The 136,539-nt window shown below is 40.8% G+C and overlaps 2 protein-coding genes across 4 annotated transcripts in view; one reads left to right on the forward strand and one right to left on the reverse strand.

Annotated features, from left to right (window-relative positions):
• LOC133540971 (GATA zinc finger domain-containing protein 14-like) overlaps window positions 1–500 on the reverse strand; it is a 34,753-nt gene extending 34,253 nt beyond the window's left edge. Inside the window, exon 1 of the mRNA XM_061884057.1 lies at window positions 496–500. Coding sequence (XP_061740041.1) covers window positions 496–500 — 5 coding nt within the window. The remainder of the gene's footprint in view (window positions 1–495) is intronic.
• Window positions 501–1,999: 1,499 nt separating this feature from the next.
• Window positions 2,000–68,309, forward strand: LOC133540855 (tetratricopeptide repeat protein 14-like). 3 transcript variants are annotated; one of them, XM_061883833.1, is made up of 13 exons: window positions 2,000–2,245; window positions 2,351–2,509; window positions 10,347–10,474; window positions 16,023–16,222; window positions 16,314–16,398; window positions 20,457–20,586; window positions 23,865–24,020; window positions 24,210–24,281; window positions 24,356–24,475; window positions 27,886–28,008; window positions 44,120–44,237; window positions 58,686–58,795; window positions 60,471–68,309. In XM_061883833.1, exons 2-13 carry the CDS (start codon window positions 2,376–2,378, stop codon window positions 61,408–61,410), a joined length of 2,316 nt encoding a protein of 771 aa, XP_061739817.1. In that variant the 5' UTR covers window positions 2,000–2,245; window positions 2,351–2,375; the 3' UTR covers window positions 61,411–68,309. The 3 variants fall into 3 exon arrangements, with proteins under 3 accessions (XP_061739817.1, XP_061739818.1, XP_061739819.1); XM_061883834.1 differs by having other exon boundaries at window positions 2,000–2,509; window positions 58,708–58,795; window positions 60,471–60,616; XM_061883835.1 differs by lacking the exons at window positions 58,686–58,795; window positions 60,471–68,309 and adding an exon at window positions 55,519–57,973 and having other exon boundaries at window positions 2,000–2,509.
• Window positions 68,310–136,539: the final 68,230 nt, after the last annotated feature.

Raw genomic sequence — 136,539 nt, forward strand, 5'->3', positions numbered from 1 at the left:
TTGATTGATTGATTGAAACTTTTATTAGTAGATTGCACAGTACAGTACATATTCCGTACTATTGACTACTAAATGGTAACACCCCAATAAGTTTTTCAACTTGTTTAAGTCCAACTTGTTTAAGTCCCCCCCCAGCCTGGCTAACTTGGCAGTAAGAGGATATATGGGCTCATTGTTCTTCCACCATAGAAGTGGGTCAAAATCTAGTTTTTAATGCAATGTGGACTTAAATCTGCTGCTATAAAAACATTTGTTATTGCTTTAGCCCCGCCTGACTCGCCGAGGAGAGGCTGCTTGAATGCGGTGGTGACGCTTCAAATGGGTTAGCATGTGTTACGAGAGTAGCGTATGTGTGTGTGTGGCCCTTTAATATGTGACAGCATGTGAGGGGAGTGTGTGGGCGAGCGAGGTGAGGGAGCGGTCGGTGAGTGCAGGGAATGGCTAGTGTTTTGTTGGATTGGCTGTGTGCAGGACATCAATAAAGCCTCGATTTACCTCATTTACCCTGGAGTCCGGAGCTGTGGAGACCCACTGCCGGGTAGAGTGAAGGGTGTTGCCCCCGAGAATACATCAGCACTGGAGGAGTGTCTCCACTGCGCTCCTCGACTACGGTCTGGGAGTCGGAAGCAGAAAAGGTGCAACACATGTTTGACGTGTTGTCAGAAGCAGCTGTTGAACAATGTTGGCAAACGTCCGTCCTCCATTGTTGTATCGTGCAGCCAAAGTGTTCCCAAACGGGAGCTCTTAACAAGGCAGGATGGTCTTCCAGCTCTGGCTTTTACATGTTGTCCTAGCCCGATCGCTGCTTGCATGTGTACTCGTTTGATACACCTCCGAACCGAACCGAAACCCCCGTACCGAAAACGGTTCAATACAAATACACGTACCGTTACACCCCTACGAGTGAGGGAAGAGTGGATGGTGAGATCGACAGGCGGATCGGTGTGGCGTCTTCAGTAATGCGGACGCTGTATCGATCCGTTGTGGTGAAGAAGGAGCTGAGCCGGAAGGCAAGCTCTCAATTTACCGGTCGATCTACGTTCCCATCCTCACCTATGGTCATAAGCTTTGGGTTATGACCAAATGGACAAGATAATGGGTATGTCACAACATTGCTGTTTACGGCAGACGAACTGCTTTACGGTAGACGAAAACGGACTGCTGTTGTTGTGTGTTGTTACCGCTCTGGGAGGACGTTAATGAAACTGCCTAACAATAAACCCACATAAGAAACCAAGAAGTCGCCCTCGATCATTCTACAGTTTTACTGCCATTGGGCAGACATACTGTTTATATTGTGGGAAAGCGGACGGGAAAACAGGTTGTCGACACATCACTCAGCTGGAGGGGGCGTGGCCTCCAACTCCCCCTGAATTCTGGGAGGTTTTTGGGAGAGGCGCTGAAAAATCCGGGAGGGTTGGCAAGTATGCTTGGCAAGTTTCACTGCAATGAGGCGCTTTTTGGTAGCCATCCACAAGCTTCTGGTGGATTTTTTTTCACTACTCCTTTTGACACAGTTGGTGCAGTTCAGCTAAATTTGTTGGTTTTGCGACATGGACATTGTGAAAGGTGGGCGTTTATTGAGTGTTGTTAAAAGAAAATGTGATGTAACACAGTGGTGAACATGCCCTTTCCCAACTACTTTGGCACGTGTTGCAGCCATGAAATTCTAAGTTAATTATTAGAATGAGTTTGAACATCAAATATCTTGTCTTTGTAGTGCAGTCAATTGAATATGGGTTGAAAAGGATTTGCAAATGATTGTATTCCGTTTTTTTTTTCATCTAACACAATTTCCCAACTCATATGGCAACAGGGTTTGTGTGTGCATATATATATGTGTGTATATATATATATGATTATGTTTTGTTGTTGTTCTCTCCCCTTTTGTTGTGTGTGTTTTTTTTGAATAAATATATATTTAATATGTATATACTAACATGGTGTGTTATTGTAAGTACCACCTCCAGTGCAGTAGGTGGCGCTGTGCACCTGCAACGTTGGTTGCGAGTCGCCAGAAAAGGAAGACGAAGAAGAAGCGTCCTCACTCCAAAACGGGCTGGGCTCATGCTAGCACTTCTAATGACCACAAACTTACATTTTGTCAAAATTCGCCTTAAACGGTCGACTATAGTCTTGTTTTCTAAGAAATATTCGTTATCGGAGCAGTCTGGGATTCACACGGGTTAGAGACAAAAAGGCGTCGTGTTTTTCCCATTAGCGTGGACGTCTGCGCTGCCAAAAAGTGATACTTGTTTATTTACTCCATCCAACATTTAACTAAACATTTATCGTTCGGTTCTTTATTGCGACACGTGTTATAAGTTTCCCTTTTTTTTATGTTGAGAAGTCCGACCATGTGAAATAGGAGCATCATGGACAGAGACTTGTTGAGACAGTGTCTGACTTACCACGGAGAGTCACTATTCTGCACGCTGAAATGTGAACAAACCGAGAACCCGGACTTCCAGGCCGTGGTGGCGGACTTGTGTCAGGCCGCCTGTGAGAGGTGAGTCGAGGGGGGTTTAGTTGGGGAATTACGTGGATATCCGTCTTCTTCCGCTTATTCGAGGTCGGGTCGCGGGGGCAGTAGCCTAAGCAAGGAAGCCCAGACTTTCCTCTCCCCAGCCACTTCGTCCAGCTCTTCCCGGGGGATCCCGAGTTGTTCCCAGGCCAGCCGGGAGACATAGTCTTCCCAAAGTGTCCTGGGTCTTCCCCCTTGGCCTCCAACCGGTCGGACGTGCCTGAAACACCTCCCTAGGGAGGCGTTCGGGTGGCAATAATTCCGTATTAGGGCTGGGCAATATAACCTTTTATTAATATCGCAATATTTTTAAGCCATGTCACGATACGCGATATATATCGCGATATTTTGCCTTAGCCTTGAACACGATGCATATAATCATAGCTTATGATGATTCTTTGTGTCTGCACTAAAACATTCTTCTTCATACTGAATTAAAGGCCTACTGAAATGAGATTTTGTTATTTAAACGGGGATAGCAGGTCCATTCTATGTGTCCTACTTGATCATTTCGCGATATTGCCATATTTTTGCTGAAAGGATTTAGTAGAGAACATCCACGATAAAGTTGGCAACTTTTGGCGCTGATAAAAAAAAGCCTTGCCTGTACCGGAAGTAGCAGACGATGTGCGCGTGACGTCACGGGTTGTGGAGCTCCTCACATCCGAACATTGTTTACAATCATGGCCACCAGCAGCAAGAGCTATTCGGACCGAGAAAGCGACAATTTCCCCATTAATTTGAGCGAGGATAAAAGATTTGTGGATGAGGAAAGTTAAAGTGAAGCACAAAAAAACAAAACAGAAAAGGCGACGGCTCCAAGCGGCAGTGGGACCGTTTCAGATGTAATTAGACACATTTATAGCGGCATAGCTCGGTTGGTAGAGCGGCCGTGCCAACAACTTGAGGGTTGCAGGTTTGATTCCCGCTTCCGCCATCCTAGACACTGCCGTTGTGTCCTTGGGCAAGACACTTCACCCACCTGCTCCCAGTGCCACCCACACTGGTTTAAATGTAACTTAGATATTGGGTTTCACTATGTGAAGCGCTTTGAGTCACTAGAGTAAAGCGCTATATAAATATAATTCACTTCACTTTACTAGGATAATTCTGGAAGATCCATTTTCTGCTTATTGTTTTAATAGTGTTTTAGTGAGGTTGTAAAGTCATACCTGATAGTCGGATGGCTGCGGTGAACGCCAGTGTCTCTGAGAGAAGCCGAGGAGCCAAGATCACAGATGCCTTTTTGAGCTGCTGTAAGAGGAAGTATAATCCACTGATGTCTCCGGTAAGAGCCGACTTAAAATCACTATTTTCCCATCCAAAAACTTGCTGGTTGACGTAGAAAAACATGTTCGCTTGACCGCTCTTGTCTTAAAGCTTCACAACAAACAATGAAACACCGGCTGTGTTTCGGTGCTAAAGGCTGCTCTCCCATCCAAAGGCAAAACCCAGTAACTCAATTTTGGTCAAAACTGAGCTGATAATAATTTTGGAGTTACTAGGTGATGTGCTTTACATTAGTGTATGCGATATTGTAATTTGTCCTGTAAGTAAGCTGTTACGCGCAAGGCGGGACCTAGCAACTACCACTTAACCGCGTATATACAACAGAAAAACCTAGTATCTCAAGGGTATCTCTAGAATTAGATTAGATAGTACTTTATTTATTCCGTCAGGAGAGTTCCTTCAGGAAAATTAAAATTTTCAGCACAATCCCATTCAAGTTTAGACAAACATTACAGGGAGACAGAACAGGATCGCTGACGGGTCTGCCGGCTTCCAGCGCCCCTTACAAAAAAGATAAAATACAGGTAAACAAGGAGGGGGGGGAATAGAAGATTAAAACAAAATTTTAAAAAAATCGGTCTTAGCCTGGGCCCTGGAGGGGAGGTGCAGAAATTAGTTACTAGGTTCTGCTTTTGTACGGGAGAGCTGGAATCCACAGCTTTCCACCAACAGCATTCTTCTTTGACGTCTCCATTATTAATTGAACAAATTGCAAAAGATTCAGCAACACAGATGTCCCAATTACTGTTTAATTATGCGATAAGATAAGAGACAACTTTTAGCCCTATGTGCTGCTGAGCTAATATGTCCGTTACAACCCGAGACGTCACAAACACCCGTCATCATTCCGCGACGTTTTCAACAAGAAACTCCGCGGGAATTTTAAAATTGTAATTTAGTAAACTAAACCGTCCGTATTGGCATGTGTTGCAATATTTCATCATTGATATATAAACTATCAGACTGCATATTTCCTTGAGTTGCCGCCGGGGCGCTAATAATTTAAAACCTCTTCTCACTCCGGCACTTACCAAAGGCATGTGGTACATTTAGGCCTGCGCTTAAAAATTTGAGTGTGATGTAAGGATACTATCATGAAAAGCACATTTAATAAAAAAAACCTTATGGTCTTACCTTTACTTATAAATGAAGTCCATGCGCAGCTCCTTCTGATCAAAAGCATCGATAACTTGTTTATAGAAGTCTTCCTTATCTTTCTTCAGTTTTAAAAGTATCTCTGTCTCGATGGAGATCTTCCTTTATTACCTCCTGCTTCCATTGAAAGTCCAGTTTAGAAAACAGTTTTATTTTAGATATGTAATCCTCCATGTTAAAAGTGCAAGCAAGAGGGAAAAATAAACGATTGCTGCTTGTTGTCACTTCTTCTGCAGCCGAGTAGTCGCAAGAAGGATCACTAGCGCCCTCTACCACCAGGAGGCGGGAGTCATTTAATGACTCATATTTGACACACGCAGCTACGGTATATTAATAAAACATAGCTGCTTACTGTTCTTTTTAGCATAGTCAATAGCTTGGACCTTAAATCCTACTGAATAGCTCTTAATATTGAAATCAGCCTCCTCCATTTTGAAAATGATGACAAGTGACGTGACGAGTTTGACCCGGCGAAAATTCTAGGCATATGCTAATTATTTTGCAAAACGAGTTTGACCCGGCGGAAATTCTAGACATGCGCTAATAAAAATAATATTTTGCGAAACGAGTTTGACCCGGCAGTAATTCTAGGCAGGCGCATACTATATACCTGGCGGCAAGTCGAGGAAATACGGTATGTGCTTTAGTATGCTCAGCTGTTGTGTAGCTTCTAACTGCTACAGTGTTTGCCTATTCTATCTTCCCTTTACGCAATTTAAAATTGTTGAAATCAGCCTCCTCCATTTTTGAAAATGATGACAGGTGAAGTGTCACTCGTGACGTGACGAGTTTGACCCGGTGGAAATTCTAGGCATATGCTAATTATCTGGCGAAACGAGTTTGACCCGGCATTAATTCTAGGCAGGCACATACTATATACCTGGCGGCTATTCAAGGAAATACGGTATGCTCATTTCAAACTTTCATGCAGCGAGGGAAATGACAATAATAATAAGACTTTTTAATACTTCTATCCCCAAGCCATCCGACTGCTCAACAGCACCGCTGATTAACAATTATCACAATAGCACAAAACCGCACGCACAAGAATCACTTTATTCACCACTGTAATTACGGGACTACAATACTCCTCATTCAATGACTGTAAAAGCTGTTAATAATGTAAAAACACTTTTCTTACCACTAGGGATGTCCCGATCCAGGTTTTTGCACTTCTGATCCGATACCGGCCGATACTGGCCTATCTGAGCATGTATTAAAGTTTAAAGTTATTTAGCCTACTTAGTTGTCAGATTCATGTTGAAAAGGGTTTTAGGACTCTTGATGACAACCAGGTGAGTTTGAATTAGGGATGCACCGATTAATCAGTAACCGAATATATTCGGCCGAATATGGCGAAAAAAGCCACATTCGGCCTTCGGTGGAATGAGTTAAGAACAAGGCCGAATAGTGGCGTGTGACGCAATTTTTTGACGCGGTGACGTTGGGATATGTTGTGTACCTGTATAAGTGTATGAGGTTACAAGCACACACTTAATTGAGATTTACTTGAGCCTTCTGTTTACATTATTAGCATATCTACTGTGGCTAAGCAGACTTTTGCCAAAAGGACAATAATTCATTTGTTGTGGGTTTATCCACTTTAATGCACTTTATTTTTTTTTTGGAATGCATGTTTTGTTTCAAATGCCTAATATAAGTGAAAAATGTTGTGCTTTTTTTGAAATGCAAAGGCTTCTGGATTATTAAAAAATGTCAATATTCAATAAAAAATTACTTCATTTGAAAAACATGGCTAAAAATGTATTGTAGGCTATTTATGCAATATAAAAAAGTTGTGAAAAACTGCATTTATTATTCTGTATTTGGTATTCGGCCTTCGGCCAAGCGCTCAAATTTTGTTCGGTTTCGGCTTCGGCCACAAATTTTCTTTTCGGTGCATAGGGACGGCGTGGCGCAGTGGGGAGAGTGGCCGTTCGCAACCCGAGCGTCCCTGGTTCAATTCCCACCTAGTACCAACCTCGTCACGTCCGTTGTGTCCTGAGCAAGACACTTCACCCTTGCTCCTGATTGGTGCTGGTTAGCGCCTTGCATGGCAGCTCCCTCCATCAGTGTGTGAATGTGTGTGTGAATGGGTAAATGTGGAAGTAGTGTCAAAGCGCTTTGAGTACCTTGAAGGTAGAAAAGCGCTATACAAGTACAACCCATTTATCATTATTTATCCCTAGTTTAAAGATATTTAGCCTACTTAGTTGTCAGATTCATGTTGAAAAGGGTTTTAAGACTCTTGATGACAACTAGCCAGCTGAATTAGGTGAGTCTGATTAATACTCAATGGTTGGTAACAAGAAACTGACCTGTTTATTCAAAGATAAACACAAAATAGACAACATTATACATGAAAAACAGAAATGGCATCATTGAACAGTAAAAAAGTGAACAGGATAAAGTGCAAATAATGCTGTAAACATTATTAAATAAAGCAAAACACAACAAACAACCTGAGTGGGATAAAATGTCTATTGAACAAGTGTAAACTTCCATCCATTTTCTACCGCTTATTCCCTTTGGGGTTGCGAATGGTGCTGGTGACTATCTCAGCTACAATAGGCCGGAAGGCGGGGTACACCCTGGACAAGTCGCCACCTGTTCGCAGGGCCAACACAGATAGACAGACAACATTCACACACTAGGGACCATTTAGTGTTGCCAATCAACCTGTCCCCAGGTGCATGTCTTTGGAGGTGGGAGGGGCCTATCCCCAGGTGCATGTCTTTGGGAGAAAAGAATAAAAGATTAAAATAAAATAAAATAAAAATCGGTCTTAGCCTGGGTCCTGGAGTGGGGGTGCAGACTGAGGCCAAGGGGGAAAAAAAAAAAAAGACTCATAGCCATAGTACACATCCCTCTTACATGTGTGTAAGAGGGAAACATCAAACATCAAATTAGTGAAGAACCTTAACATTTGGATAAAATGTAATAAAAATATATCAATTAAGTTAGTTGCTTGATGCAATTAAACAATTTGCATTCACTGATCATTGCGTCGTTCTTTGTAATGCCATTTGAAACATGGTAATAGAAGGTCAGTGAGCTTGTCCTAAAGAAGTTGGTATTTAGCGGTAAACCGTTTTTGTTAACTTGTACTCTTCAGAAGAGTTCGTGTGTAGCTGTAGGGAACACCAACTTAAAAGTACATGCACAGAAAGGAAGTGACACTCTAATTATTCACCATTAAATAGGCTTGTTAAACTGTTTTTTCACATTTATTAATTTATTTTCAAGATGCTTGGATTATGATTTATTTTATAACAATTTTAAACTCTTAAGGTTCTTAATTTTTTTTCATTTATATTTTAACATATAATTTATATTAGTTTGTATTTTTTTTAAATTACATTTATTTCCAGTTATTTTCCAGTGTGGACGCCTTAAAGTTGATGCTTTTCCTCAATGCCATGTCATGTTTTATTTTCAATAGTGCTGTGTGCGTGCTTGTATGTGTTATGGGTAAATGTGGAAGTAGTGTCAAAGCGCTTTGAGTACCTTGAAGGTAGAAAAGCGCTATACAAGTACAACCCATTTATCATTATTTATTTATTTTACACTGTTTCAGCCAGTCTCCACATATTAAATGTTCAATGACAACAAGTAACACACAAAATAGATCACAAATGATCAACAGTGACATTCATTTCTTCACCCATCATATAACTGAAGGAAAGTAAGAATAATAACAATAATAATAATAATAATACATTCCCATCACCTTTTATTTATGAAACATTAGGCTACTGAAATACTGACAAAGAAATTAATGCGAGCTGTAGAGTAAAATATTTTCAATATAGTACTGAAGCTTATAACATGCTCAAGTAATTATAGAGCACTTACTTGTCTTTGTAGCGGGGATCTAGCATTGTTGCCACATGTGTGCACCGCATCAAGTAAGTCGGCCTTCGTGGTTTGAATCCCTCGATGTTCTACGCTCTCACTGTCTAGAAAGCATGTCGCGCTAACCTCGGCTGTCAGCTCTTGGAAGGGTCTAACCATTCTATTATGTTGAGGGTCAATTTGACCAATTTCAGTTTTTGTGTTTATCAAAGTACTGGTTATCCTTTATTTTTCTTGCTGAAATTTGGTGACTTTTCCCTATCTATGGTCATGAACTGGTGTGTAAAATCTGGACACTTTGTTGTGTAGTGGAATGCCTTGCAGAGTTTGTATACAAAGATGATGTTGCGGGTCATTTTGACCCAGACACTTTAATGTGGGTAAATAGCCAAAATAAACAAGTCTCTTTGATGTACAATTGTTTGTATTTTCTTTGCCTCTGAGACCCAGAGCCAGGTGTGTAAAGAGAGGGAACTTTCTCACACTTGTCCTTGTCACTGTTCTCATGTCATCTCTTTGACAAACTCACCAAAAATGAGCTCCAGAAGTATGACATCTGAGGAGACAAGGACAGGTGTGAGAAAGTTCCCTCTCTTCACACAGAGGGTCTCAGAGACAATCAAAATACAAACAATTGTACATCAAGGAGACATGTTTATTTTTGGATCCGAACAGCTATTTACCCACATTAAAGCGCCTGGGTCAAAATTACTCGCAACATCATCTTTTTATACACACTCTGCACAAACATTCCACTACACAACAAAGTGTTCCAGATTTACACACCAGTTCATGACCCTAGATGAGGAAAAGTCACCAGATTTCAGCAAGAAAAAGAAAGGATAACCAGTACTTTGATCAACACAAAAACTGAAGTGGGTCAAATTGACCCTTAACATAATACAATTGGAATAAAAAATGTATTGTATGTCACTTTTCTAAATGTTTATATAACCTAAAATAAAATTGTTATTTGTTTAACCTGTTTTCTTGATTGTTTTGAGTGCATTTACACAGTATGGGTCAAAACGACCCGCAACATAATCAATGTCATTTTTTCCAACATAATACAAGGGTTAAGAATTTTTGCAGTTTATCTAGCAGCGACCATTGGTTGCCTGTTAATGTGGCAATAACCGCTTAATAACTGTTTGATAAATACAGTTTTGATAAATTGACGTAGTTGTGATTTCCCTTTCTGTACGAACGTTTAAATGTAGCATATATTAATGCAGTATGAAGAAGAATGTTTTAATGTAGACATAGAATCATCATACTGCTGTGATTATATGCATCAAGTGTTCATTCAAGGCTAAGGCAAAATATGGAGATATATATGGTGTGTCGTGATATGGCCTTAAAATATCGAGATATCAAAAAAAGCCCATATCGCCCAGCCCTAATCATACCCTTGATTGATGATATTGTTCTGGGTGTCACCATATTTTTTTGACGTATGCGCTGACATTCAGTTTGTACTCTGACAAACTTTTTGATTTCATATTTTTGTGCAACTTGACAGCAACGGCGAAGGGCTGGGGAGCCCGCTCGTGGAGCAGTTCATTGCCAGGAAGGCTGACATTCTGTTCTGTCCGTCGTGGAAGACAGCAACTCCGAAAGAGGAGAAGCATGGAGATGAAGAGGCTGCAGGTTGTCCAAATTTGATACTTGTTTTCTAACTTCTACCCCATGGGTGTCAAACTCTGGCCCGCCGTTTAATTTCATTTGGCCCTCGAGGAATATCAAATTAAGATTAGAGCTGGCCCGCCGGTAACACCGAATTCACCGCTAATACTCATACTTGCCAACCCTGCCGATTTTCCCGGGAGATTCCCGAAGTTTAGTGCCCTTTTCCGAAAATCTCCTTGGGCAACCGTTATCCCGATTTCCACCCGGACAACAATATTGGGAGCGTGCCTTAAAGGCACTGTCCTCTACAACATGTCGTCACGTCCTCTTTTCCTCCTTATAAACAGCGTGTTGGCCAAGTCACATTATATATGCGGCTTTCACACACACATATGCGAATGCCACGCATACTTGGTCAACAGCCATACAGGTCACACTGAGGGTGGCCATATAAACAACTTTAACATTGTTACAAATATGTGCCACACTGTGAACCCACACCAAACCAGAATGACAAAACACATTTCGGGAGAACAACCGCACTGTAACACAACATCAATCAATCAATCAATGTTTATTTATATAGCCCCAAATCACAAATGTCTCAAAGGACTGCACAAATCATTACGACTACAACATCCTCGGAAGAACCCACAAAAGGGCAAGGAAAACTCACACCCAGTGGGCAGAGAGAATTCACATCCAGTGGGACGCCAGTGACAATGCTGACTATGAGAAACCTTGGAGAGGACCTCAGATGTGGGCAACCCCCTCTCTCTAGGGGACCGAAAGCAATGGATGTCGAGCGGGTCTAACATGATACTGTGAAAGTTCAATCCATAGTGGCTCCAACACAGCCGCGAGAGTTCAGTTCAAGCGGATCCAAGACAGCAGCGAGAGTCCCGTCCACAGGAAACCATCTCAAGCGGATCAGCAGCGTAGAGATGTCCCCAACAGATACAGGCGAGCGGTCCATCCTGGGTCCCGACATTACATAAACAAGAGAACAAATACCTAGAACCCCTTGCAGCACTAACTCTTCCAGAAGGCTACAATATACACCCCCACTACCACCAAACCCCGCATGCCACGCCCCCTCCACAATTAGCTTCAGAATAACAATGTTATTACAAAAAATAAGAGACCTGTTATACTCTACAAATGTTGGTCTTACTTAAAAATACACGCGTTTAGTTGTGTTCAGTGTTGAAAAAAATATTATACGGCTCTTACGGAAATACATTTTAAAAATATTTGGATTTTTGGCTCTCTCAGCCAAAAAGGTTCCCGACCCCTGGTATAGCATGTTCTATATCAGGGGTGCCCATTACGTCGATCGCGAGCTACCAGTCGACCACGGGGGGTGTGTCAGTCGATCTCCAGGCAGGCTTTTAAAAAAAAAAATAGACCTAAAAATTAGTGATCATCAATCTTCACCAAGACGTCACTTAAATGACATTCACGGTACCGGAGGGTCTTGTGAGATGACCCTGGCTACTGCAAGATCATTATTATTAAAATATGACCGAGAGGAAGGTGAGAAACACTTTTTATTTCAACAGACTCTCGCGCCGTACCTTCCGTCAAAACTCTAAAAGGCCGACTGCACATTTCCTATCTTCACAATAAATGCCCTGCTTCATGCTGCCTGCGCTAACTAAATACAGAGTCTCGGAAAACTGGCGTGCACAAGCGATCCCGTGATGTGCACGCCAGCTTTCCGAGACTCTTATTTTGTTAGCGCAGGCAGCATGAAGCAGGGCTTTTATTGTGAAGATAGGAAATGTGCAGTCGGCTTTTAGAGTTTTGACGGAAGGGACGGCACGAGAGTCTGTTGAAATAAAAAGTGTTTCTCGCCTTCCTCTCTGTCATTTTTTCATAATAATGAACTGGCAGCAGCCAGCGTCATCTCACAAGACCCTCGGGTGCCGTGAATGTCAATCAAGCAAGCTACGGAATTTGCCGCCAATGTTTTTCTTGTAAAGTGTATGGAAGCTGGATGAATTAGATGCCAAAAACCAACCACTTTCATGTGGTATTGTACAGAAAGGACAACTTTTTTTCTCCTCCATTTGAAAATGTGGGCGTTATCATCATTACTGTCTGATTCCAATCAATGCAAGTCATCAGAATCAGGTAATACACCAACTTATATTCTTGTCTTCGTGAAAGAAAGACATCTATATGTGTTACACATGCTTGTATTATCATTAAACACATTTAACTTGTTTACAAAAATGTCTCTTTCATAAATAAATAAATATAAATGATATATATAAATGAGGTAGATCCCCTCGAGTTGGTCAATTGAAAAGTAGCTCGCCTGCAGAAAAAGTGTGGGCACCCCTGTTCTATATGTTGTAGTTATTTGAATGACTCTTACCATAATATGTTACGTTACATACCAGGCAGCTTCTCAGTTGGGTATTTATGCCTCATATAATGTACACTTATTGAGCCTGTTGTTCACTATTCTTTATTCATTTTAAATTGCCTTTCAAATGTCTATTCTTGGTGTTGGGTTTTATCAAATAAATTTCCCCCAAAAATGTGACTTATTCTCCAGTGCGACTAATATGTTTTTTTCCTTCTTTATTATGCATTTTCGGCAGGTGCAATTTATACTCCGGAACGACTTATAATCCGAAAAATACGGTACTTATGTAATTATTTACCCTATATTTCTAGACAATAACACATATATGGTAACACTAGGGAGTAGTAACTAGCATTCTTAGTTACGGTAGTCGAAAGGCAGGATTGTGGCAATTCGTAAGCGGTGATAAAATTTTGCGTGCAGACGAAGCAGGGACAGCAATGTGTGTTTTCTTTTTATTGCTCAAACAGCACAACTGTGTGCTATATACCGTATTTTTCGGAGTATAAGTCGCTCAGGAGTAGAAGTCGCAGCTGCCGAAAATGCATAATAAAGAAGGAAAAAAAAACATGTAAATCGCACTGGAGTATAAGTCGCATTTTTGGGGAAATTTTTTGGGACAAAACCCAACACCAAGAATAGACATTTGAAAGGCAATTTAAAATGAATAAAGAATAGTGAACAACAGGTTGAATAAGTGTACGTTATATGAGTTATAAATAACCAACTGAGAAGGTGCCTGCTATGTTAACCTAACATATTACGGTAAGATTCATTTAAATAACTATAACATATCGAACATGCTATACGTTTACCAAACAATCTGTCACTCCTAATCGCTAAATTCCATGAAATCTTATACGTCTAGTCTCTTACGTGAATGAGCTAAATAATATTCAAGTTTTTTGTTTTTCAAGTTTATTGTTCTTCGGTCAATGGTCAACAAAGCAAAAAAAAAAAAACAGTTGTACATTCATAGATTGAAAATAAAAAAATGTTACAGACCGAAAGGGTTTAAGCTGAAGTTAAACACTTATAGCGCCTAACCCTATAAACAATTTCAAGTACAAAATAAACTTCCGAAAGTTATAAAAAGTCCTTTGCACAACTTATTAAAAATACACATTATAAACAACATGAACGTAGTTCAATTTTATACACAGTACAGGCATGTGAAATATCCCTGTGTACATATAGACCTTTGCACTAATTATATATACAATATATACAAACAATTGTACTTCTATTATTATTATATCTCATGTTTAATTTTTAATTAACATTAATCATAGTATTAACTACAATGTTAATTCAAGAGTGATACATTTTTTCAAGACATTGGTCTTAAAGTGTTTTTTAAATGTGTGAATGGAAGTGGAACATTTTGAGGAATCCTCCAAGCTGTTCCACAGTTGAACTCCTCTAACAGAAACACATCTACTTTTTAAGCTTGTTCTTATTTTTGCTTTCTGAAAGAAAGCTGAAGCTCTGAGGTCATAGGGATTCTCTCTGGGTTTAAATCTCACTTGTAAACACCCAGGCAGCATGTGGTTATGAGCTTTGAAAGCCACAATAGTAGTATTGAGGTCAACAAGATGGTGCAGTTTTAATGTTTTTAATTTAATGAACAGAGCATTGGTATGGTCATGATAATTTGCATAAGTTACAATTCTAATCGCTTTCTTTTGAAGTAAAAATATAGAGTTGATGTTTGATTTGTAATTGTTTCCCCAGATTTCAACACAATAGTTAAGATATGGGAGTATGAAAGAATCATATAACATGATAAGAGCATGTCTAGCATTAAAAGATTACAGTTGGTACAAAATGCGGCTGCTAGACTTTTGACAAGAACAAGAAAGTTTGATCACATTACACCTGTACTGTATATACCTTTATATACATATATACATACATATATACCTGTACTGGCTCACCTGCACTGGCTTCCTGTGCACTTAAGATGTGACTTTAAGGTTTTACTACTTACGTATAAAATACTACACGGTCTAGCTCCATCTTATCTTGCCGATTGTATTGTACCATATGTCCCGGCAAGAAATCTGCGTTCAAAGGACTCCGGCTTATTAGTGATTCCCAAAGCCCAAAAAAAGTCTGCGGGCTATAGAGCGTTTTCCGTTCGGGCTCCAGTACTCTGGAATGCCCTCCCGGTAACAGTTCGCGATGCTACCTCAGTAGAAGCATTTAAGTCTCACCTTAAAACTCATTTGTATACTGTAGCCTTTAAATAGACTCCCTTTTTAGACCAGTTGATCTGCCGTTTCTTTTCTTTTTCTTCTATGTCCCACTCTCCCTTGTGGAGGGGGTCCGGTCCGATCCGGTGGCCATGTACTGCTCGCCTGTGTATCGGCTGGGGACATCTCTGCGCTGCTGATCCGCCTCCGCTTGGGATGGTTTCCTGCTGGCTCCGCTGTGAACGGGACTCTCGCTGCTGTGTTGGATCCGCTTTGGACTGGACTCTCGCGACTGTGTTGGATCCATTGTGGATTGAACTTTCACAGTATCATGTTAGACCCGCTCGACATCCATTGCTTTCCTCCTCTCCAAGGTTCTAACAGTCATCATTGTCACCGACGTCCCACTGGGTGTGAGTTTTCCTTGCCCTTATGTGGGCCTACCGAGGATGTCGTGGTGGTCTGTGCAGCCCTTTGAGACACTAGTGATTTAGGGCTATATAAGTAAACATTGATTGATTGATGGTCATGATAATTCGCATAAGTTACAATTCTAATCGCTTTCTTTTGAAGTAAAAATATAGAGTTGATGTTTGATTTGTAATTGTTTCCCCGGATTTCAACACAATAGTTAAGATATGGGAGTATGAAAGAATTATATAACATGATAAGAGCCTTTTGATTCACAGAGTTTTTAATTTTATGTAACATAGCAATATTTTTTGCCATCTTTGTCTTCAGTATATTTATGCACAGTTTCCAATTTAATTTATCATCTATATAGATTCCCAAAAATTTTATAATTTGATATTTTACAATAATGTGTTAATAATTTCACACACAAGTCGCTCCTGAGTTTAAGTCGCAACCCCGGGCCAAACTATGAAAAAAAAAACTGCGACTTCTAGTCCGAAAAATACGGTATTACCTCAAGGGCTCGTCACTGAAATTATGCCGGCAACATAAAGCATTACAGAAAGTGTGCTCTTCTCTCCAGAGCCCTACGCCGTCATGCCACCCCTGGAGTTATTCATGGAAGTGCCTTACGATGAGAGAAGGGCCATGCTGTATCGAGATCTGGAGCGAGGGGACATCGTGGTGGGGAGGATCAACAATATCCGAGAATACGGCTTTTTTCTCACTCTGATTTGCATGGCGGGAGGAATGAATCGAGACATAGAAGACCTGGAGTTATCTGTGAGTGATATCAGTCAGGTGTGATTCATTAATTGGTGTGATTAATTGGCAAAGTATTGTCCAAACTTTTTTTTTTTTTTTCTACTTTTAGGCTCTTTGTCACATTCGAGAAATTCCCTCTGCTGGCAGCCATGACGATCCTTTGTCTTACTACCAGATTGGAGACCTAATCAGAGGTTAGTTATGGCAACCAGTTGCAACTGGGTGCTCTGACGCAGCAAGTTTACTTCAACTTCGACTGTTATTTTAGTGACTCTTAAGGTTTTGTTGTGCCTCCTTTTCATTAATTCACAAAACCAAATGCTTAGATAAGATAACCTACTAATGGGCTTTTCCATGCCTTCTCATTTTGTTTCCAATATTCAGCAGATCAGATGTTTTTTGTTATTTATGTCATATCTGGATTGCCGTGGTGGTAACCAACCCAGACATGTGCAAGCATACCTGTATTTCAACGGATTAATCACTCTTTTAAATTTGGATTAATCACTATAGTGACAGGTTATTACTTGCTTGTTTGATTTAATCTATCTTAAAAAAAAAAAACGGTTTTTGGACACAATGCATTTTTGTCAGAATGTCTAAATTACGGGCTTCACGGTGGCAGAGGGGTTAGTGCGTCTGCCTCACAATACGAAGGTCCTGCAGTCCTGGGTTCAAATCCAGGCTCGGGATCTTTCTGTGTGGAGTTTGCATGTTCTCCCCGTGAATGCGTGGGTTCCCTCCGGGTACTCCGCTTCCTCCCACCTCCAAAGACATGCACCTGGGGATAGGTTGATTGGCAACACTAAATTGGCCCTAGTGTGTGAATGTTGTCTGTCTATCTGTGTTGGCTCTGCGATGAGGTGGCGACTTGTCCAGGGTGTACCCCGCCTTCCTCCCGATTGTAGCTGAGATAGGCGCCAGCGCCCCCCGCGACCCCGAAAGGGAATAAGCGGTAGAAAATGGATGGATGGATGTCTAAATTAAAGGCCTACTGCGGCATAGCTCGGTTTGTAGAGCGGCCGTGCCAGCAACTTGAGGGTTGCAGGTTCAATCCCCGCTTCCGCCATTCTAGTCACTGCCGTTGTGTCCTTGGGCAAGACACTTTACCCACCCGCTCCCAGTTCCACCCACACTGGTTTAAATGTAAAAATTAGATATTGGGGTTTCACTATGTAAAGCGCTTTGAGTCACTAGAGAAAAAGCGCTATATAAATATAATTCACTTCACTGAAACCAACTAGCTACCCGACCACGCAGTCTGATAGTTTCTATATCAATGATGAAATCTTAACATTGCAACACATGCCAATACGGCCGGGTTTGTTTACTAAATTGCAATTTTAAATTTCGCGCCGAAATATCCTGCTGAAACGTCTCGGTATGATGACGCGTGGGCGGCGCGACGTCACGGATTGTAGAGGATATTTTGTTCCAGCTTCGTTCCTAGCTATTGAGTCGTCTGTTTTCATCGCAAAATTCCACAGTATTCTGGACATCTGTGTCGCTGAATCTTTTGCAATTTGTTCAATGAACAATGGAGGCATCAAAGAAGAAAGCTGTAGGTGGGAAGCGGTGTATTGCGGCCGGCTGTAGCAACACAAACACAGCCGGTGTTTCATCGTTTACATTCCCGAAAGGTGATGGTGAAGCTTTACTACGGCGGCATAGCTCGGTTGGTAGAGTGGCCGTGCCAGTAACTTGAGGGTTGCAGGTTCGATTCCCGCTTCCGCCATCCTAGTCACTGCCGTTTTGTCCTTGGGCAAGACACTTTACCCACCTGCTTCCAGTGCCACCCACACTGGTTTAAATGTAACTTAGATATTGGGTTTTCACTATGTAAAGCGCTTTGAGTCACTTGAGAAAAGCGCTATATAAATATAATTCACTTCACTTCACTACGAAACACAGCGGTCAAGCGAACACAGTTCCCTACCACATGTCAACCGGCAGGTTTGGGTGAGAAAATAGTGGTAATAAGTCGGCTCTTACCGTAGACATGAGCGGAGAGCTCGCATCGTTCCTCCTGCGCCTGTCGAAGAGGCAGTGCGGTGCGGCAGCTCCCAACTGTCGGATGCTTCCACAGTGGAGGAGGGGGAAAAAAAATAAAAATCTCAGCCCGGCCGCCTTCGCCTCGTCGAGAAATGTGGCTTCCCTCGGAGACACTGGCGGTCACCACACCCGTGGCCACACCCCTCTGGCTTTTTTTCCCCCCTGCTGTGCCAAATTCCATTGACAGAAGTGCCAGGTTTACGCCACTTTCTTGCCGCACACTATTGCTATTGGATTGGACCACACACACAAAGTACGGTGTATTATGCAGCGATCATTTCGAATGATCGAGTTTCGAAGATGGTCCCTTGCGAAGGGCAGAGATGGGCATCGCCACCACCCGTCGACTGGGGCTGAAGAAAGGTGCGGGGCCGACCTTCAGGTTGTACAAGTACGACCTTATAATCTCACTAAAACACTAGCAACACAATAAGCAGATAAGGGATTTTCCAGAATTATCCTAGTAAATTTGTCTAATAACATCTGAATCGCTCCCACTGCCGTCTAGTCTTTTTTTTAATTTTTTCTAGTCCTTTACTCTAACTTTCCTCATACACAAATCTTTCATCCTCGCTCAAATTAATAGGGAAATCTATCATGTCATTATGAAAGGCTTCCACAAATTACTGCTGTTGTGAGCATAAAAATAATTGATTGAAATAAATAAGAATTAACTCTGCCTTCTTGGAAGTGGTTATCAGGCTACGCCCTAATATAATTGGGAAGAAAACACTAAACTCTCACAATACTGACTGAACAAGATGTAAGGTAGGTAGGCCTTTATTGTCATTGCACAAGTACAACAAAACTTTGTTTTCGTAAACCCGTTCAAGATGAGACAAACAAACAGTGTACAGGGTTACAGAACAATAACGCTTATGGGTCGCTACAAGGCGCACCGTAAAAGATGGGATGAAGGTAAAACGCTGCGGAAGGATGAGTAAGATACAATCTAGACAAGGCTCCCTAAGGGGGCCCAGTCTGGAGTGGGGGAAAAAAAAACCTCCATAGCAAAGCACATATACATATTACAACGTACATCTCGAGATATCTAGCAACAGAGGAGAGGGAGTCGGGGGCCATGGTGGCAGGCTGCAGCTCAGGATTTGCGTTGGATGGGATTGATTGATTGATACTTTTATTAGTAGATTGCACAGTACAGTACATATTCCGTACAATTGACCACTAAATGGTAACACCCGAATAAGTTTTTCAACTTGTTTAAGTCGGGGTCCACGTTAATCAATTCATGGTATGTGTGTGTGGCGTATATTTTTTCGTGGATGCACGTGTGTGTGTAAGCCTGCAGCGTGTCTCTGTTCCTCGGCCTTGATGTTGTGCAGCCGACAGTCAGTCCAAAGTCAACAACAGGTGTGTGTCCATGAGAGACAAGAAGGGAGTTTGTTGTGTCTTTGCTGCACTGTCCTTCTAGAGTCTCAAAGCCAGGGAAACAATCCCAAGTTAGAATGTTTTGTATGCGAGTGAAGATAAAATTTGATTTTCACTCTAAATAGTCTGTGACTGGTCCTCAAAATCCTGCAGGGCAGACAGTCCCGATGTGATCCACAGTTCTTCCCTCCAATCATTTGTGGCAGCTTTGGGCTACTTTGAAGACTGCCAACAACTTCCAATTTGTCAACAAACCAGAGCAACGCTTACTCCAACGAGCAGATGTCCTGTTGTCATAATTCCGAATAGGTAGATATCTTCACGTCCTCCACTGAAAGGGTCACCAAGCCAAGAGTCCGTCGTGTGTCCAGCAACAACCGCTCTGTTCCCAAGATCTTATCAATTTCGTTGAGGCCATTTAAATAGTTCCAACAAGAAAGTTAAGACAAGAAAAAGAAGCAAGCAGAAGAGGAAAAGGGAGCGCCCGCCCTCGATGAGTGCCAGTGAGAAAAAAAGTACCCAGGTGACTTTGAAGAAACCACATGCCATTAAGCTTTGAGCTTTCTACTCAAAGAATGTTTGGCACGTGACATAATGGTTGAAACGAGTGCTTGGCATCAGGTAAATAGCCTCGTCTTTATGTGGTTCTCCTTGAAATGTTTCAATTAACGGGATTTATTATTTGTTGTTGTTTTCCGTCAAGCTGGGTCTGCATTCCAAGGCTGTCTATTCAGAACTATTAACCTGTTAATTCTATTCACTGTTAACGATGTAAAAGCCCCATCAATAATTATTATGTTTTATATTACAGCTGGTGTGAAAGACATCGACCGCTACCAGGAAAAAATCACAGTGTCACTGCTTCAAACGTCGCTTCCACCCAGATCGGAGAGCGTCCAGCTGGGAGTCATAAACAAGGACGAGCTGCCTCTACACTATAAGTAAGAACATCAAAATGACAAATTCACGACAAGGCTCAAAATCAAAGCTTAAATCCAAATGTCTGAAATACAAAGTAAAACGAGTTCAGTGTAAAATAATCCAGTGTTTTTCAACCTTTTTTGAGCCAAGGCACATTTTTTTCATGAAAAACACCAATACGAAGGCACACCACCAGCAGAAAAGGTTAAAGGGGAACATTATCACAATTTCAAAAGGGTTAAAAACAATAAAAATCAGTTCAGAGTGGCTTGTTGTATTTTTTGAAGTTTTTTTTCAAAATTTTACACCTCCCGGAATATCCATAAAAAAAGCTTTAAAGTTATTGATTTTCGCTATTTGCGAAACCACTATCCATTTCCCTGTGACGTCATACAGTGCTGCCAATACAAACAACATGGCGGTTACCACAGCAAGATATAGCGACATTAGCTCGGATTCAGACTCGGATTTCAGCGGCTTAAGCGATTCAACAGATTACGCATGTATTGAAACAGATGGTTGGAGTATGGAGGCAGATAACGAAAACGAAATTGAAGAAGAAACTGGAACTATTGAGCGAATAGCTATTGACGCTATTCGGCCATAGCATGGGTGTACCTAATGAAGTGGTCCATATTATGGCAGCCTTATTAGCATCGCCGGTAAAATGTGCGGACCAAACGATCAGAACTTTCGCATCTTGTGACACTGGCGCAACTTAAATCCGTCGATTGGTAAGTGTTTGTTTTGCATTAAATGTGGGTATGTAGTTTCAAATGTACATACAGCTAGCGTAAATAGCATGTTCGCATCGATTAGCGTAGCATGTTAGCATCGATTAGCTGGCAGTCATGCTGCGACCAAATATGTCTGATTAGCACATAAGTCAACAACATCAACAAAACTCACCTTTGTGCTTTCGTTGACTTAATCGTTGCAAAAGCATCTGCAGGTTATCCATACATCTCTGTGTCATGTCTGTCTTAGCATCGCCGGTCAACTGTGAAGACACTTTGGTACATTCAATGGGGGTCTGGCGGCAGATTTCTTGCCAGTGGTGCAACTTGAATCCCTCCCTGTTAGTGTTGTTACACCCTCCGACAACACACCGACCAGGCATGATGTCTCCAAGGTTCCAAAAAATAGTCCAAAAAACGGAAAATAACAGAGCTGAGACCCGGTGTTTGTAATAAGAAAATGGCGGGTGTGTTACCTCGGTGACGTGACGTTCTGACGTCATCGCTGCAAGACCCATAAACAGAAAGCCGTTTAATTCGCCAAAATTCACCCATTTAGAGTTACGAAATCGGTTAAAAAAATACATGGTCTTTTTTCTGCAAGATCAAGGTATATATTAACGCTTGCATAGGTTTGGTGATAATGTCCCCCTTTAAAACATGAAACTACACCAGGTTGTCGTTCCTTATATTAAGTTTGTTGTTGTTTTCTGTGTGTAGTGCTTTAGTTCCGGTCTTGCGCCGTTATTTTGGTGACCATTCCTGTTTTGTTGGTGTTCTCCTGTAGCAGCTTCACGCCTTCCTTTGAGTGCTATTTCCCGCACCTACTTTGTTTTTTTGCAATCAAGGTTATTTAAGTAAGTTTTGCTTTCGCTATCCTTGTGTTGGACATTCTTGATTGTCATGTCATGTACGGATGTACTATGTGGACGCAGTCTCCCCTCCACACACTGTAGGTTTTTGCATGCGTCCAGCATTCTGTTTTTGTTTACTTTCTAGCCAGTTCAGGTTTACTTTTGTTTTGCAGTGCCTTTTCCTAGCGGGACTTGCCTTTTGTTCATCATTCGTTTAAAGGCCTACTGAAACCCACTACTACCGACCACGCAGTCTGATAGTTTATATATCAATGATGAAATATTAACATTGCAACACATGCCAATACGGCCGGTTAAGTTTACTAAATTGCAATTTTAAATTTCGCGCGCAAGTATCATGCTAAAACGTCGCGGTATGATGACGCGTGCGCGTGACGTCACGCATTGTAGAGGACATTTTGTTCCAGCAGCGTTTTTAATTATATGTTGTCCGTTTTCACCGCATAAATCCACAGTATTATGGACTACTGTGTTGCTGAATCTTTTGCAATTTGTTCAATGAATAATGGAGACGTCAAAGAAGAAAGCTGTAGGTGGGAAGCGGTGTATTGCGGCCGCCTTTAGCAACACAAACACAGTCGGTGTTTCATTGTTTACATTCCCGAAAGATGATGGTAAAACTTTACTATGGAACAGAGCGGTCAAGCAAACATGGTTGGATTGGACCACACACACAAAGTACAGTGTATTATGCAGCGATCATTTCGAAAGATCGTGCTTCGAAGAGGGTCCCTTGCGAAGGGCAGAGATGGGCATCGCCACCACCCGTCGACTGATGCTGAGGAAAGGTGCGGGGCCGACCTTCAGGTTGTACAGGTACGACCATATAATCTCACTAAAACACTAGTAACACAATAAGCAGATAAGGGATTTTCCAGAATTATCCTAGTAAATTTGTCTAATAACATCTGAATCGCTCCCACTGTATAGTCTTTTTTTTTTTTTCTAGTCCTTCACTCTCACTTTCCTCATCCACAAATCTTTCTTCCTCGCTCAAATTAATGGGTAAATTGTCGCTTTCTCGGTCTGAATCGCTCTGGTGGCCATGATTGTAAACACTGTTCAGATGTGAGGAGCTCCACAACCCGTGACGTCACGCGCACATCGTCTGCTACTTCCGGTACAGGCAAGGCTTTTTTATCAGCGCCAAAAGTTGCCAACTTTATCGTCGATGTTCTCTACTAAATCCTTTCAGCAAAAATATGGCAGTATCGCGAAATGATCAAGTATGACACATAGAATGGACCTGCTATCCCCGTTCAAATAAGACAATCTCATTTCAGTAGGCCTTTAAGCGTTGCATACCTTTTTTTACCTGCACACTGTCTCCCGCTGTGTTCTGCATATTGGGATCACGACAAACCATCCTTGACGCGTTCCGACTTCTACAAAACAATGAACTACCTGCTGTCACCTACTGATATGGAGTGTTACATGGTTACCCTGCCAAGCTCTACACAGCACAGACACTAGACAAGGGCACATTATTAGAATTTTTGATTTGCAAAAAAAATACTTTTTGGACCAATTAGGCGAAGTTGCATATTTTCCCATGGCACACCAGACAATATCTCACGGCACAGTGGTTGAAAAACACTGAAATAATCTAATTTGTAACATTTTTATTATTGGGTCAACCCTAGTGTCATGTTAACACTTTTGTTAATCGGTGCAACCTTCTTTCAGTCGTAGTGTTCGGGCAGCTAGTGACTCAAGGGAGACATACGAGCGTATTCTGTGTGGTTGCCACGGCTACCACAACCCTTCTGTCGTGGACTACCTGCTGGACAACATTGGCGTAACTGACCTTCACCCACCCTCCATGATGAGGGGGCTACAAAGGTAAGATCCTGGCTGCACTTGGGCGGAAGGCTGATTACACCCTGGACAAGTCGCCACTTCATTGCAGGGCCAATACAGACGGACAACATTCGCACACTTTATTACGATACCAAAATGGGACTGTTGTGGTAATCAATGTATTAATTACTACAACTCATCGATTTGTTTTCATCTGCCACTTCTCTACAGTAAACTCTTTGAAAAAGAAGATTTTGCGTGTGCAATCCGAGAGAAGCAATCTGCATCCTGGGCTTTGAAATGGTAGAAACACACTCAAAACGGCAGTGTAGTTGTTTTGTCCTCCATTGTGTCTAAGAAAGTGTTTTTTTTCCCAGTGTCAAGGCAGGTGTGGACCACTTTAAACACAGTCGCCATGTGGAAGCCATGAACGAGTACAACAAAGCTTTGGACATCGACACAAACAACGTGGAAGCGCTGGTAGCACGAGGAGCTCTGTGAGTTATTGTGAAATTATAGTGTTTACCAAACCTAGATTTCCTCGTGAGGACGGAAATGTCATTAAATTCAACAAGCACTTGCTTTATATTCTATTCTGACCTCTATAATATACTACAGTAGTTAAAAAACTATTTATTCGAATAAGCATATTCTTGTGTCTGCAGCACCTCCCAGAATGCACTTTGTGTGTGCTAGAAGTAGGTTCGGTTGTCTAGATCGTGCTTCAGTATAGCCCAGAGAAAGTGGTGTGTATTATGTGTGCTGCATGTCAACAACAGGACAAAACGCCACCGGTTGCACCACTTTAGTACTTGTTATTAATTGTAGCCACAGTCTTAGTAGACCACACGCCCGCTAATAGTATGCACTGTTTTATAATTTGCACACACTATTTACAAAACCAGTGAAGTTGGTCCGTTGTGTAAATTGTAAATAAAAACAGAATACAATGATTTGCAAATCTTATATTCAATTGAATAGACTGCAAGGACCAAATATGTATTGTTTGAAGTGAGAAAGTTATTTTTTCTTGGCAAGAATAATCATGAACTTTGAATTTAATGGCAGCAACACATTGCAACACAGTTGGCACAGGGGCATTTTTACCACTGTGTTACATGGCCTTTCCTTTTAACAACACTCAGTAAATGTTTGGGAACTGAGGAGACCCAATTTTTGAAGCTTTTCAGGTGGAATTATTTCCCATTCTTGCTTGGTGTACAGCTTAAGTTGTTCAAAAGTCCAGGGTCTCCTTTGTGGTATTTTAGGCTTCATAATGCGCCATGCAGTTTTAATGGGAGACGGACAGGTCTGGACTACAGGCAGGCCAGTCTAGTACCCGCACTCTTTTACCACAAAGCCATGCTGTTTTAACACGTGCAGAATGTGGCTTGGCATTGTTTTGCTGAAATAAGCAGGGGCGTCCATGATAAAGGTGTTGCTTGGATGGCAACAAATGTTGCTCCAAAACCTGTATGTACCGTTCAGCATTAACAGTGCGTTCACAGAGCTGTAAGTTACCCATGCTTTGGGCACTAATGCACCCCCATACATACCCTCACAGATGCAGGTTTTTGAAGTTTGCGCCTATAACAATCCGAATGGTTATTTTCTTCTTTGGTCTGAAGGACACGACGTCCATTGTTTCCAAAAACAATTTGACTGATGCAAACAACTTTGCATCAGTCCATTTTAGATGAGCTCAGGCCCAGCGAAGCCGGCAGCGTTTCTGGGTGTTGTTGATAAATGGCTTTCGCTTTGTAAAGTACAGTTTTAACTTGCACTTACAGATGTAGTGACGAACTGTAGTTACTGACAGTGGTTTTCTGAATTGTTCCTGAGCCCATGTGGTGATATCCTTTCCTCACTGATTTCGTTTTTTGACGCAGTACCGCCTGAGGGATCGAAGGTCACGGGCATTACATGTTGGTTTTCGGCCTTGCCGCTTACGTGCAGTGATTTTTTTTTTTTTTCTAGATTCTCTGAACCTTTTGACTATATTACGGACCTTAGATGGTGTAATCCCTACATTCCTTGCAATAGCTCGTTGAGAAATGTTGTTCTTAAACTGTTCGACAATTTGCTCACGCATTTGTTGACAAAGTGGTGACCCTCGCCACATCCTTGTTTGTGAATGTTCAGATGGTAAGTGTCATGTCTTTGCAGTCCATTCAATTGAATATAGGTCAAAAAAGGATTTGCAAATCATTGTATTCAGTTTTTTTTTTTTACGTGCCAACTTCACTGGTTTTGTAGAATGTATTATTTTGATCTTTCTTAGTGGATCAGGCCCTGAGTGTGTTAAATATGCAGTGAGAATCTTCAAAAGCTAACTAGCAAGATGGAAGACAGCACATAGACCCTTTTGATAGGAAACGGGAATACTAAAAACCATGATGGAACAGTTGATTACCAGAAAGTGTTATTATGCGCATTGTGCAAGAATAAGTTCTTTTGCAAACCACTTCCATCTTAAAATTCAATCAATCAATCAATGTTTATTTATATAGCCCCAAATTACAAATGTCTCAAAGGACTGCACAAATCATTACGACTACAACATCCTCGGAAGAACCCACAAAAGGGCAAGGAAAACTCACACCCAGTGGGCAGGGAGAATTCACGTCCAGTGGGACGCCAGTGACAATGCTGACTATGAGAAACCTTGGAGAGGACCTCAGATGTGGGCAAACCCCCCCTCTAGGGGACCGAAAGCAATGGATGTCGAGCGGGTCTAACATGATACTGTGAAAGTTCAATCCATTGTGGCTCCAACACAGCCGCGAGAGTTCAGTTCAAAGCGGATCCAAGACAGCAGCGAGAGTCCCGTCCACAGGAAACCATCTCAAGCGGAGGCGGATCAGCAGCGTAGAGATGTCCCCAACCGATACACAGGCAAGCGGTCCATCCTGGACAGCCAGTACTTCATCCATGGTCATCGGACCGGACCCCCTCCACAAGGGAGGGTGGGACATAGGAGAAAGAAAAGAAGCGGCAGATCAACTGGTCTAAAAAGGAGGTCTATTTAAAGGCTAGAGTATACAGATGAGTTTTAAGGTGAGACTTAAATGCTTCTACTGGATCAATTAATGGAATTGATAACACAAAAGGAGTAACAGGTCCACATTATTATAGATATTTTTTTTGTTAACGCGAACATAATGTCAAAGGTGTTTAATAAACACCTTAAGTGTACATACATCCACTTTTTTTCCTGCATCTCTTTGTTCATGCAAAATGAAACACCGTTAATATACTGTATCTTTCGGAGTAAGTCGCTCCGTAGTATAAGTCCTACCTGTCGAAAATGCATAATAAAGAAGGAAAAAAACATATATAAGTCGCACTGGAGTATAAGTCGCCTTTTTGGGGGAAATTTATTTGATAAAACCCAACACCAAGAATAGACATTTGAAAGGCAGTTTAAAATAAATGAAGAATAGTGAAAAACAGGCTGAATAAGTCTACGTCATATGAGGCATAAATAACCAACTGGTATGTTAACGTAACATATGGTAAGAGTCATTCAAATAACTATAACATATAGAACATGCTATACGTTTACCAAACAATCTCTCACTCCTAATCGCTAAATCCCATGATATCTAATACGTTTAGTCTCTTACGTGAATGAGCTAAATAATATTATTTGATATTTTACGGTTATGTGTTAAGTTCACACATAAGTCGCTCCTGAGAATAAGTCGCACCCCTGGCCAAACTCTGGAAAAAATACTGCGACTTATAGTCTGAAAAATACGGTACACTAGTTTGAAAGTAAAAGGTATTCAGTTGGAATTAATCAAAATTGACCTATAGCAACCCTGTGATTAACCTAATTACAAATTGTATTATTTGACAGCGCTAATTTTATTCTTATGTTGCTTTGTTTGTATTATGTCTCTAGGTATGCCAATAAAGGCAGCATTTTGAAGGCTGTATCCGACTTCGAACTGGCCCTCAAGACCTGTCCAGATCACCGCAATGCCAAGAAGTACCTCTGCCAGACTCTGGTTGAGAGAGGAAAACAGTAAGCCATGCTGCATTTTGGGGATGACAGTGACAGTTGACCAAGTTTTTTTTTTTACTTTTTATAACTATAAACCACTCTATACAATCCAGAAAGCTTATTTTATATATTGTATTGAACTTTTCACCTTTGATAATCCTTTGGTTAATGAACAGGGAAAATGTGTAGTCAAAAAAGTATTACTTTTCAGATTAATGCAGCTTTTAAATTAGCACATTTACTGAGAGGAGACCACCAGACAATGAAACATTTTGGTGAAAGAAGGGCTAGGTGATATAATCGAGATTAATTTAAGTTTGATCGCGGCGATCAGCTGTTAGCATTATTTCCTCAATCAAATGTGGCGTAATAGTCTGTTAGTATCGGGACGGCGTGGTGCAGTTTATTAGTTTATTAAGGATTCCCATTAGTCCACACCGCAGTGGAGACTATTCTTCCTGGGGTCCAGGCAAAAAACATCACACAACCACTGAACAAACGATTAAAATGCAGTACAACATGATCCAATAATAAATTGTCATAATACAAAAATAGCAACAACAAAGAACCAAAACATACTAATAGATGTTGTTACATAATAATTTTCATACCAAAGATAAAAATAGCAATATAAAAATAGATGTACTGTATACATTTTTTGCAAAAATAAAACAAAGAACCAATGGCCTAAAATATACACATTAGTGTACCAAAGACAAACAATAAGTGACGAAAAAGTATCATCCATCCATTTTCTGCTGCTTATCCCATAATCAATAAAATACTCAATAGTCAATAAAAACAGTCATGACATTAGGTACAATCTAAAATAATCTCTTTACGCAATACTTCTCCTTTTAGTTTATTCTTAAAGCCCACTATGCTGGTGATTGATAGCAGATATTGTGGAAGTCTGTTCCAGTAAGTGATTGCCCGATACATTGCAGTCTTTTTCAAAACATCACTTTTGGGTTTGACGGGTGAGAGCACCTCTTTGGGCTAGCCTGGTACCGTAGTTGTGACTGTCACTGGCAAGCAAGAGCTGAGAATACAGATATGAGGGTTTATGGTATGTATAGATGTTTTTTTTTAAAATAGAATCAAACTACAAGCCAGTCTTTCATCAACTTTCATCCATGACAATTCATGATGCATGATCTCAATGCCAGTCCTAAATGAGCAATGGAGAGCTAGTCTGGCAGCTCTGTTTTGGGTAAGCTGGATTTTATTTAGATCTTGTTTAGATGCATTAGACCAGTGTGAGATTGGCCGTGTGCAACCTGAGGGTCCCTGGTTCAATCCCCACCTAGTGCCAACCTCGTCACGTCCGTCGTGTCCTGAGCAAGACACTTCACCCTTGCTCCTGATGGGTGCTGGTTAGCGCCTTGCATGGCAGCTCCCTCCATCAGTGTGTGAATGTGTGGGTTAATGGGTAAATGTGGAAGTAGTGTCAAAGTGCTTTGAGTACCTTGAAGGTAGAAAAGCGCTATACAAGTACAACCCATTTGGTATCTAGCAAATAGTAGCAAAGCAACAATGCTTGGTAAAATCTCCCAAGGAACAATCCACCTTTATTGACTGTGTTTGTGTGAAAGTCTGTCCGTATGCGACCATCTCAATCCACCATCGCGAATGTCAGTGTCCTCACAACTTAATTAATGTTCAATCAGCAATGTGCCTCTACAATGTCAGTCAAAATAATGGTTTATATTAGGGCGATATGGCCTTTTATTAATATCTCGATTTTTTTAGGCCATGTCACGATACACCATATATATCTCCATATTTTGCCTTAGCCTTGAATGAACACTTGATGCATATAATCACAGCAGTATGATGATTCTATGTGTCTACATTGAAACATTCTTGTTCATACTACTTTAATATATGCTACTTTTAAACTTTCATGCAGAGAGGGAAATCACAACTGAGTCAGTTGACCAAAAGTGTATTTATTAAACAGTTATTAAGCAGTAGCACAAACATTCATGTCATTTCCAAAACAGAAAGTGCAAGATTGTCAGAGACATTTTAAAACAAGCTATGAGAGCACTTTTGTGCATGATGTCACTAAGATGACATATCTAAACAACACTAAATTAAAGTGCAATTTTTGTACGATCGCCACTACAATAGTTTGAAACAAATAAAGTTCACTTTTGTGCATGATGTCACTAAGATGACATATCTAAACAACACTAAATTAAAGTGCAATTTTTGTACGATCGCCACTACAATAGTTTGAAACAAAGTGCACTTTTGTGCATGATGTCACTAAGATGACATATCTAAACAACACTTAAATTAAAGTGCAATTTTTCTACAATCGCCACTACAATCGTTTGAAACAAATAAAGTGCACTTTTGTGCATGATGTCACTAAGATGACATATCTAAACAACACTTAAATTAAAGTGCAATTTTTGTACGATCACCACTTCAATAGTTTAAAACAAATAAAGTGCACTTTTGTGCATGATGTCACTAAGATGACATATCTAAACAACACTTAAATTAAAGTGCAATTTTTGTACGATCGCCACTACACTAGTTTAAAACAAATAAAGTGCACTTTTGTGCATGATGTCACTAAGATGACATATCTAAACAACACTAAATTAAAGTGCAATTTTTGTACGATCGCCACTACAATAGTTTAAAACAAATAAAGTGCACTTTTGTGCATGATGTCACTAAGATGACATATCTAAACAACACTTAAATTAAAGTGCAATTTTTGTACGATCGCCACTACACTAGTTTAAAACAAATAAAGTGCACTTTTGTGCATGATGTCACTAAGATGACATATCTAAACAACACTAAATTAAAGTGCAATTTTTGTACGATCGCCACTACAATAGTTTAAAACAAATAAAGTGCACTTTTGTGCATGATGTCACTAAGATGACATATCTAAACAACACTTAAATTAAAGTGCAATTTTTGTACGATCGCCACTACAATAGTTTAAAACAAATAAAGTGCACTTTTGTGCATGATGTCACTAAGATGACATATCTAAACAACACTTAATTAAAGTGCAATTTTTGTACGATCGCCACTACAATAGTTTAAAACAAATAAAGTGCACTTTTGTGCATGATGTCACTAAGATGACATATCTAAACAACACTAAATTAAAGTGCAATTTTTGTACGATCGCCACTACAATAGTTTAAAACAAATAAAGTGCACTTTTGTGCATGATGTCACTAAGATGACATATCTAAACAACACTTAAATTAAAGTGCAATTTTTGTACGATCGCCACTACAATAGTTTGAAACAATTAAAGTGCACTTTTGTGCATGATGTCACTAAGATGACATATCTAAACAACACTTAAATTAAAGTGCAATTTTTGTACGATCGCCACTACAATAGTTTGAAACAAATAAAGTGCACTTTTGTGCATGATGTCACTAAGATGACATATCTAAACAACACTTAAATTAAAGTGCAATTTTTGTACGATCGCCACTACAATAGTTTAAAACAAATAAAGTGCACTTTTGTGCATGATGTCACTAAGATGACATATCTAAACAACACTAAATTAAAGTGCAATTTTTGTACGATCGCCACTACAATAGTTTGAAACAAATAAAGTTCACTTTTGTGCATGATGTCACTAAGATGACATATCTAAACAACACTTAAATTAATGTGCAATTTTTGTACGATCGCCACTACACTAGTTTAAAACAAATAAAGTGCACTTTTGTGCATGATGTCACTAAGATGACATATCTAAACAACACTTAAATTAAAGTGCAATTTTTGTACGATCGCCACTACAATAGTTTGAAACAAAGTGCACTTTTGTGCATGATGTCACTAAGATGACATATCTAAACAACACTTAAAGTGCAATTTTTGTACGATCGCCACTACAATAGTTTGAAACAAAGTGCACTTTTGTGCATGATGTCACTAAGATGACATATCTAAACAACACTAAATTAAAGTGCAATTTTTGTACGATCACCACTTCAATAGTTTAAAACAAATAAAGTGCACTTTTGTGCATGATGTCACTAAGATGACATATCTAAACAACACTTAAATTAAAGTGCAATTTTTGTACGATCGCCACTACACTAGTTTAAAACAAATAAAGTGCACTTTTGTGCATGATGTCACTAAGATGACATATCTAAACAACACTAAATTAAAGTGCAATTTTTGTACGATCGCCACTACAATAGTTTAAAACAAATAAAGTGCACTTTTGTGCATGATGTCACTAAGATGACATATCTAAACAACACTAAATTAAAGTGCAATTTTTGTACGATCGCCACTACAATAGTTTAAAACAAATAAAGTGCACTTTTGTGCATGATGTCACTAAGATGACATATCTAAACAACACTAAATTAAAGTGCAATTTTTGTACGATCGCCACTACAATAGTTTAAAACAAATAAAGTGCACTTTTGTGCATGATGTCACTAAGATGACATATCTAAACAACACTTAATTAAAGTGCAATTTTTGTACGATCGCCACTACAATAGTTTAAAACAAATAAAGTGCACTTTTGTGCATGATGTCACTAAGATGACATATCTAAACAACACTAAATTAAAGTGCAATTTTTGTACGATCGCCACTACAATAGTTTAAAACAAATAAAGTGCACTTTTGTGCATGATGTCACTAAGATGACATATCTAAACAACACTTAAATTAAAGTGCAATTTTTGTACGATCGCCACTACAATAGTTTGAAACAATTAAAGTGCACTTTTGTGCATGATGTCACTAAGATGACATATCTAAACAACACTTAAATTAAAGTGCAATTTTTGTACGATCGCCACTACAATAGTTTGAAACAAATAAAGTGCACTTTTGTGCATGATGTCACTAAGATGACATATCTAAACAACACTTAAATTAAAGTGCAATTTTTGTACGATCGCCACTACAATAGTTTAAAACAAATAAAGTGCACTTTTGTGCATGATGTCACTAAGATGACATATCTAAACAACACTAAATTAAAGTGCAATTTTTGTACGATCGCCACTACAATAGTTTGAAACAAATAAAGTTCACTTTTGTGCATGATGTCACTAAGATGACATATCTAAACAACACTTAAATTAATGTGCAATTTTTGTACGATCGCCACTACACTAGTTTAAAACAAATAAAGTGCACTTTTGTGCATGATGTCACTAAGATGACATATCTAAACAACACTTAAATTAAAGTGCAATTTTTGTACGATCGCCACTACAATAGTTTGAAACAAAGTGCACTTTTGTGCATGATGTCACTAAGATGACATATCTAAACAACACTTAAAGTGCAATTTTTGTACGATCGCCACTACAATAGTTTGAAACAAAGTGCACTTTTGTGCATGATGTCACTAAGATGACATATCTAAACAACACTAAATTAAAGTGCAATTTTTGTACGATCACCACTTCAATAGTTTAAAACAAATAAAGTGCACTTTTGTGCATGATGTCACTAAGATGACATATCTAAACAACACTTAAATTAAAGTGCAATTTTTGTACGATCGCCACTACACTAGTTTAAAACAAATAAAGTGCACTTTTGTGCATGATGTCACTAAGATGACATATCTAAACAACACTAAATTAAAGTGCAATTTTTGTACGATCGCCACTACAAAAGTTTAAAACAAATAAAGTGCACTTTTGTGCATGATGTCACTAAGATGACATATCTAAACAACACTAAATTAAAGTGCAATTTTTGTACGATCGCCACTACAATAGTTTAAAACAAATAAAGTGCACTTTTGTGCATGATGTCACTAAGATGACATATCTAAACAACACTAAATTAAAGTGCAATTTTTGTACGATCGCCACTACAATAGTTTAAAACAAATAAAGTGCACTTTTGTGCATGATGTCACTAAGATGACATATCAAAACAACACTTAAATTAAAATGCAATTTCTGTACGATCGCCACTACAATAGTTTGAAACAAAGTGCACTTTTGTGCATGATGTCACTAAGATGACATATCTAAACAACACTTAAATTAAAGTGCAATTTTTGTACGATCGCCACTACACTAGTTTGAAACAAATAAAGTGCACTTTTGTGCATGATGTCACACAAGATGTTCCAATAACTGTCCCAAAAAAAATGAGCTGCATAACAGGCAATCAAATAGTGTATGCCCTTCGCTATGTGGTAGTTTCCTGCGGACGTTATCTCCACATTTCGTTGACTATTTTTTCATTCGGTGTTGATCTGGAATTAGTTGCTTCGGCATCTTGTTGGTGTGGCACCGAACGGAGATGTTGACATGCAGAGTTTCAAGCACTCTTCACTCTCTAGTACAGGGGTCTGGAACCTTTTTAAATATTTGAAAAGGTATTTCCGTGAGAGCCATATAATAATTTTTTAAGACTGAATACAACTAAATGCGTGCATTTTTAAGTAACACCAACATTTTTAGAGTATAATAAGTCTGTTATTCTTTTTAATAACATTGTTGTTCTGAAGCTATCCATCCATCCATTTTCTGCCGCTTATTCCCTTTGGGGTCGAGGGGTGCGCTGGCGCCTATCTCAGCTACAACCGGGCAGAAGGCGGGGTACACCCTGGACAAGTCGCCACCTCATCGCAGGGCCAACACAGATAGACAGACAACATTCACACTCACATTCACACACTAGGGCCAATTTAGTGTTGCCAATCAACCTATCCCCAGGTGCATGTCTTTGGAAGTGGGAGGAAACCCACGCATTCACGGGGAGGACATGCAAACTCCACACAGAAAGACCACGAGCCCGGGATCGAACCCGCGACTACTCAGGACCTTCGTATTGTGATGGCAGACGCACTAACCCCTCTTCCACCGTGAAGCCCTGAAGCTAACTAGCAATAAATAAAATACTTCTTACCATTAATGCGACTTCTTGTACAGGTGCTGTAGAACAGGGGTAGGGAACCTATGGCTCTAGAGCCAGATGTGGCTCTTTTGATGACTGCACCTGGCTCTCAGATAAATCTTAGCTGACATTGCTTAACACGGTAAGTAATGAATAATTCTATTTGTAATCATAGTGTTAAAAATAACATTCAAAGTATAAAACATTCTCATTCATTTTTATGTTCAAGAAGTTGCGTTAATGGTAAGAAGTAATGTATTTGTTATTGGTTAGTGTTGGGCTTGCCCTCCTGGGGGTTCTTCAGACCACCAAACACTGACATGAGAGCCTGTTTTAGGGTAAAATATTGTTTTTTTTTTTTCAACTAGTCTCTCAGTTGCTTTCCAGCAATTGTCTTTTTCTCTTTCGTCCTCACTAGCGCTCTGGCTCCAGCCCCAACCCTGTCGCTCTTCCTGGCTGCTGCTTATAACAGAGCAACAGGTGATTACATAAAAAGGCCCAGGTGGGCCGTCTACGCATCTGTCGCTGATTTCGAGGCCGGTTCTGGCAACATCCCGTTTTGCTGCAGGCCCGCAGGCCACGCCCCCTCCACAGTTTGCTTCAGAATAACAATGTTATTACAAAGAATAAGAGACTCTGGAAATGTTGGTCTTACTTAAAAATGCACGCGTTTAGTTGTGTTAAGTGTTAAAAAAATATATTATATGGTTCTTAAGGAAATACATTTTAAAATATTTGGCTTCTTGGCTCTCTCAGCCAAAAAGGTTCCCGACCCCTGCTCTAATATCACGATATAGTCATTTTCTATATCGCACAGAGACAAACCCGTGATATATCGCCCAGCCTTAGTTTATATTATTTTTTTGCCAAAGTCGTCCAGCCTTTCCACATTTTTGCAGCCATTTCCTCCTATTGAACAGAGGAATTTGAGCCTCTGTAAACACTCTGGCGGATCCTTTCATTGACACTGGGATCCAGACTTTTGATTTACAAACCTGAGGCGTTCCTCGAGGCACTCCTTTAAGTCTTGACCTTATTAGAAGCAAAACATTTTTCTTGGTAATTTGGTTTATGTGCCTAAGGTGTTTCTGAAGCTTGTTAACTTCAGATGCAGTCATTTGTTCGACTTATTTAATTATTGTAATAGGTGTGCCAAGTTTCGAAATAGGTTTCACTCTTTTTCATAACGTGAGCTATTTAACTGATCAGCCTGCGAGTTCACTTCAAAGAACTTGTGAGAGACTTACATTTTTGCAGTATATTCTAGGGTTGGGCGATATATCGATATACATGCTATATCGCGGGTTTGTCTCTGTGCGATATAGAAAATGACTATATCGTGATATTCGAGTATACGTTCTCCATCCATCCATCCATCCAACATCTTCCGCTTATCCGAGGTCGGGTCGCGGGGGCAACAGCCTAAGCAGGGAAACCCAGACTTCCCTCTCCCCAGCCACTTCGTCTAGCTCTTCCCGGGGGATCCCGAGGCGTTCCCAGGCCAGCCGGGAGACATAGTCTTCCCAACGTGTCCTGGGTCTTCCCCGTGGCCTCCTACCGGTTGGACGTGCCCTAAACACCTCCCTAGGGAGGCGTTCGGGTGGCATCCTGACCAGATGCCCGAACCACCTCATCTGGCTCCTCTCGATGTGGAGGAGCAGCGGCTTTATTTTGAGTTCCTCCCGGATGGCAGAGCTTCTCACCCTATCTCTAAGGGAGAGACCCGCCACCCGGCGGAGGAAACTCATTTCGGCCGCTTGTACCCGTGATCTTATCCTATGGTCATGACCCAAAGCTCATGACCATAGGTGAGGATGGGAACGTAGATCGACCGGTAAATTGAGAGCTTTGCCTTCCGGCTCAGCTCCTTCTTCACCACAACGGATCGGTACAACGTCCGCATTACTGAAGACGCCGCACCGATCCGCCTGTCGATCTCACGATCCACTCTTACGTTCTCACGCAGTTGCTTTTAGGTGCTGGCATAACACTGCAGGCTCTTCTCACTCTTTGTCTCTCCTTCTCACAGACAGCAAACGCACCTTACATACGTCACATACAACGTCATACGCCATCGCGGAGCAGAGAGGTAGCAGCATGGGTAACGTTAGCTACTTTGATCCATCAGGCGGAGCCGTGCGAGTGGTAATACAAGAGAAAAAAGGTGCGAATTAAGGAAGAATTAATTCCCAAGAAAAACAGCAGGGGGTCCATCGTCTGGCGGTGGTTTGGCTTCAAGCGGGAAGATGTCGAACAGACAACGGTAATTTGTCAAGTGTAGGATAGTAGCGTTGCTACAAGAAGTAGCATTACGGGGCGGCATAGCTCGGTTGGTAGAGGGTTGCAGGTTCGATTCCCGCTTCCGCCATCCTAGTCACTGCCGTTGTGTCCTTGGGCAAGACACTTTACCCACCTGCTCCCAGTGCCACCCACACTGGTTTAAATGTAACTTAGATATTGGGTTTCACTATGTAAAGCGCTTTGAGTCACTAGAGAAAAGCGCTATATCAATCAATCAATCAATGTTTACTTATATAGCCCTAAATCACTAGTGTCTCAAAGGGCTGCACAAACCACCACGACATCCTCGGTAGGCCCACATAAGGGCAAGGAAAACTCACACCCAGTGGGACATCGGTGACAATAATGACCCAGTGGGATGTCGGTGACAATGATGACTATGAGAACCTTAGAGAGGAGGAAAGCAATGGATGTCGAGCGGGTCTAACATGATACTGTGAAAGTTCAATCCACAATGGATCCAACACAGTCGCGAGAGTCCAGTCCAAAGCGGATCCAACACAGCAGCGAGAGTCCCGTTCACAGCGGAGCCAGCAGGAAACCATCCCAAGCGGAGGCGGATCAGCATCGCAGAGATGTCCCCAGCCGATACACAGGCAAGCAGTACATGGCCACCGTAAATTTAATTCACTTCACTTCACTACAGGGACGGCGTGGCGCAGTGGAAGAGAGGCCGTGCGCAACCCGAGGGTCCCTGGTTCAATCCCCACCTAGTACCAACCTCGTCACGTCCGTTGTGTCCTGAGCAAGACACTTCACCCTTGCTCCTGATGGGTGCTGGTTAGCGCCTTGCATGGCAGCTCCCTCCATCAGTGTGTGAATGTGGATAGATAGATAGATAGATAGATAGTACTTTATTGATTCCTTCAGGAGAGTTCCTTCAGGAAAATTAAAATTCCAGCATCAGTGTACAGAGTTGAGATCAATTTAAAGAAAAAAGTAAATAATGGGGGTTTAAAAGGAAACAAAATAGAGAAATATTACAAAAAGAATAAAAACAATGGGAATAACAATATAACAGTAAAATAAGAATATAACAAGACAGAGTAGGCAGTAGTGACCATGTTATGAAAACGTATTGCACTGTTAATGTTTTGCATCCCCTGTCATCCTAGTACCCCCTGCCCCCCGTCCCAGAGAGGAGTTGTACAGTGAAGTAGTGTCAAAGCGCTTTGAGTACCTTGAGGGTAGAAAATCACTATACAAGTACAACCCATTTATCATTTATTTACTGCTAATATGTAGCATCATTTGAAAAGTCACCTGCTAGAGAGTGAAGAGTGCATTCTCCGCATGTCAACATCTCCGCTCGGTGCCACACCAACAAAATGTCGAGGCAAACATTTCCAGATCCACACCGTATGAAAAAAATAGTCCACAACATAATTTAATAACGTCCGTGGTAACCTGACACATAGCAAAGGAGACCACTATTAGATTTCCTATCATGCAGCTCATTTTTATTTGACACTTTTTGAAATATCTTGTGTGACATCATGCACAAAAGTGCACTTTATTTTTTTTAAACTATTGTAGTAGCAAAAAGTGCACTTTAAATTAGTGTTGTTTTGATATGTCATCTTAGTGACATCATGCACAAAAGTGCACTCAGAGCTTGTTTTAAAATGTCTCTGACAACCTTGCACTTTCTGTTTTGGAAATGACATGAAGGTTTGTGCCACTGCTTAATAACTGTTTAATAAATACACTTTTAGTTTTGAATTCCCTCTCTGCATGAAAGTTTAAAAGTAGCATATATTAATGCAGTATGAAGAATGTTTTCATGTAGACACATAGAATCATCATACTGCTGTGATTATATGCATCAAGTGTTCATTCAAGGCTAAGGCAAAATACGGAGATATATATGGTGTATCGGGACATGGCCTAAAAATATCCAGATATTAAAAAAGCCCTAGTATATTCCTTAAAAAAAACTAAAGTGCTTTCGTAGGAATTATCTTTGACTAGCTTTTTTGTAGAAAGTCCTTCAAACAGCAGAGCGCTCCTGTAACTGACAAAATAAATGGACCAAAATTTAAATGTCGACTGTTGAAGATGCTGGTTCTCCGCAATACAAATAAGAATACATTTAGACAGTTGCATTGCCTGGACTTTTAACTTTCAGCATGTTGAAAGTCATCATGAATTTAATGCTGCATTATTACGTGCAAGGGAGTAGGTTGGATTTTGAGATTGGTGGGGACTCAAAAGTGCTCCAAGGCAGCACTCTGAAAGTTTACTTTTTTTTTTTTTTTTTTTTACATTAGCAATCATAATTTCACGTCATGCAGATGTTATAAGGTAAAGCAACTAAAATGAAAGCAAAGGAGACAACTTGGAAGAGTTCTCATCTTTACTCTTTAGGCTGTAGTGCATCATACTGTCAATTAACATCAGAAATACATTCATGCAATACAACATAGTAAATAAACATAAATTAACTGTAATAATCTTTTCCCCAACTTGTGTTTAAATCACTCACAATTTTTCCCTTCATTTACTTCTTTCTATTGCTGCTTTTGTACTGTAAATATGATACATGAAACTAAAAAAATTAAACGGAAAGGTGAAATCCGGCGATCTGATTGGCTGTTAACCGTGGTTTAAATAATGAGCACGGCTACTATTCTAAAGCCTGATCACAGCGTCGGCTATCACTCCGCCTCAGGCACGTATGACTGGTATGAATGGAAGTTGTTGTCATGTATCCATGACAACGGACTGTTGCAGTCCGTAGAAAAAGACAGCTGATGTTTTTACGATGTTAAGAAGCGGACTAAAGTAGTTGAATTCACATGTTTAAGGTTAACTTTCACGTACGGGGAGGGTTAACAATGTTAGAGGGGACTGAGCATTGACTTTCACCTACGGGGAGGGTTAACAATGTTAGAGGGGACTGAGCATTGACTTTCACCTACGGGGAGGGTTAACAATGGTAGAGGGGACTGAGCATTGACTTTCACCTACGGGGAGGGTTAACAATGTTAGAGGGGACTGAGCATTGACTTTCACCTACGGGGAGGGTTAACAATGTTAGAGGGGACTGAGCATTGACTTTCACCTACGGGGAGGGTTAACAATGTTAGAGGGGACTGAGCATTGACTTTCACCTACGGGGAGGGTTAACAATGTTAGAGGGGACTGAGCATTGACTTTCACCTACGGGGAGGGTTAACAATGTTAGAGGGGACTGAGCATTGACTTTCACCTACGGGGAGCGTTAACAATGTTAGAGGGGACTGAGCATTGACTTTCACCTATGGGGAGGGTTAACAATGTTAGAGGGGACTGAGCATTGACTTTCACCTCCGGGGAGGGTTAACAATGGTAGAGGGGACTGAGCATTGACTTTCACCTACGGGGAGGGTTAACAATGTTAGAGGGGACTGAGCATTGACTTTCACCTACGGGGAGGGTTAATAATGTTAGAGGGGACTGAGCATTGACTTTCACCTACGGGGAGGGTTAACAATGTTAGAGGGGACTGAGCATTGACTTTCACCTACGGGGAGGGTTAATAATGGTAGAGGGGACTGAGCATTGACTTTCACCTCCGGGGAGGGTTAATTATGGTAGAGGGGACTGAGCATTGACTTTCACCTACGGGGAGGGTTAACAATGTTAGAGGGGACTGAGCATTGACTTTCACCTCCGGGGAGGGTTAACAATGTTAGAGGGGACTGAGCATTGACTTTCACCTACGGGGAGGGTTAACAATGGTAGAGGGGACTGAGCATTGACTTTCACCTACGGGGAGGGTTAACAATGGTAGAGGGGACTGAGCATTGACTTTCACCTACGGGGAGGGTTAATAATGGTAGAGGGGACTGAGCATTGACTTTCACCTCCGGGGAGGGTTAATTATGGTAGAGGGGACTGAGCATTGACTTTCACCTACGGGGAGGGTTAACAATGTTAGAGGGGACTGAGCATTGACTTTCACCTACGGGGAGGGTTAACAATGTTAGAGGGGACTGAGCATTGACTTTCACCTACGGGGAGGGTTAACAATGTTAGAGGGGACTGAGCATTGACTTTCACCTACGGGGAGGGTTAACAATGTTAGAGGGGACTGAGCATTGACTTTCACCTCCGGGGAGGGTTAACAATGTTAGAGGGGACTGAGCATTGACTTTCACCTCCGGGGAGGGTTAACAATGGTAGAGGGGACTGAGCATTGACTTTCACCTCCAGGGAGGGTTAACAATGTTAGAGGGGACTGAGCATTGACTTTCACCTACGGGGAGGGTTAATAATGGTAGAGGGGACTGAGCATTGACTTTCACCTCCGGGGAGGGTTAATTATGGTAGAGGGGACTGAGCATTGACTTTCACCTACGGGGAGGGTTAACAATGTTAGAGGGGACTGAGCATTGACTTTCACCTACGGGGAGGGTTAACAATGTTAGAGGGGACTGAGCATTGACTTTCACCTCCGGGGAGGGTTAACAATGTTAGAGGGGACTGAGCATTGACTTTCACCTACGGGGAGGGTTAACAATGTTAGAGGGGACTGAGCATTGACTTTCACCTACGGGGAGGGTTAACAATGTTAGAGGGGACTGAGCATTGACTTTCACCTACGGGGAGGGTTAACAATGTTAGAGGGGACTGAGCATTGACTTTCACCTACGGGGAGGGTTAACAATGTTAGAGGGGACTGAGCATTGACTTTCACCTCCGGGGAGGGTTAACAATGTTAGAGGGGACTGAGCATTGACTTTCACCTACGGGGAGGGTTAACAATGTTAGAGGGGACTGAGCATTGACTTTCACCTACGGGGAGGGTTAACAATGTTAGAGGGGACTGAGCATTGACTTTCACCTACGGGGAGGGTTAACAATGTTAGAGGGGACTGAGCATTGACTTTCAACTACGGGGAGGGTTAACAATGTTAGAGGGGACTGAGCATTGACTTTCACCTACGGGGAGGGTTAACAATGTTAGAGGGGACTGAGCATTGACTTTCACCTCCGGGGAGGGTTAACAATGTTAGAGGGGACTGAGCATTGACTTTCACCTACGGGGAGGGTTAACAATGTTAGAGGGGACTGAGCATTGACTTTCACCTACGGGGAGGGTTAACAATGTTAGAGGGGACTGAGCATTGACTTTCACCTACGGGGAGGGTTAACAATGTTGGAGGGGACTGAGCATTGACTTTCACCTACGGGGAGGGTTAACAATGTTAGAGGGGACTGAGCATTGACTTTCACCTCCGGGGAGGGTTAACAATGTTAGAGGGGACTGAGCATTGACTTTCACCTACGGGGAGGGTTAACAATGTTAGAGGGGACTGAGCATTGACTTTCACCTCCGGGGAGGGTTAACAATGTTAGAGGGGACTGAGCATTGACTTTCACCTCCGGGGAGGGTTAACAATGGTAGAGGGGACTGAGCATTGACTTTCACCTACGGGGAGGGTTAACAATGTTAGAGGGGACTGAGCATTGACTTTCACCTACGGGGAGGGTTAACAATGTTAGAGGGGACTGAGCATTGACTTTCACCTACGGGGAGGGTTAACAATGTTAGAGGGGACTGAGCATTGACTTTCACCTACGGGGAGGGTTAACAATGTTAGAGGGGACTGAGCATTGACTTTCACCTACGGGGAGGGTTAACAATGGTAGAGGGGACTGAGCATTGACTTTCACCTACGGGGAGGGTTAACAATGGTAGAGGGGACTGAGCATTGACTTTCACCTACGGGGAGGGTTAACAATGTTAGAGGGGACTGAGCATTGACTTTCACCTACGGGGAGGGTTAACAATGTTAGAGGGGACTGAGCATTGACTTTCACCTACGGGGAGGGTTAACAATGTTAGAGGGGACTGAGCATTGACTTTCACCTACGGGGAGGGTTAACAATGGTAGAGGGGACTGAGCATTGACTTTCACCTACGGGGAGGGTTAACAATGTTAGAGGGGACTGAGCATTGACTTTCACCTACGGGGAGGGTTAACAATGGTAGAGGGGACTGAGCATTGACTTTCACCTACGGGGAGGGTTAACAATGGTAGAGGGGACTGAGCATTGACTTTCACCTACGGGGAGGGTTAACAATGTTAGAGGGGACTGAGCATTGACTTTCACCTGGAAAAAAAAGCGGAGGAAAAGACGAGATGCAGTGCGAATTTGGAGCTAACGTGTGGATAGGTGGGACTGTTTTTTCCACAGTGAGGAGTGACAGCGGGAACAGCCAATCACACGTAAGTTAGTACGAACGCAGCAACCAATCAGGGAGGGATATTTAGGTTAGAGGCGGGACTTCTAGCAGAGACAGACATTTAACCCTTTCTGTGCCATAATCATTGACTAAACATTACGGGCAGCGCTTGTATTGATAGTGACTACACAGTAGCGGCTGGATATTGGTAAGGAAGTGTCCCTAGCGTCCCTACCCAATTCTACGCCCTTGATTACGTGCTGTGGACTTTGCCAGGCTCCGCCCTTTATTACAATGTCTTCTACTACATCCGTGTTGAAGTGGCTCTTGAGCCCCTTAACATTGGGTATGAAGACATCCATCCATCCATTTTTCTACCGCTTATTCCCCTTTGGGGTGGCGGGGGGGCGCCGGTGCCTATCTCAGCCACAATCGGGCGGAAGGCGGAGCACACCCTGGACAAGTCGCCACCTCATCGCAGGGGTATGATGACAATTAAAGTTAATTTTTGCAATTTCCTCAATTTCCTTCCACACTGCACAACTCATCATACATGCCCTCATCACCTCCTGTGAACTAGTCTCCTCTACAGTTCATGGGCGGAACTTAAAAAACAATCTTCTAATTGTAGTGTATTTGATTTGAAAAAACGTTTGTGCTGTCAAATCAGTCAAAGAGAATTCCCTGCTACTTACCAATTACTCTGTAGTTTCCGATTACTGCCAATTAGTTCTCTGACTTTGGAGCATTCCATTTCAGACTGGAAGAACAGGAGAAACTGGTAACGGCAGAAGGGGTGTACCGAAGAGCTCTCTCGCTGGATGAAGCAAACCCTGAGGCCCAGGAAGCCTTGAACAAGATCACAGAGACCATACAGGTGTGTGAGCCTCAACATATTGAGGGCTTTGTGTGTAACATGTGGTTATACATGTTGTTTAAGATGTATTGCATTCAAACCATTTACAAGTGTATATATTACATATAGCCTTCTATAAGCTAGATCAGACCTGGGCTAATTAAGGCCCGGGGGCCACATGCGGCCCCTTAAGAATTTCAATCTGGCCCGCCGGACATTCCCAAATAATTTTTTTTTAGATCTTTAAGACGGAAAATGTATCTGCCATTATGATGTGCAGTGATGTTTTCTAATGACCGTAAGGCTTGAACTATGCAATGTATTTCAATTGTTGGAATCTGCGCTTTTGGTACTATGGTCATCTAATTAGTTACTATGGTCACCTAATTAGTTACTATGGTCACCTAATTAGTTACTATGGTCATCTAATTAGTGACTATGGTCACCTAATTAGTTACTATGGTCATCTAATTAGTTACTATGGTCATCTAATTAGTGACTATGGTCACCTAATTAGTTACTATGGTCATCTAATTAGTTACTATGGTCATCTAATTAGTTACTATGGTCACCTAATTAGTTACTATGGTCATCTAATTAGTGACTATGGTCACCTAATTAGTTACTATGGTCATCTAATTAGTTACTATGGTCATCTAATTAGTTACTATGGTCATCTAATTAGTTACTATGGTCACCTAATTAGTTACTATGGTCATCTAATTAGTTACTATGGTCACCTAATTAGTGACTATGGTCACCTAATTAGTTTCTATGGTCACCTAATTAGTGACTATGGTCACCTAATTAGTGACTATGGTCACCTAATTAGTTACTATGGTCATCTAATTAGTGACTATTGTCATCTAATTAGTTACTATGGTCACCTAATTAGTTACTATGGTCATCTAATTAGTGACTATGGTCACCTAATTAGTTACTATGGTCATCTAATTAGTGACTATGGTCACCTAATTAGTTACAAAGGTCACCTAATTAGTGTCTATGGTCATCTAATTAGTTACTATGGTCACCTAATTAGTTACTATGGTCATCTAATTAGTGACTATGGTCATCTAATTAGTTACTATGGTCACCTAATTAGTTACTATGGTCATCTAATTAGTGACTATGGTCACCTAATTAGTTACTATGGTCATCTGATTAGTTACGATGGTCATCTAATTAGTTACTATGGTCATCTAATTAGTTACTATGGTCACCTAATTAGTTACTATGGTCACCTAATTAGTTACTATGGTCATGTAATTAGTGACTATGGTCATCTAATTAGTGACTATGGTCATCTAATTAGTGACTATGGTCACCTAATTAGTTACTATGGTCACCTAATTAGTGACTATGGTCACCTAATTAGTTACTATGGTCATATAATTAGTTACTATGGTCACCTAATTAGTTACTATGGTCATCTAATTAGTTACTATGGTCATCTGATTAGTTACTATGGTCACCTAATTAGTTACTATGGTCACCTGATTAGTTACTATGGTCACCTAATTAGCTACTATGGTCACCTGATTAGTGACTATGGTCATCTAATTAGTGACTATGGTCACCTAATTAGCTACTATGGTCATCTAATTAGTGACTATGGTCATCTAATTAGTGACTATGGTCACCTAATTAGTTACTATGGTCATCTAATTAGTAACTATGGTCACCTAATTAGTTACTATGGTCACCTAATTAGTTACTATGGTCATCTGATTAGTTACTATGGTCACCTAATTAGTTACTATGGTCATGTAATTAGTGACTATGGTCACCTAATTAGTGACTATGGTCACCTAATTAGTTACTATGGTCATCTGATTAGTTACTATGGTCATCTAATTAGTTACTATGGTCATCTAATTAGTGACTATGGTCACCTAATTAGTTACTATGGTCATCTGATTAGTTACTATGGTCATCTAATTAGTTACTATGGTCATGTAATTAGTTACTATGGTCACCTAATTAGTTACTATGGTCATCTGATTAGTTACTATGGTCATCTAATTAGTTACTATGGTCATCTAATTAGTTACTATGGTCATCTGATTAGTTACTATGGTCACCTAATTAGTTACTATGGTCATCTAATTAGTGACTATGGTCACCTAATTAGTTACTATGGTCATCTGATTAGTTACTATGGTCATCTAATTAGTTACTATGGTCATGTAATTAGTTACTATGGTCATCTAATTAGTGACTATGGTCACCTAATTAGTTACTATGGTCATCTGATTAGTTACTATGGTCATCTAATTAGTTACTATGGTCATCTAATTAGTTACTATGGTCATGTAGTTCGGTGGTTCTCAACCTTTTTTCAGTGATGTACCCCCTGTGAATTTTTTTTAATTCAAGTACCCCCTAATCAGAGCATTTTTGGTTGAAAAAAAGAGATAAAGAAGTAAACAGCACTATGTCATCAGATTCTGATTTATTAAATTGTATAACAGTGCAAAATATTGCTCATTTGTATTGGTCTTTCTTGAACTATTTGGAAAAAAAGATATAAAAATAACTAAAACTTGTTGAAAAATAAACAAGTGATTCAATTATAAATAAATATTTCTACACATAGAAGTAATCTTCAACTTAAAGTGCCCTCTTTGGGGATTGTAATAGAGATCCATCTGGATTCATGAACTTAATTCTAATCATTTCTTCACAAAAAAAGAAATCTTTAACATCAATATTTATGGAATATGTCCACAAAAAATCTATCTGTCAACACTGAATATTACATTTTGTTGCATTTCTTTTCACATTCATATTTTTTGAAGAATTATTCAATAAATATATTTATAAAAGGATTTTTGAATTATTGGCATTTTTAGAATATTTTTAAAAAATCTCATGTACCCCTTGGCATACCTTCAAGTACCCCCAGGGGTACACGTCCCCTCATTTGAGAACCATTGATCTAGTTAGTTGCTATGGTAATCGACGTCACAGCAGCTCAGACGAGGCACCAAGTAGTGTGAGTGGAAAGCGTAAGGAGATTTTCACTACAAACCTCTAAATCTTAGTGATGTATCAGATTGTATGTGGGTTTATTTTGTAACCTTTGCGTTCATATTTTGTTGCATTTTTGTTGCCTTTCACTTGATTGTAAAATCTGTCGATCGAAAGGGGGTGTGACGTTCATATTTTTGTCAATATTCAGTGTTTTATCGTTTATAGACAAATTCAAAAATTCATAATGTTTTTTAAGGCGGTCTGTCATAACGTTTTTAGCATTCAATCAGACATTATTGTGAGGTTTTGTATTAGTGTTCCTAAAAATAGACAGAAGCATTTTTTTCTCTAAATGTGGCCCCCGTGTCAAAATAAGTGCCCAAGCCTGATCTAGATTAAGTTAGACTAGAATAGAAAGCTTTTTTTGAAATTGTAATAAATGCTTCATGATTTCTGGTCGCCACTCTTGTCTCTGCTGTAAGACAAACACAATCATTCGTAAAGTCTAAAAGTACACAGGTAAGCCATGTAGCAGGTAAAACACACATTGTAGGAAATTATAACAAACTTTCACTTGCATAGTTGACGTTAGGCGGTTTTGGACTGTGCTAATAATCCAAGCCAACCAGCTGTGTGTTCGTCTATGTACAGCAGGGGTGTCCAAAGTGCGGCCCGCAGGTCCTTTTTAACGGCCCCACGGTACATTTTAAAAATACAATTGACAAAAATTAAAAACATTAAAAGTGATATAAAAGAGCAAACAGGTGAAATGTAACAAGAAAATGTTGCAATGCTTTAATAACACGAAGCTGTCATGCAGGCTGTTTCTTTCTTTAAAAAATAATAGTGAAGTGAAGTGAATTATATTTATATAGCGCTTTTCTCTAGTGACTCAAAGCACTTTTACATAGTGAAACCCAATATCTAAGTTACATTTAAACCAGTGTGGGTGGCACTGGGAGCAGGTGGGTAAAGTGTCTTGCCCAAGGACACAACAGCAGTGACTAGGATGGCGGAAGCGGGAATCGAACCTGCAACCCTCAAGTTGCTGGCACGGCCACTCTACCAACCGAGCTATATTTTGAATTATTGACCTATTCAAGGCTTCAATTACGTCACATTAAATATTCCACTTTGAGATATTTTTGGGGGAAAATGTTGCATATTTTGTGTTTTGCCATATAAAAAACTGAGCTGTTTTTTTTTTAAAGAAGGGCCTAAAACAAACAAAACATAAACAACAATAAAACTTAAAATTGACGGATATATCTGAAGTTGATCTGGAGATTATTGTGCTAAAAGTAAAACAGTAAAAAAAAAAGTATAATTTATTTTTAACACTTTAATTATTTTAGTGTGATTTGTTTTTAAGTGTCATAGCTCAAAATATAATATTGAATAAAAATCCAAAATTAAGGCTCTAATTGTTATACAATCTCAAATATTCCACCTAAAAAAAGGTATTGGGTAAAAATATTGCATATTGTGTGTTTTTTCCATTCTTTTTTTCCTAATGTTGATATATAGATTTAAAACTTGAATAATAATGAAAATAATAATACTTGAATAATGACACATTTTTAATACTTTTTTTGACCAAAACCCTTTGGGGTCCCCCGGATCATAAATGAATGGAGGCCTAAATGTATATTTTTTATACATATATCGTATTAGTTTATACATATATTGCATTGGTTTTTGCGGCCCTCAGTGGAAAAAGTTTGGACACCCTTGATGTACAGTATGTGCACAGCAGGGGAGCAGGTTAACTACATCACCTGTCGCTCTTTAAACTCCTTGTGCAGATCTGACTGCTTGTTACCTAATTGTTTGGCTAAGTTTAAAGCAAAGGTATTTTGCAAAGTCAGTTGCCACCTTTGGCAAGGCATGTTTTAAAGCACCGCCTTGCTGCGTGTTTGTGTTTAAAGCGTTCCTTTTATCGATCATTTTGAAGCCCAAATACCTCCTCATTGTACTTCACGCACTCTCTTTATTAACCAGTAGAATTATAAGTTGTTTTTTTTGCAATTTTCCTTCCCCATGCTGTTTATAATTGTATGCACTTAGTGTGTGTTTTGACTAGGGATGTCCGACAATGGCTTTTTGCAGATAGTCCGACATTGTCCAACTCTTAAATACCGATTCCGATATCAACCGATACCGATATACACAGTCGTGGAAATAACACATCATTATGCCTAATTTTGTTGCAATGCCCCGCTGGATGCATTAAACAATGTAACAAGGTTTTCCAAAATAAATCAACTCAAGTTATGGAAAAAAACTGCCAACATGGCATTGCCATATTTATTATTGAAGTCACAAAGTGCATTATTGTTTTTTTAACGTGCCTCAAAACAGCAGCTTGTAATTTGGAGCATGAGGAGGTTGAGGTGGGCGGGGTTGGGGGGGCGGGGTTTAGGTGGGGGAGTAGCTGGGGGTTTATATTGTAGCGTCCCAGAAGAGTTAGTGCTGCAAGCAACGTTCCCTCTAGGGCAGGGGTGTCAAACTCAAATACAGAATGGGCCAAAATTTTAAAAGGGGCAAGGTTGAACAAATTAACCTTTTAAAAGGGACCCTAACAAGTTTTGCATTAAATATTGTACAAGCAAGGCTTATATAACTTTAGTGACATGCAAAATCCAGTTTCAAATAATTATAATAATAATAAAAAAAAATATCAATGGCATATCAAATAAAATTTTAATAAAAATGTTGTGCCTTTTTTTTTCTATTTGCAATCTTCTGAGGTAAATATCACATTTTTTCCACAGGCTAATAATACATTTGAAAATAAAATAACAATAATGAATGAACCAAACATTCAAGCCTTGAAGTAGCAAGAGAAAATGCATGAATAAAACGTTAATTATTGGTCAGTTTGCTGGAAGTTTCCCGGAAGAGTTAGTGCTGCAGGGGGTTCTGGGTATTTGTTCTGTTGTGTTACGGTGCGGATGTTCACCCGAAATGTTTGTCATTCTTGTTTGGTGTTGGCTCACAGTGTGGCGCATAATTGTAACAGTGCTAAAGTTGTTTATACGGCCACCCTCAGTGTGACCAGTATGGCTGTTGACCAGGTATGTTTTGCATTCACTTGGGCGAGTAGCTGGGGGGTTTATATTGTAGCGTACCAGAAGAGTTAGTGCTGCAAGCAACGTTCCCTCTAAGGCAGGGGTGTCAAACTCAAATACAGAGTGGGCCAAAATTTTAAACGGAAACAAAGCCGCGGGCCAAGGTTGAACAAATTAACCTTTTAAAAGGGACCCTAACAAGTTTTGCATTAAATATTGTACAAGCAAGGCTTATATAACTTTAGTGACATGCAAAATCCAGTTTCAAATAATTATAATAATAATAAAAAAAATATCAATGGCATATCAAATAAAATTTTAATAAAAATGTTGTGCCTTTTTTTTTCTATTTGCAATCTTCTGAGGTAAATATCACATTTTTTCCACAGTCTAATAATACATTTGAAAATAAAATAACAATAATGAATGAACCAAACATTCAAGCTTTGAAGTAGCAAGAGAAAATGCATGAATAAAACGTTAATTATTGGTCGGTTTGCTGGAAGTTTCCCGGAAGAGTCAGTGCTGCAAGGGGTTCTGGGTATTTGTTCTGTTGTGTTACGGTGCGGATGTTCACCCGAAATGTGCTTGTCATTCTTGTTTGGTGTGGACTCACAGTGTGGCGCATAATTGTAACAGTGCTAAAGTTGTTTATACGGCCACCCTCAGTGTGACCAGTATGCCTGTTGACCAAGTATGTTTTGCATTCACTTGGGTGAGTAGCTGGGGGGTTTATATTGTAGCGTCCCAGAAGAGTTAGTGCTGCAAGCAACGTTCCCTCTAAGGCAGGGGTGTCAAACTCAAATACAGAGTGAGCCAAAATTTTAAACGGAAACAAAGCCGCGGGCCAAGGTTGAACAAATTAACCTTTTAAAAGGGACCCTAACAAGTTTTGCATTAAATATTGTACAAGCCAGGCTTATATAACTTTAGTGACATGCAAAATCCAGTTTCAAATAATTATAATAATAATTAAAAAAAATATCAATGGCATATCAAATAAAATTTGAATAAAAATGTTGTGCCTTTTTTTCTATTTGCAATCTTCTGAGGTAAATATCAAATTTTTTCCACCGGCTAATAATACATTTGAAAATAAAATAACAATAATGAATGAACCAAACATTCAAGCCTTAAAGTAGCAAGAGAAAATGCATGAATAAATCGTTAATTATTGGTCAGTTTGCTGGAAGTTTCCCGGAAGAGTTCTGGGTATTTGTTCTGTTGTGTTACGGTGCGGATGTTCACCCGATATGTGTTTGCCATTCTTGTTTGGTGTGGGCTCACAGTGTGGCGCATAATTGTAACAGTGCTAAAGTTGTTTATACGGCCACCCTCAGTGTGACCAGTATGGCTGTTGACCAGGTATGTTTTGCATTCACTTGGGCGAGTAGCTGGGGGGTTTATATTGTAGCGTCCCAGAAGAGTTAGTGCTGCAAGCAACGTTCCCTCTAGGGCAGGGGTGTCAAACTCAAATACAGAGTGGGCCAAAATTTTAAACGGAAACAAAGCCGCGGGCCAAGGTTGAACAAATTAACCTTTTAAAAGGGACCCTAACAAGTTTTGCATCAAATATTGTACAAGCCAGGCTTATATAACTTTAGTGACATGCAAAATCCAGTTTCAAATAATTATAATAATAATTAAAAAAAATATCAATGGCATATCAAATAAAATTTTAATAAAAATGTTGTGCCTTTTTGTTTCTATTTGCAATCTTCTGAGGTAAATATCAATTTTTTTCCACAGGCTAATAATAAATTTGAAAATAAAATAACAATAATGAATGAACCAAACATTCAAGCCTTAAAGTAGCAAGAGAAAATGCATGAATAAATCGTTAATTATTGGTCAGTTTGCTGGAAGTTTCCCGGAAGAGTTCTGGGTATTTGTTCTGTTGTGTTACGGTGCGGATGTTCATCACCCGATATGTGTTTGCCATTCTTGTTTGGTGTGGGCTCACAGTGTGGCGCATAATTGTAACAGTGATAAAGTTGTTTATACGGCCACCCTTAGTGTGACCAGTATGGCTGTTGACCAGGTATGCATTGCATTCACTTGTGTGTGTGTGTGTGTGTGTGTGTGTGTGTGTGTGTGTGTGTGTGTGTGTGTGTGTAAAAGCCACAAAAGCGGACGTGACGACAGGTTGTAGAGAACGCTAAAGGCAGTGCCCTAAATGCACGCCCCCAATATAGTTGTCCAGGTGGAAATCGGTAGAAATTCGAGAGAATGGTTACCCCGGGAGATTTTCGGGAGGGGCACTGAACTTCGGGAGTCTACCGGGAAAATTAGGAGGGTTGACAAGTATGAGTATTAGCGGTGAATGCGGTGTTACAGCGGCACCGACGCAGTATAACACCGGCGGGCCAGCTCTAATGCTAAATTGATATTGCCTCAAGGGCCAAATTCTATGCCACGCACAAAATCCAGTAAAAAAAAAAAAAAAAAAGCAATTTTCAAAGTAACTAACTAAAAGAGGCCACAACAGAGACAACAGTTTTCGTTACCACTGTTCAATTATTGTAACGTCTGTCGAGACGCTTTAAGGAGGACAAGAATTCCGTCGATCACTTTATTTAGCAAAACTCTTTATAAACACATGACCAAAAACATCGCTAAACAATTTCTATCTAGCAAAGCTGGTCATTTTCTGCTGTACAAAGCAGACCAAAACCAACTTTGCCATCCGTCATGTCAACAGCACTTTCTTATTTGTGCCAACACATGCACTTATGGCACTGAGCCAGTGATGCGTTTACAGCCACACAAAAAGTCGGACATTTCCAACTCCACGCATGTGTCATTTCAGGTCGTTACACTATGATTTACTAATTAAATGTGTGCTCATTCTACTGTCATTTATTAAGAATCTTACTTTCTAAATATTAATCATGAAATCCTGTTGTTATATAAAAAAAATACTAATAAAAATGTATATATTTTAAAAACAGAAAGTTGCAGGAATGTACACGTGATCCAGTGCTAACATCTCATTGTGCAGCATGTGAATGTTTTAATGGGAACCAAATGCGATATCTGAAAGGGGTACACATGATTTCCAAAGCAGGACCCCCACCTAGACGTACAATACTAGTATACAGCTCATGAAAAACAATATTTGTTGTTCTAGTCGTTATAAGTGGGCCAAAACACTTATATTAGAAAATGATCACATGGAAGTGACTGCTGTCATTTGATTATAATAATAAGAAATGTAACTTGTTATTTAGTCAGGTTTAGGACAGGTGTGCTGCAGGTGTGGCCACAGTGTGCACGTCTGATGTTGCTCACATGTGCTCCACTGAATGCTCAAGGAGTTTTTGCGTAGGAAGATACTTACCGTATTTTTCCGACTATAAGTCGCAGTTTTTTTCATATACTCCGGAGCGACTTATGTGTGAAATTATTAACACCTTACTGTAAAATATCAAATATTATTTATCTCATTCGCGGAAGAGACGAAGAAAAAATCAGCAATCGTTACACACACACACGTCAACCAATAAGAATTCGGCGGGGGAGGGTCATGGCTGAAGTGCATTGTGGGTAATGGGATGCTAACTGCTATATGCTACTGTCGTAGCTATTAAAGGGGAACATTATCACCAGACCTATGTAAGCATCAATATATACCTTAATGTTGCAGAAAAAGGATCATATATTTTTTAACCGATTTCCGAACTCTAAATGGGTGAATTTTGGCGAATTAAACGCCTCTCTGTTATTCGCTCTCGGGGCGATGACGTCACCTAGGTAGTCGATCCGCCATTTTCTCAAACACATTACACACACTGAGTCAAATCAGCTCTGTTATTTTCCGTTTTTTTCGACTGTTTTCCGTACCTTGGAGACATCATGCCTCGTCGGTGTGTTGTCGGAGGTTGTAACAACACGATCAGGGACGGATTCAAGTTGATTTACGTGGAGTGTGCATCGACTAGCACGGCATGCTAATCGTTTGGTCTGCACTAGAGATGCGCGGTTTGCGGTCTCATCCGCGGAGTCCGTGGATAAACCGCGGGTCGGTTGATTTTAATTATATTCAGTCGGGTGGCGGTTTAATCATCCGGAAATATTTTATTTACATGGTTCTGGGATCGGTATCCTTTGCCATTCCAAGAGCCATTTAAGACCCGAGTCACAAAGCGAAGAAGACAATAGGAGACGCTAATATTCTCTAGAATGACTACCGGCAGTCACCCAGATAATAAGTATTAGGGCGTGCTATGAAGCCATTGACTTTGTCGCCCTCTACAGCATGTACGATCTGCTTGTCAGTCCAGCAACATGTGTGTGGCTTCCGCAGCAACACGCGCACGACTGCAAGGCATACTGGGTGACACAGAGTACACTAATGGTGGTGATATAAACAATTTTAACACTCTTAGTAATATGCGCCACGCTATGAAGCCACACCAAACAAGATTGACAAACACATTTCGGGAGGACATCCTCCCAGTAACACAACATAAACGCAACACAACAAATACCCAGAATCCTTTGTATCCGTGAGAATTCCTGACTATTTTATACACCTCGCTAGCAGCAAGGAATTTGTGTACTGCAGATTACAAGCTGGACGTAGTGAAATATGCAGCAGAAAACGACTAGAGGAAGCGGCGCATACCTTTTGGAGTTGGCAGAGTTGTTTAGAAGCGACTTAGAGGAAGAAGATTTCATGGGATTTATGGATTAGGAGTGACAGATTGTTTGGTAAAGGTATAGCATGTTCTATATGTTATAGTTATTTGAATGACTCTTACTATAATATGTTACGTTGACATACCAGGCACCTTCTCAGTTGGCTGGCTCGGGGTGGAGGACAGAGTAAAACAACTTGCACTGAGCCTAGTCTATAAAATCCGCTACACTTCCCTGATACCGAAGTACATGTAATGTAAATGACCGCCATAACCACAACACCAGGGGGAGCTCCACAAACCACGTTAAATCCAGATTCCGATCCAACAAAGGTCTTAACTCATTCTCTTTCTATGCCACATCAATGTGGAATGCACTCCCAACAGGTGTAAAAGTAAGTGCATCTCTATATTCCTTCAAAACCGCTCTAAAAGTCCGCTTACACACATGTAAGAGGTGTGTGCACTATGGCTATGAGTTGTTGTTTTTTTCCCTTGGCCTCAGTCTGCACCCCCTCTCCAGGGCCCAGGCTAAGACCGATTTTTTAATTTTATTTTAATCTTCTATTTTTTTCTCCCCCCCTTGTTTACCTGTATCTCATCTTTTTTTGTAAGGGGCGCTGGAAGCCGGCAGACCCGTCAGCGATCCTGTTCTGTCTCCCTTTAATGTTTGTCTGATCTTGAATGGGATTGGGCTGAAAATTGTAATTTTCCTGAAGGAACTCTCCTGACGGAATAAATAAAGTACTATCTAATCTAATCTAATGTAATCTAAAACAACACCTCCAGGCAATTTCAACACTTTACTAATACCCTCCTCCATTCACATCCCATCTCCCCGGATTATAAAAAACTCAAATGTACTTCAAATGTATATACTTGTTCTTATGCTATGTGAACTCACTATGTTCTCTGCTGGCTGTACATATCCTACTAAATAAGACCTACACTGTTTCAATGTCCACATTTCTCTGTTGATGCAATTGTTGATGACTGAAGTACTGATATCAACCAGAGCTCCTCATCCCACCCTCCGGATTGTAAATAATGTAATTAATTTAATATACATACTATGATGATTAACTTGTGTGATGACTGTATTATGCTGATAGTATATATTTGTACCTTAAACAAGTTGAAAAACTTATTGGGGTGTTACCATTTAGTGGTCAATTGTACGGAATATGTACTGAACTGTGCAATCTACTATCAATCAATCAATGTTTATTTATATAGCCCCAAATCACAAATGTCTCAAAGGACTGCACAAATCATTACGACTACAACATCCTCGGAAGAACCCACAAAAGGGCAAGGAAAACTCACACCCAGTGGGCAGGGAGAATTCACATTCAGTGGGACGCCAGTGACAATGCTGACTATGAGAAACCTTGGAGAGGACCTCAGATGTGGGCAACCCCCCCCTCTAGGGGACCGAAAGCAATGGATGTCGAGCGGGTCTAACATGATGCTGTGAAAGTTCAATCCATAGTGGCTCCAACACAGCCGCGAGAGTTCAGTTCAAAGCGGATCCAAGACAGCAGCGAGAGTCCCGTCCACAGGAAACCATCCCAAGCGGAGGCGGATCAGCAGCGTAGAGATGTCCCCAATCGATACAGGCGAGCGGTCCATCCTGGGTCCCGACGAGCGGTCCATCCTTTGTCTCGACTCTGGACAGCCAGTACTTCATCCGTGGTCATCGGACCGGACCCCCTCCACAAGGGAGGGGGGGACATAGGAGAAAGAAAAGAAGCGGCAGATCAACTGGTCTAAAAAGGAGGTCTATTTAAAGGCTAGAGTACACAGATGAGTTTTAAGATGAGACTTAAATGCTTCTACTGAATAAATAAAAGTATCAATCAATCAATATTTATGCATCATATAACGTACACTTATTCAGCCTGTTGTTCACTATTCTTTATTTCAAATTGCCTTTCAAATGTGAAGACGGCATGGCGAAGTTGGGAGAGTGGCCGTGCCAGCAACCTGAGGGTTCCTGGTTCAATCCCCACCTTCTAGCCAACCTCGTCACGATCTGTTGTGTCCTTGAGCAAGACACTTCACCCTTGCTCCTGATGGTTTGTGGTTAGGGCCTTGCATGGCAGCTCCCGCCATCAGTGTGTGAATGTGTGTGTGAATGTGGAAATAGTGTCATGTTAGACCCGCTCGACATCCATTGCTTTCGGTCCCCTAGAGGAGGCGGGGGGTTGCCCACATCTGAGGTCCTCTCCAAGGTTTCTCATAGTCAGCATTGTCACTGGCGTCCCACTGGATGTGAATTCTCCCTGCCCACTGGGTGTGAGTTTTTCTTGCCCTTTTGTGGGTTCTTCCGAGGATGTTGTAGTCGTAATGATTTGTGCAGTCCTTTGAGACATTTGTGATTTGGGGCTATATAAATAAACATTGATTGATTGATTGAATTTTAAGATGGAAGTGGTTTGCAAAAGAACTTATTCTTGCACAATGCGCATAATAACACTTTCTGGTAATCAACTGTTCCATCATGGTTTTTAGTATTCCCGTTTCCTATCAAAAGGGTCTACGTGCTGTCTTCCATATTGCTAGTTAGCTTTTGAAGATTCTCACTACATATTTAACACACTCAGGGCCTGATCCACTAAGAAAGATCAAAATAATACATTCTACAAAACCAGTGAAGTTGGCACGTAAAAAAACAAAAAACTGAATACAATGATTTGCAAATCCTTTTTTAACCTATATTCAATTGAATGGACTGCAAAGACATCTGAGGTCCTCTCCAAGGTTTCTCATAGTCAGCATTGTCACTGGCGTCCCACTGGATGTGAATTCTCCCTGCCCACTGGGTGTGAGTTTTCCTTGCCCTTTTGTGGGTTCTTCCGAGGATGTTGTAGTCGTAATGATTTGTGCAGTCCTTTGAGACATTTGTGATTTGGGGCTATATAAATAAACATTGATTGATTGATTGATTGATTGATCAAAGCGCTTTGAGTACCTTGAAGGTAGAAAAGCGCTATACAAGTATAACCCATTTACCATTTAAATGTCTATTCTTGGTGTTGGATTTTATCAAATAAATTTCCCCCCAAAAGTACGACTTATATGTTTTTTTTCCCTCTTTTATTATGCGTTTTCGGCCGGTGCGACTTATAATCCGAAAAATACAGTACTTGCACGTGGAGGTGCCGCTGTGTCCGAGTAATTACGCCTTGGGGAATCGTGATATGAGTGAATATATGTCACTTCTACAATATAACTGTTCATCTATATGTGCTCAAGTGGTTTGTACAGTAATACTGATGAGTGTTTTTATTGTTTTTTATATTTTTCATGGTGTGTGCACATGGGACTTGACCTTCTGACTGACACGGCCTTTTGTCACCTGCCTCGCGGTGGGATAATAACGCTGGAAATTGACGACTCCTTCCCCTGCACACTCTTGCATCCCCTCGTCCACGACCGGCATACGGTAACCCGTCTGTTTTCACCTCGGAACACGGTTTTTCTCTGCTCATGTTTAACACTCTGCATCTGCCAACTTTTTGGTACGCTCCCACTTTTCCTTTGGCGAATACATAATTGCAACTAACATCGTCATAATCGTGTTTGATTTTGCGATCACTTCTTTTCAAACCCTCTGCTTTACAATTCCATCCCCTCTGCATAACAACTGAATGATCATTTGACTGAATGCCATTTCTGCGGTCATTGTTGCATGGGATGGGTCATGGGGAATTTTGCATACTTCTGGACTCTGGCTCGCCCTTGGTGTGATGAAATTATTTCGCCTCGTGGCTGTAAAGAATTCGATTCGCCTTCGGGAAGAGGCGCTCACTAAAGAAGCGGCAGACAAAGCTAAGAGCGGTCAGAGCAGTGCGGAGAAATTGCGTAAGATCTTAAAAGAGGAGAAGAGGTGAGTAATTCCTGTCAATCTTAAAAAAAAATATATATATATTTGCATGATTCAGTGAAAAGTACAAACACGTTTCCATATGAGTTGGGAAATTGTGTTAGATGTAAATATAAACGGAATACAATGATTTGCAAATCCTTTTCAACCCATATTCAATTGAATGCACTATAAGGACAAGATATTCGATGTTCAAACTCATAAACTTTATTTTTTTTGCAAATAATTAACTTAGAATTTCATGGCTGCAACACGTGCCAAAGTAGTTGGGAAAGGGCATGTTCACCACTGTGTTACATCACCTTTTCTTTTAACAACACTCAATAAACGTTTGGGAACTGAGGAAACTAATTGTTGAAGCTTTGAAAGTGGAATTCTTTCCCATTCTTGTTTTATGTAGAGCTTCAGTCCTTCAACAGTCCGGGGTCTCCGCTGTCCTATTTTACGCTTCATAATGCGCCAAACATTTTCAATGGGAGACAGGTCTGGACTGCAGGCGGGCCAGGAAAGTACCCGCACTCTTGTTTTTTTACGAAGCCACGCTGTTGTAACACGTGCTGAATGTGGCTTGGCATTGTCTTGCTGAATTAAGCAGGGGCGTCCATGAAAAAGACGGCGCTTAGATGGCAGCATATGTTGTTCCAAAACCTGTATGTGCCTTTCAGCATTAATGGTGCCTTCACAGATGTGTAAGTTACCCATGCCTTGGGCACTAATGCACCCCCATACCATCACAGATGCTGGCTTTTGAAATTTGCGTTGATAACAGTCTGGATGGTTCGCTTCCCCTTTGGTCCAGATGACACGATGTCGAATATTATCCAATAACAATTTGAAATGTGGACTCGTCAGACCACAGAACACTTTTTCACTTTGCATCAGTCCATCTTAGATCATCATGGGCCCAGAGAAGCCGGCGTTTCTGGATGTTGTTGATAAATGGCTTTTGCTTTGCATAATAGAGCTTTAACCTGCACTTACAGATGTAGCGACGAACTGTATTTAGTGACAGTGATTTGCTGAATTGTTCCTGAGCCCATGTGATGATATCCTTTAGAGATTGATGTCTGTTTTTGATACAGGGAGGGATCGAAGGTCACGGTCATTCAATGTTGGTTTCCGGCCATGCAGCTTACGTGGAGTCAATTCTCCAGATTCTCTGAATCTTTTGATGATATTAGATGATTAAATCCCTAAATTTCTTGCAACTGCACTTTGAGAAATGTTGTTTTTAAACTTTTTGACTATTTGCTCACACAGTTGTGGACAAAGGGGTGTACCTTGCCCCATCCTTTCTTGTGAAAGACTGAGCATTTTACGGGAAGCTTTTTTCATACCCAATCATGGCACCCACCTGTTCCCAATTAGCCTGCACACCTGTGGGATGTTCCCAATAAGTGTTTGATGAGCATTCCTCAACTTTATCAGTATGTATTGCCACCTTTCCCAACTCCTTTTTCACGTGTTGCTGGCATCAAATTCTAAAGTTAATGATTATTTGCACATTTTTTTTATCAGTTTGATCATCTCTTTGTAGCATATTCAACTGAATATGGGTTGAAAAGGATTTGCAAATCATTGTATTCTGTTTATATTTACATCAAATTTCCCAACTCATATGGAAACGGGGTTTGTAGTTTTGAACAGACACAATTCTCAGCATGTTTGTTTCTGCTAGGATGAAACGAAAACGGAAGAGATCCTCCCCTTCCTCGTCAACATCCCCTTCCTCTAGGAACTCCTCCACTTCATCGTCCTCGTCCGATCACAGGAGGTCCAAAAAGAAGAAAAAGAAGAAAAGGCGGTCGCAGCGGGAAAGCAAGCGCCATCGCAGGCTCTCTTCAAGAGAGAGCAGCAGGAGGAGTGAAGATGGTAAATGTGGGAAAAGGAGGAAGGAGAAAGAGGAGGATGAGGAGCTGGAGTGGTACCCGGAACCTCCTAACACCTCTGCCACCTTTCTCAACCAGAAGGGAGGCCGAGGTTTTGGAGTAATGGACGAAGAGGAGGAGGGGGAGGCAAGTAGGAAGGGTAAAGCTGGCAATGGCGCAAGGATCTGTTTGTACTCTTTGTCAGGAACCTCAGAAGATGAAGGGTCCGAGTGTCCATCTCATTCAGGAAGTAACTATAAGGTTAAAGTAGAAAGCAGCTCCAGGACGATGAAGAGTAGCAGTGGAAGTCCAGAAAGAACTATGCGTAGAAATAGTAGTCACAGGAGCGTCGAGCGAGGAAATGAGGACAAAAGGAGGAGAAGCTTAGATGAGAGGAAGCGCAAAATATCTTGCTCGTCTTCCGAGTCCTTGTACTCGAGGAAACCTGCGGATGCCGAACATTCAGGACACTGCGGTCAAAGCAAAGGTTTCCCTCGGAGGAGCTCCTTGGGAAGCGAAATGTCTGAAAGCCGAGGCTGGGAAAAAGAGGAGGCTTGGGAAGAGACGTGTCGGGGTAAGGACAGAGCCGAGGAGGAAAAGGTAGATAGAGGCAGGTCTGAGTCTGAGCAGGGTGGAGAGATCTTGGTCCCGGGGGGAAAGGCCAAAAAGGACCTTCCTGCAAATTTGTTGGACATCTTCAACCAAATTGCCAAGTTTGAGAAGGATAAAGGCGTTAGACCCAAAAAGTAAACAACAGATTTGGAAAGTTTAAATATCGTGTGCCGCATTTTTCAGGGTATAAGTCGCACCTGCCAAAAATGCATAATAAAGAAGGAAAAAAACACAAGTCGCATTTTCGGGGGGAAATGTATTTGATAAAACCCAACAATAGACATTTGAAAGTCAATTTCAAATAAATAAAGAATAGTGAACAACAGGCTGAATAAGTGTACGTTATTTGAGGCTTAAATAACAACTGAGAAGGTGTCTGGTATGTTAACCTAACATATTATGGTAAGAGTCATTCAAATAACTACAACATATAAAACATGCTATGCGTTTAGTAGGGGTGTAAAGGTACACAAAAATTTCGGTCCGGTACTGTCGTGGAATTTTTTAAAGACGATACTTTAGTGACAAAAATGATTTATTAAAGTAACAAACAAATAATAACAAGCTTCGCAAAGCGAGACCAAACCAGAACGACACATCCGTTCGTTCCAGCTTGTTCTAACCCTTTTAGAATATGTCATGAAGTCCCACCCTCCATGCTCATTTACATACAGTACACCAAGTGGAATGAATACCCAAGTCCTGTGAAGAAGGAGAGGGTGTCGTTTGTCCATAAAGGTTAGGGGTGGGGGGTCACTCAGGAAAGGGCAACAGTTTAGCACGGGGGGGGGTGCCAGGGAGAGAAAACACACATGCCCAGGTCAACTAAAGTCCACATGTCACATCAAAGACACAGGAGACCGAGCTTGATCAGTTAAGAGATCTCTTGCTAAGTGTCAAATCCCTGAGCCCAATAAAGAACTTTTGGTACCCAGTTCAAAGAACATCATCTATTTAAACGAGTATAAGTAAATTTGCTATCACAATACCTACCTCGGTTCGGTTCATTTTCGGTACAGTAAGAAAACAACAAAATATACATTTTTTTGGTTATTTATTTACCAAATTTGCGAAATCTTCCACCAAAAATATTTTTCTTCATGGAATATTTTATGCGAAGTAATCAAAACCTTGGATAGGTCAATAATTCATAATATTGATTTTGATTCAATATTTTGTTTAGCCTTTAAGCTTTTTTATTTCACTTTTATTTATGTTAATAGTATTTTTAGAATGAGCTGTGGGCGTTTAAAACAAATGGCTTCCGGGGCACACTTTTTGACACCCCCGCTATAGATAATAAAAAATAAAATCTGATAAATCTATGGTTAAAAAGCAGAGCCTGGCGACGCATGCGCGTTTATCTTAACTCTCTCTCTGTCTCTGTCTCTGCTCCTCTCTCACGATTGTTGCTGCGTGCACAATTTTTGTTTTTAGCCCCTTCTTAACGCTGAACGTACATTGAAAATACACTAACTTAAAGGCCTACTGAAAGCCACTACTACCGACCACGCAGTCTGATAGTTTATATATCAATGATGAAATATTAACATTGCAACACATGCCAATTAATAATGGAGACGTCAAAGAAGAAAGCTGTAGGTGGGAAGCGGTGTATTGCGTCCGCCTTTATTAACACAAACACAGCCGGTGTTTCCTTGTTTACATTCCCGAAAGATGACGGTGAAGCTTTACTATGGAACAGAGCGGTCAAAGGAACATGGTTCCCTACCACATGTCAACCGGCAGGTTTCGGTGAGTAAATGGTGGTAATAAGTCGGCTCTTACTATAGACATGAGCGGAGAGCTTGCGTCGTTCCTCATGCACCTGTCAAAGAGGCAGCTGCGACTCTCTTGCCTCCTCCCAATGGCCGCCCCCGACTGTCGAATGCTTCCACCGTGGAGGAGAGAAAACAAAAAAAAATCTCAGGCCGGCCCGATTTCGCCTCGTCGAGAAACGTGGCTTCCCTCGCAGATACTGGCGGTCACCACACCCGTGGCCACACCCCTCCGACTTTGAGGTTGTACAGGTACGACCATATAATCTCACTAAAACACTAGTAACACAATACATAGATAAGGGATTTTCCAGAATTATCCTAGTAAATTTGTTTAGTAACATATGAATCGTTCTGCCGTGTAGTTTTTTTTTTTCTCTAGTCCTTCACTCTAACTTTCCTCATCCACAAATCTTTCATCCTCGCTCAAATTAATGGGGAAATTGTCGCTTTCTCAGTGCGAATCGCTCTCGCTGTTGGTGGCCATGATTGTAAACAATGTGCGGATGTGAGGAGCTCCACAACCCGTGACGTCACGCGCACATCGTCTGCTACTTCCAGTAAAGGGAAGGATTTTTTACTAGCGAGCAAAAGTTGCGAACTTTATCGTGGATGTTCTCTACCAAATCCTTTCAGCAAAAATATGGCAATTTCGCGAAATGATCAAGTATGACACATAAAATGGACCTGCTATCCCCGTTTGAACAAGAACATCTCATTTCAGTAGGCCTTTTAAAATGCCGGACATTTGAGGCATTTAAGGAACTCCACCCGGACAGCCCCGCAAAAGAGGACATATCCGGTGAAAAGAGGAGGTTTGGTCACTATCGTTGCCCGGTCGCTGCTAGCATGCCGTGTGTTGTCTACACAACGTGCGGTACGCTACTTAATATGTCCGTGTGGAAACTCGTTCGGTACACCTCCGAACCGAAACCCCCGTACCGAAACGGTTCAATACAAATACACGTACCGTTACACCCCTAACGTTTACCAAACAGTCTGTCACTCCTAATCGCTAAATCCCATCAAATCTTATCTTACGTGAACGAGCTACATAATACTATTTGATATTTTACCGTAATGTGTTAATAATTTCACACATAAGTCGCTCCTGAGTATAAGTCGCAAACTGTGAAAAAAACTGCGACTTATAGTCCGAAAAATACGGTACGTTAGAAGTGGAAATAGGTCTTTTTTTTTTCTTTTTTTTTTAAATCCGCATTTGTTAATGTGTTGCTTACACCCTGGAAGAGAGGGCTGTAATTGTGGGAACGGTGAATAAACATTTAGAAAGCAGGGATGTGCCTGAAAAGAAATATGCTGAATGCCACACAAACTGACATTTTGAGTTATAAAAGAAATGATTGGATGTGCTTCGGTGTTAAACATATTTAGGACATTTTTGGAAAGGGACATCAGACTCACCATTGTGCATCGATTTAATACAACTCAACTGGTAATGTTTTTTTTTTTGTTTTTTTTGTCTTTTTTTTTTTTTAGCGCGACTGTACTAAAAAAATGAATGTAAAAGTCTGATCATCACACTTTCTTTCGGGCACTTACTTGGCCCGTGCTACAGTAAAAACAGATTAACAAACAATACACAAACCAAAAAAACGAGACAATAAAAATGATGTTTTTACATACTTCATCCTCATTTTTGAAGTTTATGCATCTGCTTTTTTGTAGCGCTGCCATAACCCCGAATGGAACTTACCTATCTTAAACGAAATAAAATAAAAGAGGGCCCTTGGTTATATTAACTTTTATCCTTGAGATAGGCATTTTTCACAGCTCTGAAGAAGGTAACAAATACAAATGTGTGAACATCAAGGTGTGCCTGTATGATTTGTCAGTGTAAAAAACAACTATTTCCTGGATTGGCTGACTTTTTACATGTGACTTTTTGCTCGTTTCTGCCGTTAGTTGTCTGCTTTTTTTGGGGTGTGCATGTGAAGCAATTTGTGCTTAGAGTTGAATGAGTACCGTATTTCCTTGAATTGCCGCCGGGGCGCTAATTATTTTAAAACCTCTTCTCACTCCGGCACTTACCAAAGGCATGCGGTAAATTTAGGCCTGCGCTTAAAAATTTGAGTGTGATGTAAGGATACCATCATAAAAAGCACATTTAATAAAAAAAAACATTATTTTGGTCTTACCTTTACTTATAAATAATCAATCAATCAATCAATGTTTATTTATATAGCCCCAAATCACAAATGTCTCAAAGGACTGCACAAATCATTACGACTACAACATCCTCGGAAGAACCCACAAAATGGCAAGGAAAACTCACACCCAGTGGGCAGGGAGAATTCACATTCAGTGGGACGCCAGTGACAATGCTGACTATGAGAAACCTTGGAGAGGACCTCAGATGTGGGCAACCCCCCCCCTCTAGGGGACCGAAAGCAATGGATGTCGAGCGGGTCTAACATGATACTGTAAAAGTTCAATCCATAGTGGCTCCAAGACAGCAGTGAGAGTCTCATCCACAGGAAACCATCTCAAGCGGATCAGCAGCGTAGAGATGTCCCCAACCGATACAGGCGAGCGGTCCATCCTGGGTCCCGACGAGCGGTCCATCCTGGGTCTCGACTCTGGACAGTCAGTACTTCATCCATGGTCATCCGACCGGACCCCCTCCACAAGGGAGGGGGGGACAAAGTCCATGCGCAGCTTATTCTGATCAAAAGCATCGATAACTTGTTTATAGAAGTCTTCCTTATCTTTCTTCAGTTTTAAAAGTCTCTCTGTCTCGATGGAGATCTTCCTTTATTACCTCCTGCTTCGATTGAAAGTCCAGTTTAGAAAACGGTTTTATTTTAGATATGTAATCCTCCATGTTAAAAGTGCAAGCGAGAGGAACAAATAAACGATCGCTGCTCACTCTTGCTGCTTCTTCTGCAGCCGAGTAGTCGCAAGAAGGATCACTAGCGCCCTCTACCAACTGGAAGCGGGAGTCATTTAATGACTCATATTTGACACACGCAGCTACGGTATATTAATAAAACATAGCTGCTTACTGTTCTTTTTAGCATATCCAATAGCTTGGACCTTAAATCCTACTAAATAGCTCTTAATCTTCTTCCCTTTATGCGATTTGAAATGATTGAAATCAGCCTCCTCCATTTTGAAAATGATGACAGGTGAAGTGTCACTCGTGACGTGACGAGTTTGACCCTGCGGAAAATCCAGACCTGCGCTAATAGAAATAATATTTTGCGAAACGAGTTTGACCTGGCGTTAATTCTGAGCCGGCGGTAATGCTAAGCATGCGCTAATTATTTTTCGAAACGAGTTTGTAATAATTCTAGGCAGGCGCATACTATCTACCCGGCGGCAATTCAAGGAAACGCGGTATGTGCATAAAAAAATGTCTTGTTCTGTAGTCAGATTTGTGTGATTGCCCGATTTTTACACGTGACTTTTGCGACGCTCCTGCCCTGTCAGAGTCGAACGTCCGTGCAGAGATTCGAAGTTGTGGAAAAAGTTGCCCGTCTGTAACTTCACCTTGCCTTTCCCCATACTCGCCACTTGCATCCACTCTCACTCGTGTTGGTGTCAAAGCCAAAAACAAATTCAATTGACTTTCTCTTACTTTGTATAAATAAAAGTTTAGGTTTTAGTGGTAGTTGTCCTAAGTATTTTGTTTTCAAATGAGTTATCAGTTAGGTTATCCGGCCAAAATGGTCACCTTTCTTCCGTCAGGGGCCAGGGGTTCTTGCGATAGGGTAATTGTGGCAGATTGGTGTACAGTTTACACATACACACCTCTGAATACTGACACACAATTCTTATAACGTCGGAAGCATTCGCCCGACTCCGCAGTTCTGTCTGGGAGAGCAGAGGGCTCAGCCTACGTACCAAACTTAAGGTCTACCGTGCTGTTGTCCTACCCGCCCCAACTCTATGCCTGTGAGACCTGGACTGCACACAGCCGGCATGCTAAACAACTTAACGCCTTCCACATGAGATCCCTCAGGAGGCTGCTCAACATCAGGTGGAAGGACAAGATCCCAGACACTGAGGTCCTCCACAGAGCTGAGATGGAGCACATCTATGCCATCCTCAAGTGTTCCCAGCTTGCCGCATGTCAAACAAACACCTACCAAAAAGGGTCCTGTACGGTGAACTGCACCATGCAAAGCGCTCACGCGGCGGACAGCGGAAACGCTTTAAGGACACACTAAAGACCAGTCTCAAGGGCTGTGGTCTGGACCCAGAGACCTGGGTCCAGGTCGGCCGACCCCGCAGTTCTGTCGGAGAGCAGAGGGCTCAGCCTACGTACCAAACTTAAGGTCTACCGTGCTGTTGTCCTACCCGCCCCAACTCTATGCCTGTGAGACCTGGACTGCATACAGCCGGCATGCTAAACAACTTAACGCCTTCCACATGAGATCCCTCAGGAGGCTGCTCAACATCAGGTGGAAGGACAAGATCCCAGACACTGAGGTCCTCCACAGAGCTGAGATGGAGCACATCTATGCCATCCTCAAGCGTTCCCAGCTTGCCGCATGTCAAACGAACACCTACCAAAAAGGGTCCTGTACGGTGAACTGCACCATGCAAAGCGCTCACGCGGCGGACAGCGGAAACGCTTTAAGGACACACTAAAGACCAGTCTCAAGGGCTGTGGTCTGGACCCAGAGACCTGGGCAGCCGATGCCCAACACCGTTCAAACTGGCGCTCTGCAGTCTGGCATGGTGTAACAGACTTTGAGGAAAAACGCATCCATGAAGCCGAACAGAAGCGACAGCTCGGCAAGACCAGGGACTGTTCCTCCCTCTCAGCCAGCCATAACCCGCCCTCACTGCAGCCGGTCCTTCCGTTCTAGGATTGGCCTCATCAGCCATCTTCGCACGCACAAATCAACGTGAAGTCACCTGGTCATCTTCGAAAACGAAGGACGAACATGATAACGTCAGAAACGAAACAAAAAGTCAAGAGTCAAAAGACAGCTAATTGAGGAAATACGGACAGACCGATTTAGTTTTACCCACAGACAAATCATCCGGACCAACAACTGAAAACACTAATTACACACACATTGAGAAACCGACACACAGATGAGATCACAGACACATTTTAAGATAAACATTTGCAAATAATTTTGCCGCAATAGTTAGAATATGGAATGAAATGTAGTACACAGCTTTTATTTGATAGGTCACTCATTGTGTGGTGTTCGGGTCTGTGGAACCCGTTTAAATTTTTTATTAAAAGAAAAATGATACAATTAATTTTTCAAACTGAGACTCACTGACTTTGGCTCATTTTCTGTGAAGAACATATATCAGAAAACATATTTAATGACCACGCACCATACACCCGCCCTACACATTTCTATTACCTACAATATGTGCGGGGCTTATAGAAGTGTGGAAATGGATGTTTTGTGTACCACACACATACACACCTACAGCAGGCCTAGACAGGAGGAGGACAGGAGTGTAGGTACACAAAACATCAAAGGGTCAAATGTGCGAGAAAATGAGAGCAGACAGTATTGACAAACAATGTTCCAACCTTGTGTGGGAACCACAGGTGCGGAAACACAAAAGAAGAATCCTTGTGGATTGCAGAAACCGGCAGAGAACTTTTCCGTGCAACGTTCATATTGTTGTTACTCAGCCAGCCTTTGTGGGTCTGATGGACCCGGTGCATTTTGTTGCACTTTTATGTTAAAATACTGAACAGATGTTTGTTTGGATAAGGTAAACATCCATTCAGTATTTTAACATAAAAAAGTTTGATTGTGAGGCATTAAAAGCCACAAAATGCAACGGGTCCATCAGACCCACAAACGCTGGCTGAGTAACAATATGACATTACACAAGGGTTAAATGGCTTTATTTAATCAGTTAATTATTTAAATGTTTTAATGGCTTCACCAATTTTTTTCTCAACTTGTTTCTTGATTTAATTATTTCATGAACATGTGCTTCATGACTTTTATCTTTCAGGCTCAGCTTCTAAAACCAGTGGGCGGATTCTAACACCCAATGAGTTACTTCCACTGGTACTGGTCAATATCTTGGTCTTATGGTGCGGAAATAACTCCGACAACTTCAACCAATTCCTCGACTTGCTACGTTCTCTGCGTCAGTATGTCTTGTTTCCAACTACTTAGCAAGATTTAAAATATCCAACACCAACTCCCGAAAACTCCTTGTACGATCAGTGCCAGAGCTTGGTCCGCATTGCCGGCAGTAAGTCGAACACATTTCCAGTGAGGGTTGGACTCCGCCAAGGCTGCTCTTTGTCACCGATTCTGTTCATAACTTTTATGGACAGAATTTCTAGGCGCAGTCAAGGCGTTGAGGGGTTCCGGTTTGGTGACCGCAGGATTAGGTCTCTGCTTTTTGCGGATGATGTGGTCCTGATGGCTTCATCTGGCCAGGATCTTCAGATCTCACTGGATCGGTTCGCAGCCGAGTGTGAAGCGACTGGGATGAGAATCAGCATCTCCAAGCCGAGTCCACGGTTCTTGCCCAGGAATGGGTGGAGTGCCATCTTCGGGTTGGGGAGGAGACCTTGCCCCAAGTGGAGGAGTTCAAGTACCTCAGAGTCTTGTTCACGAGTGAGGGAAGAGTGGATCGTGAGATCGACAGGCGGATGGATGCGGCATCTTCAGTTCTGCGGACGCTGTATCGATCCGTTGTGGTGAAGAAACAGCTGAGCCGGAAGGCAAAGCTCTCAATTTACCGGTCGATCTACGTTCCCATCCTCACCTATGGTCATGAGCTTTCTTATGACCGAAAGGACAAGATCACGGCGTACAAGTTTCCTCCGCCGGGTGGCGGGTCTCTCCCTTAGAGATCGGGTGAGAAGCTGTGTCATCCGGGAAGAACTCAAAGTAAAGCCGCTGCTTCTCCACATGGAGAGGAGCCAGATGAGTTGGTTCGGGCATCTGGTCAGGATGCCACCAGAACGCCTCCCTAGGGAGGTGTTTAGGGCACGTCTGACTGGTATGAGACCAAGGGGAAGACCCAGGACACGTTGGGAAGACTATGTCTCCTGGCTGGCCTGGGAACGCCCCGGGAAGAGCTGGAGGAAGTGGTTGGGGAGAGGAAAGTCTGGGCTTCCCTGCTTAGGCTGCTGCCTCCGCAACCTGACCTCGGATAAGCCGAAGAAGATGGATGATTGGACTCCGGAAAAAGTAGGAGTATGTCTACCTTAACCGCCATGAAGCGCTGGTACGCAGGGTCATAAAATTAGTAAATCAGAAAATCAATATTTAATCAAATAATTAGACATTAGACAAATCAATGAGGGATTTCTACGTCAGTCTACACAAACGTAGCTTACCACCACTATTGTGAATGAATGATGGGTTCCCACTTCTCTGTGAACACTTTGAGTATCCAATAATAGAAAAGCGCGATATAAAATCTAATACATTATTATTTCTAATCACTGCTATGTTGGATTTCTTATTATTATATGGATACTGTTGTTGATATTATTCATTTTTGTTTGACTACTTTTGGATTGTTTTGTGTCATGTTTGTGTGTCCTCAATTGCTCTGTTGGTTGCTACTCTGAATGTTGCTAGAACGGTTTTGGTTTTGGAAATGGAATTGTATTATTATGGTATTATTATATTGTATGTCATAATATTACAACTCCCTCCAAGGTGCAAGTGAGCTGAAACCTTAAGTCAAAGGTGATGATGGTATTTCTTCTTCACCTGGAAGAGTTTCAACATTTCTCTTGAATTTAGAAGACGTGTTCTCCCTTCCGGCCCGGCATGTGTGGAAGATTGCCTTTTTTTAAGCAGCTTCTAGGTTCTAAAAAAGCATGGAAGCCACTGTGAGTCGGACTGTTTGAAGTCCACTCTGCAAGCGTGCCCTCCCTCTCAATGCCATCAGACCCAAACATCAAGTAACGGTTCGGTTTTTGGAGGCGAGAAAAGCCAGGTAAATGTCTCTCTTGATTGGTTAGGCCCCTTCTGCTAAGGTTATCCAGGGTAAATCCCACCTAACCTTATCTGTGTCCACACACACAATGGTCGTTTAAGACCCCCTCCCCCACTCCGTCCGCCGGCGCAACGTGACCTAGTACGCATCCACAGAAAATGCGCATGTGATCGTCACCTCCAGTGTTGCTTTGTGTGCAAGTTCTTAAATGTAACTTATCTGAACAATATCCAGTGTTGTGGTTTTTCAATTAACTGGAATCCAGTGTGCTGGGGGTCCGGATTTGTAGTGAATCACACCTGAGCCATCATAAATTAATCAAATCTTTAATGGATACAACATTTTACAACAATCAAACTAGGGGGTTTAGATATCTGGTCAGGACACTCACTCTTATGCCTTCACCTTCATTGGTCATTCCTTTTTGGTGACTTTATATACTCTGGACCTAGACGTTGAGTCCGCGACGTACACGGCGGACAATAACTGATACAGTTATTGCCAGTCCAAATGCATTCGATGTTTTCCGTAATCTTCACTCGACGGCCGGGTAGTACAAAGTACATTCTATTTTTTTTTTAGCACGTCCACGGGAGTAAGGGACAAAGTTTTTCGGTTTTAAGTGGATTCGGTTATAAGTAGAATTACATTAAAAAGTTCTCTTGCCATCCATCCATCTTCTTCCACTAATCCGAGGTCGGAAACCCAGACTTCCCTCTCCCCAGCTACTTCGTCCAGCTCTTCTCGGGGAATCCCGAGGCGTTCCCAGGCCAGCCGGGAGACATAGTCTTCCCAACGTGTCCTGGGTCTTCCCCATGGCCTCCTACCAGTTGGACGTGCCCTAAACACCTTCCTTACAGAGGCATTCGGGTGGCATCCTGACCAGATGCCCGAACCACCTCATCTGGCTCCTCTCCATGTGGAGGAGCAGCGGCTTTACTTTGAGTTCCTCCCGGATGGCAGATCTTCTCACCCTATCTCTAAGGGAGAGCCCCGCCACCCGGCGGAGGAAATTAATTTCGACTGCTTGTACCCGTGATCTTGTCCTTTCGGTCATAACCCAAAGCTCGTGGCCATAGGTGAGGATGGGAACGTAGATCGACCGGTAAATTGAGAGCTTTGCCTTCCGGCTCAGCTCCTTCTTCTGCATCCGCATTACTGAAGGCGCCGCACCGATCCACTCTTCCCTCACTCATGAACAAGACCCCGAGGTACTTGAACTCCTCCACTTGGGGCAGGGTCTCTTCCCCAACTTGCAGATGGCACACCACCCTTTTCCAGGACAGAACCACGGACTCGGACTTTGGGCAAGAACCACTGTCTCAGATTTGGAGGTCCGAGTCTCTAAGGGAGAGCCCCGCCACCCGGCGGAGGAATCTCATTACGGCCGCTTGTACCCGTGTTCTTGTCCTTTCGGTCATAACCCAAAGCTCATGACCATATGCGAGGATGGGAACGTATATAGACCGGTAAATTGAGACCTTTGCCTTCCGGCTCAGCTCTTTCTTCACCACAACGATACAGCGTCCGCATTACTGAAGACGGCGCACCGATCCGCCTGTCAATCTCACGATCCACTCTTCCCTCACTCGTGAACAAGACTCCTAGGTACTTGAACTCCTCCACTTTTTACCATCGCCGGTAAAAACCAAACAAGGGGCTTTCGCATCTCTTGACACTGGAGCAACTTCATTCCGTCGACTGGTATTTGTTTGTTTGGCATTAAATGTGGGTGGAGAGAACGGCTGGATGTAAATATAGCTACAAATAAGGCATAATGCTGCAATATGTACACACAGCTAGCCTAAATAGCATGTTAGCATCGATTAGCATGCCGTGCTAATTTGATGCACATTCTACGTAAATCAACTCGAATCCGTCCCTGATCGTGTTGTTACAGCCTCCGACAACACACCGACGAGGCACGATGTCTCCAAGGTACCGGAAAATAGTCGAAAAACGGAAAACAACAGAGCTGATTTGACTGGATGCCTGTGATGTGGTATGTGAAATGGCGTTGAGTACCGATGTGACGTCACGTTCTGACGTCGTCGCTCGGAGAGGGATAAACAGAAAGGCGTTTAATTCGCCAAAATTCACCCATTTAGAGTTCGGAAATCGGTTAAGAAAATATAAGGTCTTTTTTTCTGCAACATCAAGGTATATATTGACGCTTACATAGGTCTGGTGATAATGTTCCCCTTTAAAGTACCAATGACTGTCACACACACACTAGGTGTGGTCAAATTTGTCCGTGAATGTCTGTAAAAAATCAAAAATGTGGGTGTTGTTGATAGAAATTGAATTCAATATTAAAAAGTGGAGCACTAATGTACGTATGAGTGTTTTCTGCCAGGCATACTTGCTTATTTGGCGTGGAAAAAGTCCCACATTCAGTCCGCTCCGAGTGCTACTCGAGTGCTTGTTTGCCCCCAGACGTTCGAGCCGTAGTTGTTGGTCACAAAAAAAAAACATTCATGTAGTTTGGTTCTTTTATGAATTTATTATGGGTCTACTGAAAATGTGAGCAAATCTGCTGGGTCAAAAGTATACATACAGCAATGTTAATATTTGGTCACATGTCCCTTGGCAAGTTTCACTGCAATAAGGCGCTTTTGGTAGCCATCCGCAAGCGTCTGGTTGAATTTTAGAGTCTAGTTTGCATCTGTAACTAGAGTACAGCCCAAACATCTCTACTCATTGAGCAAAATTTAGCTCTGTCTCTGCTTGATTCCTTGCTTCTTGTCTGTTTAATAGATTAAATCAGTGTTTGAACCTGAGACCTTGGCAAGTTTCACTGCAATAAGGCGCTTTTGGTTGCCATCCACAAGCTTCTGGTGAGCGTCTGGTTGAATTTTAGAGCGTAGTTTGCATCTGTAACTAGAGTACAGCCCAACCATCTCTCCTCATTGAGCAAAATTTAGCTCTGTCTCTGCTTGATTCCTTGCTTCTTGTCTGTTTAATAGATTAAATCAGTGTTTGAACCTGAGACCTTGGCAAGTTTCACTGCAATAAGGCGCTTTTGGTAGCCATCCACAAGCTTCTGGCAAGCGTCTGGTTGAATTTTAGAGCGTAGTTTGGATCTGTAACTAGAGTACAGCCCAAACATCTCTCCTCATTGAGCAAAATTTAACTCTGTCTCTTCATTATTCCTTGCTTCTTGTCTGTTTAATATATGTCATCAGTGTTTGAACCTGAGACCTTGGCAAGTTTCACTGCAATAAGGCGCTTTTGGTAGCCATCCACAAGCTTCTGGCAGGCGTCTGGTTGAATTTTAGAGCGTAGTTTGCATCTGTAACTAGAGTACAGCCCAAAACATCTCTCCTCATTGAGTAAAATTTAACTCTGTCTCTGCATGATTCCTTGCTTCTTGTCTGTTTAATAGATGTCATCAGTGTTTGAACCTGAGACCTTGGCAAGTTTCACTGCAATAAGGCGCTTTTTGTAACCATCCACAAGCTTCTGGTTGAATTTTAGAGCGTAGTTTGGATCTGTAACTAGAGTACAGCCCAAACATCTCTCCTCATTGAGCAAAATTTAACTCTGTCTCTGCATGATTCCTTGCTTCTTGTCTGTTTAATAGATGTCATCAGTGTTTGAACCTGAGACCTTGGCAAGTTTCACTGCAATAAGGCGCTTTTGTAGCCATCCACAAGCTTCTGGCAGGCGTCTGGTTGAATTTTAGAGCGTAGTTTGCATCTGTAACTAGAGTACAGCCCAAAACATCTCTCCTCATTGAGCAAAATTTAACTCTGTCTCTGCATGATTCCTTGCTTCTTGTCTGTTTAATAGATTAAATCAGTGTTTGAACCTGAGACTTTGGCAAGTTTCACTGCAATAAGGCGCTTTTTGTAGCCATCCACAAGCTTCTGGCAAGCGTCTGGTTGAATTTTAGAGCGTAGTTTGGATCTGTAACTAGAGTACAGCCCAAACATCTCTCCTCATTGAGCAAAATGTAAGTCTGTCTCTACATGATTCCTTGCTTCTTGTCTGTTTAATATATGTCATCTTTGTTTGAACCTGACACCTTGGCAAGTTTCACTGCAAAAAGGCGCTTTTGGTTGCCATCCACAAGCTTCTGGTTGAATTTTTGACCACTTTTCTTGACAAAATTGGTGCTGTTCATCAGCTAAATGTGTTGGTTTTCTGTAAGGACCTTGTTTCTTCAGCATTGTCCACACCTTTAAGTCAGGACTTTGGGAAGGTCATTCTAAAACCTTCATTCTAGCCTGATTTAGCCATTCCTTTACCACCTTAGACATGACCACCGAACTTTCCTCCGGAAGGTCTTATCTTTGTCCATGTGATGTCAGATGAAACTAAAATTTAGCTGTTTGGCCACAATACTCAGAAAAAAGAAGATTACCTCCTAATTCTTCACGACAAGCTAAAGTCATCAGCCCGGATGTTGGGTCTTGGGCACAGTTGGGTGTTCCAACAGGACTATGACCCCAAACACATGCCAAATGTGGTAAAGGAATGGCTAAATCAGGCTAGAATTAAGGTTTTAGAATGGCCTTCCCAAAGTCCTGACTTAATTGTGTGGACAATGCTGAAGAAGCAAGTCCATGTCTGAAAACCAACAAATTTAGCTGAACTGCACCAATATTATCAGGAGTGGTCAAAAATTCAAGCAGAAGCTTGTGGATGGCTACCAAAAGTGCCTTATTGCAGTGAAACTTGCCAAGGGACGTTGGTTGGGGACGTCTCTGTGCTGCTGACCTGTCTTCGCTCTGGGTGGTCTCCTGCTGGCCACACTATGGACTGGACTCTCACTATTATGTTAGATCCACTATGGACTGGACTCTCATTATGATGTTGCATCCACTATGGACTGGACTCTCACTATTAGATCCACTATGGACTGGACTCTCACTATTATGTTAGATCCACTATGGACTGGACTCTCACACTATTATGTTAGATCCACTATGGACTGGACTCTCACTATTATGTTAAAACCACTATGGACTGGACTCTCATTATGATGTTGCATCCACTATGGACTGGACTCTCACTATTAGATCCACTATGGACTGGACTCTCACTATTATGTTAAAACCACTATGGACTAGACTCTCACACTATTGGGTTAGAACAACTATAGACTGGACTCTCAGTATTATGTTAAATCCACTATGGACTGGACTTTCACTATTATATTAGATTCACTATGGACTGGACTTTCACTATTAGATCCACTATGGACTGGACTCTCACTATTATGTTAGATCCACTACGGACTGGACTCTCACTATTATGTTAAAACCACTATGGACTGGACTCTCACTATTATGTTAGATCCACTATGGACTGGAACCTCACACTATTATGTTAGATCCACTATGGACTGGACTCTCACTATTATGTTAGATCCACTATGGACTGGACTCTCACTATTATGTTAAAACCACTATGGACTAGACTCTCACACTATTGGGTTAGAACAACTATAGACTGGACTCTCAGTATTATGTTAAATCCACTATGGACTGGACTTTCACTATTATATTAGATCCACTATGGACTGGACTCTCACTATTATGTTAGATCCACTATGGACTGGACACTCACACTATTATGTTAGATCCACTATGGACTGGACTCTCACACTATTATGTTAGATCCACTATGGACTGGACTCTCACTATTATGTTAGATCCACTATGGACTGGACTCTCACTATTATGTTAGATCCACTATGGACTGGACTCTCACATTATTATGTTAGATCCACTATGGACTGGACTTTCAATATTGTGTTAGATCCACTATGGACTGGACTCTCACACTATTATGTTAGATCCACTATGGACTGGACTCTCACTATTATGTTAGATCCACTATGGACTGGACTCTCACACTATTATGTTAGATCCACTATGGACTGGACTCTCACTATTATGTTAGATCCACTATGGACTAAACTCTCACTATTATGTTAGATCCACTATGGACTGGACTCCCACTATTATGTTAGATCCACTATGAACTGGACTCTCACACTATTATGTTAGATCCACTATGGACTGGACTCTCACTATTATGTTGGATCCACTATGGACTGGACTCTCACACTATTATGTTAGATCCACTATGGACTGGACTCTCACTATTATGTTAGATCCACTATGGACTGGACTCTCACTATTATGTTAGATCCACTATGGACTGGACTCTCACACTATTATGTTAGATCCACTATGGACTGGACTCTCACTATTATGTTAGATCCACTATGGACTGGACTCTCACACTATTATGTTAGATCCACTATGGACTGGACTCTCACTATTATGTTAGAGCCACTATGGACTGGACTCTCACTATTATGTTAGATCCACTATGGACTGGACTCTCACTATTCTGTTAGATCCACTATGGACTGGACTCTCACTATTATGTTAGATCCACCATGGACTGGACTCTCACTACTATGTTAGATCCACTATGGACTGGACTCTCACTATTATGTTAGATCCACCATGGACTGGACTCTCACTATTATGTTATATCCACTATGGACTAGACTCTCACACTATTATGTCAGATCCACTATGGACTGGACTCTCACTATTATGTTAGATCCACTATGGACTGGACTCTCACTATTATGTTAGATCCACTATGGACTGGACTCTCACTATCATGTTAGATCCACTATGGACTGGACTCTCACTATTATGTTAGATCCACCATGGACTGGACTCTCACTATTATGTTATATCCACTATGGACTAGACTCTCACACTATTATGTCAGATCCACTATGGACTGGACTCTCACTATTATGTTAGATCCACTATGGACTGGACTCTCACTATTTTGTTAGATCCACTATGGACTGGACTCACACTATTATGTTAGATCCACTATGGACTGGACTCTCACTATTTTGTTAGATCCACTATGGACTGGACTCACACTATTATGTTAGATCCACTATGGACTGGACTCACACTATTATGTTAAAACCACTATGGACTGGACTCTCACTATTTTGTTAGATCCACTATGGACTGGACTCTCACACTATTATGTTAGATCCACTATGGACCGGACTCCCACTATTATGTTCGATCCACTATGGACTGGACTCTCACTATTATGTTAGATCCACTATGGACTGGACTCTCACACTATTATGTTAGATCCACTATGGACTGGACTCTCACTATTATGTTAGATCCACTATGGACTGGACTCTCACACTATTATGTTAGATCCACTATGGACTGGACTCTCACTATTATGTTAGATCCACTATGGACTGGACTCTCACACTATTATGTTAGATCCACTATGGACTGGACTCTCACTATTATGTTAGATCCACTATGGACTGGACTCTCACACTATTATGTTAGATCCACTTTGGACTGGACTCTCACTATTATGTTAGATCCACTATGGACTGGACTCTCACACTATTATGTTAGATCCACTATGGACTGGACTCTCACTATTATGTTAGATCCACTATGGACTGGACTCTCACACTATTATGTTAGATCCACTTTGGACTGGACTCTCACTATTATGTTAGATCCACTATGGACTAAACTCTCACTATTATGTTAGATCCACTATGGACTGGACTCTCACACTATTATGTTAGATCCACTATGAACTGGACTCTCACACTATTATGTTAGATCCACTATGGACTGGACTCTCACTATTATGTTAGATCCACTATGGACTGGACTCTCACACTATTATGTTAGATCCACTATGGACTGGACTCTCACTATTATGTTAGATCCACTATGGACTGGACTCTCAGTATTATGTTAGATGCACTATGGACTGGACTCTCACACTATTATGTTAGATCCACTATGGACTGGCCTCTCAGTATTATGTTAGATCCACTATGGACTGGACTCTCACTATTATGTTAGATCCACTATGGACCGGACTCTCACTATTATGTTAGATCCACTAACATAAAGGAAAGAAAACATTCACAGGTGTTTATTTTATTTATTCCGATGTACGGCACCCTTCGCCAAGTCAGCTGGGGTAGACTCCAGCCTAAGATGCAACAACAAAATAAGTCATGGAAAATGAACATAACAAAAATCAACAATTATAGAGCTAATACACTTCATATAGTGTACAGTACACACTGCTATGTAATACCTCAGTTGTCCACTGGAGGGCAGTGCAACACCACCTGATACTATTGCAGGACTCACAATTTATGTGTGAAAAATGAATTATAATGATAAAAAAAAACAGACTCAAAGATGTAAAACAAGCTCTGTGTGATTTTTTTAAAATATGCATATTTGAATTCAATATTATTTATACCATATTTCTTAGTGCATATAATGCAGGGGGGTCCAAACTTTTTCCACTGAGGACCGCACACTGAAAAATCCAAACAAGGTGGGGCCATTTTCATCATTTTTATTTTAAAATCCACTACAATATATGCATAAAATATTTACATTAAAGCATCCACTCAGTTATGATCCCGGGGACCCTAAAGGGTTTTGGTCCAAAAACATTTAAAAAAGTGTCATTATTCAGTACTATCATTTTCATTATTATTCAAGTTTTAAATCTGTAGATCGGGGTGGTTTAGGTCGGTTGGTAGAGTGTTCGTGCCAGCAACTTGAGGGTTGCAGGTTCGATTCCAGCTTCGGCCATCCTAGTCCCTGCCGTTGTGTCCTTGGGCAAGACACTTTACCCACCTGCTCCCAGTGCCACCCACACTGGTTTAAATGTAACTTAGATATTGGGTTTCACTATGAAAAGCGCTTTGAGTCACTTGAGAAAAGTGCTATATAAATATCATTCACTTCACATTATAATGGAAAAAACACAAAATATGCAATATTTTCACCAAATAACATTTTTTGGTGGAGTATTTGAGATTATATAATAATTGTAGCCTTCATTTTGGATTTTGATTCATTATTATTTTGGAAGCAATGACACTTAAAACAAATCACACAAATAATCCAAAAGTCTCCTACTCATTAAAGTGTTAAAAATAAATTATATTTTTTTTTTATTGTTTACTTTTAGAACAATCAACTTCAGATCCATCCGTCAATTATTATTTTTATTGTTCTTTGTGTTTTTTGTTTGTTTTAGGCACTTCTTTTAAAAAAAAAAAAAAAAAACAGCTCAGTTTTTTATAAAGCAAACACAAAATATGCAAAATTTTCCCCCCCAAAAAATTTTCAAAGTGGAATATTTCATGTGACGTAATCGGAAACGGTAATTTTGGGCATTTTTCCAGTTCAAAAAAACTATTTTTTATTTTGTCCTGATTAAGACAAAAGATTTGACGGTGGAACGGTTGAAATGCATTGAAAAATGTGGAAGGAGTAGCCGGCAGAAAAAAATGGTGGAAATGCAAGAATTCTGAATAATCCCTGGAATTTTTTTTCAAACTTGGAAAAAAATATAGTTTGAGTTTCCAGGATGGTGGAATGTGGTGAAGGTGGAATTGTTCGAATGTGGAAATGGCGAAAGTTTGAAAAATGGCCAATTTATTTTGATTGGGAACATTTTCCCGGAAAATCTGGGAATTTTCGGAATTTGTCGTGGGAAAGTCTGTGATTACAGAATAGACTGAAGAGTTTGAAGTTGGGACGGTTTGAATCGGGTGGAAAATGTGGGAATTGTGGAACTTTGAAGAATGTGACATTGAATTCAATGGGAATTTCTCAAAAAATTGGGAATTTTTTGAGTGTCCATAGATCCACTATGGACTGGACTCTCACTATTATGTTAGATCCACTATGGACTGGACTCTCACTATTATGTTAGATCCACTATGAACTGGACTCTCACACTATTATGTTAGATCCACTATGGACTGGACTTTCACTTTTATGTTAGATCCACTATGGACTGGACTCCCACTATTATGTTAGATCCACTATGGACTGGACTTTCACTTTTATGTTAGATCCACTATGGACTGGACTCCCACTATTATGTTAGATCCACTATGGACTGGACTCCCACTATTATGTTAGATCCACTATGGACTGGACTCTCACTATTATGTTAGATCCACTATGAACTGGACTCTCACACTATTATGTTAGATCCACTATGGACTGGACTTTCACTTTTATGTTAGATCCACTATGGACTGGACTCCCACTATTATGTTAGATCCACTATGGACTGGACTCTCACTATTATGTTAGATCCACTATGGACTGGACTCCCACTATTATGTTAGATCCACTATGGACTGGACTCTCACTATTATGTTAGATCCACTATGGACTGGACTCTCACTATTATGTTAGATCCACTATGGACTGGACTCCCACTATTATGTTAGATCCACTATGGACTGGACTCTCACTATTATGTTAGATCCACTATGGACTGGACTCTCACTATTATGTTAGATCCACTATGGACTGGACTCTCACTATTATGTTGGATCCACTATGGACTGTACTCTCACTATTATGTTAGATCCACTATGGACTGGACTCCCACTATTATGTTAGATCCACTATGGACTGGACTTTCACTATTATATTAGATCCACTATGGACTGGACTCTCACTATTATGTTAGATCCACTATGGACTGGACTCCCACTATTATGTTAGATCCACTATGGACTGGACTCACACTATTATGTTAGATCCACTATGGACTGGACTTTCACTTTAATGTTAGATCCACCATGGACTAGACTCTCACTATTAGATCCTCTATGGACTGGACTCTCACTATTATGTTAGATCCACTATGGACTGGACTCTCACTATTATGTTAGATCCACTATGGACTGGACTCTCACTATTATATTAGATCCACTATGGACTGGACTCTCACTATTATGTTAGATCCACTATGGACTGGACTCTCACTATTATGTTAGATCCACTATGAACTGGACTCTCACACTATTATGTTAGATCCACTATGGACTGGACTTTCACTTTTATGTTAGATCCACTATGGACTGGACTCCCACTATTATGTTAGATCCACTATGGACTGGACTTTCACTTTTATGTTAGATCCACTATGGACTGGACTCCCACTATTATGTTAGATCCACTATGGACTGGACTCCCACTATTATGTTAGATCCACTATGGACTGGACTCTCACTATTATGTTAGATCCACTATGAACTGGACTCTCACACTATTATGTTAGATCCACTATGGACTGGACTTTCACTTTTATGTTAGATCCACTATGGACTGGACTCCCACTATTATGTTAGATCCACTATGGACTGGACTCTCACTATTATGTTAGATCCACTATGGACTGGACTCCCACTATTATGTTAGATCCACTATGGACTGGACTCTCACTATTATGTTAGATCCACTATGGACTGGACTCTCACTATTATGTTAGATCCACTATGGACTGGACTCCCACTATTATGTTAGATCCACTATGGACTGGACTCTCACTATTATGTTAGATCCACTATGGACTGGACTCTCACTATTATGTTAGATCCACTATGGACTGGACTCTCACTATTATGTTGGATCCACTATGGACTGTACTCTCACTATTATGTTAGATCCACTATGGACTGGACTCCCACTATTATGTTAGATCCACTATGGACTGGACTTTCACTATTATATTAGATCCACTATGGACTGGACTCTCACTATTATGTTAGATCCACTATGGACTGGACTCCCACTATTATGTTAGATCCACTATGGACTGGACTCACACTATTATGTTAGATCCACTATGGACTGGACTTTCACTTTAATGTTAGATCCACCATGGACTAGACTCTCACTATTAGATCCTCTATGGACTGGACTCTCACTATTATGTTAGATCCACTATGGACTGGACTCTCACTATTATGTTAGATCCACTATGGACTGGACTCTCACTATTATATTAGATCCACTATGGACTGGACTCTCACTATTATGTTAGATCCACTATGGACTGGACTCTCACTATTATGTTAGATCCACTATGGACTGTACTCTCACTATTATGTTAGATCCACTATGGACTGGACTCCCACTATTATGTTAGATCCACTATGGACTGGACTTTCACTATTATGTTAGATCCACTATGGACTGGACTTTCACTTTAATGTTAGATCCACTATGGACTAGACTCTCACTATTAGATCCTCTATGGACTGGACTCTCACTATTATGTTAGATCCACTATGGACTGGACTCTCACTATTATGTTAGATCCACTATGGACTGGACTCTCACTATTATATTAGATCCACTATGGACTGGACTCTCACTATTATGTTAGATCCACTATGGACTGGACTCTCACTATTATGTTAGATCCACTATGGACTGTACTCTCACTATTATGTTAGATCCACTATGGACTGGACTCCCACTATTATGTTAGATCCACTATGGACTGGACTTTCACTATTATGTTAGATCCACTATGGACTGGACTTTCACTTTAATGTTAGATCCACTATGGACTGGACTCCCACTATTATGTTAGATCCACTATGGACTGGACTTTCACTTTAATGTTAGATCCACTATGGACTAGACTCTCACTATTAGATCCTCTATGGACTGGACTCTCACTATTATGTTAGATCCACTATGGACTGGACTCTCACTATTATGTTAGATCCACTATGGACTGGACTCTCACTATTATATTAGATCCACTATGGACTGGACTCTCACTATTATGTTAGATCCACTATGGACTGGACTCTCACTATTATGTTAGATCCACTATGGACTGTACTCTCACTATTATGTTAGATCCACTATGGACTGGACTCTCACTATTATGTTAGATCCACTATGGACTGGACTCTCACTATTATGTTAGATCCACTATGGACTGGACTTTCACTTTAATGTTAGATCCACTATGGACTGGACTCTCATTGTTATATTAGATCCACTATGGACTGAACTCTCACTATTATGTTAGATCCACTATGGATTGGACTCTCACTATTATGTTAGATCCACTATGGACTGGACTCTCACACTATTATGTTAGATCCACTATGGACTGGACTCTCACTATTATGTTAGATCCACTATGGACTGGACTCCCACTATTATGTTAGATCCACTATGGACTGGACTCCCACTATTATGTTAGATCCACTATGGACTGGACTCACACTATTATGTTAGATCCACTATGGACTGGACTTTCACTTTAATGTTAGATCCACTATGGACTAGACTCTCACTATTAGATCCTCTATGGACTGGACTCTCACTATTATGTTAGATCCACTATGGACTGGACTCTCACTATTATGTTAGATCCACTATGGACTGGACTCTCACTATTATATTAGATCCACTATGGACTGGACTCTCACTATTATGTTAGATCCACTATGGACTGGACTCTCACTATTATGTTAGATCCACTATGGACTGTACTCTCACTATTATGTTAGATCCACTATGGACTGGACTCCCACTATTATGTTAGATCCACTATGGACTGGACTTTCACTATTATGTTAGATCCACTATGGACTGGACTTTCACTTTAATGTTAGATCCACTATGGACTAGACTCTCACTATTAGATCCTCTATGGACTGGACTCTCACTATTATGTTAGATCCACTATGGACTGGACTCTCACTATTATGTTAGATCCACTATGGACTGGACTCTCACTATTATATTAGATCCACTATGGACTGGACTCTCACTATTATGTTAGATCCACTATGGACTGGACTCTCACTATTATGTTAGATCCACTATGGACTGTACTCTCACTATTATGTTAGATCCACTATGGACTGGACTCCCACTATTATGTTAGATCCACTATGGACTGGACTTTCACTATTATGTTAGATCCACTATGGACTGGACTTTCACTTTAATGTTAGATCCACTATGGACTGGACTCCCACTATTATGTTAGATCCACTATGGACTGGACTTTCACTTTAATGTTAGATCCACTATGGACTAGACTCTCACTATTAGATCCTCTATGGACTGGACTCTCACTATTATGTTAGATCCACTATGGACTGGACTCTCACTATTATGTTAGATCCACTATGGACTGGACTCTCACTATTATATTAGATCCACTATGGACTGGACTCTCACTATTATGTTAGATCCACTATGGACTGTACTCTCACTATTATGTTAGATCCACTATGGACTGGACTCTCACTATTATGTTAGATCCACTATGGACTGGACTCTCACTATTATGTTAGATCCACTATGGACTGGACTTTCACTTTAATGTTAGATCCACTATGGACTGGACTCTCATTGTTATATTAGATCCACTATGGACTGAACTCTCACTATTATGTTAGATCCACTATGGATTGGACTCTCACTATTATGTTAGATCCACTATGGACTGGACTCTCACACTATTATGTTAGATCCACTATGGACTGGACTCTCACTATTATGTTAGATCCACTATGGACTGGACTCTCACATTATTATGTTAGATCCACTATGGACTGGACTCTCACTATTATGTTAGATCCACTATGGACTGGACTCTCACTATTATGTTAGATCCCCTATGGACTGGACTCTCACTATTATGTTAGATCCACTATGGATTGGACTCTCACTATTATGTTAGATCCACTATGGACTGGACTCTCACTATTATGTTAGATCCACTATGGACTGGACTCTCACTATTATGTTAGATCCACTATGAACTGGACTCTCACACTATTATGTTAGATCCACTATGGACTGGACTTTCACTTTTATGTTAGATCCACTATGGACTGGACTCCCACTATTATGTTAGATCCACTATGGACTGGACTTTCACTTTTATGTTAGATCCACTATGGACTGGACTCCCACTATTATGTTAGATCCACTATGGACTGGACTCCCACTATTATGTTAGATCCACTATGGACTGGACTCTCACTATTATGTTAGATCCACTATGAACTGGACTCTCACACTATTATGTTAGATCCACTATGGACTGGACTTTCACTTTTATGTTAGATCCACTATGGACTGGACTCCCACTATTATGTTAGATCCACTATGGACTGGACTCTCACTATTATGTTAGATCCACTATGGACTGGACTCCCACTATTATGTTAGATCCACTATGGACTGGACTCTCACTATTATGTTAGATCCACTATGGACTGGACTCTCACTATTATGTTAGATCCACTATGGACTGGACTCCCACTATTATGTTAGATCCACTATGGACTGGACTCTCACTATTATGTTAGATCCACTATGGACTGGACTCTCACTATTATGTTAGATCCACTATGGACTGGACTCTCACTATTATGTTGGATCCACTATGGACTGTACTCTCACTATTATGTTAGATCCACTATGGACTGGACTCCCACTATTATGTTAGATCCACTATGGACTGGACTTTCACTATTATATTAGATCCACTATGGACTGGACTCTCACTATTATGTTGGATCCACTATGGACTGGACTCCCACTATTATGTTAGATCCACTATGGACTGGACTCACACTATTATGTTAGATCCACTATGGACTGGACTTTCACTTTAATGTTAGATCCACCATGGACTAGACTCTCACTATTAGATCCTCTATGGACTGGACTCTCACTATTATGTTAGATCCACTATGGACTGGACTCTCACTATTATGTTAGATCCACTATGGACTGGACTCTCACTATTATGTTAGATCCACTATGGACTGGACTCTCACTATTATATTAGATCCACTATGGACTGGACTCTCACTATTATATTAGATCCACTATGGACTGGACTCTCACTATTATGTTAGATCCACTATGGACTGGACTCTCACTATTATGTTAGATCCACTATGGACTGTACTCTCACTATTATGTTAGATCCACTATGGACTGGACTCCCACTATTATGTTAGATCCACTATGGACTGGACTTTCACTATTATGTTAGATCCACTATGGACTGGACTTTCACTTTAATGTTAGATCCACTATGGACTAGACTCTCACTATTAGATCCTCTATGGACTGGACTCTCACTATTATGTTAGATCCACTATGGACTGGACTCTCACTATTATGTTAGATCCACTATGGACTGGACTCTCACTATTATATTAGATCCACTATGGACTGGACTCTCACTATTATGTTAGATCCACTATGGACTGGACTCTCACTATTATGTTAGATCCACTATGGACTGTACTCTCACTATTATGTTAGATCCACTATGGACTGGACTCCCACTATTATGTTAGATCCACTATGGACTGGACTTTCACTATTATGTTAGATCCACTATGGACTGGACTTTCACTTTAATGTTAGATCCACTATGGACTGGACTCCCACTATTATGTTAGATCCACTATGGACTGGACTTTCACTTTAATGTTAGATCCACTATGGACTAGACTCTCACTATTAGATCCTCTATGGACTGGACTCTCACTATTATGTTAGATCCACTATGGACTGGACTCTCACTATTATGTTAGATCCACTATGGACTGGACTCTCACTATTATATTAGATCCACTATGGACTGGACTCTCACTATTATGTTAGATCCACTATGGACTGGACTCTCACTATTATGTTAGATCCACTATGGACTGTACTCTCACTATTATGTTAGATCCACTATGGACTGGACTCTCACTATTATGTTAGATCCACTATGGACTGGACTCTCACTATTATGTTAGATCCACTATGGACTGGACTTTCACTTTAATGTTAGATCCACTATGGACTGGACTCTCATTGTTATATTAGATCCACTATGGACTGAACTCTCACTATTATGTTAGTTCCACTATGGATTGGACTCTCACTATTATGTTAGATCCACTATGGACTGGACTCTCACACTATTATGTTAGATCCACTATGGACTGGACTCTCACTATTATGTTAGATCCACTATGGACTGGACTCCCACTATTATGTTAGATCCACTATGGACTGGACTCCCACTATTATGTTAGATCCACTATGGACTGGACTCACACTATTATGTTAGATCCACTATGGACTGGACTTTCACTTTAATGTTAGATCCACTATGGACTAGACTCTCACTATTAGATCCTCTATGGACTGGACTCTCACTATTATGTTAGATCCACTATGGACTGGACTCTCACTATTATGTTAGATCCACTATGGACTGGACTCTCACTATTATATTAGATCCACTATGGACTGGACTCTCACTATTATGTTAGATCCACTATGGACTGGACTCTCACTATTATGTTAGATCCACTATGGACTGTACTCTCGCTATTATGTTAGATCCACTATGGACTGGACTCCCACTATTATGTTAGATCCACTATGGACTGGACTTTCACTATTATGTTAGATCCACTATGGACTGGACTTTCACTTTAATGTTAGATCCACTATGGACTAGACTCTCACTATTAGATCCTCTATGGACTGGACTCTCACTATTATGTTAGATCCACTATGGACTGGACTCTCACTATTATGTTAGATCCACTATGGGCTGGACTCTCACTATTATATTAGATCCACTATGGACTGGACTCTCACTATTATGTTAGATCCACTATGGACTGGACTCTCACTATTATGTTAGATCCACTATGGACTGTACTCTCACTATTATGTTAGATCCACTATGGACTGGACTCCCACTATTATGTTAGATCCACTATGGACTGGACTTTCACTATTATGTTAGATCCACTATGGACTGGACTTTCACTTTAATGTTAGATCCACTATGGACTGGACTCCCACTATTATGTTAGATCCACTATGGACTGGACTTTCACTTTAATGTTAGATCCACTATGGACTAGACTCTCACTATTAGATCCTCTATGGACTGGACTCTCACTATTATGTTAGATCCACTATGGACTGGACTCTCACTATTATGTTAGATCCACTATGGACTGGACTCTCACTATTATATTAGATCCACTATGGACTGGACTCTCACTATTATGTTAGATCCACTATGGACTGTACTCTCACTATTATGTTAGATCCACTATGGACTGGACTCTCACTATTATGTTAGATCCACTATGGACTGGACTCTCACTATTATGTTAGATCCACTATGGACTGGACTTTCACTTTAATGTTAGATCCACTATGGACTGGACTCTCATTGTTATATTAGATCCACTATGGACTGAACTCTCACTATTATGTTAGATCCACTATGGATTGGACTCTCACTATTATGTTAGATCCACTATGGACTGGACTCTCACACTATTATGTTAGATCCACTATGGACTGGACTCTCACTATTATGTTAGATCCACTATGGACTGGACTCTCACATTATTATGTTAGATCCACTATGGACTGGACTCTCACTATTATGTTAGATCCACTATGGACTGGACTCTCACTATTATGTTAGATCCCCTATGGACTGGACTCTCACTATTATGTTAGATCCACTATGGATTGGACTCTCACTATTATGTTAGATCCACTATGGACTGGACTCTCACTATTATGTTAGATCCACTATGGACTGGACTCTCACTATTATGTTAGATCCACTATGGACTGGACTCTCTCTTTTATGTTAGATCCACTATGGACTGGACTCTCACTATTATGTTAGATCCACTATGGACTGGACTCTCACTATTATGTTAGATCCACTATGGACTGGACTCTCTCTTTTATGTTAGATCCACTATGGACTGGACTCTCACTATTATGTTAGATCCACTATGGACTGGACTCTCACTATTATGTTAGATCCACTATGGACTGAACTCTCACAATATTATGTTAGATCCACTATGGACTGGACTCTCACTATTATATTAGATCCACTATGGACTGGACTCTCACTATTATGTTAGATCCACTATGGACTGGACTCTCACTATTAGATCCACTATGGACTAGACTCTCACTATTATATTAGATCCACTATGGACTGGACTCTCACTATTAGATCCACTATGGACTAGACTCTCACTATTAGATCCTCTATGGACTGGACTTTCACTATTATGTTAGATCCACTATGGACTGGACTCTCACTATTATGTTAGATCCACTATGGACTGGACTTTCACTATTATGTTAGATCCACTATGGACTGGACTCTCACTATTAGATCCACTATGGACTGGACTCTCACTATTATGTTAGATCCACTATGGACTGGACTCTCACACTATTATGTTAGATCCATTATGGACTGGACTCTCATTATTATATTAAATCCACTATGGACTGGACTTTCACTATCATGTTAGATCCACTATGGACTGGACTCTCATTATTATATTAAATCCACTATGGACTGGACTTTCACTATTATGCTAGATCCACTATGGACTGGACTCTCTCACTATTATGTTAGATCCACTACGGACTGGACTCTCACTATTATGTTAGATCCACTATGGACTGGACTCTCACTATTATATTAGATCCACTATGGACTGGACTCCCACTATTATGTTAGATCCACTATGGACTGGACTCTCACTATTATGTTAGATCCACTATGGACTGGACTCTCACACTATTATGTTAGATCCACTATGGACTGGACTCTCACACTATTATGTTAGATCCACTATGGACTGGACTCTCATTATTATATTAAATCCACTATGGACTGGACTTTCACTATTATGTTAGATCCACTATGGACTGGACTCTCACTATTATGTTAGATCCACTATGGACTGGACTCTCACTATTATGTTAGATCCACTATGGACTGGACTCTCTCTTTTATGTTAGATCCACTATGGACTGGACTCTCACTATTATGTTAGATCCACTATGGACTGGACTCTCACTATTATGTTAGATCCACTATGGACTGGACTCTCTCTTTTATGTTAGATCCACTATGGACTGGACTCTCACTATTATGTTAGATCCACTATGGACTGGACTCTCACTATTATGTTAGATCCACTATGGACTGAACTCTCACAATATTATGTTAGATCCACTATGGACTGGACTCTCACTATTATATTAGATCCACTATGGACTGGACTCTCACTATTATGTTAGATCCACTATGGACTGGACTCTCACTATTAGATCCACTATGGACTAGACTCTCACTATTATATTAGATCCACTATGGACTGGACTCTCACTATTAGATCCACTATGGACTAGACTCTCACTATTAGATCCTCTATGGACTGGACTTTCACTATTATGTTAGATCCACTATGGACTGGACTCTCACTATTATGTTAGATCCACTATGGACTGGACTTTCACTATTATGTTAGATCCACTATGGACTGGACTCTCACTATTAGATCCACTATGGACTGGACTCTCACTATTATGTTAGATCCACTATGGACTGGACTCTCACACTATTATGTTAGATCCATTATGGACTGGACTCTCATTATTATATTAAATCCACTATGGACTGGACTTTCACTATCATGTTAGATCCACTATGGACTGGACTCTCATTATTATATTAAATCCACTATGGACTGGACTTTCACTATTATGCTAGATCCACTATGGACTGGACTCTCTCACTATTATGTTAGATCCACTACGGACTGGACTCTCACTATTATGTTAGATCCACTATGGACTGGACTCTCACTATTATATTAGATCCACTATGGACTGGACTCCCACTATTATGTTAGATCCACTATGGACTGGACTCTCACTATTATGTTAGATCCACTATGGACTGGACTCTCACACTATTATGTTAGATCCACTATGGACTGGACTCTCACACTATTATGTTAGATCCACTATGGACTGGACTCTCATTATTATATTAAATCCACTATGGACTGGACTTTCACTATTATGCTAGATCCACTATGGACTGGACTCTCTCACTATTATGTTAGATCCACTACGGACTGGACTCTCACTATTATGTTAGATCCACTATGGACTGGACTCTCACTATTATATTAGATCCACTACGGACTGGACTCTCACTATTATGTTAGATCCACTATGGACTGGACTCTCACTATTATGTTAGATCCACTATGGACTGGACTCTCACACTATCATGTTAGATCCACTATGGACTGGACTCTCACTATTATGTTAGATCCACTATGAACTGGACTCTCACTATTATGTTAGATCCACTATGGACTGTACTCTCACTATTATGTTAGATCCACTATGGACTGGACTCTCACTATTATGTTAGATCCACTATGGACTGGACTCTCACTATTATATTAGATCCACTACGGACTGGACTCTCACTATTATGTTAGATCCACTATGGACTGGACTCTCACTATTATGTTAGATCCACTATGGACTGGACTCTCACTATTATATTAGATCCACTATGGACTGGACTCTCACTATTATGTTAGATCCACTATGGACTGGACTCTCACTATTATGTTAGATCCACTATGGACTGTACTCTCACTATTATGTTAGATCCACTATGGACTGGACTCTCACTATTATGTTAGATCCACTATGGACTGGACTCTCACTATTATGTTAGATCCACTATGGACTGGACTTTCACTTTAATGTTAGATCCACTATGGACTGGACTCTCATTGTTATATTAGATCCACTATGGACTGAACTCTCACTATTATGTTAGATCCACTATGGATTGGACTCTCACTATTATGTTAGATCCACTATGGACTGGACTCTCACACTATTATGTTAGATCCACTATGGACTGGACTCTCACTATTATGTTAGATCCACTATGGACTGGACTCCCACTATTATGTTAGATCCACTATGGACTGGACTCCCACTATTATGTTAGATCCACTATGGACTGGACTCACACTATTATGTTAGATCCACTATGGACTGGACTTTCACTTTAATGTTAGATCCACTATGGACTAGACTCTCACTATTAGATCCTCTATGGACTGGACTCTCACTATTATGTTAGATCCACTATGGACTGGACTCTCACTATTATGTTAGATCCACTATGGACTGGACTCTCACTATTATATTAGATCCACTATGGACTGGACTCTCACTATTATGTTAGATCCACTATGGACTGGACTCTCACTATTATGTTAGATCCACTATGGACTGTACTCTCACTATTATGTTAGATCCACTATGGACTGGACTCCCACTATTATGTTAGATCCACTATGGACTGGACTTTCACTATTATGTTAGATCCACTATGGACTGGACTTTCACTTTAATGTTAGATCCACTATAGACTAGACTCTCACTATTAGATCCTCTATGGACTGGACTCTCACTATTATGTTAGATCCACTATGGACTGGACTCTCACTATTATGTTAGATCCACTATGGACTGGACTCTCACTATTATATTAGATCCACTATGGACTGGACTCTCACTATTATGTTAGATCCACTATGGACTGGACTCTCACTATTATGTTAGATCCACTATGGACTGTACTCTCACTATTATGTTAGATCCACTATGGACTGGACTCCCACTATTATGTTAGATCCACTATGGACTGGACTTTCACTATTATGTTAGATCCACTATGGACTGGACTTTCACTTTAATGTTAGATCCACTATGGACTGGACTCCCACTATTATGTTAGATCCACTATGGACTGGACTTTCACTTTAATGTTAGATCCACTATGGACTAGACTCTCACTATTAGATCCTCTATGGACTGGACTCTCACTATTATGTTAGATCCACTATGGACTGGACTCTCACTATTATGTTAGATCCACTATGGACTGGACTCTCACTATTATATTAGATCCACTATGGACTGGACTCTCACTATTATGTTAGATCCACTATGGACTGTACTCTCACTATTATGTTAGATCCACTATGGACTGGACTCTCACTATTATGTTAGATCCACTATGGACTGGACTCTCACTATTATGTTAGATCCACTATGGACTGGACTTTCACTTTAATGTTAGATCCACTATGGACTGGACTCTCATTGTTATATTAGATCCACTATGGACTGAACTCTCACTATTATGTTAGATCCACTATGGATTGGACTCTCACTATTATGTTAGATCCACTATGGACTGGACTCTCACACTATTATGTTAGATCCACTATGGACTGGACTCTCACTATTATGTTAGATCCACTATGGACTGGACTCTCACATTATTATGTTAGATCCACTATGGACTGGACTCTCACTATTATGTTAGATCCACTATGGACTGGACTCTCACTATTATGTTAGATCCCCTATGGACTGGACTCTCACTATTATGTTAGATCCACTATGGATTGGACTCTCACTATTATGTTAGATCCACTATGGACTGGACTCTCACTATTATGTTAGATCCACTATGGACTGGACTCTCACTATTATGTTAGATCCACTATGAACTGGACTCTCACACTATTATGTTAGATCCACTATGGACTGGACTTTCACTTTTATGTTAGATCCACTATGGACTGGACTCCCACTATTATGTTAGATCCACTATGGACTGGACTTTCACTTTTATGTTAGATCCACTATGGACTGGACTCCCACTATTATGTTAGATCCACTATGGACTGGACTCCCACTATTATGTTAGATCCACTATGGACTGGACTCTCACTATTATGTTAGATCCACTATGAACTGGACTCTCACACTATTATGTTAGATCCACTATGGACTGGACTTTCACTTTTATGTTAGATCCACTATGGACTGGACTCCCACTATTATGTTAGATCCACTATGGACTGGACTCTCACTATTATGTTAGATCCACTATGGACTGGACTCCCACTATTATGTTAGATCCACTATGGACTGGACTCTCACTATTATGTTAGATCCACTATGGACTGGACTCTCACTATTATGTTAGATCCACTATGGACTGGACTCCCACTATTATGTTAGATCCACTATGGACTGGACTCTCACTATTATGTTAGATCCACTATGGACTGGACTCTCACTATTATGTTAGATCCACTATGGACTGGACTCTCACTATTATGTTGGATCCACTATGGACTGTACTCTCACTATTATGTTAGATCCACTATGGACTGGACTCCCACTATTATGTTAGATCCACTATGGACTGGACTTTCACTATTATATTAGATCCACTATGGACTGGACTCTCACTATTATGTTAGATCCACTATGGACTGGACTCCCACTATTATGTTAGATCCACTATGGACTGGACTCACACTATTATGTTAGATCCACTATGGACTGGACTTTCACTTTAATGTTAGATCCACCATGGACTAGACTCTCACTATTAGATCCTCTATGGACTGGACTCTCACTATTATGTTAGATCCACTATGGACTGGACTCTCACTATTATGTTAGATCCACTATGGACTGGACTCTCACTATTATGTTAGATCCACTATGGACTGGACTCTCACTATTATATTAGATCCACTATGGACTGGACTCTCACTATTATATTAGATCCACTATGGACTGGACTCTCACTATTATGTTAGATCCACTATGGACTGGACTCTCACTATTATGTTAGATCCACTATGGACTGTACTCTCACTATTATGTTAGATCCACTATGGACTGGACTCCCACTATTATGTTAGATCCACTATGGACTGGACTTTCACTATTATGTTAGATCCACTATGGACTGGACTTTCACTTTAATGTTAGATCCACTATGGACTAGACTCTCACTATTAGATCCTCTATGGACTGGACTCTCACTATTATGTTAGATCCACTATGGACTGGACTCTCACTATTATGTTAGATCCACTATGGACTGGACTCTCACTATTATATTAGATCCACTATGGACTGGACTCTCACTATTATGTTAGATCCACTATGGACTGGACTCTCACTATTATGTTAGATCCACTATGGACTGTACTCTCACTATTATGTTAGATCCACTATGGACTGGACTCCCACTATTATGTTAGATCCACTATGGACTGGACTTTCACTATTATGTTAGATCCACTATGGACTGGACTTTCACTTTAATGTTAGATCCACTATGGACTGGACTCCCACTATTATGTTAGATCCACTATGGACTGGACTTTCACTTTAATGTTAGATCCACTATGGACTAGACTCTCACTATTAGATCCTCTATGGACTGGACTCTCACTATTATGTTAGATCCACTATGGACTGGACTCTCACTATTATGTTAGATCCACTATGGACTGGACTCTCACTATTATATTAGATCCACTATGGACTGGACTCTCACTATTATGTTAGATCCACTATGGACTGGACTCTCACTATTATGTTAGATCCACTATGGACTGTACTCTCACTATTATGTTAGATCCACTATGGACTGGACTCTCACTATTATGTTAGATCCACTATGGACTGGACTCTCACTATTATGTTAGATCCACTATGGACTGGACTTTCACTTTAATGTTAGATCCACTATGGACTGGACTCTCATTGTTATATTAGATCCACTATGGACTGAACTCTCACTATTATGTTAGATCCACTATGGATTGGACTCTCACTATTATGTTAGATCCACTATGGACTGGACTCTCACACTATTATGTTAGATCCACTATGGACTGGACTCTCACTATTATGTTAGATCCACTATGGACTGGACTCCCACTATTATGTTAGATCCACTATGGACTGGACTCCCACTATTATGTTAGATCCACTATGGACTGGACTCACACTATTATGTTAGATCCACTATGGACTGGACTTTCACTTTAATGTTAGATCCACTATGGACTAGACTCTCACTATTAGATCCTCTATGGACTGGACTCTCACTATTATGTTAGATCCACTATGGACTGGACTCTCACTATTATGTTAGATCCACTATGGACTGGACTCTCACTATTATATTAGATCCACTATGGACTGGACTCTCACTATTATGTTAGATCCACTATGGACTGGACTCTCACTATTATGTTAGATCCACTATGGACTGTACTCTCGCTATTATGTTAGATCCACTATGGACTGGACTCCCACTATTATGTTAGATCCACTATGGACTGGACTTTCACTATTATGTTAGATCCACTATGGACTGGACTTTCACTTTAATGTTAGATCCACTATGGACTAGACTCTCACTATTAGATCCTCTATGGACTGGACTCTCACTATTATGTTAGATCCACTATGGACTGGACTCTCACTATTATGTTAGATCCACTATGGACTGGACTCTCACTATTATATTAGATCCACTATGGACTGGACTCTCACTATTATGTTAGATCCACTATGGACTGGACTCTCACTATTATGTTAGATCCACTATGGACTGTACTCTCACTATTATGTTAGATCCACTATGGACTGGACTCCCACTATTATGTTAGATCCACTATGGACTGGACTTTCACTATTATGTTAGATCCACTATGGACTGGACTTTCACTTTAATGTTAGATCCACTATGGACTGGACTCCCACTATTATGTTAGATCCACTATGGACTGGACTTTCACTTTAATGTTAGATCCACTATGGACTAGACTCTCACTATTAGATCCTCTATGGACTGGACTCTCACTATTATGTTAGATCCACTATGGACTGGACTCTCACTATTATGTTAGATCCACTATGGACTGGACTCTCACTATTATATTAGATCCACTATGGACTGGACTCTCACTATTATGTTAGATCCACTATGGACTGTACTCTCACTATTATGTTAGATCCACTATGGACTGGACTCTCACTATTATGTTAGATCCACTATGGACTGGACTCTCACTATTATGTTAGATCCACTATGGACTGGACTTTCACTTTAATGTTAGATCCACTATGGACTGGACTCTCATTGTTATATTAGATCCACTATGGACTGAACTCTCACTATTATGTTAGATCCACTATGGATTGGACTCTCACTATTATGTTAGATCCACTATGGACTGGACTCTCACACTATTATGTTAGATCCACTATGGACTGGACTCTCACTATTATGTTAGATCCACTATGGACTGGACTCTCACATTATTATGTTAGATCCACTATGGACTGGACTCTCACTATTATGTTAGATCCACTATGGACTGGACTCTCACTATTATGTTAGATCCCCTATGGACTGGACTCTCACTATTATGTTAGATCCACTATGGATTGGACTCTCACTATTATGTTAGATCCACTATGGACTGGACTCTCACTATTATGTTAGATCCACTATGGACTGGACTCTCACTATTATGTTAGATCCACTATGGACTGGACTCTCTCTTTTATGTTAGATCCACTATGGACTGGACTCTCACTATTATGTTAGATCCACTATGGACTGGACTCTCACTATTATGTTAGATCCACTATGGACTGGACTCTCTCTTTTATGTTAGATCCACTATGGACTGGACTCTCACTATTATGTTAGATCCACTATGGACTGGACTCTCACTATTATGTTAGATCCACTATGGACTGAACTCTCACAATATTATGTTAGATCCACTATGGACTGGACTCTCACTATTATATTAGATCCACTATGGACTGGACTCTCACTATTATGTTAGATCCACTATGGACTGGACTCTCACTATTAGATCCACTATGGACTAGACTCTCACTATTATATTAGATCCACTATGGACTGGACTCTCACTATTAGATCCACTATGGACTAGACTCTCACTATTAGATCCTCTATGGACTGGACTTTCACTATTATGTTAGATCCACTATGGACTGGACTCTCACTATTATGTTAGATCCACTATGGACTGGACTTTCACTATTATGTTAGATCCACTATGGACTGGACTCTCACTATTAGATCCACTATGGACTGGACTCTCACTATTATGTTAGATCCACTATGGACTGGACTCTCACACTATTATGTTAGATCCATTATGGACTGGACTCTCATTATTATATTAAATCCACTATGGACTGGACTTTCACTATCATGTTAGATCCACTATGGACTGGACTCTCATTATTATATTAAATCCACTATGGACTGGACTTTCACTATTATGCTAGATCCACTATGGACTGGACTCTCTCACTATTATGTTAGATCCACTACGGACTGGACTCTCACTATTATGTTAGATCCACTATGGACTGGACTCTCACTATTATATTAGATCCACTATGGACTGGACTCCCACTATTATGTTAGATCCACTATGGACTGGACTCTCACTATTATGTTAGATCCACTATGGACTGGACTCTCACACTATTATGTTAGATCCACTATGGACTGGACTCTCACACTATTATGTTAGATCCACTATGGACTGGACTCTCATTATTATATTAAATCCACTATGGACTGGACTTTCACTATTATGCTAGATCCACTATGGACTGGACTCTCTCACTATTATGTTAGATCCACTACGGACTGGACTCTCACTATTATGTTAGATCCACTATGGACTGGACTCTCACTATTATATTAGATCCACTACGGACTGGACTCTCACTATTATGTTAGATCCACTATGGACTGGACTCTCACTATTATGTTAGATCCACTATGGACTGGACTCTCACACTATCATGTTAGATCCACTATGGACTGGACTCTCACTATTATGTTAGATCCACTATGGACTGGACTCTCACACTATTATGTTAGATCCATTATGGACTGGACTCTCACACTATTATGTTAGATCCACTATGGACTGGACTCTCACTATTATGTTAGATCCACTATGGACCGGACTCTCACTATTATGTTCGATCCACTATGGACTGGACTCTCACTATTATGTTAGATCCACTAACATAAAGGAAAGAAAACATTCACAGGTGTTTATTTTATTTATTCCGATGTACGGCACCCTTCGCCAAGTCAGCTGGGGTAGACTCCAGCGCAAGATGCAACAACAAAATAAGTCATGGAAAATGAACATAACAAAAATCAACAATTATAGAGCTAATACACTTCATATAGTGTACAGTACACACTGCTATGTAATACCTCAGTTGTCCACTGGAGGGCAGTGCAACACCACCTGATACTATTGCAGGACTCATAATTTATGTGTGAAAAATGAATTAAAATGAAAAAAAAAACAGACTCAAAGATGTAAAAGAAGCTCTGTGTGATTTTTTTAAAATATGCATATTTGAATTCAACATTATTTATAACATATTTCTTAGTGCATATAATGCAGGGGGGTCCAAACTTTTTCCACTGAGGGCCGCACACTGAAAAATCCAAACAAGGTGGGGCCATTTTCATCATTTTTATTTTAAAATCCAATACAATATATGCATAAAATATTTACATTTAATCCTCCACTCAGTTAAAGGGTTTTGGTCCAAAAACATTTAAAAAAGTGTCATTATTCAGTACTATCATTTTCATTATTATTCAAGTTTTAAATCTGTAGATCGGGGTGGTTTAGGTCGGTTGGTAGAGTGGCCGGGCCAGCAACTTGAGGGTTCCAGGTTCGATTCCCGCTACGGCCATCCTAGTCCCTGCCGTTGTGTCCTTGGGCAAGACACTTTACCCACATGCTCCCAGTGCCACCCACACTGCTTTGAATGTAACTTAGATATTGGGTTTCACTATGTAAAGCGCTTTGAGTCACTAGAGAAAAGCGCTATATAAATATCATTCACTTCACATTATAATGGAAAAAACACAAAATATGCAATATTTTCACCAAATAACATTTTTTGGTGGAGTAGTTGAGATTATATAATAATTGTAGCCTTCATTTTGGATTTTGATTCATTATTATTTTGGGAGCAATGACACTTAAAACAAATCACACAAATAATCCAAAAGTTTCCTACTCATTAAAGTGTTAAAAATAAATTATATTTTTTTTTTACTGTTTACTTTTAGCACAATCAACTTCAGATCCATCCGTCACTTATTATTTTTATTGTTGTTTGTGTTTTTTGTTTGTTTTAAGCACTTCTTTAAAAAAAAACAGCTCAGTTTTTTTATATAGTAAACATAAAATATGCAACATTTTCCCCCCCCAAAAATTTTCAAAGTGGAATATTTCATGCGACGTAATCGGAAACGGTAATTTTGTGCATTTTTCCAGTTTAAAAAAACTATTTTTTATTTTGTCCTGATTAAGACAAAAGATTTGACGGTTAAACGGTTGAAATGCATTGAAAAATGTGGAAGGAGTAGCCGGCAGAAAAAAATGGTGGAAATGCAAGAATTCTGAAAAATCCCTGGAATTTTTTTTCAAACTTGGAAAAAATATAGTTTGAGTTTCCAGGATGGTGGAATGTGGTGAAGGTGGAATTGTTCGAATAGGTTGACAAATGTGAATTGAAAGGGAACATTTTCCCGGAAAATCTGGGAATTTTTGGAATTTGTCGTGGGAAAGTCTGCGATTACAGAATAGACTGAAGAGTTTGAAGTTGGGACGGTTTGAATCGGGTGAAAATGTGGGAATTGTGGAACTTTGAAGAATGTGACATTGAATTCAATGGGAATTTCTCAAAAAATTGGGAATTTTTTGAGTGTCCATAGATCCACTATGGACTGGACTCTCACTATTATGTTAGATCCACTATGGACTGGACTCTCACTATTATGTTAGATCCACTATGGACTGGACTCTCACTATTATGTTAGATCCACTATGGACTGGACTCTCACTATTATGTTAGATCCACTATGGACTGGACTCTCACTATTATGTTAGATCCACTATGGACTGGACTCTCACTATTTTGTTAGATCCACTATGGACTGGACTCTCTCACTATTATGTTAGATCCACTATGGACTGGAGTCTCACTATTATGTTAGATCCACTATGGACTGGACTCTCACTATTATGTTAGATCCACTATGGACTGTAGTCCCACTATTATGTTAGATCCACTATGGACTGGACTCTCACTATTATGTTAGATCCACTCATCGTCCCCACATCTGTGGTCCTCTCGAAAGTTCCTCATTGTCCCATTGGGTTGAGTTTTTCCTTGCCCTGATGTGGGATCTGAGCCGAGGATGTCATTGTCATTTCGGATTTGTTTGTTCGTCTCAGTTAAATTTGAAGTACACAGAAAGCATCGTCGACATGAATTCTCTCGATATCACCACAGATTCAAAAAGTATCGTCTGCTAATTAAATCGGAGTCGTATCGCCCGGCGAACGTGTTTGTAACATCATTCTAATCCTCTTAATCAGGATGTTGGCTCTCATTTAAGGTTGAAGTCCCGACCCTGCGGTGTAGCAAGAAGCTGAGGGCAAGAAGGGAGAAAAGAGGACAGGACCGGAAGGCCATTGTGAGTCCTGGAGGACGTAGACCGAGGCACAGGAGGCTCTTTTCTTCTTCCACGCCCGAGTCTCTGCTAGTCGAGGCCGTCCTGCTTGACCGACTCTGATGAAGCAGCAGATTCTCGCCTCCCTGAATCACAGACCTCCGTCCTGGACTCCTTTTCACAAAGGGGAAGGGATTCCTCCTCCTAGGGTTTTTTTTTTTTCAGTGCAGGCAATCAGCCTGTTGAACACGCAGAGGGAGATGAGACATTTTAAATTAGTGTTCGCACTGAGGGACAGTGAGAGATGAGGAGAATGACGGGGGGGGGTTCTTTCATTTTCCACAATGAAATGCACCACATTGAATTCTGCGAGCGGTGACAATACGGAGGAGTCGGTAATGGAATAGGATCAGACGTGGTTCCGACGCCTTAGTCCAGTAATGAGGAATTTAAAGGTGTGCCGTTCAATCGCTGGCACCTTGTTGCCGTCACCAGCTCTTGTCTGCTGGAAAAAAACCTCTCGGTTCTTCAACGTCCAGCAGGCGGAGTTTTAACAAAACTGTAGTCCCAAACTCCCAAACTGCCAAACCAAATCAGTCTGAAAACTGTCAAATTCGTCCACCAAAGGCAAGGAAGGAAAGTATAGATAGGTGCAGAGTTCAATCAATCAATCAATGTTTATGTATATAGCCCTAAGTCACAAGTGTCTCAAAGGGCTGCACAAACCACTGGAAGAACCCACATAAGGGCAAAGAGGACTCACATCCAGTGGGACGCCAGTGACAATGCTGACTATGAGAACCTTGGAGAGGACCTCAGATGTGGGCAACCCCCAACCCCCTCTAGGGGACCGAAAGCAATGGATGTCGAGCGGGTCTAACATGATACTGTGAAAGTTCAATCCATAGTGGATCCAACACAGCCGCGAGAGTTCAGTTCAAAGCGGATCCAAGACAGCAGCGAGAGTCCCGTTCACAGGAAACCATCCCAAGCGGAGTCGGATCAGCAGCGTAGAGATGTCCCCAACCGATACACAGGCGAGCGGTCCATCCTGGGTCCCGACTCTGGACAGCCACTACTTCATCCATGGCCATTGGACCGGACCCCCTCCACAAGGGAGGGGGAGACAGAGGAGAAAAAGAAAAAAAGCGGCAGATCAACTGGTCTAAAAAGGAGGTCTATTTAAAGGCTAGAGTATACAGATGAGTTTTAAGGTGAGACTTAAATGCTTCTACTGAGGTAGCATCTCGATCTCCAGAGTACTGGAGCCCGAACGGAAAACGCTCTATAGCCCGCAGACTTTGTTTGGGGCTTTAGGAATCATTAATAAGCCGTAGTCTTTTGAACGCAGATTTCTTGGAAGGGAAGTATAGATAGGTGCAGAGTTGAATCAATCAATCAATCAATGTTTATTTATATAGCCCTAAATCACAAGTGTCTCAAAGGGCTGCACAAACCACTACGACATACTCAGAAGAACCCACATAAGGGCAAGGAGAACTCACACCCAGTGGGACGACAGTGACAATGATGACTATGAGAACCCCCCTCTAGGGGACCGAAAGCAATGGATGTCGAGCGGGTCTAACATGATACTGTTAAAGTTCAATCCATAGTGGCTCCAACACAGCCGCGAGAGTTCAGTTCAAAGCGGATCCAAGACAGCAGCGAGAGTCCCGTCCACAGGAAACCATCCCAAGCGGAGTCGGATCAGCAGCGTAGAGATGTCCCCAACCAATACACAGGCGAGCGGTCCATCCTGGGTCCCGACTCTGGACAGCCAGTACTTCATCCATGGCCGTCGGACCGGACCCCCTCCACAAGGGAGGGGGAGACAGAGGAGAAAAAGAAAAGAAGCGGCAGATCAACTGGTCTAAAAAGGAGGTCTATTTAAAGGCTAGAGTATACAGATGAGTTTTAAGGTGAGACTTAAATGCTTCTACTGAGGTGGCATCTCGAACTGTTACCGGGAGGGCATTCCAGAGTACTGGAGGTCCGAACGGAAAACGCTCTATAGCCCGCAGACTTTTTTGGGGCTCTAGGAATCACTAATAAGCCGGAGTCTTTTGAACGCAGATTTCTTGGAAGGGAAGTATAGATAGTTGCAGAGTTGAATCAATCAATGTTTATTTATATAGCCCTAAATCACAAGTGTCTCAAAGGGCTGCACAAACCACTACGACATACTCGGAAGAACCCACATAAGGGCAAGGAGAACTCACACCCAGTGGGACGCCAGTGACAATGATGACTATGAGAACCCCCCCTCTAGGGGACCGAAAGCAATGGATGTCGAGTCTTTCACAAGAAAGGATGGGGCGAGGTACACCCCTTTGTCCACAACTGCGTGAGCAAATAGTCAAACAGTTTAAGAACAACGTTTCTCAAAGTGCAATTGCAAGAAATTTAGGGATTTCAACATCTACGCTCCATAATATCATCAAATGGTTCAGAGAATCTGGAGAAATCACTCCACGTAAGCGGCATGGCCGGAAACCAACATTGAATGACCTTGACTTTCGATCCCTCAGACAGCACTGTATCAAAAACCAACATCATTTTCCAAAGGATATCACCACATGGGCTCAGGAACACTTCAGAAAACCACTGTCACTAAATACAGTTTGTCGCTACATCTGTAAGTGCAAGTTAAAGCTCTACTATGCAAAGCGAAAGCCATTTATCAACAACATCCAGACATGCCGCTGGCCTGAGATCATCTAAGATGGACTGATGCAAAGTGGAAAAGTGTTCTGTGGTCTCACGAGTCCACATTTAAATTGTTTTTGGAAATATTCGACAGGGGAAGCGAACCGTCCAGACTGTTATCGACGCAAAGTTGAAAAGCCAGCATCTGTGATGGTATGGGGGTGCATTAGTGCCCAAGGCATGGGTAACTTACACATCTGTGAAGGCACCATTAATGCTGAAAGGTACATACAGGTTTTGGAACAACATATTCTGCCATCTAAGCGCCGTCTTTTTCATGGACGCCCCTGCTTATTTCAGCAAGACAATGCCAAGTCGCATTCAGCACATGTTACAACAGCGTGGCTTCGTAAAAAAAAAAGAGTGCGGGTACTTTCCTGGCCCGCCTGCAGTCCAGACCTGTCTCTCATGAAAAATGTGTGAAGCGTAAAATACGACAGCGGAGACCCCGGACTGTTGAACAACTGAAGCTCTACATAAAACACGAATGGGAAAGAATTCCACTTTCAAAGCTTCAACAATTAGTTTCCTCAGTTCCCAAACGTTTATTGAGTGTTGTTAAAAGAAAAGGTGATGTAACACAGTGGTGAACATGCCCTTTCCCAACTACTTTGGCACGTGTTGCAGCCATGAAATTCCAAATTAATTATTAGTTTATGAGTTGGAACATCAAATATGTTGTCTTTGTAGCATATTCAACTGAATATGGGTTGAAAAGGATTTGCAAATCATTGTATTCTGTTTATATTTACATCAAACACAATTTCCCAACTCATATGGAAACGGGGTTTGTAGTTGTTAGATCCTCATTTAGAGATACACACTCTATACTCAATAGAACAGGGGTAGGGAACCTATGGCTCTAGAGCCAGATGTGGCTCTTTTGATGACTGCATCTGGCTCTCGGATAAATCTGAGCTGACATTGCTTAACAGGATAAGTAATGAATAATTCCACTTGTAATCACAGTGTTGAAAATAACGTTCAAAATATAAAACATTCTCATGCTTTTTTTATGTTCAAGAAGTTGCGTTAATGGTAAGAAGTAATTGGTTTATTATTGGTTAATGTGGGGCTTCCCGTCCTGGGGGTTCTTCAGACCACCAGGAGCCTGTTTTAGGGCTACAATATTGTTTTATTTTATTTTTCTCTCAGTTGCTTTCCAGCAATTGTCTTTTTCTCTTTCGTCCTCACTCGCGCTCTGGCTCCAGCCCCGACCCCGTCTCTCCTCCTGGCTGCTGCTTATAACAGAGCGACGGCTGATTAGATAAAAAGGCCCAGGTGGGCCGTCTACACTGATTTCGAGGCCGGTCCTGGCAACATCCCGCTTTGCTGCAGGCCCGCAGGCCACGCCCCCTCCGCAGTTAGCTTCAGAATAACAATGTTGTCACAAAGAATAAGAAAACTATTATACTCTGGAAATGTTGGTCTTACTTAAAAATCCACGCGTTTAGTTGTGTTCAGTGTTAAAAAAAAAATATTATATGGCTCTTAGGGAAATACATTTTAAAATATTTGGCTTCTTGGCTCTCTCAGCCAAAAAGGTTGTTTTTTTTTGTGCTTCCGCTCACAACGTCAGACACGAAACCCCCCCCCCCCGCCGAAGTGAAAGAGAATATATTCCGCCGCATATTAGCAAGTAAATAGACACTTCTCAAAAAGCTTTGCAAATTCCATTACGCTATAAAAAAAAAAAGAAAAACCCTCCAAAAAAAAAAAAGGATTTGGGTTAATTTAGTAAACACAGGGTCATAGCCGCCACCAAAGCTGAGAGGGAGCGAGGCGTGTGTGTGTGCGTGTGTGTGTGTGTGTGTGTGTGTGTGTGTGTGTGTGTGTGTGTGTGTGTGTGTGCGTGTGTGTGTGAAGAAACGCTGACTGCGTGCAGCCGCCTCAGCAGCAGACTAAAGCCATGCAGCCACTCGACAGAGATAGCGCCTTTTTTCTCATTTGCTCCGGCCCTATTTTAATAATAGCTGTGCATAAGTAATTTCTAAAAGGCCAAGCAGGCAGGCGGGTGGGGGGGGGGGGGGGAAAGGAGGGGGGTGGGGGGGGGGGGGTGTTGGAAATTAAACTCCATTTTTATCTGTGAGCAGGTGGATTTCTATTTATCATTAACATGCATAGAATTCGCACAATGTTATTCCACTGTCGGAACGTCATCCAAATAATGTCGGCCGAGGGTCCGCCTTTTTTTTTTTCCGTTGCTTATGCAGGAGTGGAATCCATAGATAAAAGTGCTACCTTTTTTTTTTTTTTTTTTTTGTGCTTTGCAATTTGCCGCCAAACTAATTTGGGAAGCTTCTTATTACAGTTCAACCTCATTTGGTTTGCATTAAAAGGGGACGGGAGCGACGGGACGGGAGGATTTCTGCCAGATTTCCGGAAGATGCTGCAGCATTTTGCTCTTATATCATTAGTAACCCCCCCCTCTTTTAACTGGTATTAAATAATCTCTTCTCATTACTGGCCCAATAATAAAACTGGAATACATTTGCCTTGCTGGTTTAGATCCTATCATATCAATGCATTAAAATGTAAAAAATTGTGTAAGTTAAAGCACATTCTATGAAGGGAATAACACATCTAGTCGTTCTATGTCGGGGGTCGGGAACCTTTTTGCCTGAGAGAGCCAAGAATGACCATGGATGAAGTACTGGCTGTCCAGAGTCGAGACCCAGGATGGACCGCTCGCCTGTATTGGTTGGGGACATCTCTACGCTGCTGATCCGCTTGAGATGGTTTCCTGTGGACGGGACTCTCACTGCTGTGTTGGAGCCACTATGGATTGAACTTTCACAGTATCATGTTAGACCCGCTCGACATCCATTGCTTTCGGTCCCCTAGGGGGGGGGGGGGGGGGGGGGGGGTTGCCCACATCTGAGGTCCTCTCCAAGGTTTCTCATAGTCAGCATTGTCACTGGCGTCCCACTGGATGTGAATTCTCCCTGCCCACTGGGTGTGAGTTTTCCTTGCCCTTTTGTGGGTTCTTCCGAGGATGTTGTAGTCGTAATGATTTGTGCAGTCCTTTGAGACATTTGTGATTTGGGGCTATATAAATAAACATTGATTGATTGATTGAAGAAGCCAAATATTTCAAAATGTATTTCCGTGAGAAGCATATATTTTTTTTAACACTGAACACAACTAAACGCGTGCATTTTTAAGTAAGACCAACATTTCTAAGACTATAATAAGTCTCTTGTTCTTTGTAATAACAGTGTTGTTTGGAAGCTAACTGCGGAGGGAGCATAGCCTCGAAATCAGCGACAGGTGCGTAGAAGGCCCACCTGGGCCTTTTTATCTAATCACCTGTCGCTCTGTTATAAGTTTTTGCCTGAGAGAGCCAAGAAGCCAATATTGTTGGGGTGTCGCATGGCTGCAGTTGTGTGTCCCCGAGTATGCAAATCCAGGAGGGTTGAGTGAAGGTAAGAGGAATTGAATACACATAAGAAAATAACAAAAGCAAACATAAAGCAGTCGTGCAGATAAACGTTCTCAACATAATATTGTCATCGAGCACTGAGGAGTGCTCGAGTGAAACATAAATAGACACAAGTGTGATTGACAGCAGGTGTGAACCGCTGCCAATCAACGAAAAGAGAAAAACAGTGCTCCGTGAATAAAAACAGGAAATACAACAAAATAAGAGCACTGAACAGGAAGTAAATACAAAAACACGAAAAACTAACAAAAATGAAGTGACACATCGTCACAAATATTTCAATTCATTTTTTTTAACACTGAACACAACTAAACGCGTGCATTTTTAAGTAAGACCAACATTTCTAAGACTATAATAAGTCTCTTGCTCTTTGTAATAACATTGTTATTTGGAAGCTAACTGCGGAGGGAGCGTAGCCTCGAAATCAGCGACAGGTGCGTAGAAGGCCCACCTGGGCCTTTTTGCCTAATCACCTGTCGCTCTGTTATAAGCAGCAGCCAGGAGGAGGGACGGGGTTGGGGCTGGAGCCAGAGCACGAGCAAGGACGACAGAAGAAAAAGACAATTGCTGGAAAAGACTTATTGAATAATAAAACAATATTGTAACCCTGAAACAGGCTCTCAGGTCGGTGCTTGGGGGTCTGAAGAACCCCCAGGAGGGCAAGCCCCACACTAACCAATAATAAATAAATACAGTGCTCCGTGAATAAAAACAGGAAATACAACAAAATAAGAGCACTGAACAGGAAGTAAATACAAAAACACGACAAACTAACAGAAATGAAGTGACACATCGTCACAAATATTTCGATTTATTTTTTTTTAACACTGAACACAACTAAACGCGTGCATTTTTAAGTAAGACCAACATTTCTAAGACTATAATAGGTCTCTTGTTCTTTGTATTAACAGTGTTATTTGGAAGCTAACTTCGGAGGGAGCGTAGCCTCGAAATCAGCGACAGGTGCGTAGAAGGCCCACCTGGGCCTTTTTATCTAATCCCCTGTCGCTCTGTTATAAGCAGCAGCCAGGAGGAGAGACGGGGTTGGAGCTGGAGCCAGAGCACGAGCAAGGACGACAGAAGAAAAAGACTTATTGAATAATAAAACAATATTGTAACCCTGAAACAAGCTCTCAGGTCGGTGCTTGGGGGTCTGAAGAACCCCCAGGAGGGCAAGCCCCACACTAACCGATGATAAATAAATAACTTCTTACCATTAACACAACTTCTTGAACAGGTGCGGTAGAAACGGATGGATGGATTAAAAATGCATGAGAATGTTTTATATTTGGAACATTATTTTTAACACTGTGATTACAAGCGGAATTATCCATTACTTATCGTGTTAAGCAAAGTTAGCTAAGATTTATCTGAGAGCCAGATGCAGTCATCAAAAGAGCCACATCTGGCTCTAGAGCCATGGGTTCCCTACCCCTGTTCTATGTCAAAAAGAGTACAAGCAGGCTCCATGTGTGTTGGCCCTTTTACTGAAGCCCTAATACAAATGTGCTATTGATTTATTGCTATTATGTACTCCTAAACTCCAGAGCAGGGGTCCCCAAACTTTTGGACTGGAGGGCCGCATTGGGTTAAAACAGTTTGTGTGTATATATATATATGTATATATATACAAAAGAAACGTTAAAAAAAATATACAGTATATATATACATATATATATATATGTATGTATGTATGTATATATATGTATGTGTGGGAAAAATCACAAGACTACTTCATCTCTACAGAACTGTTTCATGAGGGGTTCCCTCAATCATCAGGAGATTTTAATGGGAGCATTCACATCCAATGGTTTATATAGAGCACAGAATGGGTGGGTACAGGCAGGCGTAGGGGCGTGGTGATTGGCTCATGTGTTACCTAGGAGGTGTTTCCGTCTGTGACGGCATGCTGATATAATTTCATTGCGCTTGTTGAGGGATGCCAGGTCTGGGTGATATATAATAAACAGTTTGTTGTGATCCGATGGTCGGATCATCACCATATTGTTATTTTGGTTCCATTTTTATATCACTCTGCGGTTTGACATACTTAGTTCCTGTTTTGTTCGTTTCCATGGTCACTCATTAGTTTCAGCGGCTACTCTCTTTTCCAGCACACCTGTCTTTACTAATCACCACCTGTTTATAAGCCAGCGTTTTCTGTTCACTGATTGTCGGATCTTAGTTTGTTCACATGCATCTGTTTATGACTTGTCTCTCACTCTCGTTTTTCGCTAGCTCTCACGCTAAGCTTTATTTTATTCCTAGCTTTCACGCTAGTTGTTTTGTGTTTCCTTTTTGTGTGCCTTTGTGCTTCGGATTGTTTGTCCTAGCTTTCCATGCTAGCGCTTTTATTTGCCTTTTCTATTTGTATCAGTGTTTTTGTTCATAGCTCCTTTTGTTTAATAAATCCCTTAGTTCTTAGCTTTTTGCTGTGTTCTTGCTGACGCATCCACGGAGGACCGAATCCGGCATTACAATGCCACACAAGCGTAACACAGTTTCTCTTTTAAGCACAGGTTTTATCTTTTATTACCACTGTTGTAAGGTGTGCTGGATGCAAGAATTTGTCATGTTATTGAATATTCAACATTATTGTCTTTGATGTTCCAAATGTGCTTGCTGAGTTCTGTAGAATTCCGCAGGGTCTGGTTCCTAAAAGAAGCCTTGTGATTATTCCATCTTTCTTTAAACTGTCCTTCGGTTAATTCTACTAGGTGTCGGATGTGTTAATGTCCTTGCGTGTTACCTTTGCTTGGTAAACGACTGATGTTTGTAAGCACTCCCCGTTGAGAGGACAATCAGGTTTCCTGCGGCAGTTGCAGTCCTTATTGGTTTCGGAGTCGTTCAGTCTGGGGGCAGCCAGTCCTTTTGCAACTGCTTTATTGTGATTTGAAATAATTTGTTGTATGTTATTCATACAGCTGTAGCTCAATTTAATGTTGTTCTTGTTGAATACTTTTCTTAGGGTGTTGCCTTTGGGGAAGTGTTTGTCGATCTGATCAATTGAAAATGATTTGCAAATCATTGTATTTTGTTTATATTTACATCCAACACAATTTCCCAACTCATATGGAAACGGGGTTTGTATATAAATGTCTATGTATTTATGTACTGTATGTATGTATGTGTGTATATATGTATGTATATATATATATATATATATATATATATATATATATACATATATTTATATGTATGTATATATATATATATATACATATATTTATATGGTATGTATATATATATATATATACATATATTTATATGTATGTATATATATATATTAGGGATGCAAATCTTTGGGTGTCCCACAATTCGATTAAATTTCGATTCTTGGGTCACGATTCGATAATATATCGATTTTTTTTTCTTTTTCGATTCGATTCTCGAGTCAAAAACGATATTTTTCCGATTCAAAAGGATTGTGTATTCATTCAATACATAGATTTCAGCAGGATCTACCCCAGTCTGCTGACATGCTAGCAGATTAGTAGATTTTAAAATAAAAGCTTTTATAATTCTAAAGAACAATGTTTTATCAACTGATTGCAATAATGTAATTTTGTTTTAACTATTAAACGAACCAAAAATATGACTTATTTTATCTTTGTGAAAACATTGGACACAGTGTGTTGTCCAGCTTATGAGATGCGATGCAAGTGTAAGCCACTGTGACAATTTTTTTTTATTTTTATAAGTATCTAATGATAATGTCAATGAGGGACTTTTAATCACTACTATGCTGAAATTATAACTAATATTGATACTGTTGTTGATAATATTCATTTTTGTTTCATTACTTTTGGTTTGTTCTGTGTGGTGTTTGTGTCTTCTCTCAATTGCTCTGTTTATTGCCGTTCTGAGTGTTGCTGGCTCAGGTTTGGTTTTGGAATTGGATCGCATTGTTATGGTATTGTTGTGTAGTGGTTTGTTGGATTGATTAAAAAAAAAAATTAAAAATCGATTTTTTCAAAAATGAGAATCGATTCTGAATCGCACAACGTATTCAAATCGATTTTTCCCCACACCCCTAGGTGAGCCAAAACCTCCTTCCATCACTGAGAGCTTTGAATGGTTGACCAAATACTTATTTTTCACCAAAATTTACAAATAAATTCTTTAAAATTCCTACAATGTGAATTCCATAATTTATTTTTTTCACATTCTGTCTCTCACAGTTGAAGTGTACCTATGATGAAAATTACAGACCTTTGTCATCATTTTAAGTGGGAGAACTTGCACAATCGCTGGCTGACTAAATACTTTTTTGCCCAACTGTATATATATATATATATATATGTATGTATGTGTATATATGTATATATACAATATATGTTTATATATGCAGCATATATGTATGTATATATATCTATTTGTATATATATGTGTATATATATATATATACATATACTGTCTGTATATATATATATATATATATATACATACACACACACACACACACATATATATATATATATAAAAGAAACATATGTTTCATGTACTCTAAGGTTTTTTTGCTAAAATAAAGCCAATAATGACATTTTTTGTGGTCCCCTTTTATTTATAAAAGTACCAAAATACAGTACATACAGACAGCCGGCACCAAAATATTGGTATCGGTTGCCTGGCATACAGTATAACAGGAACTTATTACCTGGGCTCAATCTGCTCTGCTCTAACATATTTGTACGAGTAACACAAAAGTGCTGCAAGTTGGTGGTGAGTACTTGAAGTGGCCTCGCAGTCAGCCAGAGCTTCTGAAATACTGTGTTGAGACAGGACACCTTTGTTCACTGCAAGCCGCAAAGTATGTGCCATCCAAACTGCACCGTAGCCTTTTCCACACTGCGTGCGTTGTCCCTTACCTCAACGTGGGTTTTCGCCCTAGGGTGGTTTTTGTTGTATTTCTGTTTTTTCTCGGCGGAGTCTTTTAGCGACAACTGTGTGATACCACTTTTTTTTCGCCGTTTGCTTTTCATCCATCTTCTGTTTGTATTCATCGTGTATATCTTTATGGTTCTTAAAGAGGCGGGAAATCAAATTGCTCGTACTAAAAGGAAGACGTCTTGGTTCCTCCTCGCATAACCAACTTGTTGCAGTCATAGCAAATTGCCAGTTTTTTTAATCCGTCAGATACACTTTGAAATAATCCCAAACCATAGACATGGTGTCATTAGTCAGTCACCGAGGGAGCTCGCTTGTGAACCACGGCTACAGCACCGGCAACAATACAGTCTTGTTGTTGTTATGCTGCGCTCGCGGCGGTTTGATGAGGTCATCAATCAATCAATCAATGTTTATTTATATAGCCCCAAATCACAAATGTCTCAAAGGACTGCACAAATCATTACGACTACAACATCCTCGGAAGAACCCACAAAAGGGCAAGGAAAACTCACACCCAGTGGGCAGGGAGAATTCACATCCAGTGGGACGCCAGTGACAATGCTGACTATGAGAAACCTTGGAGAGGACCTCAGAAGTGGGCAACCCCCCCCCTCTAGGGGACCGAAAGCAATGGATGTCGAGCGGGTCTAACATGATACTGTGAAAGTTCAATCCATAGTGGCTCCAACACAGCCGCGAGAGTTCAGTTCAAAGCGGATCCAAGACAGCAGCGAGAGTCCCGTCCACAGGAAACCATCTCAAGCGGATCAGCAGCGTAGAGATGTCCCCAACCGATACAGGCGAGCGGTCCATCCTGGCGTCGCCAGTAAACTCCCGTGTTGTGTGTGGGAGAGGGGAGAGGGGAGGGACTGCTGACTGGGAGACGCATCTACTCTGTACTCTGGCGGCGTTTTAAAAAGTCATACATTTTACTTTCTTGAAACCGATACTGATAATTTCCGATGTTACATTTTAAAGCATTTATCGGGGGACATCTCTAGTTTCTATTCCATGTCCTGTTTAGGTCTGAACATCACAGGAGGATCAAAGCAGATATGTCTGTGCTCCGCAGGCGAGGATTAGACGGGCTGTGACCAGTCATTCACGCCGGTACTTTCTGTGTCGAGGCGCGAGATCAATTTGCTCGCATTAACAGGTAAACATCTTGGTTCTTCCTTGCATAACCAACTTGTTGCAGTTATAGCAAATTGCCAGTTTTTTTTATACCTCAGACACACTTTCAAAGGATCCCAAACCATAGACATGGTGTCGTTAGTCAGTCACAGAGGGAGCTCGCTTGTGAACCACGGCTACAGCACCGGCAACAATACACTCTTGTTGTTGTTATGCTGCGCTCGCGGCGGTTTGATGAGGTCATCAATCAATCAATCAATCAATCAATGTTTATTTATATAGCCCCAAATCACAAATGTCTCAAAGGACTGCACAAATCATTACGACTACAACATCCTCGGAAGAACCCACAAAAGGGCAAGGCAAACTCACACCCAGTGGGCAGGGAGAATTCACATCCAGTGGGACGCCAGTGACAATGCTGACTATGAGAAACCTTGGAGAGGACCTCAGATGTGGGCAACCCCCCCCTCTCTAGGGGACCGAAAGCAATGGATGTCGAGCGGGTCTAACATGATACTGTGAAAGTTCAATCCATAGTGGCTCCAACACAGCCGCGAGAGTTCAGTTCAAGCGGATCCAAGACAGCAGCGAGAGTCCCGTCCACAGGAAACCATCTCAAGCGGATCAGCAGCGTAGAGATGTCCCCAACCGATACGGGCGAGCGGTCCATCCTGGCGTCGCCAGTAAACTCCCGTGTTGTGTGTGGGAGAGTCATACATTTTACTTTCTTGATACCGATACTGCTAATTTCCGATATTACATTTTAAAGCATTTATCGGGGGACATCTCTAGTTCCTATTCCATGTCCTGTTTAGGTCTGAACATCACAGGAGGATCAAAGCAGATATGTCTGTGCTCCGCAGGCGAGGATTAGACGGGCTGTGACCAGTCATTCACGCCGGTACTTTCTGTGTCGAGGCGCGAGATGATGATGTGTGTGTGTGTGTGTGTGTGTGTGTGTGTCCCCTCGCACGGCAAACATCAGCGCGGTGGATCACGGCGGCTCACAAGCTCTGACAGCCAGCCAAGCAGGCAGGCAGTCAACCATTGTTTTGTAATGTGTTTCACTCTGCCAGTGCTGATCCTTGCTAAGGTACTTACCACGCCATTGTTGTCTAAGTATGCTATTTTCTGGCTGGGCACCTCCACTATAGAAGAGGATGCCCCCCCCCTTCCTCAAAAGAGAGGTTTGTTACAGTGAGCGTCACGCTAATCCCGCCGTGTGATATGTATATGTGTCAACACAGGACCAGAGAGTCTTTAGTCCCTTTTGAGCGATGGTGTGAATAGCAGAGAGAGAGATAGACATGTCCTCCGTGACACCACATTACTGTTTGTCAAAATAGGACCAGCGGCGTATTAGGAAAACCTAAAAATCGTATTCCGGACTAGACATATAATGTATTCATTTAAATTGTTATTAATTGAGATAATTAGTTAAATGATACATCAACCCTTGTCTGATGGACCACTTGCATTTTGTGGCTTTTACGGCCTCACAATCAAAGACTTTTTTGTTAAAATACTGAACATCCCGATGAACGGCTGTTCAGTATTTTAACATATTTTTACATAAAAGTACGATACTGCGTCTAAAAAGTACCGATATGCCACCCCGTCACGCTTGCCAACCTTGAGACCTCCGAATTCGGGGGGTGGGGGGTGGTGTTGAGGTGGTGGTGGTGGTGGGGGGGTTAGATGGGTGTATATATTTTCAATTATTTCTCCGTGTTCAATGGAGAAGTCTGATCTACAAAATTTGCAGGCAGCATATATATATATACATATATATATATATATATATGTACTGTATATGTGTATGTATGTATATATATATATACACAAACATTCATATATATATATATAGGAATCCATATATATACACATATATATATGAGTGTATGTATGTATATATATATACGTGTGTGTATATATATATATATATATATATATATATATATATATACATATATATACACACACATACATATATATATATATATGTACTGTTTATGTGTATGTATGTATATATACACATACATTCATACTCTACATGCCCCTAAAGCTGACCAACACGCCGGATTGTAGTCAGCTGGAGGCGTGTCTTAATGAAATTAAACAATGGATGTCCGCTAACTTTTTGCAACTCAACGCCAAAAAAACGGAAATGCTGATTATCGGTCCTGCTAGACACCGAACTCTATTTAATAATACAACTCTAACATTTGACAACCAAACAATTAAACAAGGCGACACGGTAAAGAATCTGGGTATTATCTTCGACCCAACTCTCTCCTTTGAGGCACACATTAAAAGCGTTACTAAAACGGCCTTCTTTCATCTCCGTAATATCGCTAAAATTCGCTCCATTCTGTCCACTAAAGACGCTGAGATCATTATCCATGCGTTTGTTACGTCTCGCCTCGACTACTGTAACGTATTATTTTCGGGTCTCCCCATGTCTAGCATTAAAAGATTACAGTTGGTACAAAATGCGGCTGCTAGACTTTTGACAAGAACAAGAAAGTTTGATCACATTACGCCTGTACTGTATATACCTTTATATACATATATACATACATATATACCTGTACTGTATATACCTTTATATACATATATACATACATATATACCTGTACTGGCTCACCTGCACTGGCTTCCTGTGCACTTAAGATGTGACTTTAAGGTTTTACTACTTACGTATAAAATACTACACGGTCTAGCTCCATCCTATCTTGCCGATTGTATTGTACCATATGTCCCGGCAAGAAATCTGCGTTCAAAGGACTCCGGCTTGTTAGTGATTCCCAAAGCCCAAAAAAAGTCTGCGGGCTATAGAGCGTTTTCCGTTGGGGCTCCAGTACTCTGGAATGCCCTCCCGGTAACAGTTCGAGATGCCACCTCAGTAGAAGCATTTAAGTCTCACCTTAAAACTCATTTGTATACTGTAGCCTTTAAATAGACTCCCTTTTTAGACCAGTTGATCTGCTGTTTCTTTTCTTTTTCTTCTATGTCCCACTCTCCCCTGTGGAGGGGGTCCGGTCCGATCCGGTGGCCATGTACTGCTTGCCTGTGTATCGGCTGGGGACATCTCTGCGCTGCTGATCCGCCTCGACATCTCTGCGCTGCTGATCCGCCTCCGCTTGGGATGGTTTCCTGCTGGCTCCGCTGTGAACGGGACTCTCGCTGCTGAGTTGGACCCGCTTTGGACTGGACTCTCGCGGCTGTGTTGGATCCATTGTGGATTGAACTTTCACAGTATCATGTTAGACCCGCTCGACATCCATTGCTTTCCTCCTCTCTAAGGTTCTCATAGTCATTATTGTCACAGACGTCCCACTGGGTGTGAGTTTTCCTTGCCCTTGTGTGGGCCTACCGAGGATGTCGTGGTGGTTTGTGCAGCCCTTTGAGACACTAGTGATTTGGGGCTATATAAGTAAACATTGATTGATATATATAGGAATATATGTATATCTATATATATACACATATATATATGAGTGTATGTATGTATATATATATATACACGTGTATATATATATATATATATATATATATATATACATATTTATACACACATACATATATATATATATATATATATATATATATATATAAATGTACTGTTTATGTGTATGTATGTATATATATACACATACATTCATACACATATATATAGGAATATATGTATAACTATATATATACACATATATATGAGTGTATGTATGTATATATATATACGTGTACATATATGTATATATATATATATATATATATATAGACATATATATACACACATACATATATATATATATATGTACTGTTTGTGTATGTATGTATATATACACATACATTCATATATATTCATATATATATATATATATATATATATATATGAGTATATGTATTAATAGGAGTATATGTATATTTATATACATGTGTGTATATATATATATATATATATGAGTGTATGTATATATATATATTGACATATATATACACACACATATATATATATATATATATATATATATATATATATCTGAGGGATTTCAATTCTTATATTTTGTGGTATAATTTTGATAGTAAGGGCAGCGAGTTGTTTTCCAAGGTGTGAGTTAGTTTAAATCGATCTTTTAAATAGTTTGTTTGTTTATTAGGGGACAATGTGCATTGATGAACACAATAACACTAAAAATTCCGAAATGTTTGTATATGAATTATTATGCAGTAAATTTAATGCCCAGGAAAACAAATATACATATTAATTTGACAGTACATTTTTACATTTTAAGATTCTCTGAAATGCATTTCAATAATATAAGAATGATTCTTAAGAGTTGGCTTTGTATGACATTAATTGTTAGTTTCTCTTTTTATATAATTTATTCCTGTAAGATATTCTATATTCCAACTTCTCTGCGCACATTTTCCATGCGCCCCATCCTGAAGGTGGGACATAAACTCGGTGGCAGCATTAATAAGCCCAATATAGAAACATATTTGAACCCTGCTGCTCCGCTAAGTAGATTATAAACATTTAGTACGGCGTGTTATCATAATATCCTGCACACTGCAAAACTTCCGTGGGCCAATTTAGTTCCTCCTCGATCATATTTAATTCAGCGGCGGTATGGTAATGTAGCGGCCGGCCTATCAGCCCCGCCATCACACATACTAACAAGCTTAGCATAAGCCCGGCCCGGAATGGTATGAGGTTTGAATTTCTGGAACCGGCAGCCAAATCTCACTTCAGCAGAAACTGGTAGAGCGATTTCTCTGCTTAAAAAAAAAAAACTAGTGCTAGTGCATTTTTTTGCAAGGACAGGAGGTTTGGTACCTCGCAGGGAAAAAAAATGCACTGTATGTAAAAAAAATATATATATTTTAAGGACGGCAGGACTCGTCTTGAGAAGGGTAATCAGCCGGCAGCTGAAAAGCCGGGAATGTGTATTAGGGGATTTACTCAGGGCGCCAAGGTAAAGCCTCGCCGCATTGTTGACTCATTTGAAGATGCCAACGTCTCAACTCTGCGCACTTTTAACAAACGCACACGTGTTAAGATGATGTACGCTGCACTTCTCCTCTGGCTGTAAGTCAGCGTGTATCTGCTATAAGCATGTTACGCCTCGAGGGCTCATCAGCACCCGCGCCTGTGATCCGGGGCAAGGCTGCCACTGTGAGACAACATGCCCAATCCTGTTTGTGGGACTTGGCCGCTCTCAGCTCTTAGACTAATCTAACCCAGCCTCGACACCCGGCCTCGACACACGTCCCCAAAGAGAGGGTGAAAAGTCCAGAAGGGGAAGAAGCTGGGTGTGCTAGGTCGGGGATTTTCAACCCCTGATACAGTCTGGTGTTTGGGCTTGAATATTTTTTGCAAACCAGTAATTATAGTCCGCAAATGTTGTTGTTGAGTGTCGGTGCCGTCTAGAACTCGGTAGAGTAACCGTGTAATACTCTTCCATATCAGTAGGTGGCAGCCAGGAGCTCACTGCTTTGTAGATGTCGGAAACAGTGGGAAGCAGGGTGAAGGTAAAAGGGTGTCTGTGACTGTCGCTTGTTGTTGCTGTGTGGGTTCCATGGATCATCAAGGAAGGACATTGCTTTCGAGCAAGTTTGTGTTATGACGCACACGCCATCTGCTTCTCCCTCCCCAGCAGTAGCACCGGTAACAGTTCGAGATGCTACCTCAGTAGAAGCATTTAAGTCTCACCTTAAAATTCGCTCCATTTTGTCCACTGAAGACGCCGAGATCATTAATCATGCGTTTGTTACGTCTCGTCTCGATTACTGTTACGTATTATTTTTGGGTCTCCCCATGTCTAGCATTAAAAGATTACAGTTGGTACAAAATGCGGCTGCTAGACTTTTGACAAGAACAAGAAAGTTTGATCACATTACGCCTGTACTGTATATACCTTTATATACATATATACATACATATATACCTGTACTGTATATACCTTTATATACATATATACATACATATATACCTATACTGTATATACCTTTATATACATATATACATACATATATACCTGTACTGGCTCACCTGCACTGGCTTCCTGTGCACTTAAGATGTGACTTTAAGGTTTTACTACTTACGTATAAAATACTACACGGTCTAGCTCCATCCTATCTTGCCGATTGTATTGTACCATATGTCCCGGCAAGAAATCTGCGTTCAAAAGACTCCGGCTTATTAGTGATTCCTCAAGCCCAAAAAAAGTCTGCGGGCTATAGAGCGTTTTCCGTTCGGGCTCCAGTACTCTGGAATGCCCTCCCGGTAACAGTTCGAGATGCTACCTCAGTAGAAGCATTTAAGTCTCACCTTAAAACTCATTTGTATACTCTAGCCTTTAAATAGACCTCCTTTTTAGACCAGTTGATCTGCCGCTTCTTTTCTTTTTTCTCCTATGTCCCCCCCCTCCCTTGTGGAGGGGGTCCGGTCCGATGACCATGGATGAAGTACTGGCTGTCCAGAGTCGAGACCTAGGATGGACTGCTCGTCGGGACCCAGGATGGACCGCTCGCCTGCGTATCGGTTGGGGACATCCCTACGCTGCTGATCCGCCTCCGCTTGAGATGGTTTCCTGTGGACGGGACTCTCGCTGCTGTCTTGGATCCGCTTTGAACTGAACTTTCGCGGCTGTGTTGGAGCCACTATGGATTGAACTTTCACAGTATCTTGTTAGACCCGCTCGACATCCATTGCTTTCGGTCCCCTAGAGGTGGGGGGTTGCCCACATCTGAGGTCCTCTCCAAGGTTTCTCATAGTCAGCATTGTCACTGGCGTCCCACTGGATGTGAATTCTCCCCGCCCACTGGGTGTGAGTTTTCCTTGCCCTTTTGTGGGTTCTTCCGAGGATGTCGTAGTCGTAATGATTTGTGCAGTCCTTTGAGACATTTTGTGATTTGGGGCTATATAAATAAACATTGATTGATTGATAGAGGCCTAGTCCTTATCTGTCCTTGTCTGCTATTCCCACAGTACCTCCGTGCCTCTGCAGTGAGCGGTGCGTCTCACCTGCTAATTTCTTTCCCCCGGACTCTGACTGCCTCCCTGGACCCTCGACCCCCCCGCGCTCGCACCTGGATCTCTGGACGTCTCTCTCTTGCCCCCACGGACCTCGCTAGGATTTCGGACCTCTCTCGCTTCACCCTTCTGGACTTGTTTGCTACTGCAATCAACACACACTTACAACAACCTCAGGTAACTTATATTTTAGTAACTTCCACAGATAGCCTCGCATCCACACACATAGTTGCATACACACCCCACATACTCATCAAGCCCAAATAAAACCCTTTGAGCTAGACCTCCTGATGTCGTGCCGTCTCCTTCCCCCAGTATAAACGTGACAGTTTGACTCGCTTTATTTGTCAATAACAACTTGTCTTCAGGTCTGGTCACTTTTCAGCTTCTCTTCTGCTGCCCGCTCCTCGGTTGCTTTTCAGCCGCCCTCATCGTCGTCATCGTCTTGCTCTCTGTTTTTTTCGCTCCTCCTTCTGCCTCACCCTCCGCCTTTGCTGCCCTTTTATACAGCCAGAGGAGATTCATTGATTGTGTTCCGGTTGTGCGAGCCACGCACCTGAACTCGCTTGTCGCGTCGCTCCCGGCACGGGCCGCATTCTCTGCCTCCTTGCCGCCATCTTGGGCCGGGCTCTAGCATGCCCTGCCCCGGTGCCCGTTCGCCGGCTCCGCCTCTCCACAGTATCTAATGCTTAAACCAAAAATAAACAAAAGGTGAGTGCCCTTGAGAAAAGGCATTGAAGTTTAGGGAAGGCTATGCAGAGCGAAATTAAAATTGAACTGGCTACAAAGTAAACCAAAACAGAATGCTGGACGACAGCAAAGACTTGCTGTGGAGCAAAGACGGCATTCACAAAGTACATCCGAGCATGACATGCCAATCCACAATGTCCCAATTACGAAGGATAAAAACAACTGAAATATTATTGACTGCTAAAACAAAACAGATGCGGGAAATATCGCTCAAAGTGTTATGGTTTCTGAGGGGAGATGACGACAACAGACACCAGAGTGGGATGTAGCTCTATAGATTTATTATATATCCATCCATTTCCTACCGCTTATTCCCTTTGGGGTCGCGGGGGGCGCTGGCGCCTATCTCAGCTACAATCGTGCGGAAGGCGGGGTACACCCTGGACAAGTCGCCACCTCATCGCAGAGCCAACACAGATAGACAGACAACATTCACACTCACACACTAGGGACCATTTTAGTGTTGCCAATCAACTTATCCCCAGGTGCATGTCTTTGGAAGCGTGATGCAAAATGTGCCTTTGCTCAAAAAAGGTCCAAAAACACCGGCCTATGGTGCCGACTGAATTCGTTTGGTACCAACAAAAGTACAGAATTCTACACCATTAAAAAAGGTTGAAAAACTCTGTGTTAGGTTAAGTGCAAAATGTACCACGATCTTCAGACAGCCCTGCGATGAGGTGGCGACTTGTCCAGGGTGTACCCCGCCTTCCGCCCGATTGCAGCTGAGATAGGCGCCAGCGCCCCCCGCGACCCCAAAAGGGAATAAGCGGTATGAAATGGATGGATGGATGGATCTTCAGACAGCGGGGGTCATTTTCAAAACAATACCTGTAATGTTCCGGCAAATAATTGTGTGAATGCTCATGGTTTTCCACAGCAAAATTCATCTATTTATTCAACTTATTGTGTGAATGCTCCAAAGTGTGGTCTTTCCTTTTCTACTCCAGGTTTTGGCTCGCGCTCGACCGTCCACATTTTTCACCCGATTCAAACCGTTCCAACTTCAAACTGTTCAACCTCTTCGGGAATCGCGGGGTTTCCCGTGAAAAATTCCCAAAATTCACATATTTCCCAGAATACCAGTTTTCCCGGGACATTTTTCCCCCCAATTCAAACTGAATTGGCTATTTTTTTTAACTTTCACCATCTCCACATTTTTCAACTTGTTCAAACCATTCCACCTTCAACATATTCCACCATTCTGGAAATTCAATATAATTTTTCCAAGTTAAAAAAATTTCGAGAATTTTCCGTAATTCTTGCTTTGCATGATAAGCGTGACCATTTCTTTTAGAGGCAGCCTCAGTGATGTTAACTAGGGAAATCCTGAATAAATAGAGGAGTGCGTGGGGCTGTACCTTAGAGCGTGCTGGGAGACTGTAACTGAGTGTGCAGCCCCAAACTTTTCTCCTCATGAGCAAAATTGAACTCTGTCCCTGTTTGATTCCTTACTTCTTGTCTCGTTTAATAGATAGTTCGGTGTTTGAACGTGACACAGATGAAACATTGATTGATTGATTGAAACTTTTATTAGTAGATTGCACAGTACAGTACATATTCCGTACAATTGACCACTAAATGGTAACACCCCGATAAGTTTTTCAACTTGCTTAAGTCGGGGTCCACGTTAATCGATTCATGGTAGAAAACAAAACGGTGTTTGGCCACAATACCCAGCAATATGTTTGGAGGAGAAAAGGTGAGGCCTTTTGTCAGAAAAATCGTATGTAAATTATCAAAAAACTTTCCGTTCTCTGGGTTCCCACTGAACAGATGGAAGCTGTCTTTGTTCTATCGAGCCAAAGGCTTGGAAAGTTCCGCTGTGTTCGATGGGAAGAGACGGGAGGGGTTATCTATTTTGATCCAAGACCTGCTCAAGCTCGACCCAGGACGAGTTAGAGCCCGAGGCATCTTTTTCTTTTGTGTTAATGTGACCAAAAACAATAGCTGTTTACATACCCCCCATTCCTTTAGAATCAGCTGTTATCATGTAAACAGGGAAAATCCAAACAAAAAGAGGTGGCGTACAATCTTTCTCCAGAGTGTCCTGGAGACTGTTCAAGAGTACAACCCAGGCGTTTCTCCTCAAATTGAGCCAAAATTAATTCTGTCTCTGTTTATTTCCTTGCTTCTTGACTTGTTTAATAGATGTCATCGATGTTTGAACCTGAGACCTTTTAATCCCAGGAACACCACCCTTACCGTCAAGCATGCTGGTGGTAGTATTATGCTCTGAGGCTGTCTTGCTGCCAATGGAACTGTTGCTTTACAGAGAGTAAATGGGACAATGCCAAATTCTTCAGGACAACCTGAAATCATCAGCCCGGAGGTTGGGTCTTGGGCGCAGTAGGGTGTTCCAACAGGAAAATGACACCAAACACACGTCAAAAGTGGTAAAGGAATGGCTAAATTAGGCTACAAAAGTTTTTTTTTTATTGACACTAAATTCATGTAACTGAATGTTTTTAGTAAGTAAGTGAGGCTCTACTTTTCAAAATGTGCCAGCTCGATGATGATAAACGAGGTCCCCGCTTTGTCTGCACCGTCTTCTTCCCCTGGACATGAGCTGTTTGTAACGTAAATCTACGTGGGTTAATTTGTGTCTTTAATGCCAAAGTGGTTTTTATTGACACTGAATTTAAGTAACTGAATGTTTTAGTAAGTAAGTGAGGCTCTACTTTTCAAAATGTGCCAGCTCGATGATAATAAACGAGGTCCCCGCTTTGTCTGCACCGTCTTCTTCCCCTGCACAAACCATAACAGGTTGACTAAATCGGCCCTAGTTTGTAAATGTTGGTTGTCCATCTGTGTTGGCCCTGTGATGAGGTGGCGACTTATCCAGGGTGTATTCCGCCTTCCGCCCGATTGTAGCTGAGATAGGCACCAGCGCCCCCCGTGATCCCAAAGGGAATAAGCGGTAGGAAATGGATGGATGGATGAATGTTTTAGTAAGTAAGTGAGGCTCTACTTTTCAAAATGTGCCAGCACGATGATCATAAACGAGGTCCCCGCTTTGTCCTCACCGTCTTCTTCCCCTGGACATGAGCTGTTTGTAATGTAAATCTACGTGGGTTAATTTGTGTCTTTAATGCCAAAGTTGTTTTTATTGACACTGAATTTATGTAACTGAATATTTTACTAAGTAAGTGAGGCTCTACTTTTCAAAATGTGCCAGCACGATGATGATAAACAAGGTCCCCGCTTTGTCTGCACCGTCGTCTTCCCCTGGACATGAGCTGTTTGTAATGTAAATTTACGTGGGTTAATTTGTGTCTTTAATGCCAAAGTTGTTTTTATTGACACTGAATTTATGTAAGTGAATGTTTTAGTAAGTAAGTGAGGCTCTACTTTTCAAAATGTGCCAGCTCGATGATAATAAACGAGGTCCCCGCTTTGTCTGAACCGTCTTCTTCCTCAGGACATGAGCTGTTTGTAATGTAAATCTACGTGGGTTAATTTGTGTCTTTAATGCCAAAGTTGTTTTTATTGACACTGAATTTATGTAACTGAATGTTTTAGTAAGTAAGTGAGGCTCTACTTTTCAAAATGTGCCAGCTCGATGATAATAAACGAGGTCCCCGCTTTGTCTGCGCTGTCTTCTTCCCCTGCACAAACCATAACAGGTTGACTAAATCGGCCCTAGTGTGTAAATGTTTGCTGTCTATCTGTGTTGGCCCTGTGATGAGGTGGCGACTTGTCCAGAGTGTACGCCGCCTTCCACCCGATTGTAGCTGAGATAGGCACCAGCGACCCCAAAGGGAATAAGCGGTTGAAATAGATGGATGGATGAATGTTTTAGTAAGTAAGTGAGGCTCTACTTTTCAAAATGTGCCAGCTCGATGATAATAAACGAGGTCCCCGCTTTGTCTGCACCGTCTTCTTCCCCTGGACATGAGCTGTTTGTGATGTAAATCTACGTGGGTTAATTTGTGTCTTTAATGCCAAAGTTGTTTTTATTGACACTGAATTTATGTAACTGAATGTTTTAGTAAGTAAGTGAGGCTCTACTTTTCAAAATGTGCCAGCTCGATGATAATAAACGAGGTCCCCGCTTTGTCTGCACCGTCTTCTTCCCCTGGACATGAGCTGTTTGTAACGTAAATCTACGTGGATTAATTTGTGTCTTTAATGCCAAAGTTGTTTTTATTGACACTGAATTTATGTAACTGAATGTTTTAGTAAGTAAGTGAGGCTCTACTTTTCAAAATGTGCCAGCTCGATGATAATAAACGAGGTCCCCGCTTTGTCTGCACCGTCTTCTTCCCCTGCACAAACCATAACAGGTTGACTAAATCGGCCCTAGTTTGTAAATGTTGGTTGTCCATCTGTGTTGGCCCTGTGATGAGGTGGCGACTTATCCAGGGTGTATTCCGCCTTCCGCCCGATTGTAGCTGAGATAGGCACCAGCGCCCCCCGTGATCCCAAAGGGAATAAGCGGTAGGAAATGGATGGATGGATGAATGTTTTAGTAAGTAAGTGAGGCTCTACTTTTCAAAATGTGCCAGCACGATGATCATAAACGAGGTCCCCGCTTTGTCCTCACCGTCTTCTTCCCCTGGACATGAGCTGTTTGTAATGTAAATCTACGTGGGTTAATTTGTGTCTTTAATGCCAAAGTTGTTTTTATTGACACTGAATTTATGTAACTGAATATTTTACTAAGTAAGTGAGGCTCTACTTTTCAAAATGTGCCAGCACGATGATGATAAACAAGGTCCCCGCTTTGTCTGCACCGTCGTCTTCCCCTGGACATGAGCTGTTTGTAATGTAAATTTACGTGGGTTAATTTGTGTCTTTAATGCCAAAGTTGTTTTTATTGACACTGAATTTATGTAAGTGAATGTTTTAGTAAGTAAGTGAGGCTCTACTTTTCAAAATGTGCCAGCTCGATGATAATAAACGAGGTCCCCGCTTTGTCTGAACCGTCTTCTTCCTCAGGACATGAGCTGTTTGTAATGTAAATCTACGTGGGTTAATTTGTGTCTTTAATGCCAAAGTTGTTTTTATTGACACTGAATTTATGTAACTGAATGTTTTAGTAAGTAAGTGAGGCTCTACTTTTCAAAATGTGCCAGCTCGATGATAATAAACGAGGTCCCCGCTTTGTCTGCGCTGTCTTCTTCCCCTGCACAAACCATAACAGGTTGACTAAATCGGCCCTAGTGTGTAAATGTTTGCTGTCTATCTGTGTTGGCCCTGTGATGAGGTGGCGACTTGTCCAGAGTGTACGCCGCCTTCCACCCGATTGTAGCTGAGATAGGCACCAGCGACCCCAAAGGGAATAAGCGGTTGAAATAGATGGATGGATGAATGTTTTAGTAAGTAAGTGAGGCTCTACTTTTCAAAATGTGCCAGCTCGATGATAATAAACGAGGTCCCCGCTTTGTCTGCACCGTCTTCTTCCCCTGGACATGAGCTGTTTGTGATGTAAATCTACGTGGGTTAATTTGTGTCTTTAATGCCAAAGTTGTTTTTATTGACACTGAATTTATGTAACTGAATGTTTTAGTAAGTAAGTGAGGCTCTACTTTTCAAAATGTGCCAGCTCGATGATAATAAACGAGGTCCCCGCTTTGTCTGCACCGTCTTCTTCCCCTGGACATGAGCTGTTTGTAACGTAAATCTACGTGGATTAATTTGTGTCTTTAATGCCAAAGTTGTTTTTATTGACACTGAATTTATGTAACTGAATGTTTTAGTAAGTAAGTGAGGCTCTACTTTTCAAAATGTGCCAGCTCGATGATAATAAACGAGGTCCCCGCTTTGTCTGCACCGTCGTCTTCCCCTGCACAAACCATAACAGGTTGACTTAGTCGGCCCTAGTGTGTAAATGTTGGCTGTCTATCTGTGTTAGCCCTGTGATGAGGTGGCGACTTGTCCAGGGTGTACGCCGCCTTCCGCCCGATTGTAGCTGAGATAGGCACCAGCGACCCCAAAGGGAATAAGCGGTTGAAATAGATGGATGGATGAATGTTTTAGTAAGTAAGTGAGGCTCTACTTTTCAAAATGTGCCAGCTCGATGATAATAAACGAGGTCCCCGCTTTGTCTGAACCGTCTTCTTCCCCTGGACATGAGCTGTTTGTGATGTAAATCTACGTGGGTTAATTTGTGTCTTTAATGCCAAAGTTGTTTTTATTGACACTGAATTTATGTAACTGAATGTTTTAGTAAGTAAGTGAGGTTCTACTTTTCAAAATGTGCCAGCTTGATGATAATAAACGAGGTCCCCGCTTTGTCCGCACCGTCTTCTTCCCTAGCACAAACCATAACAGGTTGACTTAGTCGGCCCTAGTGTGTGAAAGTTGTCCGTCAATCTGTTCTGGCCCTGTGATGAGGTGGCGACCCCGAAAGGGACAAGCAGTAGAAAATGGATGAACGGACGGAGACAGGCCTTTTGAACGTCTCTTCTGCACCTTTTCTTTCTGCCCGCTCCTGTCCGTCTGGTCTTTCCCACAAAAATGATAATGCAAGAGCATGGCAGATCTGGCACTTACATGTAGACAAATTAATTAATGCGTACTCCGAGAGCTATCAGAATTATACATTCGGAGAGAGATGTGAGGACGCTGTGGTCTCATTACGAGAGCAGGCTGAGTGGAATTAGTGTGAATATAATGACAGGCCACACTATCTCATGTAAAAACAGCCCTGTTTTCCTCTTTCATTCATTGGCACTAGTAATTAGTTTTGGCCCTAAAACTGTCACCCTTTACTCCGGCACAGGCAGATGTGATTCGAGGTGCAATTTAATCTTGCTTTAATGAAGAACTAATGGACGCATTGCAAATTACATTTCTTTTTTTTTTACCCTGTGTGTGATTGAACAGTGGCTTGGGGAGAAAAAAAATCCATTTCCTGCTTTTGAAAAGATCAAGAGTATCTTTGATAATAGTAAGAGCGTCACCGGCAGCTTCATCGCATTGAGCCAAAAAGCTCTTTTAGCCGAATCACACAATTCATTGGAGAGGAGGCCACAATTAGTGACAAAAGCCCATGGAGCGCCGCAGGGTCCCCCCCCCCCCCCCGCACCCCCCAGTCCACGGCAGGCGGGAAGCCTCCAGGGCGCCTCGTTAGAAACAAGCCATGAAGGTGTCATACAGGAACAATACGGCCTGATAAATTACCCCCGTGAAAAAAAGAGAAAAAAAAATATGTACGACTAATTTTCAATTACACCTAAAATGCATTTCCAATTGGGGAGTGAAATTGAACATGAACAAACAGATGCGTGGGCTCAATACACTTATGTATGATATGTGGAGTGTATCAACAGCAAATGATGCAGGTTTTTTTTTTTCCCAGTGATTTTCCTCCACAAAGAGACATGGAATGAATATTGGTCATGGATAATGTTTGCTTATTGTCTGAATGCACCAAAGCATCCAGACATATGGTTTCTCGACTTCTTCTTCTCCAGGTTTTGGGGCGCTCTACCTTCCGCGTTTTTCACCCGATTCAAACCGTTCCGACTTCAAACTGTTCAGCCTATTCGGGAATCGCGGGCTTTCACCTTGACAACCATCAAAAACTCCCGGATTTCCCAGAATTCCCGGTTTTCCTGGAACTTTTTTCCGATTCAAAATGAATTGGCCATTTTTCAAACTTTCAATATTTCTACATTTTTCGACCAATTTAAAAAAATTCAACATCAACCATTTCAACTCATTGAGACCATTAAAGTTTTTTTTAACATTTTTTAAAAAATTCCCGCTTTTCCCGAAATTCCAAATTTTGCTTTCTAAATTCCCAATTTTTTCTGAAATTCCCAATTCAAATGTCTAAATTCCCAATTTTTTTCTGAAATTCGCCTTGAAATCAAAGGGATGTTCTTCCACATTTTTCAACCTATTCAAACCATTACACCTTCAACATATTCCACCATTTTGGAAATTCAAACTATAAGTTTTTTTCAAATTCCCAAAAATTCCAGGATATACCAGAATTCCTGCTTTTCCAAATCCTATTTCCAGCTTTTTTTTTTCTGGTGACAACTCCGTCCACATTTTTTAACCCACTTCAACTGTTCCAACGTCAAAAGATTCCACTTAATTAGGAAAAAATACAAAGTTTTTTATAAAACTGGAAAAATTCCCGGTTTTCCCAAAATTTCAGGAATTCCGTAATACCTTTTCTCAATTCAATATGTTATTACTTCAACATTTCTCGACCAATTTAAAAAAATTCAACATCAACCATTTCAACTCATTGAGACCATTAAAGTTTTTTTACCATTTTCGAAAAAATTCCAAATTTTGTTTTCTAAATTCCCAATTTTTTCTGAAATTCCCAATTCAAATGTCTAAATTCCCAATTTTTTTCTGAAATTCACCTTGAAATCAAAGGGACGTTCTTCCACATTTTTCAACCTATTCAAACCATTCACCCTTCAACATATTCTACCATTTTGGAAATTCAAACTATAATTTTTTTCAAATTCCCAAAAATTCCAGGATATTCCAGAATTCCTGCTTTTCCAAATCCCTATTTCCAGCTTTTTTTTTTCTGGCGACAACTCCTTCCACATTTTTAACCCACTTCAACTGTTCCAACGTCAAAACATTCCATTTAATTAGGAAAAAATACTAAGTTTTTTTTATAACTGGAAAAATTCCCGGTTTTCCCAAAATTTCAGGAATTCTGTAATACCTTTTCTCAATTCAATATGTTATTACTTCAACATTTCTCGACCAATTTAAAAAAATTCAACATCAACCATCTCAACTCATTGAGACCATTAAAGTTTTTTACCATTTTCGAAAAAATTCCCAATTTTGTTTTCTAAATTCCCAATTTTTTCTGAAATTCCCAATTTTGTTTTCCAAATTCCCAATTTTTTTCTGAAATTCACCTTGAAATCAAAGGGACGTTCTTCCACATTTTTCAACCCATTCAAACCATTCACCCTTCAACATATACCACCATTTTGGAAATTCAAACCATAATTTTTTTCAAATTCACAAAAATTCCAGGATATTCCAGAATTCCTGCTTTTCCAAATCCCTATTTCCAGCTTTTTTTTTTTCTGGCGACAACTCCGTCCACATTTTTTCACCCACTTCAACTGTTCCAGCGTCAAAACATTCCACTTAATTAGGAAAAAGTACAACGTTTTTTTTATAACTGGAAAAATTCCCGGTTTTCCCAAAATTTCAGGAATTCTGTAATACCTTTTCTCAATTCAATATGTTATTACTTCAACATTTCTTGACCATTTGAAAAAAATTCAACATCAACCATTTCAACTCATTTAGACAATTAAAGGTTTTTATACCATTTTCAAAAAAATTCCCGCTTTTCCTGAAATTCCAAATTTTGTTTTCTAAATTCCCAATTTTTTCTGAAATTCCCCTTGAAATCAAAAGGATGTTCTTCCACATTTTTCAACCTATTCAAACCATTCACCCTTCAACATATTCCACCATTTTGGAAATTCAAACTATAATTTTTTTCAAATTCCCCAAAATTTGGACATTTTACCTCAATTTTGTTATGCTCCCACAACCTGTAGAAAGGGTGGTCCCCACAAGTCATGATCAAAAACTTGGTCCCCATTCCAAATGATAACCGGTATTTGTGTGTGTGTGTGTGTGTGTGTGTGTGTGTGTGTGTGTGTGCTTGTGTGTGTGTTCTGGCAATGCTTACTTAATGGGGACATGGCTCTGTTTACACAGTCACCTTTAGGGGATTTCTGACGGTATGGGGACAAAAAAAACAGGTCCCCTAAAGGGAAACCTTATTAAATAATAGTCAAATCCATTCCGAAGATGCCTAGGAGATTTTTTAAGCTTTGGCCCATAAAACATGGCTGTAACATGATATATTTAATTTGAACGTATTATTTTTTAAATGATCCTCAGTAGTCACGTACAAATTAGTGTGGATTATGCAAAATTATTGAGATTTGGTCCCCAGGAACCATATTAACTCTTTTTCCCCCAGGGTCCCCAGTAAGTCTGAACAGCACATTACTTCATCAATCCAAAGATTTAAAGACGTGTATGAGTTAACTGGGCAGTGGCCATTTTACCTCAATTTTGTTATTCCTCCCCAACCTGTAGAAAGGGTGGTCCCCACAAGTCAGGATCAAAAACTTGGTCCCCATTCCAAATGATAACCAGTGTGTGTGTGTGTGTGTGTGTGTGTGTGTGTGTGCTTGTGTGTGTTCTGGCAATGCTTACTTAATGGGGACATGGCTCTGTTTACACAGTCACCTTTAGGGGATTTCTGACGGTATGGGGACAAAAAAACAGGTCCCCTAAAGGGAAACCTTATTAAATAATAGTCAAATCCATTCTGAAGATGCCAAGGAGATTTTTTAAGCTTTGGCCCATAAAACATGGCTGTAACATGATATATTTAATTTGAACGTATTCTTTTTTAAATGGTCCTCAGTAGTCACGTACAAATTAGTGTGAATTATGCAAAATTATTGAGATTTGGTCCCCATGAACCATATTAACTCTTTTTCCCCCAGGGTCCCCACTAAGTCTGAACAGCACATTACTTCATCAATCCAAAGATTTAAAGACGTGTATGAGTTAACTGGGCAGTGGACATTTTACCTCAATTTTGGTATTCCTCCCCAACCTGTAGAAAGGGTGGTCCCCACAAGTCAGGATCAAAAACTTGGTCCCCATTCCAAATGATAACCGGTGTGTGTGTGTGTGTGTGTGTGCTTGTGTGTGTGTTCTGGCAATGCTTACTTAATGGGGACATGGCTCTGTTTACACAGTCACCTTTAGGGGATTTCTGACGGTATGGGGACAAAAAAAACAGGTCCCCTAAAGGGAAACCTTATTAAATAATAGTCAAATTCATTCTGAAGATGCCTAGGAGATTTTTTAAGCTTTGGCCCATAAAACATGGCTGTAACATGATATATTTAATTTGAACGTATTCTTTTTTTAAATGGTCCTCAGTAGTCACGTACAAATTAGTGTGAATTATGCAAAATTATTGAGATTTGGTCCCCATGAACCATATTAACTCTTTTTCCCCCAGGGTCCCCACTAAGTCTGAACAGCACATTACTTCATCAATCCAAAGATTTAAAGACGTGTATGAGCTAACGGGGCAGTGGCCATTTTACCTCAATTTTGTTATGCCTCCACAACCTGTAGAAAGGGTGGTCCCCACAAGTCAGGATCAAAAACTTGGTCCCCATTCCAAATGATAACCGGTATGTATGTGTGTGTGTGTGTGTGTGTGTGTGTGTGTGTGTGTGTGTGTGTGTGTGTGTGTGTGTGTGTGTGTGTGTGTGTGTGTGTGTGTTGGACGACACGGGGAGCAATGCGGCAAGCCTAATGGGAGTGAGCTTAACTTCGCACAGCCCCACCACATATCTGATTACTGGCACCAGTAATTTTCTCTCCTCAATAAGGGCAAAAAATTGGATAGGATGAATGAAATTTGGCTGTCATATTGCAACGAGGGTGCAGCAGGGGAGATTATGTGTTTCACATAATCGTTCATCATTTCTCAACCAGTGTTCAGGCTTAGCATAATGGAATTGGTAAACTGGTTTAAAATCTCAACGTGAGGGCCGACTATCAAGCAGACCGCGAGGGTCCCGGAGTAATGTCTTCAGGGATATTTCCACGGGCACACGCTCCCACCCAAATGCATCAACACGTTAGGTTTTTACAATAATAATTCAATATTTATGCTAATGTGACACTGTTTTTTTTCCAAATATATTTTTGGTTCGTGATCCAACCATTTACCACCTAAGCGTAATGTATATTGAAATAGCTTAAATCAAGGTGGTATTGTCACAATCTGTACATATATGTGTGATATGTATTCATACCGTAGTTTGCCCTGCACTTTAACTCTTATTGTAAAAATGCATATGCTACCAATACCCCGTTGAGGTACCTTTGAGCAAGGCGGTAAACACCTCACCTCAGCTCAGTGGCACAGTGGCTGTTTGCTTACCCCAGGGGTTACTGGCCCGCCACACATTCTGGAAATGGTATTTCAAAAATAAAAATAAAATCATTTAAAAAAGTGGAATGAGGTGAAATCTAATAAGAAAAAATTGACGCAAAGTTCTCATGTGGGCTATTTAAAAAAAAAAAAAAAAGGTTTTTCCATTGCTGAAACAAACAAACAAAAAAATAAATGTTATAATCAATTATTTTGAAGGCTCAAATTGCTTCAAAAACATTACTTAAAAATGTTTTATGTGCAAAAAATATTGCATATACCAGGGGTCACCAACCTTTTTGAAACCAAGAGCTACTTCTTGGGTACTGATTAATGCGAAGGGCTACCAGTTTGATACACACTTAAATAAACAGCCAAATAGCCAATTTGTTTAATTTACATTTAATAAATAAATCTATTAAAAAAAACACTTAATTGAACGGTTTAAAATAGGAGAAAACATGAAAAAAATGAAAATTTAATTTTGAAAATTTTGAAAATTCCAAATTCAGCTGAAAAAAATGAAGAGAAAAACTAGCTGATTTGAATCTTTTTGAAAAAATTTAAAAAAGAATTTATGGAACATCATTAGTATTTTTTCCTGATTAAGATTAATTCTAGAATGTTGATGACATGTTTTAAATAGGTTAAAATCCAATCTGCACTTTGTTAGAATATATAACAAATTGGACCAAGCTGTATTTCTAACAAAAACAAATCATTATTTCTTCTAGATTTTCCAGAACAAAAATTTTAAAAGAAATTTAAAAGACTTTGAAATAAGATTTAAATTAGACTCTACAGATTTTCTACATTCGCCAGAATCATTTTTTTGAATTTTAATCATAATAAGTTTGAAGAAATATTTCACAAATATTCTTCGTCGAAAAAACAGAAGCTAAAATGAAGAATTAAATTAAAATGTATTTATTATTCTTTACAATTAAAAACAAATAATTACTTAAACATTGATTTAAATTGTCAGGAAAGAAGAGGAAGGAATTTAAAAGGTAAAAAGGTATATGTGTTTAAAAATCCTAAAATCATTTTTAAGGTTGTATTTTTTCTCTAAATTTGTCTTTCTGAAAGTTATAAGAAGCAAAGTAAAAAAATAAATCAATTTATTTAAACAAGTAAAGACCAAGTCTTTAAAATATTTTCTTGGATTTTCAAATTCTATTTGAGTTTTGTCTCTCTTAGAATTAAAAATGTCAAGCAAAGCGAGACCAGCTTGCGAGTAAATAAATAAAATTTAAAAAATAGAGGCGGCTCACTGGTAAGTGCTGCTATTTGAGCTATTTTTAGAACAGGCCAGCAAGCGACTCATCTGTGTTGGTGACCCCCGGTATATAAGGTATTGTGTGGTTGCCATATAAAAACATCAAAGTTTTATTTAAAAAAGAGCATAAAACAAAACAAAATAATAGTTTAAATGTAAAATCGACAGATATATCTGAAGTTGATCTCGTAACTTAAGTGTTGAAAGTTAAAAAAAAAAAAATGAATAAAAATGTATCACTTTATGAGTGTTGCACCTTTTGGATCCCAAAGATATTTAGTGGGATTTTATTTATCTTTACACTGTGATTACTCCAAAAAATAATAGGGAAAAAAAAATCAATGGTGTCCTGCATTATTGGTCTTTTATGGTTTTAATTACTAAATACTGCGTATTTTAGTTTTACCATGAAAACAAAGTTATCTTTGACAAAAAAAAGCATAAAACCCTTTTTTTTTTACTTCATATCAACCTCAAGTTGATGTAGAGATGTACTGTAAACGTTAAATAATTAAAATAATAATAATAATTTGACTTATTTTTAACATTTTAATGACTGAGACCCTCTATTATGGGGGCGGTATAGCTCGGTTGGTAGAGTGGCCGTGCCAGCAACTTGAGGGTTGCAGGTTCGATTCCCGCTTCCGCCATCCTAGTCACTGCCGTTGTGTCCTTGGGCAAGACACTGTACCCACCTGCTCCCAGTGCCACCCACACTGGTTTAAATGGAACTTAGATGGCGCAGTGGGAGAGTGGCCGTGCGCAACCCGAGGGTCCCGGGTTCAAATCCCACCTAGTACCAACCTCATCACGTCCGTTGTGTCCTGAGCAAGACACTTCACCCTTGCTCCTGATGGGTGCTGGTTGGCGCCTTGCATGGCAGCTCCCTCCATCAGTGTGTGAATGTGTGTGTGAATGGGTGAATGTGGAAGTAGTGTCAAAGCACTTTGAGTACCTTGAAGGTAGAAAAGCGCTATACAAGTACAACCCATTTATTTATTTATTTATCACTATGTAAAGCGCTTTGAGTCTCTAGAAGAAAGCGCTATATAAATATAATTCAGGAACCCTTAAGGTGAAAAAAAAATAAAAAATCCATATATTTTCTTATGGTTTGAACATGAAAAATATCAAAATGTCCCCCGCATGCTTTAATTTTTCAATTTACGGCCCTCG

The sequence above is a fragment of the Nerophis ophidion genome, linkage group LG22 (genome assembly GCF_033978795.1).
Source record: "Nerophis ophidion isolate RoL-2023_Sa linkage group LG22, RoL_Noph_v1.0, whole genome shotgun sequence".
Classification (NCBI taxonomy): Eukaryota; Metazoa; Chordata; class Actinopteri; order Syngnathiformes; family Syngnathidae; genus Nerophis; species Nerophis ophidion.

Coding starts and splice junctions, on each gene's coding strand:
- LOC133540855 (XM_061883833.1), top strand. CDS start 2,376: ATGGACAGAGACTTGTTGAGACAGTGTCTGACTTACCACGGAGAGTCA. Junction 24,476..27,885: donor CTGGTAGCACGAGGAGCTCT/GTGAGTTATTGT, acceptor TTATGTCTCTAG/GTATGCCAATAAAGGCAGCA. Junction 44,238..58,685: donor AGATCACAGAGACCATACAG/GTGTGTGAGCCT, acceptor GTGGCTGTAAAG/AATTCGATTCGCCTTCGGGA.